The 144,179-nt window shown below is 37.9% G+C and overlaps 8 protein-coding genes, 1 long non-coding RNA gene and 1 other non-coding gene across 20 annotated transcripts in view; 4 read left to right on the forward strand and 6 right to left on the reverse strand.

Moving 5' to 3' along the window:
• LOC122017364 (pumilio homolog 5-like) overlaps positions 1–6,300 on the forward strand; it is a 13,054-nt gene extending 6,754 nt beyond the window's left edge. For 3 of the 5 annotated variants that reach the window (XM_042574957.1, XM_042574958.1, XM_042574960.1), the window contains 3 exons: positions 1,027–1,221; positions 5,556–5,724; positions 5,899–6,300. In XM_042574957.1, the coding sequence (XP_042430891.1) occupies positions 1,027–1,221; positions 5,556–5,724; positions 5,899–5,924 (390 nt within the window). In that variant the 3' untranslated portion in view covers positions 5,925–6,300. Of the gene's footprint in view, positions 1–831; positions 954–1,026; positions 1,222–5,555; positions 5,725–5,898 lie in introns of those variants that run through there. The other 2 variants (XR_006121328.1, XM_042574959.1) reach the window with 2 other exon arrangements.
• A 642-nt stretch (positions 6,301–6,942) lies between these two features.
• LOC122015730 (probable serine/threonine-protein kinase PBL17) lies at positions 6,943–10,950 on the reverse strand. The gene is made up of 6 exons (XM_042572748.1): positions 10,714–10,950; positions 9,984–10,303; positions 9,513–9,648; positions 8,722–8,858; positions 8,136–8,259; positions 6,943–7,707 (listed from the first exon to the last, which is right to left on the reverse strand). Exons 1-6 carry the CDS (start codon positions 10,742–10,744, stop codon positions 7,124–7,126), a joined length of 1,332 nt encoding a protein of 443 aa, XP_042428682.1. The 5' UTR covers positions 10,745–10,950; the 3' UTR covers positions 6,943–7,123.
• A 5,229-nt stretch (positions 10,951–16,179) lies between these two features.
• Positions 16,180–24,798, forward strand: LOC122014257 (WD repeat-containing protein 44-like). 3 transcript variants are annotated; one of them, XM_042570429.1, is made up of 8 exons: positions 16,181–16,298; positions 16,410–18,458; positions 18,836–18,926; positions 19,078–19,235; positions 19,361–19,412; positions 21,177–21,256; positions 21,460–21,553; positions 23,831–24,798. In XM_042570429.1, the coding sequence occupies exons 2-8, from the start codon at positions 16,890–16,892 to the stop codon at positions 24,526–24,528; spliced, it is 2,742 nt and encodes a 913-aa protein (XP_042426363.1). In that variant the 5' UTR covers positions 16,181–16,298; positions 16,410–16,889; the 3' UTR covers positions 24,529–24,798. The 3 variants fall into 3 exon arrangements, with proteins under 3 accessions (XP_042426362.1, XP_042426363.1, XP_042426365.1); XM_042570431.1 differs by having other exon boundaries at positions 16,185–16,258; XM_042570428.1 differs by having other exon boundaries at positions 16,180–18,458.
• A 60-nt stretch (positions 24,799–24,858) lies between these two features.
• Positions 24,859–27,262, reverse strand: LOC122014258. Its single transcript, XM_042570432.1, has 4 exons — positions 26,619–27,262; positions 25,876–26,521; positions 25,097–25,788; positions 24,859–24,993 (listed from the first exon to the last, which is right to left on the reverse strand). Exons 2-3 carry the CDS (start codon positions 26,460–26,462, stop codon positions 25,107–25,109), a joined length of 1,269 nt encoding a protein of 422 aa, XP_042426366.1. The 5' UTR covers positions 26,463–26,521; positions 26,619–27,262; the 3' UTR covers positions 24,859–24,993; positions 25,097–25,106.
• A 2,286-nt stretch (positions 27,263–29,548) lies between these two features.
• Positions 29,549–36,369, forward strand: LOC122015811 (syntaxin-22-like). Of its 3 annotated transcripts, none has more exons than XR_006120977.1 (8): positions 29,549–29,921; positions 30,913–31,006; positions 33,265–33,404; positions 34,197–34,271; positions 35,602–35,759; positions 35,831–35,931; positions 36,003–36,126; positions 36,217–36,369. XR_006120977.1 is itself a non-coding variant. In XM_042572866.1 (8 exons), exons 1-7 carry the CDS (start codon positions 29,752–29,754, stop codon positions 36,066–36,068), a joined length of 804 nt encoding a protein of 267 aa, XP_042428800.1. In that variant the 5' UTR covers positions 29,549–29,751; the 3' UTR covers positions 36,069–36,082; positions 36,217–36,369. The 3 variants fall into 3 exon arrangements, 2 of the variants coding, with proteins under 2 accessions (XP_042428800.1, XP_042428799.1); XM_042572866.1 differs by having other exon boundaries at positions 36,003–36,082; XM_042572865.1 differs by having other exon boundaries at positions 36,003–36,229.
• Positions 36,370–39,696: 3,327 nt separating this feature from the next.
• LOC122015041 lies at positions 39,697–57,248 on the forward strand. Of its 3 annotated transcripts, XM_042571681.1 has the most exons (4): positions 39,697–40,111; positions 45,283–45,699; positions 55,968–56,167; positions 56,495–57,248. In XM_042571681.1, exons 3-4 carry the CDS (start codon positions 56,058–56,060, stop codon positions 56,802–56,804), a joined length of 420 nt encoding a protein of 139 aa, XP_042427615.1. In that variant the 5' UTR covers positions 39,697–40,111; positions 45,283–45,699; positions 55,968–56,057; the 3' UTR covers positions 56,805–57,248. The 3 variants fall into 3 exon arrangements, with proteins under 3 accessions (XP_042427615.1, XP_042427613.1, XP_042427614.1); XM_042571679.1 differs by lacking the exon at positions 45,283–45,699; XM_042571680.1 differs by lacking the exons at positions 39,697–40,111; positions 45,283–45,699 and adding an exon at positions 48,852–49,216.
• Positions 57,249–69,102: 11,854 nt separating this feature from the next.
• LOC122017637 lies at positions 69,103–70,452 on the reverse strand. The gene is made up of 2 exons (XR_006121407.1): positions 70,052–70,452; positions 69,103–69,977 (listed from the first exon to the last, which is right to left on the reverse strand). It is a non-coding gene; the product is annotated as an uncharacterized LOC122017637 (long non-coding RNA).
• LOC122018343 lies at positions 69,904–70,009 on the reverse strand. The gene has a single exon (XR_006121754.1). It is a non-coding gene; the product is annotated as a small nucleolar RNA snoR113 (small nucleolar RNA).
• Positions 70,453–71,076: 624 nt separating the features above from the next.
• LOC122017636 (secretory carrier-associated membrane protein 4-like) lies at positions 71,077–84,821 on the reverse strand. Its single transcript, XM_042575303.1, has 12 exons — positions 84,570–84,821; positions 84,105–84,215; positions 83,964–84,026; positions 83,747–83,780; positions 83,531–83,653; positions 79,017–79,079; positions 78,817–78,910; positions 76,665–76,710; positions 76,510–76,577; positions 71,843–71,891; positions 71,581–71,646; positions 71,077–71,345 (listed from the first exon to the last, which is right to left on the reverse strand). Exons 1-12 carry the CDS (start codon positions 84,618–84,620, stop codon positions 71,313–71,315), a joined length of 801 nt encoding a protein of 266 aa, XP_042431237.1. The 5' UTR covers positions 84,621–84,821; the 3' UTR covers positions 71,077–71,312.
• Positions 84,822–128,782: 43,961 nt separating this feature from the next.
• LOC122016255 (transcription factor MYC2-like) lies at positions 128,783–130,740 on the reverse strand. The gene has a single exon (XM_042573490.1). It carries the CDS (start codon positions 130,648–130,650, stop codon positions 128,947–128,949), a length of 1,704 nt encoding a protein of 567 aa, XP_042429424.1. The 5' UTR covers positions 130,651–130,740; the 3' UTR covers positions 128,783–128,946.
• Between the last annotated feature and the right edge of the window lie 13,439 nt (positions 130,741–144,179).

Raw genomic sequence — 144,179 nt, forward strand, 5'->3', positions numbered from 1 at the left:
GCCTCCTTAAATGAGCCCCTTATATTACAATCTTAAAAGAACCTCTTGTTAATTTATCTCCTTTTGAAATCAAAAGACCCTTAGTTTAACTTTAATCCTCGCTGAAAAAGAATACACTAATAACCAAATTTCATCAAGAAACCCTCAACACGCTATCAAAACTTTTATTTCAATGAGTGATCACATCCTTGAGACACAAGAATCTTCAAGCAAACTAAAATTCTTAACACTAAAAGCGCCCCTATACAGATTACCTCCTTCAGAGACCAGTCAAAACGACCCTAATCATATAACTACTAGATTTTTTTATTGCATTTTGTGCCTTATATCCCAAGATTGATAATCTATTGTCATATCACCTAAAGAGCTCCCTAATAGATACCTCTTCAGAGAGTGGTCAACATGACCCTAATCATATAACTACTAGAATTTTATTTGCATTTTGTGGCTTATATCCTAAGATTAATAATCTATTAATCGTATCACTAAAGAGCCCCTTGACAATCTGTAAGTTTTCTTAGTAGACCTCAAGTTATAACAACTTATGCTTAAAAACGACTAAATAAAGATCCTAAATTTTCCATACTGCATGACAGATTCATTGGCTAATTTGCAATCCTTGATTTAATAGTCAAATAACTTATTCATCATATTTCACCTTTTCATATATCCACATAATCTTATATAAATGGCCATATGGTTGCTGTACTCTTTCTTTTATCCTTGTCTGTACTTGTTTCTGTGTAGAAGTCACATAGCAGATACATTTCTTAATGTTGGTTGCTACTCTCAAGTTATGCTGATCTCCAGTTGTTTCTTATCTACCATTAGGCTTTGTCTTTATAAGTCTCATGGATCAATGAAACAAATTCCAGTTGTCGGCTGATTTTCCCCATCCTTGGTTTTATTGATTTAGATAATGGGTTTTGGTTGCCAGCTGATTTGAAGGTTGTTTAATCATTTTATCGAATATTTTCTTGTTCACCTTACATGTAGCGTAAACTAAAGAGATCCTGTTGCTTTCAGCATGTATTAGAGAAAGGAAAGCCACATGAAAGAAGCCAAATCATCAGCAAGCTATCTGGGAAAATTCTGCAGATGTGCCAGCACAAATTTGCTTCAAATGTTGTTGAGAAGTGTATCAAATATGGTAATGCTGAAGAACGAGATCACTTGATCAAGGAAATAATTGGAGAAACTGAAGACAGTGATAATTTATTGGTAAGCTGAAAAGCTTGAGAAGTTATTAAGAATATAGATCAATGTTTTTATTATCCGAACTGGTCTCTCTTTTTCTTTTTTCGGGGTGATAATTTAGCGAACTTTTTCTCATGGTTTTGTAGAAGCTTCTATCTAGTTTTCTTCTATTTTGGTTGTTCAAGTGGCTTCTAATCTGGGAATCTGATTTTGAGAATGAATAGCATGCTATTTCTTTGTGACTGTTAAAGATCTAATTGTAAATGCTTATGGCTATAGTTGTTGATATAAAAGTATCATGGATGTAAATGTAAGATGACAGAGATGTATTACTGTAAGATACATAAAGGTTATTGGGATTCACTACTTAGGGGAGGTTAAAACCCTAATAATTTTCTCCTCGCCATAGTATTGGAGCTGTGCTTGTAGACTTCCTGCACCACACATGATTTCTTCTTGTTGTCTTCCTCACTGCAATATCATCAATCTCTGTAGACCCTAAGAATGTGCTGCCCAATGACTGGTCTTCTTGCAGCAAGGGTCTTCTGTTCGTTCAACAGGACACTGCTTGTCTCCGATCAGTCTCCAGATTCACAAGCAGCTTCAATTTTTTTTTTCTGATCGTCCTCTGCTGAATAATGACGGTCATACATTTCACTTAAACTCCTTTGAAGTAGTGAGTGACGAAGCCCACACCTTCCTCTACTTCCAGAAATGACCTCATATCCCTTCTTGAACCGAGTCCTTCCTCAATCTTACCATTATCATCACTCAACCCTCCATCCCCATCAACTCATGTTTCTACATCATTAGCACAATCACATGTACCACCTATCCCAGAACCACAAAAGAACGCGCTACCTTCCCATGACATAGTGAAAGTCTATGTGAGGAGAAAACATCTTGCGTCTTTACACGAAACTCAGCCGTATCATGTATCATGAGTCTACTCGAGACCAAGTTGAACCTGAAAAGCAGCAAGATCTAATAGAACCAGTTCCACATACAAATCCCACATTGGACCAGTCTATTTGCACACAGAAAAGGTACTAGATCTTGTACTCTTCATCTGATGCACAACTATGTCCTACTCACGTCTATCTTCAGGGTACCAAGCATTTGTGACATCACTTGACAAGATCAGTATTCTTAGTTCTGTGTTTAAAGCTCTAAAAGTTCCTAAATCATGCAAGGCAATCCTAGAGGAATACACAACCTTGTAAAAGAATGGGACTTGAACACTATTTGAGCTACCTCAAGGGAAAAGAACTATGGGATGTAAGTGGATTTTTGTCAATCAAGCAGAACCCAAATGGAAGCATAAATAGATATAAGGCTCGACTGGTGGCAAAAGGTTACACCCAGTCCTATGGGATTGACTATCAGGAGACTTTTGCACCAGTTGCAAAACTCAATACCATCCGGGTATTACTGTCTATTGCTACTAACTTAGATTAGCTCTTGATTGAGCTAGATGTGAAGAACATCTCTCTAAATGGAGATTTTGTGGAAGAAGTTTATATGGATGTCATTTTAAGAATTGAGACAAATAGTACAAAAGAAAAGTCTGTAAACTAAGGAGAGCCTTGTATTATAGATTTGCTAAAGTCCTTAAAGGAGATGACTACTCCTAGTCTCAAGCTGATCACACACTATTTGTGAAACATTTCCATGTGGGAAAATCTCAGTACTAACTATATATGTTGATGATATTGCCCTCACAAGAAACATGAATCAAAAATCAAAAGGCTTAAGTCACTCCTATCTAAGGAGTTTAAAATCAAGGATTTGGGACAACTCAAATACTTCTTGGGAATGGAGGTAGCTAGAAGTCACAAAGGAATATGTGTCTCAAAGAAAATATGTTCTTGACCTAAAAAAAGGGCAGCCCGGTGCACGAAGCTCCCGCCATGCTGGGTGAAGAATCCATTATACGCTGCCTTACCCTACTTTTTGCAAGAGGTTGTTTCCAGGATTCGAACATGTGACCTTTTTTGGTTGCATGGCAACAACTTCACCGTTGCGCTAAGGCTCCCCTTCAAAATATGTTCTTGACCTACTATAAGAAATTGGGTTGAGTGAATGTAAGCCAGTTGATACACCTATGGATCCTAATACCAAGTCAAGGTCTCAGACTGATGAAATGGAAGCTGATAAAGGACGATATCGACAATTGGTAGGCAAATTTATCTACTTAACTCACACTCGCCCAGATATAAGTTTTGTTGGCAAATATGTTAGCCAATTTATAGGAAATCCTTCAGTTGATCACATGGATGCTATGATTCGAATATTGAGATATCTAAAAAAAGACCCAGGAAAAGGACTCATGTTTAGAAAGACAGACGGGCGAACCTTGGAGGTTTACACTAATGCTGATTGGCAGGTTCACCTAGCGACCGAAGATCCACTTCCAGATATTGTATGTTCATTTGGGGAAATTTGGTCACTTGGCGTTGTAAAAAGCAAACAGTTGTTACTCGAAGTAGTGTCGAGGCTGAATTCCGAGCTCTGACATTAGGCATTTGTGAGGGAATCTGATTACAACGAATTCTAACATAACTCAAGCTAAAAACAAGAGATCTAATCCAAATTATGTGTGACAATCAGTCCGCTATTGTCATTGCCAAGAATCCAGTTTATCATGACTGTACCAAACATTTCATTAGTGAGAAGATTGAATATAAAGACATCATGCTTTGCCATGTGTCTTCAAAACACCAGCATTTTTACAAAGGCACTATTCAAACCCAACATCATCGAACTAAGCTTGATTATGGGTTTGGAGAGCATTTATCGCCTAGCTTGAGGGGGAGTGTTGAAATTCAAACTAGACAACTTGTTATTTTATCCCTATTTTGTAGGGATTTATTCCCTATTATTTATTTCTTAGATTGGATTGTAATTAATTCATACTTATCACAGCTCTAATTTTAAGGGATTTATCTTTGTATATAAGGAGGATCATCCTATCAATGAAAGCGACACAATTTCTGTCGAACTATAGTTATATTTATAAATATACAAGTATTGTGGATGTAAATCTAAGATGACATAAAGGTAATATATATAAACAGAAAAGGGTCTAAGGCAGATTAAAATCATGGTAAATTTCCCACTTTGCCAGTGACCAAAACATCTCAAAGTGGTTTAAATTTCTTAACGTTTATTTGTCTTATGATTTGAAATATGATTCTGGACGAGTTTCAACATAGGTTGAATCATGATTTGATTCTCATATGCTAGTTTGCCATGTGACAAGGTAGATTTAGATTGCTTTTGTTGTCACCTAGCCCACCAGCATTATGTTCCGCCAGCAGTATGCCTCATGATGCACGTGCATTTTGATTTCTTTGGAGATATATGGCCATTTTAGACATAATAGTCATTTAAAAAATAATCATAATTTGTTTGAGTCTTCTAACTGCTGCCAAGCATACAAGTGAATCCAACTTGTCTCAGTATATGCAATTCACCCATGGTAAACTACAACTTTGGCTTTTGAGGTGCTGTTGGCAGCACTTGGGAAGCTTTGCAGAAAAGAACTTGCTACAAGTTTTAGCCATTTCTTTGCAGTAAACTATGCAGCTGCCATGCCTGTGTGGTTACATCCGCATTCTTATTCCTTGATACTTCTAGTACCTTGTCTCATTTGAAACAGCATCTAGATGGTACGCTTATTACGTAGATGACATGATCACGTTAGGATATGTTCAGTGGTTATTCACATTCTTGGCAATTCAGGAAACCTTGTCTTTTGTTTGGCTCTGCATGCTAAAATCTGAACCATCACTTGATTGGCGCTTTCTATTTCTAATTGGTTTTAATATTTCATGACACAGACCCAACAGCCTTTTAGATCCAAAACTATTTACTATAATTATTTTTATTAGAAATGAATTATTTAGGTCGTTTTTGAAAATTGTTGATATAGATCTACAGCTGGAGTTCCTCAAAGAAATTTCTATTGGAGAACGTAATGTAGATTCAAGGGCACACATCTGTTATATTCACAACCAAATATTATTCAGGCCAACAGTTTTTACATTCAAAATTATTTACTATATATTCAAAATTACATTCTCTTAAAAAATTATTTAGATCGTGTTCAAAATTTGTTGACAAGGATCTGCAGTTCCAGTGTGGTTGCCACCCACTTCCATCTGCATTTTGGTTGAGTACCTTTTCTCTCAAAATATCCTGATTATTTCAGTGCAGTGAACTATGCTTTACATATTTCCTTTTGCAGCTTGGCAATAAAGCATATTTAGAGGATCTGTCTTTTCCATTGCCTTATTTCTTTGTTGATGCTACTGCATTTTGATATTTAGTCATTGCCTCTGTTCCTCTCTTTTCAGGTAATGATGAAGGATCAATTTGGAAATTATGTGATTCAAAAGATTCTTGATTCATGCACTGATAAACAACGCGAGATCTTGGTCAACCGCATAAAGGTTCATTTGCAGTCCTTAAAGAAATACACTTACGGAAAGCATATTGTTGCCCGGGTTGAACAACTATGTGCAGGTATGGATTGTCGCTCACTCATTATTCCTTAGAATTAAGGATAGATGCCATGTAGAGATGAACAAGTGACTTTTTTTTTTTGGAAACCTTAATAGCTTCTTATATGATGTTTCCTTGTTATATTAGTCTGGCATTGTTTGACTTCCTGTTTATGCTCTTCCACGGGCAATGCAGATGCTCCTGAATCACCTGAATCATGAAATATGAAGCTATGTCGCATTGTTGAGGGCCTCACTTGGATAAGCTCCACAACCTTCAACAATGCCGATGCATGTCCTGGAATTCTCCCTGATTATTTCATTGGGAGCCACAATGAACCACCTAAATTTGTGATTTGTGCAGGCCATGCTCCTCTTGATAATTTGATACCTTAGGTATCTATTGAATGTATCAAATGACCTCAATCTGGTGTGTTAAAAAATTGTTAATGGTTGAAAAGTTCATGAATGCCTGTCGGTTTTATGACAGTTGATCAGGCTAACCATGGTGGAATAAGCTTGTGATTGTAGTGGAGTTTGATGAATAACTTACGAAAATTAATATATTTGCTTGCAATCTAAGTGATACTTGGATAAATTTCATTGTTGATTTTTAGTTTCATGATATGCTACTTCGCTAAATGCGTAAACCATTCAATGCATATGAGGTAATTACTACATCTCAAAGGTGATTAAGTTCATCCTAGATATCTCTCATAATCTATCTTTAGAGTATATAAAGGGAGGTAAATTACGAAAGTTTTCCACCGGCCTATTAGGGTAAATCGGAGAGTGTATGTGGTGATTAGTCCCAGAAGTCTAGCATTTTTTGATTACGTTTTTCATTTTGAGGAAAAGTTTTTATAAATACATCATAATTAAAGATTAAATTACGGATGTCTAGATGATAATCTGGATGTTCTACTGAGAAATCATATTCATGGACGCAACTAAACATGAATAGTCTTATCCAGGTTTATTCCCTTATCATGTCATCAATGCAATCTTTTTCTTAAGAATTTGATATCTAGTAAGAAAAATTCAAGGAAAAAACGCACTAATTCAAATTATATATAGTAAAGTTTCATCATTTAACAAAAAAAAATGATGTTAAATCTACAGGCAAAAATAAATAATATATCTTGTTAGGAAACACGACTTTATATGTAATAAAGTTTTATCACTTGAAAAAACAAATATTTATCTTGTTACGAAACATATGTTAATCAGTTCGTGTAAATAATACACAACAACAATTAATCATAATTATCCACCATGTTTATACACAAACAAGAGAAATTTTTTTACATAAGTTGACTTATTTAACTCGATTGATTATTTGCATCAATCAGACTGGAGAGGTGCAAAGGATTAATTTTATACGTGTTTTATACAAGTACATATGCAACATCAGCGACCTTCTAAGAATGCTCCACAATTCTACTACTGGAATTTGGGTCTTCATCATCATGTTTGTCATGGGACTCGAGTGAAGGAGCGAGAACATTCAAGTCAACGGAGGGTTCACCCTTGCTTCTTCCATTTCCATGACTTTTTTGCCTCTTGCCCTGCTCTTTTGCTTCACTTGCTGCTTCCTTTTTGATTGAAGAGTCAGTACCAGTGTCATTGCCCACTTTTGAAACCTCAAAGAGAGTCACAGAATTGCCACCAGTCTGAAGCAGCGCATTACTGGCCTCAGGCAGGCCTTGAATGCTCTCGAGGGTCTCGACAACTTGATCCATGGTCGGCCTCCTCTTTGGGTTCGGGTTCAGACATCGGTGTGCCAACTCTGCGACCACGTTCAACACTTTGTTTGAGTATTGCCCTTCCAGTCTTGAATCTACTATCTTAAGCAGCTTTCTGATGTGCAGCAAGACTGGACGTGCCCAACTCACGAGATTCTGTTCTCGAGCTGGTCTGGTATTGTCCGTTGCCTTTCTTCCTATAAGCATCTCGAGGAGCACAACGCCAAAACCATAAACATCGCTTTTGGCAGTCAAATGGCCTGTGATGAATCGAATTATTGCATCAGTCTACAGTTCTGCATAATAATGAGCATTGCTTGGCTTCAGATGTTTGGTGCAAATTCTTTTACATCAAATGTTGGGACAGTACAAGATATCCAAAAGATGCAATTCTCTTGCCATTTTGATCTCCATCAAAATGAGCATAAAGCCTTTCATGCACCCATTTGGGTAAACAATCTATCATAAAGACCATTCACTTAAGTTGACCCCATTATTTACCTCCCTTCATATAACATGGGATGGGCTATGAGGGGTGCCTAGGTGAGCGTAATTACCTTTTTTGCTACAAAAGAAGCATGCTAAACCAAATGGGTTATCAACTGTCTCTTGATGCCATGATTTTATTATCTAAATTGTCACAAACAGAGAAAATAAAATAAAATAAAATAAAGCTTGGTTGCTTTACCAGTCATTATGTACTCAGGAGCTGCATATCCCCGTGTACCCACAACTCGAGTAGATACGTGAGTTTCATCTCCCATTGGTCCCTCCTTTGCAAGGCCAAAGTCTGAAAGCTTAGCATTATAATCCTGTAAAGTAATATTATGTTCAGAATTTGTACCATGCAGTGGCAAACTGCAACTTATCAGTGTTACAATTCATGCATCCCCTAGTTCACTGGAAATAAAGTTAAATAAAGGCTGATTAATTGGTGATAGTCACATATTTTATAACTTATTGAGCTATGATATTCCTCAAACAAAAACTTTATAACCTCCTCCAATGGCTATGGTTTGTGGAAGTAATAATGATGGACTTCAAACTACTTAACTACATGTTTCCATCTGCTGTTGGACTAAAATTTTAAAATGCTATTATAAATTATAATAAGTGGATGGGAGGAGACTCTCCTATTAACTGTCCTTTTATCTAAAAAAATATATAAATGCATTACAGATTACAGTTCACTTTACAATGCAATGACTAAACATCATCATGAGGTTCACAAACTAGAAAGAATCTAATGATCTAAGGTAAAAATTAGCACATACCGCATCTAGTAAAATGTTAGATGTTTTAAAGTCTCGATAAATTATGGATCTTTCTGCCCCATGAAGAAAGGCGAGCCCTTTTGCAGTTCCAAGTGCTATCTTCATCCTAGTGGGCCATGGCATTGTTAGACAGATCCCTGTTGAGTATGGATGAAATTGGTTATTAATCTTATTTCCATTTTCCTAATAACCAATGGTTGTTACCATAAAATACACTAAATATAGTTCATGCCAAAAGTAGCCGTTTACCTAAATGTTAGATATTATGTATGTTCCATCCTTCATATGCCCATGTGAATATACTATCTACAAAGTATTGCTTTTCTTAGAAGCATGATGAATAAGACTTGGCATATTTTACTCAATTCACAGCTGATTGTTTCACTGACAATGTTGCTATTAATCGCCTTTTTTAGATAATTTTGATGTTAACATCATCCAATGTTGTAACTTTTAGTCACATCAGTGACAACACTCAGATGAATGTATTTCAAAAAAAAATCTGTGAAACTTCCAAAATATTGAAAAGGCAATTTCTGAAAGAAATAACTTTGTATTTAAGTTGAAAGGATCTAATATTTTGTAGTATACCATGCTTTAAAGCAGCGACAGCATACAGCAGAAGTACGTGATTCATGAAATAAATTCAGAATGTATTGGTAACAAGAACTATATATATATAAGAACATTTCTTGCATGTAATCACAGTAAAAACTACAGTTAATGTTGTTACATCATACTTGGTAAATAAAAAGCACCTCTTTGGCTTAGGACTCAAACTGACCACTTACGTCGGAAAAGGTGCTTCTCAAGACTGCCGCAAGGCATATACTCATAAACCAGCAATCTGTAATCATCTTCATAGCAGTATCCAATAAGCTTAACAAGATTCGGATGACTTAATTGTCCAAGATAGTGAACTTCTGTCTGAAGAATCAAAAAGACATTTATTAGAAACGATATTCAATATATAACAAACAAACATCGTATCAAATTCAAATATCTTTCACTCACTCAAAAAAGAAAACATATAATTAAGATTCTAATGAAGGAAAAGAAGCTCAACAATTTTCAGGATGGCATCGCTTAGCAACTTCTTTCCTACTTAAAACTTAGGTCATGTTCCAAACACTTCCACCACAGAACCACCAAATATCACATTGTAATCTTTAATTTAACATGGTTAAAAGAAAGCAAAGAACAGTACTTACATCGATCATTATTAATAAAAGATATTCAACATATCATTAAACGAAAAATACCAGCCATTCCTTGTCACCCTGGACTCCATCTGGGTTCAACACCTTTACAGCAACTTGGGTGGACATGAAACCCGGCCTGACATTCTCATCAATAATACCTTTATACACAATTCCAAAACCTCCCTCTCCAAGAATTTGATCTGCCCGGAAATTCTTGGTGGCAACTCTTAGCTCTTCATGTGTGAAGACATTGACGTTCCCATATCCAGCTATCAGGCGCAAGTCTTCAACATCCTTGGCCGGTGGAAATAGGATAACACTATTAGACTGAGATGGGTGTTTGTGTTGATTCGCTTGGTGCGGTGGGTTAGCAGATTCGCCTATTTCAAGGGGAAAATTCATGTAAGACCAAACCAGAAACTCATAAACACATGTAGGCAACAAATTGATTATCAAATATATTTCGTGTAATCCAGAATCGCTACTTCGGAGTAGATCTCTACTTTTAGTTCAGTGTGTAATCGTTCAGCAATCAGCTTCGGAATGACTAATCAACCAGAGACACTCTTCCTATCAAATCATAGTTTCTCTAATTACAGCAAAACTGGGGATAAATCCCAACAGGACTGGCTAGTAAATTCTTAAAGATCCAATTTTAGGAACAAGGGGCCAAAAAAAAAAGATCCGAAAAGCCAGTTCGCGAACAGATCGATCGATATCACTACCTAAAAGATGATTCTACTAGTGCTGAAGAGGAAGTAGTTATCTGAAAGAAGAATAAATTACTTACCATGTCCATTTGCAGACAGGCAGCCACCCATAAGCTTCAGCTTGGATTTTCTTCGCCCCACCTAAGATTGCGGCGGAAGTCCTCAGAAATCCATTGAAACCAACAGCAGGAAGACTATCAGCAGGAATCGAGACGGATTCGCGCAGGAACGGTCACTCGCCACTCTCAGTCGATCAGTGATCACGAGCAGAGAGCGAAGAGACGCAAGGACATCAAAGAATGGAAATTTCTGGGATAAAATAAAGAGTTCTGAAAGCAAACCAACTCTCGATTTCACTCGCTCGTTGATTGGTGAGTGGGTCAGAGGGCTGACCAGCGATTTAAAAAGAATATATAAATTGTTGGGATTCAAGATTTGAGTAACTTCGTATAATTAAAAGGATATAGGATATTTTTACTAGTATGATATTTTTTAAGAAAGAGTTTAAGAATAAAGTGAGTTTAGGTCCAAAATAAATAATATAATATTATTATGAAAATATGTGCACATCTTTTGATATAATAAATGGTATTAAAGTCATGGTTCAGATCAGATGCAATGTGAGATGACCTTGAACGAAGTTAAGGATAGACTCGAGGTAAGTCAGATTGATCGGATTCTCGTAGGGAGGTCCGGAGTAGGTCAAGAGTGACCGGATACTTGCGGAGAGGCGAGTAGGTCAGGATGATCGAATGCTCGCGGGGAGGTCCGGAGTAGATCAAGGTAACCGGGTGCGGATGCTTACGGGGAGGCCCAGAACAGAAGTCCGGAGTAGGTCAAGGTGACCAGGTGCGGATGCTAGGGGGAGGCTCAGAGCGAGTCAGAATGACCAGATGTTCGCGAGGAGATCCGGAGCAGATCAAAATTACCGGATGTTCGCGAAGAGACTCGAAGCAAGTCAAGAGTGACTGAATGTTCATAGAAAGGCTTAGACCATGAGAATAATGGTGATCTAGAATATCTTCATTAGTATGAAACTTTTTGGGAAAAGTCCAAGAATAAAACTATGAGAACCTAGGTCTAAAATGGATAATATCATACCATTGTGCAGATATATAGATATTATTTAGGTAAAAAATAATTCTCAAAAACATATCTAGATGAGTTATGCCAAATAATTTAAAAACGTCTAAGTTTTAAATAATTAAATAAATATGAACTCGAAAAGAATTAGATGTACCCAATAAATAATGCATCTGGTCTCATAGCGTCCATTGGAGGGAGTCTACAGCCGGTAATTCATTTGTTGTTTTTAGGTCAACTATTTATTAAAAAATATATAGATTAATTCATTAAAAATAAAATTTAATGCGCCATCTGAAGAACATCTATATGACTTCATCTAGGAGAGTGATCTATTTTGATGTGCTTTTTGATTGATCGAACCCTTCAAGCCTGATGTATAGCTAAAGTTGATCTCCGCTCGACCCATTTTTGATGAGCCCGTTGATTCCCTAATATTGACCGTCATGACTTTAATCTTCACGTCGATTACTATCTCTATCCTTAATTCACACTTAGTAGATCTTTCTTATCACTGCATCATATATGAATATGTTATTAATGATACTAACATGTTCAAATCGATTTAATTTATATTTATATTTAGCATCAGAGTAAAGTTTTACCTTTGTCTTGTATATTCCATTCTAATTTAATTGTGTTCGGATGTACTGTTTACATACTTATATGTGAATTTTGTGAATTTCTATTGAGAATAAATGTTTCATTCTACATGCTCGAAAGATATATCAACTATGACTTCAAAGTGTTCAGCTTTGTTGTGATTTTTAAACGTGTTGTTGATCCAAGCGTCCCCGTAAATGAGCTGTTGATTCATGCTTGAACTGATCGGTTCAATTATGTGGGAAATTTTTAAATATATAATGCACTAAATAAAGTAACCTAGAAAGAAAGAAATAAATACATAGAGTTGGGTCTCTAATTCGAGTAAGCTTCCTATCGAATATTATGTGTTGCTATTGTTTATTTCGCCTGTATAATCTATTATTTATTTATTTTTTACATGCAATACATGCAATATTTAATGGGTAAATTTACATGGAATCCCCGTTGACTAAAATTTTTATTTCCACTCCATAGTCAAATATAATAAACACCAATTTATCTAATTGCCCCTGATATTTTCAGGTACGAAAACTTCACAAATGAGTATAATTTTTCTTAAATTCAGCACATTAAACTAGAATTCAGTATATTTTCTATCAAATTGAGCACGACACTTTTTTCACTTCAATTAGATAAAAAATATACTAGAGTTTCTTTAAATGATACTCAATTGGATAGAAAATATATTAGATTTTCTTTGAATTGCGCTGAATTTAGAAGAAATTATATTGAGTAGGAAAAAAGTCATGTTCATTTTGATAGAAAATATACTAAAATCTAATTTAAAGTGCCAAATTTAAAAGGAATTATATTTATTTTTAGATTTTTTATACCTAAAAAATATGAGAGGTCAATTTTGATAGAAATATATTGAATTCTAGTTTAAAGTGCTGAATTTTGATAGAAATATACTGGATTCTAGTTTAAAGTGCTGAATTTAAGAGAAATTATACTCATTTTTGAACTTTTTGTACCTAAAAAATCTGAAGGGTAATTAGGTAACGATATTTATATGAGAAAATTGAAACAAATGAAACTTTGTAGGTAGAGAGTGAAAATAAAGTTTTTTAGACATAGAAACGACATGTAAAATTAAAATTATGATCGGAAATTTTTCTCTAATTTACTCATATTTAATTAAACAATGTGAGCACAGAATTAAATATATTGCTTAAGGTTTTATGCAAAAATATGAACTTCAGGAAAAAAAATAATTGATATTTAGTGATCATATAGTTTTAATTAATTGAGGAGTAGCATCAGCATCTTAAATTGATTAAAATTATATATAATAAAGTTTATTGAAGATCACATATAGAAAATAAATATTAAATATAATTAATCATATGTAATAATAGATCATATCCCACCGAAAATTATATTATACTTTATATAATTAATTAGGATAAAATATCAAATTATATTTTTCTAATTTACTTACCGGAATTATAAAAAGGCAACATGATTTGACAGTTTTTATTGTAAGATTAAAATAAATTTAATTAAATTTGAACTTTACCCACAAGTAATTTTTATGTCACTAGATTCATATTTTACATGATTTTACATTGGTAGAACATGTTATATCGTTTATTAGCTTCAAATTTTTGTGACAAGTATATTTGTATAAATTAATGCAACAAATCAACATGTTAATTTCGCTGATATAAAATGTGATGCTCCTAAGCTCTAAGGAAACAATTATAAGATTTAGAAGGAGAGGATTCTTCTTCATTTGGACCAAATGAATGGACATAGATTATTAGGAAGGACGAACCCCTTGTTATAATTGAAATCGACTCTTGATATGCAATTGATCTTTCTGAAAAGTGGGAGTGATCTAATCATCTCTCTATCATGTTCATAAATACCAAAATATCTGTTGAAATAAGGGGTTTGGTCAATCAATTTGATAATGCTCGTGTTTTGCTTCAGGCCATTGATGATCAATCTATGACTTCAAATAAGGCAATGGCTAACACTCTAATAATGCAGTTCTCATCTCTAAATCTCACCAGAGTTAAGGGTGTGCATGAGCATATCATGCGCATGAGGGATATAACGATTCAACTCAAAGTATTAGAAGTTGAGATGCCAGAATCCTTTCTGTTTATATTCTCTATAGTTTGTCGTTGCAATATGACCCATTTAAAATATCCTATAACACGATAAATGGTCGATTAATGAATTGATGACCATGTGTTCGGGAAGGAAGAGAGTAGACTGTTTATGAAAGAGGATGAAAAAGTGAATTTAACTACTCCAGGAAAGATAAAGAAATATCAGGCCAAGGATAAAGGAAAAATTTATTCCCCAAAAGGACATTAAGAAGGAGATTGTGTGCTTCTTTTGTAAGAAAAAGGGACATGTTAAGAAGCAATGCTCCAGGTTTATGAAGTGGCTTGATAAGAAAGGTATATTCATCTCTAATTTGTTTGTTATGAATCATTTGCTTGTGACAAATGATAAAGATTTATTTTATGAGATGAAACAATTCCTCTAAAAAAAAACTTTGATATGAAGGATATGTGTGAGACATCTTATATCATTAGCATTAAGATTCATAAGGAAAGATGTAGAGGCATTTTGGGTTTGTCTCAAGAGACCTATATCAACAAAATTTAGAATGATGTCAAATGAAAGATTGTTCACAAGTGTAGCACCCATTACGAAAGGAGACAAATTCAATTTGAATCAATGTCCCAAAAATGAACTCTAACTGGAATAAATGAAAAACATTATGTATGCTTTAGTTATTGGAAGTCTAATGTATGCTCAGGTCTGCACTAAACCTAACATTGCATTTGTTGTTGGGGTGCTATGAAGATATCAGAGTAACGTAGGTGTTGAACACTAGAGAGTTGCGAAGAAGATAATGAGACACATTCAAGGGACAAAGGATTACATGCTTATGTATAGACGAACCAAAACCCTGGAGGTAATTGGTTACTCTGATGCAGACTTCGCAGGCTATGTTGACTCACGTAAATCAACATCTGATTATATTTTCATGCTTGTTGATGGAACTGTATCACGGAGGAGTGTAAAATAAACTCTAATTGCTACCTCCACTATGGAGGTCGAGTTCGTATCTTGTTTTGAAGCTACCGCATATGGTGTATGGTTGAAGAGTTTCATATCTAGGTTTATAATTGTTGATTCTATTTCTAGGCTATTGAGATTGTACTGTGAAAATTTAACTGTTGTATTTATGGCTAAGAACAACAAGAGTGGAAGTCGAAGTAAGTACATCGACATTAAATACTTAGCATAAGAGAACGTGTTCAAGAGAAGAAAGTGATTATTGAGCACGTTAGCACTGAATTGATGATAACTAATCCTTTAACTAAAGGCATGTCATTAAAGAATTTTAAGGATCGATCATGTAGTACGAATGAGACTTGGTTCCATAATGTAAGTTTTTATTATATGTACATTTTAATATTTTCAATGAAACTCTTATTCATTTTGATATTTTGTCATTTAGTTTTTGTACATATATTTGTATACTCATTTTGAGAAATATCATTATTGTTTTGGACCTCGAATAAACATAGGGTTTATTCCTTAATTCATAGGAAGTGTATAAGACACAATATACAAATACATGGAAGATAATACTCTTATTTTTGGGGGACTCATTGCCATGATTCTTATATTTTGTTTCTTGTTGTGGTAAGTGATTGATACATGACCAAGTGGGAGAATGTTGTCCATTTTTCATAAAGTTGAGTGTGGTTCATGATCTCCACTTTGTGATCCATGTTGTGGATGGCCCTTGATCTCCACTTTGTGATTCATGTTGTGGACTATGCTTTCTATAAATCATGGGATATGATGATTTCTTTTCCTCCAACTCAGATGATATGAGTTCACATTCATTTTCGGAAGTCCCTAAGCCTATTTTCTCTAAGAAAATATACACCATGTGATAAGGTTTAGAAGCACAAAAAATTCCGAAATGAAACACCGTTTAGTATGAATCGTGGAGATACGCTATTATATTTAATTTCGTTTCAACTTTTCGATATGAATACGTTATTAATGATCCTAAACATGTTAAAATCGATTTAATTTATATTTACAGGCGGCGGCAGAGTTCGGGTGGGTGAAGCCGGTGTTCGGATCGTGCCACTTCCCCTCCGCCGGAAGCGGCGCGTGGGCTACGTGGGGTTGATGGAGAGCGCAGGAGGAGACGAGGACTGGGTGATCTACGCTCATCTGCCAGACAACGTGGCGGCGGTGCTAGAAGCCGACTCCCCGCCGGTGCTTCAGGCATTCACGCTGGATATTAATTAATATTTGTAACTTATTATTATTATTATTATTACCGTGATGAATACGCGAGGAAAAGAAAGGAGGTTGAAAGTGAAGAAGAGGAGCAAAAGAAAGGGAAGACTATTTCAAAGAACAAAGCCGTCTCCGAAGTCCCCTCGCGCCCCTCCACCACTCCTCACGTCGTCCTCATCTTCTCTTTCCCTTCCACCATATTCCACGATGGCCCTCATCCTCCGCAAGCCTCTCTGCTGTTGTCCCTCCGCCTGGGACGACCTACTCCTCCATCACCATGACCACGGCCACCGAATCCACCAGGAAACAACCGCCGAGGACAGCAACAAATGGATCTCCAGCCCCTGCCGCTCCGCAACGTCATCACCAGCGCGAGGAGGCAGAGCAGGAGGAGGAGGAGGAGGGGGTAGATGGCGACGAAGTAGGAGAAGAAGATGATGATTCCTTCTTTGAGTCTTTCGATCGCGTCCCTTCCAACGTCTCCTTCCTCTACGATCTACCTACGGATTCTGACGATGATGAGGACGAAGACGATGCTCGCACCTCCTTTGCCTCCGCCATCGCTCCGCCCTGCCACCTCCGCGGCGTCACCTTCTCCCGCGAGGAGTTTCTCCAGGAATGCCAGAAGGAAGAGTGCGGCAGCAGCGGATACGACTACGGAATTTGGATGGACGAGCCCACCTCGATCGAAGAACGCCGGCGGAGGCTCCTCCAGGGAATGGGCTTCGCCAGCGGTAAGGATCTCCATTCCTCCCTGCGGATCCGCTGCCGAAAGGTCCCCGAAGCCAACGGCGCCTGCGATTCGGGTCCCATGGTGGTCTCTTCCGCGTCGCCGCCGCACCGGCAGGCCGTCGTCTCCAGATGCCGATCCGATGCGGAACTGACGGCGCCGCGGCGTCCCTCGAAACCCTCTACCATGCAGCGATCTGCCTCCTCCCCGCCCACTTTTTGCGACCGCCGAGTGCGAAATGGTTCCGGAGCCGCCGACGGCGCTGGAATAGGAGGTGGGGAGCAGGAAGAGAGCGGTGTCTTCCGGATCAAGAACCTTGACACGGGGAAGGAGTTGCTAGTCAGCGAGTCCAAAAAGGACGGAGATTGGGGGTTCAATGATCTCCAGACCGGGATGCAGCTCAGCATGGAGGAGTTCGAGCAATTCCTTGGCACCTCCCCGATCGTGAAGGAGCTAATGCGCCGTGTCAGCTTGGACGGCGGAGCACAGCCGCTGAGCAAAGAAAAGGCCATCGACTCTCCTGTTAGCGCCAAGAGATCGAAATTGGGCTACAGAAAGAAAGGTAGCTGGCTCAAGAATATCAAGCACGTCGCGAACTCTGTCACCGGGCGTAGTACCGAGAAGGAGGAGAAGGGTGATATTGGATATAAAATGACGAGGAAGTCAACGGGCGACGGCTCCTCGGAGCTGATGAAAGTGCATCAACACGGCAAATCCTACAAGGAACTCACCGGACTCTACATGAGCCAGGAGATTCGTGCCCATGAGGGATCCATATGGAGCATCAAATTCAGCTGTGATGGCAAATATTTGGCCAGCGCTGGGGAGGACCGCGTCGTCCGAGTGTGGCAAGTCAGAGAATCCGATATCCTCTCGACGCCCTTGCGGCGTCAAGAGGCTCGCTCCCTCCGTAAATCTACACTGCATGAATCCCCCGACCGTTCCCCCCTCCTTGGATCCCACCGGACAAGGAGGAACAAGATGTTCAAGTGCAAGAAGTCGCTTCCTAACTACATTGTATTGCCGGAGGTTATTTTCTCACTCTCAGAGGAGCCGATTTGCTCATTGGAAGGGCATTTGGACGATGTCTTGGATCTCTCGTGGTCTAAATCGCAGGTAAACTTCTATATCCATGGACGTTCATCAATAAATTTCAGCTCTAGTTATTGATGAGGTCAGCTGGCAAAATTAAGAAAATTTCTTTCCAGTTAGCACCATTATACTAACTAAACGTCGTTTCTCCTCTGACCTATGATTCAGGCGATACAGCCACAAAATGCTCATGTATATTATTTAACTAATCTTACAGAATGCAGATCCCCTGTTTTGGATCATTATAGTGTTCCATTTTTAAGTTGTAGAATGAAGGATTATTTTATTTCATGGTTTCAAAACCTTGAGCATGGGAAATATGATGTACTGATTGAAGACCATTATGAGTTGATGTCTCATTGTGACAAATTATTTGCAACAAATTTTTTTTTTTTTTGCAGCATTTGTTATCCTCCTCAATGGATAAGACGGTCAGATTATGGAACATGGAAAGTAAAGTTTGTCTGAAGTTGTTTGCTCACAACGATTATGGTGAGGAAACTTGTCTAGAACTACTCTATTTCACTCCAATCAATATAATTATAGTCATGATTGGAGTTCCTATTTGAGTTACTATAACAGCTTTTCTGAAGTTAATAATTTCAGTGGCGAAGGTTTTCCCTAACTCATGAACTATTGCTAGTGACATGCATCCAGTTCAACCCAATTGATGATAGGTACTTCATTAGTGGTTCCCTTGATTCAAAAGTTCGGATCTGGAGCATACCAGAGCATCATGTTGTTGACTGGAGTGATCTCCATGAGATGGTTACAGCTGCATGTTATACACCAGATGGTCAGGTGCAGCCAAATGATTTTTGCATACCTGTATAGTTGTTTTACTCTTTACATTTATAATATTACTACTATACCATATATGAAAAGCTTTCTTCATCTAGTAATTGGTTGTAATTGATCTTTGAAAGGCTGCTTTAGTTGGCTCTCATAAAGGTAGCTGCCGGCGCTACAAGACCTTTGGTATGAACAAGTTTTTTAATCTCACAATTGCATCGTTAGTTCACTTCTCGGAATTACAAATTAAAATCTCCATTTAAGTAAAATAGTTAAACAAGGAATTTCATGTGCTCTATTTCCTTCACTTATCTAATTGTTAAGTAGCAATAGACTTCGTGACAGGCCTATGGTTGATAACAGGCTAGTCCATACTCCATAGTCATCGTGTGTTATTTTTTTTTTTATCTAAATAAACTAAATTGCTCACAGCAAAAGCCTGCTTTAGGCTTGTTTCTACCTCTACTTAGAACCCAGGAACAAAACTTGGTACAGTTGCAGTTAGTCATTGTAACCTAAAGAAATTATTGAAAGGGAAATATTGTATTACATTATTTACTTTTGTAGTTAATGGAGCTTGCAGCAATAATCCATTTGACTTGCGATCAGCAAAACTATAGAAATTGTTGATGTTGCGCATAGGCAGTTCCTTTGATCTCTGATCAACACAGCCAACTGTGTCTGTATTTGACCTCAAATCATCACATGAATAAAGAGAAAGAAGAAAAATAAAAATGGAGAGATCTAAGAACTTATCTCTTGAGTGGACTTCTCCCTAAAGTTGTGATTACCATTAACATGCAATAGCTGAAGGAAGAAGAAATCACTCGAGGATCTGAAAGAAAAGATAGATAGAGATAGAAAGTATAACTCAACCTTTAATTTGATTAGACTTGGTGAAAGAGTTGTGATATAAGTTATTTAAGTTGCATTGCAATAAATAGATTTTGAATGATAGTAAGTTTGAATAAATTATGTAATTCCCACAATAAAGGCATGTTCAAACCAATGAAAAAATTGTAAATAAGTTAAATTTATTAAAGTAGAAATTTCTGAGCAGGTAAAATGCCAAATCAAACTTTGCTTAATATTATTTATAGTGATTTCACAATTTAGCTTTATATAGTGCTCAATAGAGTGACAAGATTGTGTAACCATCTAAAATAATTGGTTGGTATACATAACTTGATTTTGATGTTGTTACAGTTGAATCTTTAATGGGTGATCCAAGTAATTTGTCAATTTTCCTGGCCTATCAGCAATTTACATGTTGTAGAACACTGTCAAATCCTGATTGATACATTGCCAATGATTCTTACATTTAAAATTATGCATTTAGCATGTTTTGAAGGAATTTCTTTCAGACAAAGATCAAACACAACCATTAATGGTCCTCTTACTACGTCAGTAATTCAGATATGTTGTTTGGTAGGTCAATTACCTGAAATATGGGCTTATGATTCATGGAATACCCCTGAAACTTTAGATTAAGGTATTCAGGACCTTGAACATCCCATGATAACAGAAAATGAATGAAATTCCCTTACCAAGCAGAAGTTCTAAAGTAGTAACAGATTGGGCGGAATCTGGATATCACAAATCAGAAAATTTATCCATCCTTACAAATTGAAATTTCATCTTTTGGTGGCCTCTTGTTATCGAGTAGGAAAATATAGAGATTCTTAATCCTAATTCGGAGTTAGCTAAAACTCAATCTTATTTGTCAGCCCTGCCAACGTCATATTGATTTTAGTTGATTGAAACTCAATAACAAAAGGTCTGCTTTGTAATTTCTGATGGTTCTAAACAATAACATGGTGGCAACCATGTTATGGAGAGCATGATGTCGATACAATTTGGCCTTTCCTGTCTATTTTCTCTTGTTACTGTTTAGATGATATGAATACAAATGTTAAAGATGACATTTTTCCTCTTTCTCTGCCATCACAGATTGTAAGCTTTCTCAAGAAAGTCAGATAGGCATACGGAAAAAGAAGGCGACACACGCAAAAAAGATTACTGGATTCCAGGTACCTTCTTGATGTTATTTGATTCCTAGGTAGCACAACACTTCTTTCACACAAATTCACATCAGATTAATTTTTAGTAGAAATGAAAGTATATAGTAGCTTTTATTGTTGTATGGATCTATTGCTTATAATTAGGAATCAAAGTCATCTTTTATGTTACTTTGTGCATCTATATGTTATATGACTATGTTACATTCAAACAGTTTGCTCCAGGTGATCCATCTGAAGTGTTGATTACCTCAGCTGACTCACGGGTTCGAGTATTCAATGGCCTAAAAATGATTCACAAATTTAGAGGTAAAAAAATAGGCTGAATCTTTTGGGTGACATAATTTGTCTATATTTGTAATTTGCCCTACATCCTGATTATATCCAAGCTGTCAGTATAAGAACCGACATGATTTTCACTTATTATTCACAAGAACTATCCATAATTGCTGAAATCGATTGATACTGAAAGAGTGCCAAAGTTGAATTGTCATCAGCAATGGTCGATTTGATATTTTACCAAAATTGGACATCTCAGAATGATTGTCGATTAGTTCAGAAAAAATATAAAAAAAAATCACATAAATTGGTTATTTTATATTATAAAATTGATGAAATTCATTGAAATTTGGTCAAATTGTGATTGAAAATAGCTAAAATTTTGGTAGAATTTGGTCCAATTAAGATGACTCTAAACTTGACCATGTAACCTTCCCTTTAATCTGTGTGTGATTTTTGGAGAACTCACACAAGTAACAGAGAGTCTACATTGCTTAGATTACAAAACCTTGCCACAGCTTGAGATTCATCACATGATCAAAAACCATTATTTCAACCTTGCCATCACTCATTAGACTTGATTTTTTAATTATCTCTCGTTCACTGTTGATCAAAAAAGCTTATTATGGATTGCAAGAATATAATAATATCTCAACCAACAACAATCCTAACTATCCTTTAACTTCGAATGTAGTTAGAGACATGGAGTATACCTTATTAAATATTAATAATAACACCTTTATTAAAAATATATTAATATTCTCATGCTTAGAGTAATGTATATTCAAAATATGATTTTATTATTAGTGATAATCCATTTATGTTATTTATCAATTTTATATTAAGAAATATGACATTAATTTTATATTTCATTTTATGATGAATAGGTAATGACATACAATAGGCATTTTCATTAATTTTTCTTTTTCCCTCAATCTATTATGTGTCATTGTGTATACCATTTCATGGAAAACCACTTGAAAATTTGAGATTTCTCAGTTTTGTTTCATTCCATGCTTTCTCTCTATTCTCTCTTTATTGATATATTGATTTGGGGTCAAAGGCATCATTGTTTCAAATGATCTAAGCTCGATAGGATTATCAGCCACGTTCTTTATCAACTCACTAAGTTTAGGTTCACCTGCATTGCATATTATATTTTTGTTTCACTTTAATCATGTCTTATTCTATATTTATAGTTCATATAATAAGCTGGATATAGATATTAATAGCTTAAGAGAGTATTAGAGGTGTTAGGTTAATGAGGCTAGTGGGACAGTGGCCCTAGTCCCAACATTGTTAATTCTAAGCTTAGGGTTTGGCCATGAATCTTTCAAATACTATGTATGGCACAAAATATTTAGGGACCTAAGGCAAATCTTACTAAAATGGGAGTTAACATGCGTGGTACAACCACATTAATAAAACAATGGCACCTGTCATTCGATTATTGGAGGGTATTTTTACTCATCATTGGCACATTCACTTAATAGGGTTTGAATGCTCTATCCCATGTTGATGATAGTTTAAAATTAATCTTATTTTTCTATGTGGTAGTGAAGTAGCACAGGTTTAGAAGGCCTATTAATGACGCTAGAAGAAATAACATATTTGTCAAACTGAAGATAATCATGGATGCAACACTTATTGATATCTGCTTCATAAGAAACTATTTCATTCCTGATGAATCTTGATTTGTTTGGTTTGAAGAATAGACTAGCTTAGTTATTCCAATAGTTATTCTTCTGATCTTTCAGATTTGTTCTTCTTCTTTAATATAAAAATGAAACTTTTTAGCTGTAAAGATATTCGATCTGGTCTTATAGAGATTATTCTTTATCTGTTACTTACACGATTCCTACAAAACAAACAAAAAAGGGGAATCAAGCATCTATTCCATTTGATGACTATGAAATATATATATATATATTCCTTGCTTTCCATCTATTTTTTATTCCCTTAAGAACAACTGTTATTTAATGACCCAGCTCACATTAACCATTACTGTATGTGGAATTGTTGATTGTGTACTAATGTCGATTGTTTTGAATCTTTATGAGATACTAATTTCTCAGGGAAAAAAAGGAACTGACCATTGTCAAGTGATATATGTCATTATCAGCCTTTTTTTTTTTTGACAACTTTGGAAGGCAAAATTGATTGATCCTATCTTCCCATGCATGCTTTCTTCTCTTGTGACAATATAGGAAAAATATTAGATCTTTAGTGTTCAGTCAAAGATAAATATTTGTCAGTCATGATAACAGCAACTTAATTATTCTCTGTTGCTTGCAATTGTCATTTCAGGTTTCAGGAATACTAGTAGCCAAATATCTGCATCATATACCTCAGATGGGAAGTATATAATATGCGCAAGTGAGGATTCTCATGTTTATTTATGGAAGAGAGAGACAGGGCAAGTTGTAAGTTCTGGGGGTAGAAAAAAAGCTTGGACTACCACTCGGTCGCACGAGTACTTCTACTGCAAGGATGTATCTGTCGCAATTCCATGGCCAAATGCCGGAAGCAACTGTTTCCCCCCGTCTTTCCCCCCATTTTCACAGAGATTCAATCAGCAGGAATCCCTCAGATATACTGACTCCCAGCGATCTACGACCTCACTCGATGACATCTTCCACAATGACAGGAGTCATTATCCACCTCTTCCACCTCTTCCAAAGAAGAGTTTGATAGAGCAGGCACAATCGGAGGAGGTCAGGAAGTTGTCTTATTCAGGTGGAGACATTGGGAGTGACTCGTTTGCTTCAGGTTCTGATTCTATGAGGTGTGGTCCAGTGCCCTCGTCGATGTCAGAGCCCAGAAATTTGTCTTCTTTCTCCTCATGGGGATGGTACAACGGTGGTGGCGGTACCAGGACAAGCAGCAGCGATCCTTCAAATGCATGGGGCTTAATCGTCGTCACCGCTGGCCTGAGTGGAAACATCAGGATCTACCAGAACTTTGGCATGCCAGTTCGCCTCAGCAGACAAACCAATCTATTTTGAAGAAAGATTCTGAAGTTTTCTTCCTTTTTTATTTTCAGTATTCTTTGTTCACTTATGTTGACTCTTGAATTTGGTAATAGCAATGAACTTCGTGTCATTGGTGCTGTACCCAACTTCATTGTGTCATCATGGAAACACATCGATTTGTATTTGTACATTAGGATTTGATAGGGGGTCGACCCACTGTTTTTATTGTGGACAAACTTTCTTGTACAATTGTTAATGTGCTTTTTAGCTTTCTAATGAATTGAAGCGAAGTATTGCTGCAAATTCTTGTTTCTCCCTTCTTTTCCTTTTTAGTTTTCTGAAAGGGCATGATTCAAACACTCCTTTACAACGCCTGATATTCATTGCAAAACATCATAGCATTAAGACACAGACATGCAAATCAAAGCAATGTAACGATAAGGGGAAAACACACAACGACTCGATCGCCATCCCCATCAGAACCTCAGAGAAGCTGCCCTGCAAAGTTAACCAAACATCGATGTCGATGAAACGCATAATGTCACCATGCAAGGAAATGTACGCAACATGATTTACTCCGGGGTAAAATATTAGAACAGACCTTTGTATTACTAGGAATACAAGGCATGGCAAAGGCCCTTGTTCGCCTTCCTCCCGAATGGCCTGCACGCCCTGATGCTAAGATCGACAGCAGCTGCGAGTGCGATGAAGATAGCTGCATCCTGCACACAGGCAATGTGTCGCGCTGCCAGGTGAACCAATGGCTTGCTACACTTATCTTCCCCCTGCACCTTGCAGTTCATCACGAAACCACCGGTGATAGCTTCTAAAGATGCTGAACAAAGCCCCTGTGTGCTGCCCTCCAGCCTTCCCGCAGGAGAACTATTGACTGGCACACGCCGGTCCATGTCGATGAAGAACTCTCCTCCCTTATCACTGCTTATCGCTACATCCGAAACGAGGATGCCAGTCTCCTGGCCTTCTGAAAGAATGTGGAGCCGAAGGCAAATTGTGTCTCTTGGACCAGCCTCTCTCCATGCCTCGAGGCGCCCCCACAGGTGCCAACTCTCAGCGGAGCTGGCTGGACTGGGGTGGAGTATGAGCCAAGCACCCGGGTTGGAACGATCGACTCGGTCACAGCCTGATGACGGAACAAATGGAGTCGCCATGAAAGCAGCAGCTACAGCTGAGCCGGAGAGGTCATGGATCATTACCTTCCAGCCTTTTCTCTCCCTCTTTTCGGCGCCGCCATGGTCCTCATCGCTTGTGTTTGCCATGTCCAGTGGCGTAGATCTAGTGTAACAAGCAGACTAGCTTCTTGTTGTCGATGTTATTCTAAACCAAAAGGAACTCAAAAAGGAGAAAAAAAGTGAAGCTTACCTTCGATCTTTAACAAACTTGCAGCTAAATATAGGCTGCTTGACAGTACCCTGTTGCTGAACAATTTGCGGGCTCAAGGTAGTCTCGTCTTCGAATTTTAAAACATATCTGGGATCAGGATCCATCCTCACCTTCAAGTGAAGCTCTGGTCCATGTCTCAATCTCTCACCTTTGTTCTTCCCCACACCGACCCAACCATTATGAAGCAGGGCTGGTTTCTCCAAACCCCGTTCAAGTCCTATTTCTAGTCTGAGACGCCCAATTATCTGCCTTCTACTTGTGAGACCACAGTGTGAGCCCTGCTTACCCATGTACACAACAACCTGAAGGCACGCTTTTGGGGTCAGTGTTTTGACATCAGATTCCTCGAGATAGAATACAATAAGATTGCTGTTAGCATCAGGACTGTCTTGAGGGGATGAGACAAAGGGTACTCTTGTTCTTTGAATGGGATGATCCCCAAGGCGAATATCACACAGACAGTTAGAATATGCATGAACTGCACCTGGCCTATCCTTCAACGTCTCCGCTGGTAATCGTAGTCCCAGGGACCCAATCGACAATCTGTAGAAAATTTGTGGATCCATGGTGTCAAAATTATTGCCTGATGAAGTTCATCGCTCACACTTTATCCGGTGGTCACGAGCTGCAAAAAAATGCCAAAGTTTAGATTGATTAAGCTGCACAAAACTATCGGAAGGTAGAGTTTTTTGTTTTGTAATGCCAGTAATGGAGATGCATACCTTTCTTTCTTTAGGAGTGGACCACTTTGCATTTCGCTTCCTCCAACACCGTTCAGGAACTCGAAGCTCTCACCAAGTCAAGAATATGATCGTCAGAAAGCTTTATGATGAGCTTCAAAGCTGAAACAACAGCTCCGAAATCGAAGCTGAAAAGCAAGCATTTGGAGAGTCAAGGCTGCATTTGAAAAGGGGGGAAAATGTCGTCTCCTATCACCAGCCGAACTGAGCACTTCCAAGTCGCAACCTTAAAGCCCTCGTGCTTCCAAAAGAAGAGACAAGCAAGAACACACTCCACTGAAGCAGAAACACGAACAAAGAAGGCGCACCTTTTAAAAACGATCAAGCACCGGTGTGGTACAGTGCTTAAAAAAAGTGGCACTTTCCTCACCCTCAAAAAACTCCCTAAACTGTCCACTCTTCCAATGGGTGAATCGCCAGAACCGCCACAGCTGAGAACCAAAAAAAGGAGGAAGACGAGGAGACAGGGAGGGGCCAAAGAGACAGCGAGAACAGGAAGGTAGGAATGAGGAGGAAGGTTATAGTGACATTAATGGAAGATACAGACTAAACAAGACATAAGGCGGAGCGAAAGGGAGAAGATTTTTGGTAATTGGATACAGCTGTTCGTGAGTTCATCCAATCGCCATCAAACACAGAGCGAGAGCGCCGCTTTTGGGGCTTAATCTATTATTTTTTTTTTCTTATCTTTCTCCCAACGGCCGATGCCGAATCCTTGCGTGGGCGGGGGCGTGGATGGAGAGAGACCAGGAGTCGTTCTCGTATCGGGAGAGAACACGACAAAAAAGAGGAAAGTTTGTAAACTTCACTAGTACAATTTGACGCTTTGTTTTTGTCGTGGAGATGATCGCCAATCGAATGCGATCGAATCAAATTATAAAACAACAATTTAAGGCGCAAAAGAAAACAGTTCTCTCTTGTTGTTCTTTGTCCGGTTGCTTGCTGCTATTTTTCAATGACGAAATCTGAAAATTTAAACTAAATTCGCATCACAATAAACCCGCTAGAAGGCGTTCCGGCTCGCGGCAGAACAACGCATACAATCGAGGTGCACTTTTGGGGAGATAATGTAGGGACACTTTAATTGTGCTGAATAATAATTGCCGGTAGATCTCAGTGATACACTTCCTTTTTCCACTCGCTGACACTTTTCCCCTCCTGACCCCACTTAAAATTTATTCTTATACCTTTTTTTTTATCAGTTTTATTTTTTAGTTAGCGCTAAAAAAACAAAAAATAAATAAAAGATTTTTTTTATCAGTTTTATTTGTTTAATATTTTTTATTATATATTTGTATTTTTAATAGTAGATTATATATATATATATAGGAAATTAATAAAAATAATATAAAATTTAAAATTAAATCAAAATAAAAACAAAAATTATTAAATCTAAAATAAATATATATATATATATATATATATATATATATATATATATATATATATAAATTTGATGAAAAAAATCATAAATAAAATTGTTTAAAAAAATTTTCAAAAATGAGAGGTATAAAGGTCACTTGAAAAGACGAGTACTAGTAGGCAGAGGGAGAAGCAAATAGAGTCGGATCTTCTGTCCTCAATTTTTTCTGTTCTCGTGTCCAATTGGTCGTCTTCAGGCCACAGTCGATGACCTTCTACCGTCGTCCCAATTATAACTATATCCTAGGGAAATGTGAACCTAGGGGAGTCATCATCGGTGTGATCGACGTCAGAATTCGACCGAATCTAAACATGAACTCAGATCGACAGCGGAGGAAAATCTGCTCAGATTCGATTGGATTTCGACGCCGATCACGCCGATGACGACCCCCTGCATTCATCTTCCCCTAACATATAGTTTTGATTGAGACGACGACCGGAGGCCATTGACAATGAACTCGGACGATGAGTGAGATACAAGGATAGATGATATTGAAGGATAGAGAATTCAATCTCTTGTAATTTTTAATTTTTTTTAATAGTAAATTTTAGGAATAATAATTTGTCAAAATTTAAAAGTATAAAAATATAGATAAAAATAAAAATTATAAAAGATCAAAATAATTGATGAAAAAAAAATGATTAAAAAAATAAAATTAAAGAAAAAATAAATAAAATTTTAAAAAATAGAAGTTAAGAGGTTTAAATAAACTAACTTGTTATTTTAAAGAAGAGAAGTAAAAAGATTTTTTTTTTTTTAAAAAAAAAAATTGGAATCTTGGACTTCTCAACCACGAAATTATAGAGGCAGGATCTCTTGGATCACTTTTTATGGTCCAAGGGATGTGCAACTCCCATTTGTGGTCAGATTACGATCGTGATTCGACCGTAAATGGTTGTGATCCCTTCTTAAGTTCATCGCCCCCATCAGATTATAGTTTTTGTTCGGAGCGGGCGGTCGGACACCGCCCGAAGGACACCCTCGCTCGATGCCCTTCGGGCGGCCTCCGACCACCTGCTCCGAACAAAAACTATAATTTGGTGGGGACGATGAATCTTAAAAGGGATAGTAATCATTTGTGATCGGATCGTGATCATGATCCAACTATAAATGAGAGTAGTATTTTCTTGGATCATAAAAAAAAAATGATTCAACAGATTTGTGCTGAAAATCATACGCCCCAATTGTACTTACGCCCTAGGGACTAGTAACAAAAAAAGTTTTTAAGATTGAGAGGGGTGTGGTAAAGGGGTGGGGGAAAATTTACGTGACATAGGCCACAGGGTGAGAGCCACGTGTTCCGCCTCGGCGCGCGGGGCTCGAGAGAGCAGCCCACGTGACGTGCCGGTACTCTGATTGGGCCTTGGTCAGTACATGGGCCACGTGGACCGTTCCGGTCACCATAATCAACGTCGATTAGGGAAGGTGTAATCGGTTTAATCAAAATTAAACGGTTCGGTCTCAGTTCTGTTCCCAACACAAGGCATTGCTTTTTCAACTTGGTTGATCGATTCCAAATTTGGCTTTCTTCTCGCGAGTCGGAACCCTCGCCCCTTCCCCATCTCCTCCCCCACCCCGCTGATTCTCGTTCTTGCGGCTTCTTTTCTTGCGTACGCGAATTCCCTGCCGGCTGCCGTTTCGGCGATTCTCCTCGCATCCGCTTTCTCTGCGGTTGGCGCCGAGGAAGAGAGGATGAGCTTCCAGGATCTGGAAGCGGGGCGGGGTCTTACCAGCGGGCGGCAGGATCAGACGCAAGCAGTCGCTGCGGGGCTGTTCCAGATTACCACGACCGTTCGCAACTTCGAGCGCTTGGTCAACACGATCGGCACCGCCAAGGATACCCTCGAGCTCCGAAACAAGCTGTGAGGGGCACGACCCTATGTGATTTTTTTTTCTTTCCAATTTGGTGTTATATTATTTATGCCACCGTCTCAATGCAATACTGCTCGTTGGTATCGGTTGGTTTAATTTGAATTTGCCGCTGGCTTCTAGGTTCATTTGAATGTTGTTGTGGGTGAGAAATCTAAAACAGGTAAATTGGTATAATTTGGTTTCTTTATTTTTTTCATGTTAATCTGCATTTATAAGTGTTTCTTTTTCTTAGTCTCTCCTTGATACCAGCAATACATGGATTGATTCAGTTTTAAAATCATGTCGATTTTCTCATAAATGCCTCAAGAATTATGATCCGTTTTCGCTCATTCCAACTCAAGTGGTCAGCTTTTGCTCTGCAAAAATGTTCTTTTTGATGGCATTGTCCGATAGCAAGGTGTTGGAGGTCCTAGAATTCAATAATTTTTTTTGCTTGAGTTTACAGTGAATTTTGATGCATGAAAAAAAATTTCACCAGAATAGTTGGTAGATCCTACATGCTTTCTATTTGGATATGCTCGTTAATGTAGTTATTACTTGTTGCTATTAGTACCCTGTGTGCTTATTGAAGTTGTATGATAAAATTAGGTCCCTGTGATGTCCCTGCAAGATTTTCAAGCCATATCTTAAAAGAACTAAATAAGTTTTCCTTCACACCTTAAGTTCTGTAATTAAGAAAGTTCTGTAATTAAGAAAGAACCTACTGGCACCTTTTGCTATTGTCGCGACAAAGTAAAACATGAAGAACAAACAAACATTCTATCTTTTCTATTTTTGATGTCAGGAGTAGTATAAGCTAGAAAAAGATGTGGTAGCTTACTATTTAATCAGTTATACTTATAGGAGTAGCTAATATTATTCTTCTACACACCTTTACACCTTAGTTTGAGTTTTCGGATTCTGTGTTTACCCAGTAAAACTTGTTCTCTTATTGAACCTATTTTGTGCCTCATTGTTTAACTTTATTTACTTTGCTGACAGGCACAATACTAGGCTACAAATTGGGCAGTTAGTTAAAGATACTTCTGTCAAACTTAAACAAGCTAGTGAAACAGATCACCATGTTGAAGTCAGTGTAAGGCTCAATTCTTTCCTTCTTTTGAGCTTATTTGTTCTCCTTGCATCAGTATTGCACTAATCTGCTAAGATTGTAAATATGCTGATTTGAAGCTTACTTATAAGTTCCACTTGATTTCTAGGAAGAAACCTTTTCCAATCTATTTTTCATATGTTTTCTTTATCATAGAAAGTATCATTGTTTCATACAAATAGTAGGCAGAATGGTATATTGGAATCGGTTACTGTAAAAGGAGAAAAAGGATATAATTATTTTGTATGTAGTTACTATTATATAATAATATGAACTATGATTCTATCAAAATTCATTATTAACATCATATCATTTTTTTAAAAATCAACATTACTTTTTTATTGTTATATTAGTGTATTAAAGTATGATAGCATCATTATCTTTATCTTCAAATATATAAAATGCAAATTTATGATAGAATAATATATAATTTAATCACCATACAATAATACCTATTTGTAATTAATAGATAACTTCAAAATAATATAGATATCAATTATTTTTAAAATTCATGTTCATTGTTCATGCATTATGTGTTGAATATTAAATATAAAATAAAATATACATTCTAAAAGTTCTTTTTAATTTTTGGAATTACTTTAAGTTTTAAATTTAAAGAAGGCAAAATTTAATATGGATTTAGAGATGAATAATTGAACCTCTAGAAAAATATTATATTTAGGTGGGTCTCAGTTTTATAATTGAACATAGGTTGCCTTTTTTTATTGAGTTTCTCAATTTTGTCCTACTTATTGGGCCTAAACAGAGGCTTTTAGGTGTAGATATATTGATTGAAAATATCAATTATTAATAATATGGATAGTTACTGCATTTGTTCCTTGATAGCTTTCATTAGCATATACTTGTTCCTTGACCAATTACTTAATAGTTTACCACAAATTATTGAACTAAATATTTTTTAATAGTTAAATACGTAAGCATACTTAAATCCTAATTTACCCACCTTGTTCCTCACACGTGCAAGCATGTTATTTGCTAATACCTCTCGCTCCCAACCTCATCCACTTCTTTCAAGCTTGCCTTTTTCCAGAGCTACACTATATACCCAGAGGAGTGGATTACTCTTCCTTTTTCTATGGATTGATCCATTCCTCCTGGATGTGCAAACTAACACTGGAGTTTTTTGTTCTCCAACTGTGAGTCATATAGCTACTTCTAGGGGATCCATTACTTTGTTGCTCTAGGATCCACTTTGGGTAGGCCAAACTGGATCAGAATCAGCTGATTTTTCAAACCTTTGCTTCAATCCACTGTCTTCTTTCCCTCCTTTTAGAATATATCTCCAAATTTCTTTTCAGATTATATTTTTATTTGCATAATCTATTATGTATTTGATCTTGTTCTCCTTCTGCAGAGCAATGAATGCTACCCTATGTGGGATTTAAAAATTTCAGATTATATTTTTATTTGCATAATCTATTATGTATTTGATCTTGTTCTCCTTCTGCAGAGCAATGAATGCTACCCTATGTGGGATTTAAAAAGCTGAAAATACAGAATTTTTTAGAATCATTGGAATTAGTTGCTTGGGGCTTACTCTTCACATAACTTTGTTGTGATCTTTCTTGTGTGTCTCTGCCTTTCAGATCTTTCTGGAATCCTCTCTTGTTCCTTAATTCCCATACATGATATATGTTGATAGTATGAAAAAGCTTCCAAATTTTTCCTTCAAGATTGCAGTATATCCATTCTAACTAGATTCCTGGAGGTTATATGATGGGAGAAATCACGTGCCTTTACAGCATCATTCCATAACCCCCTTGTGTAATCACAATTAAGGAATATATGATCACCTGATTGAACATGGGAGTCACAATGTTAACAACAATAACAAGCCACACTATCACAATTGAGAGATTATTCATAGTTGACATTTACCATTTGATAGTATCCATTCTATCATGAATATCTGGCTGTGATGCCTTTAAACATAAGAGAAAATCCCATTAAACTTTAGCTTTCCAAGTTTTCACACTAATCTCTGCAGTCTGCACTTTTCAATGTAACCGCAATTGAGATAAAGAAGAGGTACCTAAATCTTTCGTTCCATTTTTCATCTGTCATCTACCATGAATGCAAACTTGTGATTTTATGGATTCATGCACAAGAAAACATTTGACTAATGATAATCCGCATCTCCCTTTCTTTTGTATCAGATGTGTTCTGATTCTATGGTGATCATAGGTTTTTTCATGTTCTTAAGTATTTACATGTTCTATCAGGCAAGCAAAAAAATTGCCGACGCAAAACTTGCAAAGGATTTCCAAAATATTTTGAAAGAGTTCCAGAAACTTCAGAACTTCGCAGCTGAGAGGGAAACTGCATTTGCCCCATTCGATCCACCAGCCACTGTTCCTTCAAGGTAGTTTTGATTTTGCTGTTGGCACTTCTGGTTTGAGCTGCTGTTGTTTTCTTAATGCAATGGCATCAACAAGATATTGACATATAAATTCCATTTTGATTTTGATAGAGGTAGCTTTCTGCATTCATCATTCTTGAGATCATTATTTACACTTTTCCCCCAAATAATTAATTAATTATAAAACTCATGTTTCTGTTGACATAATTGTTTTTTCCTCCAGTACCAGCTGATTTCTTCGTCTCTTTCTTTGCAGAACCTTTTTAATCCGAAAAGCACTTTAACCTAAATACTTTGCTATTGGACAAGAAGTTGGTTTTGGTAAATTATGTATAGTTAGCGTTGGATCCTGGTACATGAACTAGTATGTTTAATCAGGAATAATAATCAAGGTTCAAGAAGCATATACAGGTAGTAGTTGGTAGAACACTTTGGTTACGAAAGTGTTGTTCATCTGCAAAACAAGTATTTAAATTATAAATTAGCACTGATTACAAGTACAGGTTACCAAATATGATAGCTTAGGATCTTAAATCAATTTGGTTCAGTCTAAATAGGTTCATGGGAACCAAATAAGATGGTTTTAATGCAGCTATATATGACCAATGTAGTAATCTTCGGATTCTTCTAGGTGGCCACATATGCTGCCCGACCTCCAGGTTCTTCAAAACCATGCTAATGATCACACTTAGTAGTTAATTATAGCTTTTTACTTGTATTTATTTAGTCACTCCTGTGTCTTTTCAAGCAACTTATGTAGTTGCCTTGTATCAATGTCTGTTTACATTTGCACAGTTATGCTGCAACTGAAGCGGACTTTGGTTCCACCAAGACTTTTGATCAACGTGCTCTTCTTGCAGAGTCTAGAAGGTGAGTTTTGGCTCATGTATTTTTCTAATGTCTACATATTTCTTTGATGATTATTCACAACCACCTTATATCTTGTGGGAAAATTCAGTTGGCCACTACAAGTGCATGATGGTTGACGGACATCATTTTCTTTCATTTGGCAATTGAAGGTTATTTGGGTCTCTTCAAAGTCTGAGTTCCACAATCTTTGACCTGCTCATTTTGTCTCAATGTAATGATGATTTCCATGGGTGAGGTGAAGGATGCACAGGGTTGGATTTTAGGTTTGAAAGATGAGATCTCAATATCCTATGTAGATGATGCGTACCAACTGCCAACTTCCATAAATTGTGAACTACAAATAACAACAATCGATGCTCTAGCTTTCGTTCATCACATCTTTCTACTCCCTTGAGTTTATTTCTACTCATGCTGTTAACAAATTAACAACAATGCTTAGATTTGCATTGTTATTGACAATTTTCCTACACTTAGTTCTACTTTCATTGTTAAAATACATAGATTGGTGAGACATCTGTTACCGACAAAGTTTAGCATTGGTAACTTTTAACACTCTTTATTCAATGTTATAACTAAATTAATGTAAAATAACTTAAAGTGTCCGACTCAGAAGGAAAAAACCATGACATTTATGTATACTTGGTCTGGATATGAAGGTGATGAAGCATTGTATTAGCTTTGCAGAACAATGAGGATTAATATAGCTGTCTAGATGATGATATGGATATTAGAGTGGAAATATGTCTGAGGGAAAACAGTGTTAGATTGAGCTACTCAATCAAAGAGAATCCTCAGGAGAATATTGTGGTGAAGAAGATGAGGTGTGTATTGTGCTCGGATTACATAAAGAACAACTATGTCCTACTTGCTAGTTGCTAATTGGTATAGCTAGTCAGCTTAGACCAACAATCAAGTTGAGACTTTCTGGTGAGGAACATAGAAATACTGAGAGACACAGGAATTAGAGTGGCAACAAACATGACAAGGAGAAGAGAATTAAATGAGGGGTTGGTTATTTTGCATGAACATGAGCCTATCCTGTTTCAAATTTGGGAAACTATTATTGCCCATAGGCGCTGATCATAGTCAATTTGATCATTGTGGTTAATTGTCAGGGTTAATTCAGATTGTAGCATAGCATGATCCTTAGGTGTGTGAAGATGGGGATCCTAAGAATCCAGAGAACTGTTTAATTACTTGGATCACAGCACGTAGCAGATTGTTTTTTTCTCATTTCCTGTTTCTTTGTTAGGACACTAAGTTTTTAATTATTTGACAAGATACTAATACAATATTATCCTAATATATTTTTATTTATTTATTTTAATAGGCAACAGGTACTTTTATTGGATAATGAAATTGTTTTTAATGAGGCAATCATTGAGGAAAGAGAACAGGGTATTCAAGAGATTCAGCAGCAAATTGGTCAGGTGAATGAAATCTTCAAGGACCTTGCTGTGCTGGTTAATGATCAAGGAATTGTAATTGGTAAGAAAAAGTATCTTCTGAATACTTCGCTTTTTGTTTTACTCTTTGACTAACTAATATTTTGCTCACAGATGACATCAACTCCCACATCGAGAACTCTCACTCAGCAACTTTACAAGCAAAGTCACAGCTCAAAAAGGCAGCAAAATCCCAAAAGTCAAACTCTTCCTTGGTAAGATCAACTTCTACCTTCTACTTAATCTTTTGTTGTGTATTTGTGCTAAATCGTTGGTTTGTGTTCAGATGTGCCTGCTTTTGGTGATATTTGGAATCATCCTACTTATTGTCATCATTGTCATTGCAGCGTAATCAGAGGCCGTAATGTATTTAATCTTTTTCAGTCTTCCTGTTTAATGAGTAATGGCAGGTCTAAATTCATTTTACTATTAACTGCTAAGCTGCAGCGGTAGCAAGAGTTTATGGTGTTACTTATTTGAAGTGAATATGATGGTTTCAGGTTTGAGTTTGTAGCTGGTTGTCACAAGTGCATGTGGTGTTTAGATACGTGGGTGTTCTATCAAGTCAATCCTGTCACTCTAATCATTCGTGTCCTCGATAAAACAATGATTTTGTTCGTTTTAACTGTTAATGAGAATCAGGTCGTTGTAAATTTTGTTTAAGCGACATGCCATTCCAGACATCCACTATGCTCATGGAAGTTGATTCAAGCAAATCTGATTTCATTCTTGTTTTTCAAAAGGTCGACTCCTTCCACAATCTTCCTCTATCCTTTGTTGAAGTTAAAAGTTTCATTTTGACCCTCGTTTTTTAAGAAATGACTTGTTGCTAAGAAGATTCACAATGATTTGGGGATATTTATTTCTCTCAAGTGTCTGTGTCTTTTATTTTCATATCATTCTTTAAATATCTTACTATTTAAATATTTCAAATTTCATAATAAAATATCTTACCAATTAAATATTTATAGGTTTTATTCATCAAATATGTACTTTCAAATATCCTCAATTTTACAATATAAATGTTTTATAGGGTCAACGATTATTTTATTAATTTACATTTAATTTTAAGAAAAATATAATAGAAGACATATAAATTAAAAAAAATATTTTATAAATTTGAAATTGAAATATAGAGATACAAATCATATTAAATTAATAAAACACATAGATATAAATTACAATTAATAAAATAAACATTGAGCGGATAAAATAAATCATAGAAATTAATTACATGTTTAATTTTTTATTCAACTGTTCACGTATCGTTAGATGATTTTGAAGTTGTTCATTTGTCATGATTCGTGTGCCCATTACGAGGAGTTAATGTGCTTGGATGAGTTGATCCACTTTCTTATTGTTATTATACTCTTCCAAATGTGTCATTGATTGTTGCATAGCTTGATTCAATTTATTAATTAAGCCTACTTTTTCTTTGTCTTTCCTCTTTGCTGCCTTCTGTCCCATTGGACGAGATTAGATTTCTCTATCATCTATCTCAACAGTTGTGTTAGGATTATAAGAGCCAGTATGTGCATCTGATGATTCTGATGTTTTTGCTTTCTTTGTAACTCGTCACTCTGAGGATTGAGGAGTATACATTGGACTATCTTTGACGATTCTCCACACATATTTATATTGAAATGTAGCTTTAAAAGTACTCTTGTATTCTTCATGAGCTCGCACCATCAAATCTTCGTTACTCCATCCGCTTGATCAATCATTATACCATTATTGTAGATTCCATTGTATATATTTACAATCTTTTTCAGTGGAGCCCGATGTGATTTTGATTTCTCCGCAGTTCTCTTTTTAGCTCCCTTATCTCGATTGATATTATAGTATGTCACCACTCGTTTCCAAAGAGACTCACTCTTCTAAGCATTACCAACTACTAAATCTTCACTCATAATTGTATAGGTCGTTGCAAGGAGCTTATCATCTGTTACTGTTCATACTGTTCGCTTGCTATGGTCTTCATCTAATTCGTTGTCCATATCTAGTACTTGATTGAGAATAATATTGTCACACCCTATTTCAGATGAGAATGGAGGAAATTGTGAATCGGGGCTGCATAAGGTATTTTTGTACCTTTATTACTGTTGGTTGCATCAACACTAGCTCTTCTCGATTCACTCATAATTGTGACGAACTCGAGAACTTTCTTCACTAGAATTTTTGTCGATATTTGGAGAGAACAAATCCCTAAAATAATTATCAGAATTTTTATCCATTTCTCTCTAAATTTTTGATAGACAATGAGTATGGAAGTGATGAAAATAGATGAAAGAAACGATGTATATATAGGGGGAAACGAACGTTACTCAACGTTCGAAAAAAAAAAACGAGCGTTGATTAACGTTCGTTTTTAATTTCAACGTTCAACGTTCAACGTTTGATTTTTTTTTTCCACATTCGATTTCAACATTATCCAACGTTCGATTTCAACATTACCCAATATGTAAAATATTAATTAAATATTGATGGACTCCACATAAAGAAATATCATCGGGCACAAATCATCCCTCAAATATCCCTCATTGTGAGGAATATTCGAGGAGGAGGATATTTGGAGAGTTGTTCAAACAAAAAAACTTGTACTTGAGTTGGTAAGGGAGGCAGCTGGACAATGAGAAACAAGGTATTCGTGTGATCTGCTACAAATATTGTCTCGCTTTTTTAAAATTAAATATATTTTTTATGGATTATTTTAAATAAATTTATCCATTAATATTAAATATATTTAATAAAACTTAATAATAATAATAATTTTTATGGACTATTTTAATAATCTGAAAATATTAATAAAAGAAGACGAACCAGGGGTAGTCAAAGCAGGAATAGAAGGTCAAAATATCGGCCAAGCCCACTATAAATAAGGCATCGTTATATTCCATTGCATGATTTATTATTTTTCCGGTGATGAAAAATATTTAGGATGAGTGAGTTATTTTTGTCACATCATTATATTCCATTGCAATAAAGGCATCACATTTTTTTTTTTTAAAAAAAAGAATCTCTAATCGATAAAAATGATAATATTACGATAAAAATATATATTTGATATCCGACGGTTAGGACTGTAAATGAATCAAATTTTTATGAATAATTTGGTGTTCGGCTTTGTAAGAACTTGTTTATGTTCGTTCAATATATATAATATTAATTAAACAAACAAGCTTGAACAACTCGTTAAGCTAAACAAACAATCTTGAACACATATGTGTTCAGCTCGTTAACGTTCGTGAACAACGTTCATGAACCATATTTATTAATAAAACTCTTTTCAATATGCTAAATAAATAATAAAATAAAATAAATAAATAAATTTAAATTATCAATCTTAATAACCAATCAAACAATTAAAAATTTCAAACAATCAAACAAACTTGAATTGAGAGCTTGATAACATCTAAACGAACCAAGCTCAAACCAAACTCAAGCCAAACTCGAACCAAGCTCAAGCCAAGCTTAAATTGAGAGCTTGATAACATCTAAATGAACCAAGCTCAAGCCAAGTTTCAAACAAGCTCAAGCTCATAAAAAATAAACCAAGTCAAACTTGAACACTCATTTCAAAAGCTTGGTTCATTTTAAGCTTGGCTTGGCTTGGCTTGGCTCGGTTATCTTATCAAACAAGCTTGAACACCTCAAAACTCAGCTCGACTCGACTCGACTCGTTTATAACCCTACCAACGATCAAAATAAGTTTTATTTTAATATTATAATTGCTCATCTAATTTGTTCTTTAAAAGTTGAAGTACGAGTATTGTCACAACGTCGCAAGATTAGCACTCGAACATGACCGGATTTTCTGATTAATTCGGAAATTTGGGTGAGTTGACTTGATTCCACTAAATTTTGACTCGAATTGACCATGTTGATTTTTCTTTATATTTTTTAAAAAATTATTAATTAATACGTGGAACAGAATGAACAGGGTTATAAAACGCATCACAAGGTTTATTTCCAGTGGAAACGCAACTGTCTAGATAAGTGTGGCAAAAAGGCTATGCGGTCAACGTTTTTTCCTCTGAGGAATCACCATCAACCATCAACGCCCGTCTTGATTAGTGGAAGAGAGAGAGAGAGGGCGTCGGTTCCTTCGCTTTACTTTTGCCTCGTCGATCGTTCGTTGGCCAACAACCGCCGACTCCCGCTTGCAAACAAGCAGCAGCGAGAGGGGGGAGAAGAAAAGAATCTGCTTTTCCTTTCTATCGATCCATTCCGTCGCTCCCCGAGCGCAGCGCAGAGAAGATCCAGGGAGAAAGCGGGGGTTTTGGTGGGTGGAAGTTGCGAATGGACCGGAAAGTAGTGGCCGTCTGCGTCGGCGTGGCCTTCCTGGGTCTCCTCTCTGCGGCGCTTGCCTTCGCTGCCGAGGCAACTAGGACTCAGGTCGGCGAGCCAGATCGGCTCTCTTTCCCCACTTGTGTCTTCTTCTTTTTTCCTAGTGATTTTTGTTTTTTTGTTGTGTTTTATACTTTTGTTCTCGTTCTGCTCGATCGGTGTTTCTTCTTGCTTGGATCTAGTGCTATCTTTGCATATGGAGCGGAATCTGTTGTTTTGGTGTGTCATTCACTCTCTTTTTTTGTACTCTTTTCTCATGACTCATGGGCGTTCTTCACTCGATTGGTCCTATTTAGATTGAATTGTGAGTGGATTGGAACGGGACTGTTTTTCTATGGTCGGTAGCTGACAAAGAAGGGAAGATCGACAAGGCTGGTGTTCTTTCTCACGGTCTCCTCCTTCATTTTCGATTTGTTTGAGGGTATTTTATGATTATATCAAGGGAAAAATACCTTTAACCCCTTCTATTTTCTATTTAGTAGTATTGTCCCCCGGTATTTTAAAAATAACACTTAACCCCCTTACCAAAATAAAATGTGAAAAAATTTATAAAAAACAATTATGACCTTATGCTTTTGATAATATTAAGAGGGAAAAAATATATTGAATTGATGTGGAAAATAATTACATATGTCTTTGGGGTTAGCTCTTTAATTATTGATTAGTTGGATCTTTAACCTGTCGAGATGTGCGATTCTCGACAGGTTGAAGTTCAGATATGGGATTCTGGCAAGGATCGGGATGTGTAATTCCCGATTGGAGAAGACCGGATGTGCGATTCCGATAAGTCGGGGTGTTTGATTCTTGAAGTCCAGATGTATGATTTCGGAGGTAATTCTACACCTGGTAAGTAGAGGTAAGTCGCTGGAGGAGAGTGACTAAGTGAGTACGCGTCCCTGTTCAAAGGGACAGTAGGCGTCGGTCTAATTTAGGTTCATCTCGGAAACTTAAATTAAGACCCTGACTAGATCCTGGTCTGAAGGAGACAGGATCTAATTACTACTCATTATTACTGTGCTAACATTTGTCTTATTGGACTAACACTTTTTGCAGGGCAAATGGAGTAAAAAGGCCTTGAGTGAACACTACCCGAGGTGCCTTCAAACATTGGAAGACGCCTTCATACCCTTCACGGAAGGCGCCTTCGGTGTTGTAGAAGGTGTCTTCCACAGGATAAACTTTAGACTTCATCGCAGATAAGGAGCAAGAAGTTCGGGATCAAACTTCGCAGGTTGGAGGCGCCTTCAAAGCTATGGAAGGCGCTTTCCACACTCTTTATACGGGTATCTCGACCAAGCTTCAAGTATCAACTTCAATACAAGCTCTTATGCGCTCGGTTTGACTTTCCGACTGTTCCGGCTTCCTGCTGCTGCCCTGCTACGACTCTACTACGCTCGACTGTCGCCAAGAAGTCATCCAAACACCAAGCTCAAGCAGACCATCTACTAAAGTGTTTGGTAACAGAACATAATTTCTGTTCTTAATTTTTGCAAACAGAAAGTTTAGTCTGTTACACTTCTCTGATTCTTTTGTACTTGATCCTCTCTTTTGGCGATTTCAGAAGAGGCTTTTAGTGAATTATCCATCGATAGGTCTGTGAGACCTGGGTCTTGGAGTCAGAGTCGCCGAAGGCTCCGAACTAAGTAAAATTCTTGTATTTATGTCTTTTTCGTTTCTGCCTATTTCTTTTTCCGTTGTATACTCTTGTTTTTAAAAATGAAAAAGATAAACTTTTGAAAACCACGTGGTTCACCCTCCCCCCCTCACGTGCGTCTCGATCTAATAAGTGGTATCAGAGCAAGGTTCTACTCTCAATTGGTGCAACCACTAATCAAGTCGGGGGAATCGTTTTTTTAGATTTTTTTGGTTTTTCGTATCTTATTTGAATTGATAGAACTTACCCTTTCAAATAACTATTTCTCGTTAGGTTCTTACTCAAAATCGGTGCAACACCACTCAAGTCGTCGATATTTTCTTTCTCAAACACTACTAATCCAAGACCAAGTCTTGGTACCTCCTTCTAGCTTTCTTTTTCAACAATCAAATGACCCAACTTAAGGGATTCAACACCGCTCGTCCTCCCCTCTTCAACGGAAATGACTTTTCGTACTGGAAAAAGAGAATGAAGTTTACTTGAAGACGGACATCAAGCAATGGTTCATCATCCGACAAGGGTACGCCGAGCGCCTGTAGACGAAGCAACAAAAGTACTACTCGATTTAGAAAGATGGTGTTCAGAAGATAAAAAGAAAGTTCAAATCGACTCCAAAGCATTGTACATGATCCGGTGCGGACTCACAAAAGAAGAACTCAACCGAGTCGGCCTGCACGAGAACGTAAAAGAGCTATGAGACAAGCTCATTGAGCTACACGAAGGAACTCTCGATTTGAAAGAACGAAACGCGACCTACTTCTTAATTCATTATTTAACATTAAAATGCAGGACAGTGAGACTGCGAATTAGCTCCACGCTCGAATCAAAGACATCCTCAATGACCTTCACCTAATCGAACACCTCCACGCTCGAATCAAATGTTGGTTGCTACTCGGAATACCGTCCTAGTTCCCTTGTACAAAAATTTGTACAAGTATAGAACTATCCTAGCTACCCATGTGCTCTACTAAAGTTAAATTTGGATTGCAAACGATGCTTAACATTATTAATCCAAATTTTTCTTTAGAAGTTAAACTTGGATTGGGAACGAAACTTAACATTCTTACTCCAAGTTCAACCGATGTGATCTTTCTAAGTTAAATCATATTACAGAAGTTATCAAATATCTATTTCAAAGATCGGCTTCCAGGTTAAACATGGTGAGGCACTAGGTCTTCTTGGGTATGAGATCATTCATCACTTCTTAGACAAAGCCTCACAAAGAAATCAGATATTTAACTTCTTACAGTAAACTAGGTTTAACTATAGAGACCTCAATATAAATACATTATCGAAACATGAAATCGAAAAATAAAATTGATAACAAAACGATAACTTAAAACTGATAACCTCTTGTGTTTGGTTTTTCAAAATCTATACAAAAGATGAACTAGTTATGATGCGGAAACTAATAACTAGTTATACCTTTTATAACTTATAGACCTCTTGATCTTCTATTGTATTCTTCTCCTTCTCTTGGACGTCGTGTGGGCGACGATCTTCCAAGATGAAATCCACTCAAGCTTCTTCCAAGGCTTCCAAGATCCGACCACCAAATAACCTCCAAGGGATGCTAGACAAGAGAGCTTCCTTCTCTTCTTCTTCTCCTTCAAGCAACCGACCACCAAGAGATCTCCCACAATTGATACCGCCGACCTCCAAGAGAGAAAACAAAAGGAGAGAAGAGAAAGAACAAGGGCTGACTACCAAGGAAGAATAGAGAGGAATAGAAGATGTGTTATGAGGTGAGACACTCCCTCCTTCTCTTTTATATTCCTTGGTCTTGTCAAAAAAGGAAAGTTTTATAACAAAAAATAAAATTTCCTTTTCTCCCATGACATGGCCGCCCACAAGCTTGTGCTCCAAGCAAGGAAAGATTTTAAACAAAATTAAAATCTCTCTTTTAAAATCTCTTTTGTGATAGTTATAAAAGGAATATTTTATAAATTAAAATATCTCTCTTTTAAATCTTTTTATGGATATCTATAAAAGAAAAGATTTAAAATAAAACATGGTTACAAAAAAGAAAATTTTATAACAAAAATTAAAATATTTCTTTCACATTATAGATAACTACATATAAGGAAAGATTTTAAATCTTTCTTTTATTCCTTTGTAGAAAGCTATAAAAGGAAAGATTTTAAAATTTAAAAACTCTTTTTTAAAATCATTATAAAAGGAAAGTTTTTAACAAAATAAAAACTCCTTTTATTTCCTTTTGTGACCAATCTAAAAAAGGAAAGTTTTATATTAAAATCATCCTTTTAAATCCATTTTATGGATCTCTATAAAAGGAAAGATTTTACAAAAAATAAAACTTCCTTTTCTTCTTGTGTGTGGCCGGCCCCTTGCTTGGGCACCAAGCAAGGTTTGGCCGGCCCTAGCTTGGGCCTTAAGAAGCTAGGCTTTTTGGGTGGATATAAGGCTTTATATAAGAGACTACAATAAGGACCTAGAGGAGGAATTGATTTTGGTCTCCCGATGAACTTGAGCTTCCCGTGTTCGCCCCGAACACCCAACTCAAGTTCATCAATAATATCTCATTCCACTAAATAGTTATTATTGCACTACCGCACCAATTCCATATTACAATATGAGCTCCTTCTTATCATGAGTGTTAGTCTCCCTGTGTTTAAGATATTGAATGCCCACTTATTAAATGAGTTATTGACAACTCACTTAATTAATATCTAGCTCCAAGAGTAGTACCACTCAACCTTATCGTCATGTCGGACTAAGTCCACCTGCAGGGTTTACATGACAATACTTATGAGCTCCTCAAGGGGATATTATCAACGTAGATTACTAGGACACAGTTTCATTCTATAATCAACAACACACCATATAAATAATATCATTTCCCAACTTATCGGGTCTATTGATTTAACGAACTAAATCACACCCTTTGATAAATTAAAGAAAAAAATATTAAATATACGTGCTTGTTATTATATCATGATTAAGAGTACATACTTCCATAATAACAGAGGTTTTGTTCTTTTATATAATCAGTATAAAAAGAAACTACCTCAAATGGTCCTGCTCAATACACTCATAGTGTACTAATGTAATATTATAGTCAAGATAAACTATTACCAAATTACACTACAACCACTCTAATGGTTTGTCTCATTTCATCTTGGTTGTGAGCAATTATTTATAATTTATAAGGATCTGATAACATGATCTTCTGTGTGTCTTCTCACACCATGTTATCTACAATATAAATTAAATAGACAACTACACTTAGCATAAATGTAGACATTTGACTAATGTGATTCTTATTTCTAAATGTTTACAAAAAGCTAGGCTTTTAGTGTACATTCCAACATCAAAGACATCCTTAATGACCTTCACCTAATCGAACACCAGATCAAAAATCGGGACGTAATAAGATACGCTCTTAACTCATTCCCCCAAAACGCACTGTGAGTATCGATCATAGATACCTATAAGGTTTCAAGGAACCTCTCTAAATTAAAATTAAACGAATTATTTTGTGAATTAGAGTTGCATGAACAAACTAACGACCCAAAGGTTGAGAAAGGAATTACTTTTCTTGCAGGTACGTTAAAAAGTTGAAGCTGAAACTGAATCTGAATCTGAATCAGACAAAGAAGAGCAACTAGTGAACCTGGTAAGTAAGGTGTTCACTAGACATAAGAAAAGCTTCACCAAACGCGATATGAAGAAGATGTTCAAGTCTGCATTTAATAACTCAAAGGCAAATGTCATATGCTATGGCTGCAACAAGAAGGAGCACTTTAAACACGAATCCCCGAACGAAAACCAAGTCAAGAAGACAAAGTAAAAGAAAGTACTAAAAGCGACTTGGGACGAGTCTTCGGACGGATCGAGAGCAAACGAACCAAAGCAAGCAAGCTACCTTGGATTGATGGCAATGGGAGGCAATTCGGACGAAGAATACGAGTCTGAATAGGAGTCGAGCCACAAATCTTCATCCGGGTCAGACCGACCTGAGGTAAATTCCTTTATCAGCGTAAATTCATTTAAAGTAATTGCTTGTCTGAATAAAAGATTAATTAAAACCGAGGAACAAGCTAAACAACTCCTAAAGGAAAATAACATCATTAAGGAACAACTGAACATGAACTCGGTGGCTAGCCAAGTTCAACACAAAGATTCGACTCAAATTGTAAAACTTAAGGAAGAAAACTCTGTCCTAAAAAGTCAAGTCAATGAGCTTAAAGGGCAGTTGGAAAAGTTTACCTCGGGAACCAAGTACCTAAATATGATGCTTGGTTCCCAAAGAGCGGTGTATAACAAATCTGGACTCAAATACAAACCCAACATAAAATACAAATCATTTTTAACGATAACTCAAAATTCAAAATTAACTAAGGCTTGAGTTCCGAAAGCGTGCCTAAACACGCAAATAGGACTCAATCAATACTATGTACCAAAAGATAAAATTCACTATATAAATCCAAATAAATCAAATAAACCACCCTTAAAAATTAAAACTCTAAAAATAAATTCAAACCTAAAATCAATTAAACCTAAACTAAACAAGAACAAAATCAGTGTAAACTCAAACTATAACCAAGTTTACTATAATTATAAAACAAATCGATAAAAACCTAAAATCTAAACCCAAAGTCTAATAATTCAGGGGAGGTTTCAAATTTGTTGACACCTCCAAAAAAAAAAAAAAAAAAAATAATTTACCTGGCTGGGTAATTAGGACTGATTAAATAGGGACAAAAGTTTAACTTGATAAACAGTTCCGGTGAAATTTTGGATGATAGTAGGTTAGGGAAGCTCTGCCTATGCATGCCTAGGAAGATATGACTTCGACCTAGTGCATTTGGCTTAGTAGAACTAACTAAAGCTACCTCTTACTAATCCTAATTGGTTAGACCAGAGTTTTTTATTAAGTTCAGTGGATAAAACTATTTGAAAAATTTTGAAGGCGTGATTACTCTAATGATGTCTAGGTGACTCACCACAGCTTAGAAGTTTATCCAAAGAATGTCTATTTATTGAACTCAAAGTTAAACTTGAATCTACACGAGTTAAAGCCAACTCTAAAATTCAACTTATCTTATCTCATAAAATTATAGAATTTCCTGATTGAAAATATAGATTAGGTGAGATGACTAAGGATTCAAATTAAATTCAAAAGCAACTCAAATTAAATTCAAAATTAAACTCAAATTAAATTAAATTCAAACTAAATTAAAACTAAATTCAAATTAAGTTAAAATTAAAACTAAATCCAAATTAATTAAACTTTATACTCATAACAAATAAAAAAATAAAAAAATAATTATTATCGCCACCAAATGCGTCTCTAATACAATCAGAGGCGCTCTCGGAAGGGCGGGAAAAATCCCGCCCTAACCGACTGAAGGTGCCTAAAATTGGTTGAAGGCGCCCTCCATAGACCATGGAAGGCACCTTCTATTAGGCTGAAGGTGCCTTCAACCCGTTCTTTATAGCGAACAGAGCCTTGCTCTGTTCGCAAATTCGTTCACAACAAAGGCGCCTTCTACCTCTCTTTTCACCACGTTCTTCCCCTTTTCTCTCCAGAACTCCAACAATGCCTCCTCGGTATACTAACTCAATCTGTTTAGTTATTTTGGCTATTTATAATTTTTTTTATATATATTTGCTTGTATAAAATACTTTAGGAAACGTCGAAATGTTATTCCTAGTTCGTGTAGTGCCCCATCTACCGATGTTAGATTTCCCACTGAGCGACTTAGGCTAGATTTTCTACCTCACTTAAATCTAGGTTTTTGAGTAGGTCCTTTTTCACCTGATACTGTGCCCCTATTATAGAAATCATTGATTATTACCAGTTAGTCATTCAGTAAACCTAGACTTGTGTGCACAGTTTTATAACAATCTAGTTAAAGTTGATGACTTGACATACTCCACTAGAGTTGGTAGGAAGGACTTTAGTTTCTCCCCCACTCTATTGTATGATAGCTTAGGACTTGGGAGGTTTGCCTGTTCTTTTTTTTGTTATCCTAAATGGTTTACAAATTCTAGGGAATTTTTTTTACTTATATTTTCTAAAAAAATCTCATTTCCTTAGAATTTCAAAATTGATTTTAGCCTTAGTCTTGATCAAATCCATAGAAAGCATGTTCCTATAGATCTAGGAATCGAGCATCTCACAACCACAATAGGTCTATTTTGATTGTGTATGCAAGAACTTAGAATGACGTGAGATGCATAGGCAAATTGCCTAAACTTAAAATGCTTATATCAGTGCATCAATACAAATCTGGGCGAGAAATATCAAAATTACAGTGATAGGTTAAGTAATTCATCTTAGTCAAATATTAACTGGATACATTTACTTAACTTGACTACCCAAGTGAACATTGTTATATTCTGATAGTCAGTTAGTAACAAACGGTGACAATTTCTAGGAAAAATATTTTTCTTAAATAATATCAAGTTTAGGGGGGGATATTTGGAGAATAATTTCAAAAATGTAGTTTGACGCCTCCTAAGATTCTATTTTTGGAAATAGTTTTGGAAATCTCTACTTAAAATGTTTTTTTAAAATAACTTAGAATATTCTTGTTTAAAGTTTTTGAAAATATTTCTCTTTAATTAAAGTTTTTGAAAATATTTCTCTGGTTTAAAAATTTTGAAAATATTCTAAGTGGCTTAAAGCATTTTGAAAATATTTCTAAGTTAAAAACTTTGGTTTAAAATATTTCTAAGTTCTTGTTCAACATACTTTGCAAATTTTTCTAAATTCTTGGTTAAAATGTTTTCTGAAAATCTTTCTTCGGAATTGTTATAACTTTTGTCCGCTTTTAAAACCTGTTATAAATTTTTAAAAATTTTCAAAGTTAAGTGGAAATTGTTTTAAACTCTAACCTTCTCCCTACAATAAACCCATAAGTTTTTATGCTTATTTTGAAACGTTTATACTCACTTGTGTGTTGCAATTCCTTGGTATACTTGTATATTTTTTATGAATGTCAAAGGGAGAGGGTAAGGGTTAAGTAAGAAAAACTAAAAATTTAAAAACCTTAATCATAAAATGCTCAAGAGAATAAAACATAACTTGCTTAATTTTTATTGTTATTCCTTTTGCATTATTTTTCTAACTTTAATCCAAGTTGTCATTGCATCAAAAAGGGGGAGATTGTTGGTACAGTCAGTACCAATGGTCAAACCTGAGTTTTGATGAATGACAAATAGGTTAAAGTTAGACGTGTTGCGATCTAACCTTGTTACCGAGTGTGCAGGGTTGACTATCTCCAGTAGGATGTTCGATTCCAGATTGGTTGAAGACGGATGTGTGATTCCGGCAAGTCGAGATGTTTGATTCCCGATTGAAGTCCAGATATGGGATTTTGGCAAGGGTCAGGATGTGCGATTCCCAATTAGAGAAGACCAGATGTACGATTCTGATAGGTCGGGATGTTCAATTCCCAATTGAAGACCAGATTGCGATTCCGATAGGTCGGGATGTTTGATTCCCGAAGTCCAGATGTGTGATTCCGAAGGTAACTCTAGACTTGGTAAGTAGAGGTAAGTCATGGGAGGAGAGTGACTAAGTGAGGATGCATCCCCGTTTGAAGAGACAGTAAGCGTCGGTCCAATTTAGGTCCATTTCAAAAACCTAAATTGAGACTTCGACTAGATCCTGATCTCGAGGAGACAGGGTCTAATTACTACTCCTTATTATTACTGTGCTAACATTTATCTTGCAGGTTATCGGATAACACTTTTTGCAGGGCAAAAGGAGCAAAAATGTCTCTGGTGGACAGTACCCGAGCCGACTTCAAGTATTGGAAGGCGCCTTCGTACCCGAGCAAAAATGCCTCTAGTGGACAGTACCCGAGGCGTCTCGATCCAACATGTTTAACTACCCCTAGCGATATTAAAACTTCTCTCGAATTGAAACTTGGACTATAGATAGACCTAACCACAGTTTGAAACCGACGGTTCAGAGCCGACGATTCGAAACTGACCGTTCAGAACCGACGGTTCGACGGTTTGGAACTGCCAGTTTGACTGTTCCTAACAAGTCAAACCATAACCTTAACCGTCCAAGACGGTTACGTGGTTCGGAATTGCCGGGTCACAGTTCGGTTGATAGTTCTCCATGGTTTAAAATTATTATATTAAAAATTTTAAAATTTATTAAAAAAAGGGTTTACATTTATTTAAGTTGTCTACGTATCTCCTTAGGGTATAGAGGAATCAAAACCCATGTAGTCATTTTATATTTTTACCCTTTCACATTAGGAAGTGGTGTTGTTACTCACTTCCATTTCCTGTTCTCGTTATATTCGTTCCTTCAGTATCAAAATTTTCGACTTTGTTATCTGAAGGTTGCATTACTTGAATTCTTTTTCTTGGCACTAGTCTAATCGTCAAGTCATGCTTAAGCTTCCAATGAGTTGGGAGACAGTCAATCACTATCATCTAATATGTCGTCGGCACTGAACATTTGCTCCACAGCAACAATTGACATTGGACAAGCTAAAATTTCTTTTGCGATCACCGAGAAGACGGGAAAGCTTTGAGCCTTATATGATCACCACTTTAGAATATCGAAATTTTCGTTATCTGCTTTACTAAAATCAAAAGAAGTCCTAAAATAATTTTCAAGTTTTAGTGTGGAATTTAAGGATCCTTGTGGATGTTTTGTCCGTTCTTTTAATAAAAGTTGTGCCTTTGTAAGTTTTAAATTACTACTATAGTTTGTTATGTTCCAGAAATATTAGATTGTATTCTATATTTTACATAATATTGATTATAAATATCATATAAATAAATTCTAACATTATATATAATATTAACTTAATCAGGAGAAAAAAAAATCTTTAATTGGAATTAAAGCGTCATAATACAAAGTTAACATTTCTTATAAAACTTCTAATTTAAATCTAGGATGTAAAGCAAATGTAATTAAATAAATTTCAGGAATAACATAAAAATATTTTTCTCATTTAGTTTTTATAGTTAATATGCAAGAAGATAAATATTCAAATATTCATTATTAATATGTTTATTTTAAACTAATACTATACTAGAAAAATTCTCTAAAATTAAATGAGCAGTGAGATAATAAACACCGGAAAGTTGTTAAGTTTTATCATTAAATACTTTTAAAGTTCACAAATATTACTATAAATATTCTATTATTGTTAAAATAAATATATATTAATATAAGTATTTTGTGTAAAAAAATAAACATAATAATTCTTTATATTGAAATGCATCTTGTAATAATTGATATGTTGAATTCCAACGTATTGGTACATCACGTGAGAATTATTTAAGTCTCATTCCATTAGTTTTATAAAACCTATCCCATTGTTTCATTATAGATGGATGCGATCATAAATAAGAAATTATAGTTCTGGTTTAATATGATTTTCTAAAATTTTTAATTCATCTTGAACACATAAATTTAAAACATGACATACATAACGAATATAAAAACATAAACCACCAATAACATATTGACAAATAAATTTTAGTTCTTCTATACAAGTGGTATTAGAACTAGCATTATCTAATGATATTGAAAATATTTTATGGGTTAATCCATATTCTTCTAAAATTAAACATATTAATTGTGCGATGTTATGAACAATATGTGATTTATCAAAAATTCTATAAACTAATCATCTTTTTTAGAGGTTCCAAGAGTTATCGATCCAATAATAAGTCACACTCATATATAAATGTGTTTGCCAATAATCACTCCAAATATTGGAACATAAAGAAACTTTATTATTTACTTTACTAAATTTATCGATTAAATTTTTTTCCTTGTTTCACTAATTTTTTATTTGTGTGAGTAAGTGTAGTCCTAGGAATACGTTTAGCACATGAATTAAAAGATTCTTTACAAAAATCTTCCAATGTGCATGTAGATTCAAAACTAAAACAAAGATGTTCTACGGAAATAAATTTAGCTAATGATTCTCTTAATTTATTATCAGAATATAAAAATAAATTGGAATCAATACTACTGTTAGTTAAAGAAAATCTAGATAATTGTGTTTGAGAATGGTCGAGTCTTTATTTCGTCAGATCCTTTGTTTCTACATGTCGTTTTAACGACCCATTACCGCCACTGGCTTGGAATTTGTATGAAACATTGCAATGTTTACATTTTGCGCGCAATTCTCCAGACGGAAGAGTGACCTTCTCAAAATGTTTAGTGAAATTAGAAGATTTTAGAGGAATTTCTCGAACCTTAGAAGTAATTGCATCGATACTTCCTTGTGTTTCGGGTGTCGGAATCGAAAGGTACTCAGTCTCATTATCGGTGGATTAAATGTTGGGGTTCTCGTGTGGATTCACTATTTTCTTTCCTCTTCGAGATCCAAATGATAAACCTCCACAGTCTCCTTCCATTGTAGTTGAAAGTTGAAAACGAAAGTGCATAGAAATGGAGATTTGGAGTCGAAAACGTATAGAGAATGCGAAATTGAGAATAAGAATATAGAAGATATGTTTGAAAATGATGAAATTAACTCTCTATTTATAGAGTTTGGATAGTAACGGATTCTAAATCATAGTTATTGATAAAAACGGTTAAATGATCTTAACCGTTTAAAAAAAAAATCCAAAAAAATCATTCTCACCCACCCACCCCCCTCCTCTCAATGGGTAGGAATCGCTGGATAACCGGTAGCCAAGGAACCATCGAATGACTAAAAAAAAAAAAATTGGAACCAATGGTCCATCAGTTTTGGGAGCCTGGAACTGTAACTGGCTCAGCATCTTGCCGGGCCGGTTACAGTTTGGCCCGACGATTGGGCCGGTTACGGTTCAGCCCGGCAAGCTGGGTCACCGGCTCATTGATTCGATTACAGGCCCGGGCCAGACCCGGCCCGAGGTTAGGCCTAACTATAGAACCTTTATTGAACAAAATCGTCCATGTGGACTTTACAGCTCAAACTTCAAAAGCTAAGACTGAGTGTTAAGTCCTGATTGAAAGTGAAGAGTCTTGACATGAAACATCTAGTTTTCCTGAAAGCTGTTAAGGTAATCAACCCAAGTGCCTTCAAGTTTTTTTGGAACTAATGTAGTAAAGAGAAGTTTGATTTTGATGCTTTTGAAAGATAAAGGATGATTGAAACTTATTTCTGAAAATAGTTACTCAAACAACTCAGATACTGTCCAGGCAGAGAGAACCTTCCATCAAATTTTATATTTTATGACTGAGGCTCAGATGACAATGTTTCATAGTGCATTAAGCATCCAGGTTTCATGGAAGATGTTAAGAGCTTGTTAGTCGGGAACTACTGTATTTCGAGAGTGATAAGTGATGAATACTTTTGAAAGATGGAGGATGAATGAGCCAATACTGATTTTATAAACCACTCTGATGTCTGAACACTTGCGGGATCAGGAGATTAACCAAGCAATATGATAGCAAACTTACCATCATTCAATATTGGCCACTTCGTGAGGTCGCATGCTTATATGACTTTGTGGTTGAAGGATAAGGTGAATGTGATTAGTCAATTTATCTTTTGAATGTTGAATGCTTTGAAGGATGTGGGAAACTTAATCATGTTTTGGCCTGCATGCCACTCTGTAGGACGTGGGAAATCATTTTTTGGCCTGCATGCTAACTTCTCTTTTTTTTATCTATTGTAAAAACTGATGAGTTATTTTCAGGTCCAAAATATTAAAGTGATATTGATATATAGCAGTGGTTTATTATGTTCTTTTTTGTTGGCGCAAATTTAATTATGTTTTTGCTCTAAGACCTTCGACGGGTGAGCCATCGGAGAGCTATTGTGGAGGTTGACGGAGTCGTCATGACCAAGAAGAAGGAGAGGGTGGGCTGTGTTTGATATTGTCCAAGTCATGGGGTCTTCGAAGAAAAGGTGAGCTATCCTCATCACCAGAAGAGCCAGGAGGAAAGTGGGGCGACCGGAGATGCCTGTGCATGTATAGAAGGGAGTCACCGAGCACTACCAGAAGGGCTAAATCTCTGGAGAGTCTGTGAGGAGTAGAAGAGCGATGGAGAGGTTAGAATGGAGCCGGAGGTGCCCCGCCTCATCCACTCCGATACTCAAGTTAGTCTCTGACGGGGGAGGAGATAATGAATAGTGTAGTAGAGTAATGTGTGTGTACCTTCGTCCGCGAGAGCGGACGCCTTTTATAACACAAATGGGTGAGATGTCGCATCTACGGCTATTAGAGGGGATGATGTGCTTCTGACAGGATGTCATATCTCGGTACAGAGGGTGTTCCATCTCCGTATCAGAGGGTCACATCACCAATATCTAGTACTGTGGGAGATCTCGTGGGATCGCCCTACGTCAACCATTGTTGTGTCCAAAAGAAATTCACATTTCACATATTTCCACAATGACATGATATTGTCCACTTGGGCCTAACCTCTCATGGCTATATTTTTTGGTGCTACCCAAAAGGCCTCATGCCAATGGAGATATTTTATATCCTTTTAATCCATGATCTTTTCCATATGTTTCCAATGTGGGACTTTGATAGTATCCCCAACAATCCTCCCCTCAAATGAAAGATCACCATTACTCTCATGGTCCGAACGTCCCCGTGAGCTTCTGGTCACTCTTGACCTGTTTTGAACCTCCCGGCGAGCATCTGATCACTCTTAACTTGCTTAAGGCCTCCCCGCGAGCATCCGGTCACTCTGACCTGCTCCGTGCCTCCTGCAACTTCATTCAAGGTCATTCCACATGACATCTGGTCTAAACCATAACTTTGATTCCTTTTGTTGTGTCCAAAAGGAATACACATATTTTCATAATGACATGATATTGTCCACTTGAGCCTAAACCCTCGTGGCTTTATTTTTCGGCTCACCCAAAAGGTCTTGGTCAGTGGAGATATCTTACATCATTTTAAATTCATGATCTTTTCCATTTTCAATTGGGACTTTGATTGTATCACCAACCATCATACTGTTCCACATGTCATGCAAGTCCACGTGTTATTGAGCATATTTAAGCTTGGAAGAGGCATCGAGTCGAAGTGGAGGTGAGTCAGAGTGTCCAAACGGCGAAGCCGCTCGAAGATGAGCTACGCGTTCAATTAGCGAGGTAGAGTGAAGAGCTAGGTTGGCGGCGCTGACGGGAGAGTTGGGTCGAAGGGGTGGGAGCATAGCACAGGGCGCGCAACAATAGCGAGATCTGTCGTCAGAGGTGATGAGATAGGAGAGGAGGTCGGCTGCGGCTCATGTAGTAGAGGCAGCGGCGGGGGCTTAGAGATGAGCTACTCGTTCAATCGGCAAGGCAATGCAGACCGCTAGGTCGGCGGGGCCGACTAGAGGGCTAGGTCGGCGGGGTTGACTAAAGGGCTGGGTCGGCGAGGCTGACTGGAGAGTTTGGTCGACGGGGGTGGAGCACAGCATGGGACGTATGGTAGCAGTGAGATTTGTCATCGAAGCCGATGAGATAGGAGAGGAGGTCGGCTACGGCTTGGGCAGCAGAGGCAGCGTCGAGGGCTTAGAGGTCGAAGGAGGCAACGGGGGCTTGGAGGTCGGCTGTGGTTCAGGCAACCCAGAGATGGTGGCAGGGGCTCGGAGGTTGGAGGTGGCAACAGGGACTCAGAGACCAAAAGTGCCGATGGGGGTTCAGAGGCTGGCTACAGCTGAGCAGAAACAAATTAAATAGCAGATGTTGAAACATTAATATTGGTCAAATACAACATCACTAAACAGTAAAAGAAGCTCATAAGTTGTGACCAGATTCTTCATCTTCTTTATGTATATTTTGGTTGGCCTTGATTTATGGCTCAGTAGATTGAACTTTGGGTGACAACCTATTCCTTCAGTTTGGTAACTTGTTCGATGATTTTGATTTTCTTATCTGTCAATCTTCGGTAAGGATGTGGCGCTTTTGAGCTACCTCATACTTTTAGGTTGAGATCCGGATACCTGCCAGACTTTTGGTCACATCATGATGCACAAGGCCAACATATTTAAATTTAGGAGGACTTGCAGATAGTGTCATGTTATCTAACTCTAATCAAACTACAATGGATGTATTTCTTCATTATTTTTCATTAATTGTTTTTGCACTTTTTAAAAGTGCTTCTTGAAGATGACTCTCTATTCACTAGATTGTTCATGAAAGACATTCTTCGATGATATTGTTATTACATTTATGTGAGGTTCTAAAATATCCTGAAGATGACTCTTTTTTGTAAGTTAATTTGTCTGCATGATAACAATATCAACAGTGTTTCTTTTTTAATCGAAGTGTATGCTTATTCAGCTCATCCACAATTTTACAGGCTTCTGATGTTCAAACAGAAGATGGACTATGCATATACCCTAAGAGCCCTGCACTAGTACTAGGTTTAGTATCATCCTTGGCTCTTGTTATGGCTCAGGTAACAATAAACATTGTTGCTGGATGTATCTGTTGCAAGAAGCACTCTGGCCCACCAAACACCAATTGGACAATAGGGTTGATATCCTTCATTGCTTCTTGGTGAGCATCTATTTTGAAAGATTTAGATTTTTTCCCCCTCCTTGTCGAGTCCTATTGTCTGTGTACCATGGTCTTCTGGTTTGTTGCTTGTGGCATTTGCTGCCTAGCTAATTATCCTACCTGATTAGTTGCTCGTCACTATTTTTCCTTGTTTATCTCCTATGTTTTTTTTCCTCTAGTCAACTTGTCTTGATCATTTTACTATCAGTTAAGTGATTGAGATTGCATGTTTGTTCTCTTCTGTTTTTTTCCCCGTTTTTCCTTTAATAAGTGATCTGTTCTCTGTAGACCTGAATTCCCCTCTTTAAACATGTCCGAGTAATGCAGGGTCTCTTTTATATTAGCCTTCCTTTTGCTGCTGACTGGCGCTGCCTTAAACGATCAGAGGAGCCAAGAAATGATGTATTTTGGCTACTGCTATGTCGTCAAGCCTGGAGTATTCGCCGGAGGGGCAGTGTTATCCCTTGCAAGTATCGCTCTCGGGATAGTCTACTACGTTGCCCTATCTTCACAAAATGCTCAAATTTGCGACACTCAACAAAACCAAGGTATCGCAATGGGGAATCCTCAGTTCCCAGCCCATGTCACTCCTGTTTTTGTTCATGAAGATACCTACAACCGGCGGCAATTTCCCTGATAAGCACAGAATCCACTGTATCAGCCATAGATTGCTGTTTGTCTGTTCAGCAGCTACAATGATGCAGGGTTGCGATACATGCAGATTTAACATTCAGTGGGGTTTCGCCCAAAATGAAGAAAGGTGCTCATGTAATTTGTTGCATTAGCAATGATGCTTGATATTCTTGTTTGGGTGCTGGAGTTCTTCTGTTTCTTTCAACAAAATTGTATTTTTAATTCAATTGAACTGAGCCAAATAAGTTGTACATGTTTGGCTGGGGGCATACCTTGACACTGATTTGGTCGATCGTAAATTTGCCCACAAGCCTGATCCGTAGTTGGGTTAATGGATTGGTTATCCATTGGCCTGATTAGCTGGGAGGACTAGTTAAATTTCGAAGGCCTAATTTACTGTATTAATTGCCTACATGAATTAGAATTATTTACTCTTGACATTTTTTTATTTTTAATATCATGTTAAATAATTTTATAAGTAATTTAATATCTTATTTTTCTAGATATTTATATACCTCTATTAGAATATCATTTGATCCAACAATTTTTTCATTCTGCATCTCATTTAAAGCTTACTCTACTTCTGAAGTTTGATTTTTATGATAAAAATTTAAATATATATATTCATTTGATTTATTTAAATTATTTAAATTAAGTTGATCATCTAAATTTTCATTAAAAAATTAATAAAATGTCTCTTTTACCATTCTTTTATTTTTTCATCGTTTATTAATAATGTATTGCAATCATCTTTAATATATTTTAGTCGGATAAGAATTTTTATTTTTTTATCTTATTTTAACTATTCTATAAATATCTTTTATTCTTTTTAATCTAATTTTTTATATAACTATTTAAAAGTTTTATTTTTTTACTTCATTTACTATTTTTTTAGTCTCTTTCTTGGTTACTGTATATTTTCTTAAGTTTTTTTCGTCCTTACAAATATATAATTCTTATAAGTCGTTTGTTTTTCTTCACTTTCTCTTATACTTTCTCATTCGACCACTGAGATTCCTTACTTAGTGATGCATGTCTCTTTGATTAATCAAGTGCACTTTTAGTTATTATTTTTAACTTCGATATCATCTTATCTCATGTCATATTAGAGTCAATCGTATGTTTCACCTAATGCTTGTATTTTGTTTCTCATTTTTTAACTAACACAATTTAATTCTAGGAGTCGTATATATTTTCTTTATATTGATACTATATTTGAAGCGTATATTAATACTACTAACCTATGTTGGGTAGTTAATTTTTCTTTAGGGATGACTTTACAATCTTTATAAATCTTTCTATCCCTCATTCTAACCATAAGAAAGTCAATTTGTGATTTATTATTCTCATTTTTGAAAGTGGCTGAGTGTTTTCTTTTCTAAAAAAAAAAGTATTAGCTCATATAGTCATATAAAATTATATGCTCGCAAAATCCAATATAGTTTTTCCTTCATTTCTTGTTCCAAACTCATAATCACATGCACCCTCTCATATTTTTAATTTTTCACTCTGACATGTCCATTTGACAAAATATTTTGTAATATTTCATTTAGGTCATCCCAAAATTTTAATTTGGTATCTTCATCTAATTTTACTTACAGTGCATATATGTTGATTATGTTTATAGTTTCCTTTGTTACTATTATTTTAAGGGATATAATTTTATCTCTTTTTCTAACTATTTCTACAACTCCATTCTTTAACGAATCATCTACAATAATATTTACTTCATTTTTTGTTTAATTATTTCTTGTGTATCATAATTTAAAATATGAGTTCTCTATCATCTTTACCTTCTCACCTATTGTAAAATACCAAAAATATGTAAAAGGATTAAAATTAGATATAATTAAATTATTTAGGAAAAATAATAACATAATAAATGATAAATAATAGAGAAGTAGATTTATAGAATTTTCTAGGATTTTTTTTAAAAATTTAATATGATTATTTGGATGTTTTATGGAAATAAAAGGAGAGCATATAAAAATTTTATTTAGAATACCTATTAAAAGGAGGGGTTGTTTGGAACTAAAACCCTAAGGCTACGTTTCGAATGAGGTAATCTGCTTTGTAATATAATCAAGATTAATTATAATATTAATTACTTTGTTTAGTACTGTTTTAAAGTTGTAATGTAATGTAATTTATATTACAAAAGATAATAAAATTTTATAATCAGGATTACAAGGCCAACACCATATAATCTGATTACATTACAAGATCAATTTTAACTAAAATTTAAATGTCAAATATACCCCTAGTCTATTTTCGGCATCAATCGTCACCGACGTCACTTTCGCAGTCGTTGCCACCTGCCTCTTCTCCCCCGCCGCCGCTCGTCGGCAACCGCCGTAGCTCGCTGGCAACCATCACCTCTCTCTGGCCACTGCTGCCGGCCATTGACGATGCTTCCGCCGTCGTCGCCAGCGCCACAAGCCATCTCCACAGGGCAGCGTCAACCACCGCCATCGGCCATCGGCCATCGTAGTCGACCGCTGCCTCCAGCAAAGGTGTAGTGGCCGCTGTCGCCGGTCGTCACCTCCGGTAGAGGTCGCGGGATATTTTTATCATTTTATAATAATACGAATTATATTCCTTATAAAAAATATATAATAAACACTAAACAAAAGAATGTAATTATCCTTATAATCAAATATTACATACATTGCATTACCAAACATAATTACATTACGTTACAAAGTTTATTACATTACAAGTTTGATTACATTACCCCCAATCAAACGTAGGTGGAAAATCAAAAACTATTAAGTTTTGCTTTTTACCATTGTTGACATCCTCTCTCCCCACGCGTGCGACAGCCGCAGCTGCCCATGTCGCAGCATCTTCCCGCCGCGCGCAATATCGCCTGCGCGCCTGATAGCATTTAGATGAAGAAGAGATACAAGAGAACACTCGATAGCAGCAACTTAGATGGGGAAGAGACAAAAATTGAAAATCAATTTTTTTTTCTTATTGCTAATAAATCTAAAACACAATTACAAGCATAGGCTATACATGCCTTTATATAGCAGTAGGAGAAACTAATCTGATCCTAAAATCATGCCATGGATCCTTAAATTATGCATCTAGATTTTGACTTGATTCAAAGCCTATCCATTAAATATGAACATATTCTATCTTAATTTTGACTTGATTTAAATAATACAACATAGTCTCCCTTAAACCAAGTTACAAATGTTAGTGATCCCAATTGCCTTCTTCAACTTGAGAAAAGTCTCTATCTTCATTGATTTTGTAAAGATGTCTACAACTTGACATTCACTAGGGCAATACTCAATGTTGATTTGTTTTTCTTTAACCCATTCTCTGATTTTATGATACTTGATATCTATATGCTTGCTGTGACCATGAAAGACTGGATTCTTAGATAATGCAATTGTTGACTTGTTATCACAGAAAATTATCGTAGGGTCATCTTATTTGTGTTGAAGAAAATCTAAAAATTTTCTTAGCCAAATTGCTTGCGTAGCACAATTTGTTGTTGTTATATATTCTGCTTCTGTTGTTGAAAGTGCTACCACTTGCTGTTTTTTAGAAGACCAAGAAAATATAGTTGAACCTAGATGAAAAGCATATTTTGATGAACTCTTTCTAGTCTCAACATCTCCGACCCAATCACTATCTGTAAATCCAACAAGTTTCACAGTTTTATTAATAAAATATAAGATTCTCTCATTAATTGTACCTTTGACATATCTGAGAATTCGTTTTGCTGCAGCCCAATGTGACTCTTTTGGTTTCTCCATAAACCTGCTAAGTACCCCAACTCCAAACGAAATGTCTGGCCTCGTAGCAACCAAATATCTTTAACTCCCAATCAAGCTTTTATAAGCTGTAATATTCATACTCTTACTAGTTTCATCTTTGGACAACTTTATCTTTTCAGTCACGGGAGTAGGAACAGGTTTTGAGCACTCAATTCTAAACCTTTTCAAAATATCAGAAGCATATTTCTTTTGTGAGACAAAGATCCCATCATCCATCTGAATAACTTCAAGTCTTAGGAAATAACTCATTAAGACTATATCTATCATTTCAAATTTTCTAACTAAAGCCTCCCTGAATTCTGTGATTAACTTTAAGTTATTTCCGATGAAGATGATCAGGTCATCAACATAAAGACAAACTATAAGTGTATCACCAGATTTAGTATGTTTAACATACAAAGCATGTTCATAAGGACATCTCAAAAAATCATTTTCAAGAAAGTAAGAATTAATACAACTATACCATGCTCTTGGTGCTTGTTTTATACCATATAAAGCTTTCTTTAACCTATAAACTTTATTCTCTTCCCCTTTCTTCACATATCCTGAAGGTTGTTCAACGTATATTTCTTCTTCCAAGAAGTCATTCAGAAAAGCAGATTTCACATCCATTTGATACAGTTTCCAATTATTTTGAGTAGTAAGTGAAATAAGCATGCGAACTGTATCAAGTCTACTTACAGGAGCAAAAACCTCAAAGCAATCAATACTTGCATTTTGTTTGTAACTTTTTGCAATTAACCTTGCTTTAAAACGGTCAATTTCACCATTTGACTTATACTTTGTCTTGTACACCCATTTTACTTCAACTGGTTCTTTTCTTGGGGGTAATTCAGTCAATTTCCAAGTACCATTAGTTTCAATGGCCTAAATTTCCTCATCCATTGCCTTTAACCAATGAGTTTTTTTTTACAACATCCTCAAAAGATATAGGATCACAATCTGCAAAAAGAGCAAACTGAATAATTTTCTCATCAGACAGGTCATTATATCATTACTTAATATGTAATCTTACAAGTGAGCTGGTAATCGGCTTGCGTTGTGATCTCCTAGTTGGTGCTTCAGATTGTACAGAAACTTGAATATTATCTTGAGTAGGATGCTCATCCAAAAAGTCATTGGGAATATTAGGAATAATAATTTACTTTTCTTTTTCAATAGACCAATTCCAACTACCATGTTCATCAAAAATCATATCACGATTTATAATAACTTTCTTAGTTTTAGGATTTTATAGCTTATAAGCCTTTGATATATTCCTATAGCCAATAAAGATATATTTCTCACCTTTATCATCAAGTTTCTTCCTCAACTTATCTGGTACATGTGCATATGCCAAACAACCAAAGATCTTGAAATGTTTGACAGTTGTCTTTCTTCCACTCCAAGCTTTCTCAGGTGTCTTATCTTGAACACTTCTTATTGGACACCTATTCAAGACATAAATAGCACAAGATACAACTTTTGCCTAAAAATACTTAGGCAGATTTTTTGATTTCAACATACATCTTACCATGTTCATAACAGTTCCATTTTTTTCTCAGCCACCCTATTTTATTGTGGAGTGTATTTAGCTATCATTTGACATTGAATACCATGCTTCTTTAAAAAATCATCACAAACAATATATTCTGTACCTTTATCAGTTCTTAAGATTTTGATTTCTTGTCTACTTTGTTTTTCAACAAATAACTTAAATTGCTTGAAAATATCACATGCTTCTAACTTTTGATGTAGAAGATAAACCCAAGTTTTTTGACTCAAATCATCAATAAAAGTAATAAAATACTTATTACCTCCAAGTGATGGAATTTTAACTGTGCACAAATCTGAATGAACAAATTCTAACTATTTTGTGGCTCTCCATGACTTTCCTACAGGAAAAGGTTCTCTATGCTTCTTGCCAATTAAGCAAGTCTCACAAACATGATTAGGCTTCATAATATCAGGTAACTCAAAAACAAACTTCTTTCTCGCTAAATAATTTAACCCAAAAAAATAAAAGTGCCCAAAACGCATATGCCACAACCAATTACATCCAAAATCTCATAATTAAAGCAAGAAAGAAATTTATGTTGAATTTTCAAAGGAAATAATCGATTTTGAGACATCTTTACTTTTGCTATCAATTTCCCTTTCCCATCTATTATGGTGCAATATCCATGAGTAATGCATATTTTATAACTCTTTTCTGATAATTGTCTCATACTTAATAAGTTTTGGTGAAGTTCAGGAACATAAAAGACATCATATATAAAATTTTGAGAACCATCTTTTAACTGAATATAAATTTTACCTTTTCCCAAAATTGGTACTTTTGTCTTATTTTCAAAAGTAACCTTTGACTGAATTGATTCATCTAATTTCGAGAATAACTCTTTTCTTCCATACATTTGGTTACTACATCCAGTATCCAAAAACCATACGTCTCATCTGCAGATAAACTGTTACTGGCCAATAGTAAAGTTTCAAATTCATTAGTGTTCTCACCATAATTTCCAGCAATATTTGCTTGGTTGCCACGATTGTTAAATTTCTTGTATCTACAATTTGCAATTTTGTGTCCATATTTTCCATAATTATAACAGTGAGCTAAAAACTTATCTTGCGTGACATTATCTCCACCTCTTCCTTGATTTGAGTAATTACCTCATCCTCTTCCTTTATATCCTCTTCCTCTTCCACGACCTATATTGAATCCTCCTTCTCTTTGACTAGAGTCAGTCGTGTTAAGAGTAACCTGACTCTTTAAAGCTTCTTCAGTTGTTGGTGTTTCTGTCTTTACTTCGAACCTGTCAATATGACTTTCTATCATACCTTTTAATTCTTCAATTATCAGTTGTTCAATATCATGTGATTCTTGAATTGAGGCCACCACATGATCATACTTCAATGGTATGGTTCAAACAATCTTCTCAACTACGACATCATCTCCAATTTTATCTCCATATAATCTCATTTTATTGACAAGATCAGTAAGACGTGAAAAATATTGCTCGACTATTTCTATAGAGGTCATCTCACATCGATTGTATAACCTTCATAGCGATTGCAACTTTGATTTCTGTGCTCAATCAACTCCTTGTATGACAATTTTAAGATGCCCCATGCCTCCTTTGCCGTTTTGGCATTTGCTATCATGCCAAAAATTGAATAATCTACTCCTTGATGAATTTGTCCCAGCGCAAGTTGATCTCGACGTTGAGAGTTTGCATTGTCTCCTTCTGAAAGACCTGGATCAATAGAGCTCCAAAGATTTTGAGCTTTCAAATGTGTAGACATTATTATCTGTCAATAATTATAATCGAGCTTCCTATCTAATTTGAGACCAGACCAAACAACATTAAAATTGTTTGCCATATTTTACTATTAAAAAAATGAGCTAAAAGGTAACTTAGCTCTGATACCACTTTGATAGTATTAAGAAGAAGAAGAGACAAATTAACACTCGATAGTAGCAACTTCGATGAGGAAGAGACAAAAATTGAGAATCAATTTTTTTTCTTATTGCTAATAAATCTAAAACACAATTACAAACATAGGCTATACATGCCTTTATATAGCAGTAGGAGAAACTAATCTGATCATAAAATCATGTCATGATTCCTTAAATTATGCATCTAGATTTTTACTTGATTCAAAGTCTATCCATTAAATACAAAGTCTATCCATTAAATACAGACATATTCAGTGAGCCCGACAACCTAGTCGCAGCTTCCTCTCGCCCATGCCCGCACGCCCTTGTGACGCCCTATTGGTCCTTCCTCGCACACGTCACGCACCTCACTGCAGCGTCACTACCATGTTCCCCTGCCATAGCCACCGTTGGACACAACTTCGCGTCTCATCACATCCAGCGACCACCTTGATCGGAAACCCGGTGAGGTAGGCAATAGCAGCGATCTACTGCCTACCGGCGTTGTGCTCCGCTACCGTTGCAACTCACCATTGACCGTCGCTCTATCTGAACAGTTGCATGCTGCTTGCTCTAGCCGTCGCCTCCCGTTTTGCCTCTCCCCTCCGTTGGTCATCGCCGTCATCAGCGCACGTTGCCAAACAGTACATATTGTTTGATTTCAATTTTCTATTAATTAACTAAGTGTTTAGGAATTGGGAGGGTTAATTAACAATTGGTAGTAGCCTAGTAGGTAATCAGAAGAGGTTTTATGCTTAATAATTTGGTTGTTTAATTAATCAAATTAATTGATGAATCAATGCAGATTAAATGATTTAACTGATAAATTAGATTAGTTGAACTAATTTAATTAATGGATTAATTAGATAATTAATCAAGTTTTGATTGATTAATCAAAGGATAGTGAATTAATCAAAGTAATTAATAGATTTATTAATTATGTATGGATTAATTAATTTTTAGTTGAGCAGTTAATTAATTGATTAACCATAAATTATCTTATGGGAAGATTTAAATGATTTTAATTATGATTTAGATGAAGCAATGCAACAATTAATGAAGTTTAATTGATTAAGAATTCATGATTAATTTAGATTAAATTAATTGATAGATTAACTGATTTATTAGTCAATTTAATAATTGATTAGATATTAGGTTGACCAACTGATTAATTGGTGATAGATCTTTAGATTTTCTTTGTATATTTTAATTATAGATTTGAGCTCGAAGCAAACCCCTCTGGCTTGAAGATCGTTAGAATGATCTACATTTGAGGTCGATAGTTCTTGCATGTCTTCTTTAGATCTTTGATCTTAATGTATGATTATATTTGTTTATATATTGATTAGGTAGCATTTATCTGCTCATCTTGACTCTATTCATATTTTCTCTTGACCTTAGAGATGATTTATTTTATATCTATACAATTTCATGATTTTTCATGCTTGATTTTTATATATGTATGATATTATCATATCATAGTGTAGGATGTTGAGTATTCTGCTAAACCCTTGGTTGATGATTTGAGCTTACGCTTATTGTTAGTCAGATCATACTGTAGTGTAGGATGTCAAGTATCCTACTAGACCCTTATTAGTTATTTAGGCTTATGCCTATACGCTAATGAAGTTAGATCGACATATGGCTGTAGAGTATTATATCCGATGTGATTATTCACTTTCTATTTATCATTACGTTGGTATATCTTGACGACTATTGTCTCCTATTTGTGATTAAGAGAGTTGTCCGCGATCATGATACATACGATTGTCAATGGGACCATCCGTGGTAGAACATTATTTCCATAGTCCATAGTTAGATAGTTACACGTTCTATTTGCCCACTAGATCATATAGTGGTAGCGTGAGTTCACCCGCAAATAGTGACATTTATACGCTCTGATTGTCCACTAGACTAGATAATGGTAGTGTGATTCCGCCCACAATCAATAGCTAAGTAGCTAAATAGTTACCTTATCTTGTCTGCCCACTATACCAGATAGTGGTAGTATGAGTTTGTCTACAGAAGTGACTTTAACTGCCTACTAGACCAGATAATGATAGCATGAGTATGCGCATAGTTAAGACTTGATATATATTTGTTGTGTTTGCTTTGTGCAAGTGATTTATTAGTTATACCTGGTGGAGCAAGTTAGTGATGGGTTACGTTGTTGGTTAGGATTTGTTTAGTAGATGACTTTATGTTGATACTCTTAATATTGTAGTAATTATTATTATTACTTGAGACCGCTTCCTTTTGATCTCCTTATATATAGGATCATGCACTATTTTCTTATACCCACCGAGTTGTACTCACTATCCCTTATTTTTTCCTCTATTTCCTCATTAGTAGGTAAAGGATGTGTCGTGTCGCTCAGAAGTTCTGACTATCAGTCCCACTAGAGTTTGGATTTCTGTTCGAGTTGTTTTTATTTTTCTATTCCGTTGTCGTTGTTTATTATTTTCTTTCCTTTGTCGAATTGATTTGGTGTTGTAATAATAGTATAATTGTTATCTTATGTAGATTAATATGTTCATATATTCATGCATACATATACGCATTGATATTTAAAAAGTTAGCACGTCTTTATTTTGCATCGATGTTTAATTTGCTTGATTTGAGTTCGATATCGTATTGTCCATATTGTCACTAGGGGGTACCGTTCGGTTTGGCGGACAAGTATATCCTCGAGGCGTGACACCTACATATTTTGTCTCTCGTACACACAAAATACTAATTCTTCTCCTAATCATAGCATCTACCTCCATTGATTTACTAGTAAGGGTTTCTATGTTCCATGTTCCAAATATTAAACTATTAGTTTTCCTATAATATTTGTTCTTATTCAATCTATGTTGTGAGAACTCTTGCCTATTAATGTTGGTGTAATCGACTTCTAGGGTTTCAATATTTGACAAGGTACCCAAGTATGATCAGGTTGACTAAGGGTTAATCTAAGCAGGACTGATATTTGGAAGAGAGAAGTCTAGTCATGACTAGATGACTAGCAAAGATAAGTCCTAACCGAAGGTTAGGCAGGTGAGAAGTTTACTAAGTAACTAGTCCTAACTAGAGGTTAGGTAAGGGGAAGTCCTAGTGAGTGAAGTCAGACCCTAATGAGTGAAGTTAGGTGGTTAAAATCTTGGTGAGTGAAGTCAGATCCTAGTGAGTGAAGCTAGGTGGTGGAACTTTTGGTGAGTGAAGTCAAACCCTAGTGATTGAAGCTAGGTGGTGAAAGTCCTAATGAGTGAAGTCACGCAATGGAAGTCCTAGTAAGTAAAGTTAGGTGGTGGAAGTTTTGGTGGGTGAAGTCAAGCAATGGAAGCCCTTGTGAGTAAAGCTAAGTAGTGGGAATCCTGATGAGTGAAGTTAGACAATGAAACCTTGGGGATAACTCTAGGTACTAAGAAGTCTTAGAGGGTTAAACTCCAAACATGTGTAACTGACTGGTTTTCGGTTGACCGCGCTTGGGAAGGTGCCCTAGAGTCTTCTAGAGGCACCTCATATGAGCTCTTGGAGGCACCTCGGAGTGCTTGGTGGCATCCTTGCACTAATAAAAACCACATGTGTCGGAGTTGATCGAAGCTGAAATTTGCGAGATAAACTTTGAGGTTGGAAGCGCCTTGGATGAGGTTGGAGGCGCCTTCAACTCTCTTTAAAAGGGTTGTTCAACCAACACCTTAGACAAAACTCATATACAAGCTTTAATAATCCTTCTGCTGCTCTGACTACGCGAAATCTACTGTACTACTATCACACTCAACTTTGGCAATCTTGTGTTGGTAAAAATTTAGTTTAAGTTATTTACTTTGTTGCTAGGGCAGTGTAGGTTGTTACACTATCATTTTCTTCGTTCTTATATTCGATTTCCATTTCTACCGATTTTGGAAAAGGTTTTTAATAGTTTACCCATCGATACGATTTGAGGGATCGTGAATCTTGGAGTAGGAGTTGACGAAGGCTTCGAACCAAGTAACTGATCACGTACTTTTATTTTCTTACTTCGTTTCTATCTTCTTTTTTTTTAAATTCTATTGCGTAATTGCTTTTATAAAATCAAAAAAGAAAGTTTTAAATACATGTGATTCAACCCCCCCCCCCCCCCCCTCCTCTCACATGCACTAATCCTACATTTAATGTTATACCGAAGTTCTTATGGAAATATAACAGTCCTGGCTGATATGTTACAGTCAGACCCTGTAACGCGAACTTTTACATATTTAACACTACATCTGAGTTGTGGAGATATAACAGTTATTGCCAAGACATTATAGTCAAAACCTACAACACATTCTTACTAGGAAAGAACATAGTATTAGTACAATAGTTTAATAGATATATTATTTAACATTTGTTATAGTTTAATGTCAACTGATAACCTAATATAACTCGTCTCCTTAATCTAGGTTTAGGATCAACCATGATTAATTCGTCATCGGTAATGATTCTAAAATCATAAAAGAGCATAGCAACTTAAGTAATAGCAACTTAAGTGGAAGTCTTTTTTATATTTTTTTTTTATAAATTTATAATTTTTAAATATTTTTTAAAATATTAATAATTTTAAATAATAACAAATCATAAATTGTGACGGTCTTGAACCATTAAGATTAAAGATCAATTTACTAGAATCATTGAACCGACAGTTTTAAATTATTTGTTCCCAAGTGTGGTCGGATTTAATAGATGAGCTCAAAGTTGAACCGGCATATAAGAACCAGTGGTGGGTCATTCCTGGAACTCAGATTGGTTCCAAACTGCCAAAATCATACGGACAAATTTTCTCTTGACCAAGTCTTTTATTTAATCACAAATATAATAGTTAATAAAAATAAAAAATATTTAAGGATAGTCATGACATACAATCTGACCAATAGAGTCAATGAGTAATAGATAATGAGTACAAGGAATAAGACTTGTAGAGGGAAACTTTAGATTAAGCTACTTCAGATATCAAATTAAGAGTAAGAGGTTTGGATTAAATAATTAGGAAGGCTATTTTAATTTTCAATATTCAATATGTTCATACTTGAACACTGTTTTTTTTTTTTTTGCCACATACTAGAACAGTTTTTAGGATAACAGATTCAAGTACGGATCTAGAAATCAGATTAGTTGATTGGAAGCCGAAATTTTTTTAATAACTACAATCTACATCAAAAACCAAAATTTAAAATAATAATAATACTAATAACTCTGTCTCCTCTTAGCCACTTCCAACTTCGGCCTCCATGAAGCATCGGCCGCTAGCTCCTTTTTGCTAGCGACGAGAAGTTCGGCCCATGTGGACGAAGCAAAGGATGAAAACGATTTCTTTTATCACTTCCAGTTGCATGATTGCTGCAAAAGGTAAAATCTCTGCTGCAACAATCCTGATATTAGAAACTGGCCAAAATAATTTTGCAGCTTTAAAGAATGAGCATGGAAACTAATCTATGGTATACATGAATGGAATGAATTCACAATGATTTGTACTCTCTTATTATAAGTGTTAAACAATGGCTTACGTGAAGACCACTTCAAAGATCACAGATAGTTAGACAATGGCTAATTTTTAGTTTGAAAATAGAAATTAAACTTGCCAATTGAAAGTTTACTCACCAGCAGCTATATCTTATCCTGTTGGATGTAGCAGGAAATTAAGCTCATGCCAATGATTTTTTGGTCTTTGCTGCATTAGAACATATTCCTAGCTAGCAATTAAATCAGCTATATATATTTTTTTTGGAAATTATTGCATACCTTATACGAAGAGAATGTCTTCTGTGCTAGTTCAATAAGAAAGCATTCGACTTAGTTTTGATGAAGGAGAAAACTTTTCAAATAAAGAGCAGAATGATCTTGAATACCAAGGGAACTCTATTCATGTTAAGGATTGCTATTCAAAACCAAAAGAGCTGACTCAGCTAGAACACCTTCATCGCAAGTTGCATCATTCTACTACCCACTGAAGGATGGATCTCCAGGGCAGCTGTGAGTCCGGCCTTTTTGTCATCATCGTCAGCAAATTAATACCCAAACTCAGAAAAACAAAAATCAAAATACCTTCTTTTTTCTTTGTCAGGTGGTGAGTGAGGAGCAAGAGAAGTATACATATTCTTCCTAATCTCCTCTTTCCGTCCCGAATCGGGGATAGAAATAACCCACCGAGGAATTCCTACCTTCCATCATCGCCTCCCTGAAGCAGATCTGACACGATATAGCTCGAGCTTCGACGATTATTATCATTCATCACCAAGCGATCCCCCACCGACACAGGGGCACCAATCCAAAAACAATAGACAGCAGCGCGGCGAGTTGAATGCCTCAGTTTGCAGCGCGGCGAGTTGAATGCCTCAGCTTGCACCACGAATCGATGAAGCCCAACCCTCGGATAAGAGTGGCATACATAGGAGGCGGCAAGAAACCCTAACTCCAACTTGAAAAAACCAGACCGGAAATTTAACCTGGTTGTTTGTTCGGTTCGATTCGGTTTTCAATTAGAATTTTTTTTTCTCTCATAATGTATTTACTTGGTTGTTTACCATCCGTTATAGTATTATATATATTTTACTATAAAATTTATAAAATAGAACTAAAATATCTCGTCACCAATTAACAGCGTGTGTAATCGATCCAGTCGAGCAGAGCTCACACTTGCAAAAATCACGTCAACTTGCATTTGCCTGTTCAGGATTTTAGCATGGAACTTCTCAAACGAGCCAATTTATTTTGATCTTTTCGATACGAGTACAAAATTTAGGAAAAAGATTTAGGAGGTGTTTAGTTGATAAATTTGAGAATGAAATAATGATAAAAGATTATGTTTAGATTGTGAATTTGAGAATGATATTTTAAGAATAATTATTAGATTTATGAGAATCAACCAAATTCATATAACTTGATGGATTTCATTTCCATTCTTATTCCTATTTCACCCTACTATCAAACTCATACCCATCATTTAACCAAACACCTCCTTAGTTTGATATTTTGGATCTTTTAGTTTTATATTTACAAATTGTTGTAGCAATTGGAATATAAGAGAACTAAAAGAAGTGCCTCCACACATCTCACGCACCCCTACTCTGTTAAGGTTTTACCACGTTTGTCATTCCACAGATTAACACGATAATATGAAGCACGATGACATCTGTTTGACTGCTGTAGCAATTGGAAAAAAATAAGGAAAACTAAATGAATTGCATCCACATTAAAACTCACGCACACATCTCTGCCTGATACAACTTGATCCAAAATCTCAAACTAAATCCCAAGTTCGTATCATAACCTTCTGCAACATAAAGCAGTTCTTCTCCCTGTAGCTTCACTTGTGTCCTCTGAAGTACATATAAATTTTCTGCAAGGAAATGCATACCGATAAATCATCACACCAGACCTTGGAATTGTAATGGAGAGCATACACAACAAGAAAAGTTGGAGAACTAAAATATCTACAAGCTACATGAGATGTTCAATCTCACAAGTGACTAGAGTAAGTGAATAGCAGATGTTTGCATGAGTTACGCGCTTTAAAGGGAAAAAAAATCAAGATTATTTTTTGGTAGAAAGCAAGGTTATTTTCTAGTACAAACCTGAAGTACCCACAAACTTATTAGTGTCTCCAAGCAAAACAGCCCAAAGCCCACCAAGTAAAAGATCTGTAATCAGCGCAACATGTGTAAGCTTTTACAACCACTGAAGAATTTTGAGAATATACATTACCAAAGACATGTCAGTATAAAACAAAAAGATAAAATACATTAACAAAAAAATATTATGCAAGCAAATAGAATCAGTATCCATGTATAAAATGACTCAAATGTCTAATGTCAGAAGTATAAATCATGAACTCACCCCAACTAACGCATGATCTGAGAAGGTATCAATTGCCGCCAGGATTCCCCTGCTTAGACAGAAAGAAAATGGCATCAACGATACTGCATGATCCTAACAGACATTATAAGCTGGTCCAAATCATTGACATATCAATCAATCTTTAAGGGTGTTTTTCCTAGGAAAAAAACAAAAAAAAAGTAACAAAAAGATTTCCCCAACTTTCACTGCACTTTTCCCTTGACAAAAAGCTAGGGGGAAGGAAAAGATAAAAACTTCTTCCTAGTTATATTTCTATATTGCTCCCATCCGATTTAGGATGAAAACTCACTTTCGCATAAAATGAAAGATTAAAAATACTTTTTTTTTCTTTTCAATTTTTTTTAAATATTTTTTATCTTTGATAAATAGAATTTTACAATTTTTCAGAGCCTAAGGGAAATTCATAAGCACTCTATAATTAGATGCTCCAATATTTCTCCCTTAGGCTGTCTCCTAGGGAACAAAATAGCGAGGAAAGGAAGCGGATAGACAAAAGGGGGGATTTATATTTTATTGGAGGGAAGAAAGAGTTTCATTTGGAGGGAAGAAATAGTTTCATTTGGACGGAAGGAAAGGAGGAAATGTAAATTCCAAAAATCCATTTGTAAAGAACATAAAAAATCAAAAATCAAAACATATATATTTTTTTCATTTGTACGTTGAAGCTGATGAAAACCATATTTAAGTGTTCAACACAATCAAATAAAGATTTTTCATGTAATTAATGAGTGTTTGATCCAATAGGTCCTGGGGTCAATTCTTAACGGATGCAAAATACCTCATTGGATGTTTGACCTCCACAATGCAAAGGCCACTATACTAGGGCAAAATGTCCCCCATGATTTACCTATTTCAATCTTATCATGGGACCGGTGATACTAGACCGCATAGGGTGAGTGATATCACCTTTTGCACCAATAAGGGGATATCAAGGTCGAGATGTCCATCTCAAAACTAGACCAGTCATACGACCCATCTCAAAAAACAAGGTATGGACTTTATGGTGAATAGCCCCCACGGGTTAGGGATATATAAAGGAAGAGAATTAATTCAATTAGGGTATATTGAATTAACTTCTCCTCGCCTTCATAATTCTCCCCCATTGAAAAGAACCTTAGGTTGTCGGCTCAATCCTGTAGAAGACTTCCGTTGTGCTTGCAGGATCTCAGATGACAAGTGATATGATGACATTAGCGATGGATTCAGGTTAGCCCATTGATAGTCATTGTATCAATTTCAGTTTTAGCCTTGAAAGATTGATGATAGTTAGATCCCATTGATGCATCCTTTAGCTTATTTTGATGTATCACAATGCTTTCAATATGTTCTGTTAAATAATATGCTCTATCAAATGAAAGAGATTCATACCAATTTGCACTGATCTTGTTTTGATTTCTCTCAAATTATTTCTTGATTCATATTGATATTATTACCTGAAAGGGAGCCTTGGCGCAACAGTAAAGTTATTATCATGTGACCAAAGGTCACGAGTTCGAATCCTGGAAACAACCTCTTGCAAAAAGCAGGATAAGGCTGCGCACAATAGATCTTTCCCCAGGACCCCGCATGGCGGGAGCTTCGTGCACCGGGCTGCCCTTTTATATTGATATTATTACCTAGTTATTCTCACCACAATCATCTTAGATCACAGTTGCTTCTATATTAACAATATTGATAAGCAAGTCACCTTCCCTTGTGTTTTTGGTTAGAGGAGAGCTATGTTGCATGGATACGGGTACGAGTATCGTATCGGACACAACACGGATTCGGTTCGTGTCCGGTGATCCGGAAAATTTTAAAAATAAAAGACACGATACGTATAGGATACGATGATTATTAAAAATATAAAAATATTTTGTGCATGTGCGTGTGCGCGTGTGTGCGTCGTATCGGACACAACACGGATACGGTTCATGTCCGGCGATCCTGAAAATTTTAAAAATAAAAGACACGATACGTATAGGATACGACGATTATTAAAAATATAAAAATATTTTGTGCGTGTGTGTGCGTGTGCGCGTGGGTATCGTATCGGACACAACACAAATACGATTCATGTCCGACGATCCTGAAAAAATAAAAGACACGATACGTATAGGATACGACAATTATTAAAAATATATATAAAAAAATGTCGATCCGCTACATTAACGGCCCCCCTAGTGCCGACCCCACGGATATGGAGGGAGGTACATGCAGGTACACAAGCGTCAGGCGCATGGTGTTGTAAAATATTGTGTGCGCGCGCGGATATGGTTCGTGTCCGGCGATCTTGAAAATTTTAAAAATAAAAGACACGATACGTATAGGATATGACGATTATTAAAAATATAAAAATATTGTGTGTGCGGATATGGTTCGTGTCCGGTGATCCTGAAAATTTTAAAAATAAAAGACACGATACGTATAAGATACGACGATTATTAAAAATATAAAAATATTTTTTTTTGTGTGTGTGTGTGAAATTAAAAATCCTAGAATAGAAAACCATACTACATCAATCATAATATCTATTACGAATAAAAAGTAAACATAACAAAATATAAAACATCAAATTCATCTTAAACAAGTAAAAAAAAATCAAAGAAAGGACTAATTTAGAATTTTTTAGGCCCAATTCATTTTAATTTATTTATAATTAGTCCTTAGAAATTTATTGTTTTCCCATTTGAAGGGAAGCCTTGGCGCAACTGTAAAGTTGTTGTCATGTGACCAAAAGGTCACGGGTTCGAATCCTGGAAACAGCCTCTTGTAAAAAGCAAGGTAAGGCTACGTACAATGGATCCTTCCTTGGAACCCCGTATGGTGGGAGCTTCGTGCACCGGACTGCCCTTTTTTTTAATTTAACCCTTGCAATTTTTTATTTTTTGCAATTGAGCCCAAACGTATCTAGAAATATATCCCATCCGTGTCCTAGCTGTATTTAACTAGTCAAACTTTAAAAAAGTAACACGATTTTTACTGTATCCAATACGCATATTTGTGTGTCATGTCTGTGTCCGACACTTCCAAAAAAAAACGTTGGAGTGTCTGTGCTACACAGAAGGAGAGGCCCTAGGATGATCATGGTCTCCCCTTTCCTTTTAACATCACTCTCCAAGTAGATTACTAGCTCCGCTATTTCCTATAGACAGTCTCATCGGTTTCGTTGGTGCTTTGTTGCCACAACACCTCCATTGCCAACTAATTGTTTCCACATCGATCTGTGCTCCTCATTATCCACTCCTACCTATGTTGTTTCCTTCTAAAGTTTTCCAATCATCCCATTAGACGCACAGATCACCCACAAACCATATTGATTGTTTGATCCAGGATTATGCAGTAATCCAAATTCCATGATTATATCTCAAATATCCCATCTTCTTGTATCTTATGCATATCACCCATGGACCAAGTGGGTCATCCAATTAAAGTCAAGTGATAGTATAGACTTCATGGGCGTGTCTAAGATATCAGGTCATCATAAAGTTTGGGTAGATCATCTTAGCCAAATGTGTCATCCAATCAAACTTGATAATCCGACAAAATTTATCTGTGCTCAATGCAAATTGAAGAAAATTCCAACATATCCAATTTGAGGGGTGTTAAAGGAAAAGGATTTGCCCTTGTTTAGAATCTGATTTTTCTTCAATTGTTTTCCAATTCATATTGATATTGGTACCTTGTATTTGGTGATACTCTTCCTTCTTTGTCAATTATCATGCATGGTTTTACATCCTTATTTTGTGGATGATCAATGTATATAAATGTATATGATTCAAGTGAATAAGGTTGCAAGAACTTTTCCCAGAAGTTACACGTTCCTTGTTGAGTTTGTTCAACCAATTTAATTAGTTGGTTCAGGATAGGGTTTTTACAAATATGAATACATGATCTACCACCACTAGCTGCAGTAGTTGCACTCTCCTAATCTCTTCTCTAGCAAGTCACATCAAGGCAGCCTCTCCTCTCCCACCAAACTTTCCTTCTCAACCAAGCTCTTCTTCACTAGCATTTTTGCTCCTTCCAATCTCTTTGGCAAAAAGTTAACAACAATCCACATCTCACCCGACTGTACTGTGTGGACATCAATTGTTGGTATCTGCCCCATTTCTTCTTGTTGCAAGTAATTTGTAAGCAATGGAATAAGTTTGTGAAGTATATTTCATATTGATTGTCATTTTCTTCAATCATTGATCTCATTTTTTTTAGTTGGTTTTAAATTTTAAGGTTTTGCATGGTTTTCGAGGTTTGATTGGATTTGACCCTTTGTAATTCCAGTTTTAACACTCAATCAAAGGGTATGTCCAAGTTCCCAATTTAGGTCGCACTTACCTGCTTTGTCCAGTTTTGAAAACAGTGATGGGCTGGAGAGATAAAGCTAAAAATTAATTGTTGCTGAAAAAGAAAAAAATAATATTGATGTTGAAGCACAAATGGCTAAATTTTTTTATCTTCCCTAAGGAATCAGTCAACTCTACGCCATGTTACTATCGGGCATCTAGCGACCCCAATTCATAAATACTACTACCTAGAAGGAAATTGCCATCCAAATTCCCAAGGATTTTTTTTTTTTAAATGAACATCCTTGAGAGAGGTAAAATATTATGAAAGAAATCCAATTCCAGTGTCCTTTATCATGAATTGAAGTAGAAATTCTGACTTACGTTAATGACTTTCCATGGAATACAATTGGAGGGGCGATGGCTGCAAAAATACAAAAGCCAATGTGGATCTGCACAAGCGGTTATGAGTTATGACAATATATAAACAAGACATGAAAGGTAACGAGAAACACCAAGAGATTTGCCAATGCAGTTACCAGATAGACGAAGAAAAACCAGCTAAACCTAAGTGCACTGTCAGTCCTGCTTGACCAAAGAAACAGCTTAGTAACAAGAAAAATACCTGCCAACTTAAGTAGCTCGAAAGTATTGCAAATAGAACACAGAATTCTGGATATCAAAATTGCAATGTTACAAATTAAATTTTGAGGCATTAATATTAGAACTTGTTTTTTCTCACTACCATGATTTGACAGTTCTTGCACCCTTTTACCTGTGGAGATTTAAAGCAAGCATCAAGAAAACTGTAATTTCAAGTAAAAGGTACCACAAATTATGAGGAAGCAAAACTAAGGTTGATGACTGTGTAACTCAGAATGACAATAGAAAGGGGTTAACAACTCAATTGTTTTCGCCAATAAAGACAATGTCATTGACCCAGCATCATCCGAACCAAACAAGGGGATACCAGAACCCTATTTCAACAAGGACAAAGGGTAAGCCTTGGCAAAGTATGCGTCACCAATCACCATGTTGGAACTTGCAGCTAGCAATGCATCTGGGTAGCTATTTTCAGACAGAGACATGTCAAACATTCAGAAAAAAAAAACTCAATTCTGTAAATTCTAAATGAACAAACTAGCTTTATGAAATTCATTCCAACAGTTTATGAACATACACCAATCACCATGTTACCAAATTTGATTTATGAATAAATAGCCTCAAATACGAACAGTATAGAGGCCACAATATCCTAGGCTAGATATGGTACAAGGCAACCATTCAAATAAATTAAATTTTGAAAGTATAATTTATTAGTAATACATTATATTCCTTTTTTAGCAATTTAAATTGATTGGTAAATATGAGTCATTTAGTTCAAGTGAAAAATACAGATAGCCAGTTTAACCTAATGAATTCTCGGGATCAATTTATATTATATAAAAAAAAATTAGAAAGCAAATTTAATGAAAAAGTTGAACTAACCACGCCCAAATAGACATAACATCCATATTGGATCAATTTTTTGCTCGAGCTGAACTAGACCAAGATCTATGCAAGCTCACCCTAATTGTGCCCTCTAGATTTACAATTGGCTGTTGCTTAATAAATTCGAAGTACAGTCTAAATGGATCAGTATCTAAGTGAATTTAGAATAACCAGAAGGGCAAAGTAATTGAACTGGATTGAGAAAAAAAAAGGTTATGTTTCCAACTAGAAATTTGAATTCTGTTTGAAATATGTTTATTGGTTAGCTACATGTTAAAGTTAATTGGTTAGTAAATTGTCATATAATCATCTTTCATCCTGTCATTGGATCTCCCCAATTTTCTCTTATATAACTATTAAAGACAAGAAAAAAGATAATAAAATTAATACACAAGAAACATAACAAAATATATATATATATATATATATATATATATATAAATATATCAGCATGATATACAAAATATTTGGAGAACTTTATAAAACCAGGACTTACTGGGTGAACTTTCTTTTTTTTTTGAGAAAATGGGAGTGAAAAAATTGAGCCCTTGACCCTTTTCATTTGGGAAACAAAGTGAAGGCCCACAATAGCAAAATACATTAGCGGGGACAATTATATACGTGGTTTTACATAGGCCCTGTTATAAGGTTAGCATTTCTTTTTAATCAATATTGATTTACCCTTCCATAAGGAACTAATTGCAAACAATCTATGTCCCCGGGGCTATGGCGTCACGGTAGGACATTCAGGTTGTCACCTAGACACCCGTGATTCAATCCCCAGCTATGACATATTTGTAGGAATTTTTTCCTCCAAATGGGACGCGCAACCAAAGGATGTTAGGCTTCTAGGCTGTCTACCGAGCGCGCTTCCCGATTTATCTTGATGGCCGGTGGAAAAATTCCGTAGGCCGGGCCGATCATCCCCAGGCTAGTCAATAAGGCTAACTGGATTTATCATTTTTTTTTAATTTAATTGCAAACAATCCAACTACACAGTAGATAATTAAGAGAACAAAATGAAGAATATAGTTATCCATACAACAAAAATATGACTTAGAACTCTGTGGCCGCTAGATATTATCATCTGATGCTAATAAAATTTGATTAAATAAACTTGAATACAACTACAATATAACCAACATGTTGAAGCAATGTCTGTGTACAGATTGGCATATTACAGAGATTATAGGAGCCTACCTCATTGCACGATACAATGGCCTGTACCAAAGCACATAGGAAAGAGGGAATCCAAGCAAAGCATAGATAACCGCAAGTAAAAATATTTTAACACCTGTAAATGAAAACATTGCATATAGTAAGGATGAAGCGCAAACAAGGTAGAATAAATAAGTTAACTGCACAGTGAAAGAAGGAATATAGTTCATAAGAATCTTCACCTCCCCCTCTAATCCAGCAAACAATCACAGCAATCACGTTCCATGATAGACAGAGAAGAATTCCTAGATCACATGCAGCAAATGTACTTTCAACTTGTGTAGCATAATAATTGGATCATTAAGCAAGAAGCCATAAATATTTCAAAACCTGAGCATCAATTTGAATTACTGAAAAATTTTCCAATCTAAGGATACTCATCCTTAATAACAAAATAATTTCACAGAAACAAAATTATCAAGAAAAAAAATAGAAGGTTGTAAAGCAGAACAAAAGTATGAATTCAATTATGTGATAAAACAACAACTACTAGGTGGGTCGGCTATAGAGATCCTTCTAAGTCATGGGGCTCTATCCCCTACAATATCATCATCTATACTTAAATAAATTTTATCTTGTTTTATTGTTGCTAATCAAGTCTTTCTTCGTCTTCCTCTTACTCATTTGATGTATATATTTGTCATAGTTTGCGCATATATTGGCTATCTAGGTATATGTCTCTACTCTTTTAAATGTATCTATCAGAGTTTTCCCTCAATAGATGCAACTCTAACTTTCTCTATAATGCTCTCATTTCTTGTTCTGTCCATCCTCGTATGTTCACACATCCACCTTAACATCCTCATCTCTGCAACTCTCATCTTCTACACGTGTTCTAGTAGGTCTAACTGTCATTTTATAGAACTTTCATTTAAATTTTAGAGGTACTTTACGATCACATAAAACACCCGACACTCTTCTCCATTTCAATCATCCTATTTGTATTCTATGTAGGATATCTCTTTCAATCTCTCCATTGTTTTGTAAAAATGATCCTAAATACTTAAAGCTCTTAGTTCTAGACAATTCGTCATCTCCTATCTTAACAATTATCTCATTACATTTAATATTGCTCAACATAAATTCCATAAACCTAAAACTTTTCACTTCTAGTGTTTCCGCCAAAATTCTAGTTTAGCATATACTTTCACGTGTCTCATCTATTAAAACAATATCATCTATAAACAACATGCATTACTATGTCTTGAATATCTCCAAGTGAGTTCGTCCATGATTAGTGTAAAAAAATAGGAACTTAAAGGTGATCCTTGATATAGCTCTATCTTTATTGAAAATGCTTCAGTTAATCTACCTGAATTCTTTACTCATCGTTATATCCTTATATCTTTATATAATTTCTTTTGGAACTCTATTATAAGTTCTTTCTAAGTCATTGAATATCATACATAGATCTTATTTTTGCTCCCGATAATTTTTAATTAGTTTCTTGAGAAGATGTATAGCTTCTATCGTCGACCTTCCAGCATGAACCCAAATTGATCTTCGGCCACAGCGGTGTCTGCCTTAATCATTTTTCTATTACTCTTTCCCAAAGTTTATGATATTACTCATTATTTTAATACCCTTATAGTTTGTACAATTTTATACGTCTACCTTGTTCTTATATAAAGCAATTAGGATACTTACCCTCTATTCATCAAACATTTTTTTCGTTTTCAATATCATGTTAAATAAGTTTGTTAGTCATTCAATACCTTGTTTCCCTATGCACTTTCGTACCTCTATAGGAATATCATCTGCTCCAACAACTTTTCCAAATTTAAATTCTACGATAAAAATCTATACTCATTTGACCCATTTAAATTATCTAAGTTAAGTTGGTCACTTGAACCTTCATTAAAAAGTTAATGAAAATACCTCTCTTACCGCTCTTTTATTTTTCCATCATTTACTAGTATCATATTGCGTTCATCTTTAATATATCTCATTTAGATAATATAAATTGTCTTCCTCTCTCATTTTAGCTATTCTATAAATATCTTTTTACCTTTTTTATTGAATTTTCAATATAACCGTTCAAAAATTTTATTCTTTACTTCATTCACCGCTTTCTTAGCCTCTTTCTTATCTATTGTATATTTTTTAAAGTTTTCTTCGTTCTTACAAATATATAATTCCTTATAGAATATTTATTTTTCCTTCACTTCTCTTATACTTTCTCATTCCACCACCAAGATTCCTTTAGTGCATGCCCCTTTGACTCACCGAATATACTGTTGGCTACTATTTTCAACCTTTATAGCATCTTATCCAATGTCGTATTAAAGTCACAATATATTTCACCTAATGCTTGTATTCGTACTTTCTCCTTAAATATGTTTTCTTTCTCAATCTTTAACTTTCACCACTTAATTCTAGGGGCATGTTTAGTTGAAAGTTATTGTTGATAACCTTGGTTATCTATCTAAGGTTATGTTATTTAATCATGTTTAATTAAAGTAATAAGTGATTCCCAAGTCCCCGCCACGTCAGCAAATGGAGGATATAATCCGAAACGTTATTACATTGGAAGTGTAAGGTTTTACGTGATTCTTCCCGGGTTAACAAAAAAAATTTCCAAATTCTTTTTTTCAATTTTTTTTCAAAAAAATGAATATTCCAAAGGTTGAACCAAACAATCTTAGATTATATTTTATTCGCTAAAACCTTGGTTAGCATGATAATTTGAACTAAACATACTCTAGGAGTCATCTATATTTTTCTTCTATTAATACTATGATTTAGGCATATATCTAACACTACTAACATATGTTGGGTAGTTACGCTCTATAAGGATGACTTTGCAATCTTTACAAATCTTTCTATCCTTCTTCCTAACCGTAAGAAAGTCAACTTACGATTTATTATTCCCACTTCTAAACGTGATCGAGTGTTTTTCTCTTTTCTTAAAAGATATATTAGCTAGTATAAGGTTGTATGTTATCGCAAAATCCAATATAGTTTTCTCTTCTTCATTTTTTGTTCCAAACCCATAACCCTATGCACCCTCTCATATTCCTCATTTTTCACTTGACATGCTCATTTAAATCATCTCCTATTAAAATCATTTCATTTGGCTAAATGTTTTATAATACTTCATCTAGATTATCTCAAAACCTTGATTTGATATCTTCATCTAATCCTACTTGAGGTGCATATATGCTAATTACATTCATAGTTTCTTTCATTACTACTATCTTGGAAGCTATAATTATACCCCCCCTTTCTAATTACTCCTACAACTTCATCCTTTAATGAACTATCTACAACAATACTCGCTCCATTTCTTGCTTTACTTTCCTTTCCTAAGTATCATAACTTAAAACCTGAATTCTCTATCATTTTGTCTACTCGCCTACCTATTTTGTCTCTTGTACACACAAAATACTAATTCTTCTCCTAATTATTGTATTTATGACCTCCATTGCTTTACAATGAGGGTTCCTATGTTCTATGTTTCAAATCTTAGACCATTAGTTTTCCTATAATATTTATTTTTATCCAACATGTGGTGTGAAAACTCTTGCCTATTTAACACCTACTACAACACGAACTCTTGCATATTTAATACTACACCCGAATTATGGAGATGTAGCGATTCTTACCAAGATGTTACAGTCGAACTCTTCAACGCATTCCTTCTGGGGAACAATCTAGCATTAACACAATAGTTTAATAGATCAATTTATGGAATATTTGCCTTATTTAACATTGGCTGACAACCTAATACAACCCTCCTTTATCCAAACTTGGGATCAAATTGATACATGATAAATATACCCACTTGAGGATTAACATCCATGTCAAACCCAAACTGACAACAAAATCTTTAAACCACTACCCCAAAATGTTTAAACCATGTTAATAAAAGCCAACTTATCTAGAAGTTTATAAATCTCCTTTTTCAGACCACACCTCACTATGCGGGATTAAATTGAAGTGTTACATAAATTCACCATCAAAATGCTTCATAAGAACTCCAAATGTTCTTATTCCCACTTATGAATATCAAAATTCAACTAGGAAAAAGGGTCAAGACTTTGAGTTTGTTGAATACACAACAAAGAGAAATTTGACACATATATACTCACGCGGTAGAAGGGGACTACATAGGGAACAAACTCTAAGAATTTTTACCATGACAATTTTGTTAAGAAACAGAATATGAATAATTGACTATCAAAATGTGCTTCATAAGAAGTCCAGGTGTTCTTTTTTTACCAGAGAATCAGCAGCACTGGTAAGCTAGCCAATTAAATGTCATCACTAACAAGATATAATCAAATGCTTCACCAATATAAATAGTAGCTCATAGTTCATTAACTCCTAATTATATAAAGGACCTCCACTATTCTTAGTCTTCCATGGGCAATTACAAATCCACGTTGTGATCAAAGAACAAGCCGATTAAGGAGTCAATAGAACAATATATTAAAGAAAACATCTTTTGAGTATACTACTTATGCATACTTCATATTTTCAAAAATCTGATTTCCAATAATTTTATATCCTTGAAAAACTAACATATGGAATTCAAAAGAGAAGGCTTTATTTACAGTTGGAAAATAAGAATAAGATATAAAAATAAATAAGTGTTCAACAATCATCAAGCAAGTGCCAGTAGAACTTGAAGACTAAACAGAAGAATATAGCTTATGCAGACAATGAAAGAATTTAAGACATCACGAGTATATACCTAACCAACTAGCAAATGCCAGGTATTGCAACCTCTGAGCATGGACAGGGATTTCCTTAGATATATCATGATGAATGATAGGGAAAATTGGTGGCCAATTTTTTTCTTCAATAGTAACACCAGCTGAATTCAGAGGCATTAACCACAATTAGTAACAATGCACTATTAGTTAACATAAAATTTATTTGTACCCTGTAAGATGGATTATCCACATACCTCTTGTCATTGAGTCCTCCCTTCTTTTAATATCCTATAGTAGCATATATTTAGTTTTAAAAAATGATTGAGAAATGAAAATGAAAGAGATATTTCATCATTTGAAAAATTGAGACACTATATTGAATAAGAAGTGATCGCAACAAGACAAAAAAGATCCAAACAGTAAAACGACGCAACATAGAGAGAAAAAAAGGTATTGTTCGTGGAGAACAACCATTTCCCTCTGTTTTAGGTTCTCTTCCCATGCGGCAAGTTCCCTCTCTCTTTTCTTAGAATCCTGCATCAGCCAACATAAATATGTTATCTTGTCAGATGATAACTAACACAGACTGCAAGATTATAACATGATTCTCACATTCACATTGTCCAATGGTATGTCAACCCTCGCATCATTCTTGTTCCCAAATCCAAATGCTTTCGATGCCAGTGTGGAAATGCGAGAATTAGATCCAGGAGCAGTGGAGTTCTGCAGAGAAAGAGGAAAAAAAACATTAGCGCAAAATAACATCTTGCCACGCAAACTCGCATCTACTAACAAGGCAAAACACAAAAATGTTTTACACAATCCACCAAGCATCAAACAGAAACAATCATAAAAAGAATCTTCTAGTCCTGACTAGTATTTCAACCTAGATCTAGATTATTAGCTAGGGCTTTCTTAAGAATACGCCAACACGAACACGCTACGACCAATACGGTAGACAGATCTTCCGGAACCAATTAAAATGTACTAAAATTGACTAATAACACGCAAAAACGAGAAAAAAATTGGAGAAAAAAAGAAAGAGTGCGATAGGGTGAAGGACAGTGAGTTCATTACCGCGAACGGATTCACGTCCTCTTCGCTGAACGGATTGGGATCTCGAGACATGGTTTAACGAGATCCACGAGAAGAACCTCCTATTGGATACTACGAGAGGATTGATTCCGAGCCGGCAAGGCTGCCTCTCACTCTCCTTGCTGCTTTGGTGCTTCTGCCTTGGCGGTGAAGGTAGCCGACGGAGTGCGGAGCACCGGAACGCCGCGTGGGTTTGCTTTGCCGCTGAGGCAGCACTGCACTACCACGCTTTTGTTTTATTTAGCATTTTTTGATGGCGGTTGTCTCTTAGGACAACAAACTTACCAAAATGCCACTGCAACCGCATGCAGGTGGACCGTGGACGCCTGTCTCGGGCTCGGTCGGAGATGGCGATGGCATATCCACCGAGGGGGGCATATTAGTAATCTCGTCCAAACGATTCGCTGTCGTCCATATTTATTGTGAGTTAGGCATCTTGATTTTAATAATTTAAGTGCAGTATATCAAAAAATTCAATGGATCGGTGACTCAAAAAAGAAAATAAAAATAAAAATTCTTTTCTACACAAGAAAAGATAGATGAGTCCAAAATTATTTACTTTGTAAAAAAACTTATTTTAATTATATTACTTTATATGATTTTTCTTGTTATATATTAATATTATATTATAATATACTTCCCCATTGAACTTTATTATAAATTTTTTGGGTCTTTTTTTTAGAGATATCACTAAGGCTGAGCCACCCATGGTTGGGTCTCACTCGGGCCAGACTTGGTAAGGCTCAGTTTGGGCTACAGTCATCATGACTCAAACCCTAATCATGCCCTGCCAAACCTAGGATTTGCAGACCATGTTGGGTGCAAATTTCTGGAAAAGCATATCATTATTGGCAACTCTAAGTCCCTTGCCAAAAACTAATTGCATGCAGGGATCTTGCCTCCTCAAGTCGTTTTCTTAACTTACATGCCAATGCTGGACTTCAAAAAAAGAGAATATTAGCTCATCTACCTTCTTCGCATATATATATTGATCCGGAGATAGTGGGGGCAAGGGAGAGATTAAGGAGAGGGATAAGGGTATTTCTATTTTTTGGGCGCATTTTAGGGGTTTGAGTGCTTTAAAGCACGGTTGACAGTGCAAAGGAGAGGGGGCTGGACCCGCCGCCAGCCAAGGAGAAGCCTGGGTTTGCCCCTCTCATGCCCTCTGTCGGCGACCGACGAAGTCGCCGGAGTTATCCTCCTCCTCTCCTTTATCACCTCTTCACTCCTGCTCCGTCATCAGGAGGGAGGGGATGGGTTCGTGCAGGGAGCCGTCGCTAGGATAGGGGTTGCTTCCTCTTACATGCTCTGCCGGCGCCGACGCCGGTGGCCGGCCGCTCTCCTCCTCCTCTCCTCCACCCCTTTCCTCCGGTCTCACGCCATCGACGCCGCCTAGGAGAGGGCGTTTTCACCGCTGCCAGGGAGAAACCGAGCACCGCCGCCGCGTACAGCGTTCAGCGCCGCCTCCTCCTCCGGTGTCGCCTCCTCCAGCAGCAGCCGGCGTCTCCAGTCGCCGCGGCCGCCTCCGGCGACTGTCACAGCCGTCGCCGGCGTATCCAGCAACCGCCGACACCTCCGCCACTGCCGCCTGCACTTCCCGTGGCTGGTGCCGGCGATCACGGCGAATACCACCTCCAGACCACCGCCATAGCCGCCTTTGGCAGCCCGCGTCTTTGGCGGCTAGCACCTCCGGCGTCCCACGCCGTCATCTCTGGTATCCACCGTCGCAGCCACTGACACCTTCGGGCAGCCGTCATCACCCTCCAAGCAGCCGTCATCTGACGGGCTCAGGTTTGCTTATTCAAGCCTTCGCGCCAAGATTATGTTCAGCTTGTGAGCCGATGTGGATCCGGCCATCGTGCCGTTGTATTTCATTCTTCGTACCATTATGATGCTTGTGAGTCATTCGTATTATCCGACCTGCGTGCCGTGTACCGGCCTGTGAGCCGCTGTATTGTTCCGGGCCGCTACGACTCGGTCAGTATCCCAATCAGTTCATCCATCTATCCGAGGGCGCCCCCCTGGGCCAGGGTAAGTTCTCGTACTCGGTATCTGTTCATTTTATTGCTATACTATTATGCGGTTACTTATATGTCTGTGGGATTCGCCTCGAGCACCGAGGTACCAGAGACCGGGGAAACCCGGTCGCTGGATACAGGTACAGTTGACTAGAGGAGGACTTCTGACGATCTGGTCAACGCAGCGGACAGATCACCACCGGGTCAAGAGGATGCGGTCAACCCTCCAGACACGTCATACCGGTAGGTTCGTCTTCTCAGCTTCCCGACAGGAACAAATTGGCGCCGTCTGTGGGAACGCGCCTGATCTGGAACGTGAAGATGGACGATGCCGGAGAGTTCTGCCATTCTCATGACCCCGGTCAGTTTTCCCGTTATTTATTCTGTCAGTTATATGATTTGCATTAGTTCCTCGGGAGAAGACCCCCGAGCCAATCGGCCGGGCGGATTATATACGAGCCACACGCTCGATGGCGAAGACCCCCGAGCCGATCGGCCGGGCGGATTATATACTAGCCACACGCTCGATGGCGAAGACCCCCGAGCCGATCGGCCGGGCGGATTATATACGAGCCACATGCTCGATGGCGAAGACCCCCGAGCCGATCGGCCGGGCGGATTATATACGAGCCACACGCTCGATGGTGAAGACCCCGGACCGATTGGCCGGAGGTATATTATACGAGCCACACGCTCGATGGCGAAGACCCACGAGCCGATCGGCGGGGCGGATTATATACGAGCCACACGCTCGATGGCGAAGACCCCCGAGCCGATCGGCCGGGCGGATTATATACGAGCCACACGCTCGATGGCGAAGACCTCCGAGCCGATCGGCCGGCGGATTATATACGAGCCACACGCTCGATGAGGCCGGAGAGTTCTGCCATTCTCATGACCCCGGTCAGTTTTCCCGTTATTTATTCTGTCAGTTATATGATTTGCATTAGTTCCTCGGGAGAAGACCCCCGAGCCGATCGGCCGGGCGGATTATATACGAGCCACACGCTCGATGGCGAAGACCCCCGAGCCGATCGGCCGGGCGGATTATATACGAGCCACACGCTCGATGGCGAAGACCCCCGAGCCGATCGGCCGGGCGGATTATATACGAGCCACACGCTCGATGGCGAAGACCCCCGAGCCGATTGGCTGGGAGGATTATATACGAGCCACACGCTCGATGGTGAAGACCCCCGAGCCGATTGGCCGGGAGGATTATATACGAGCCCGTGGCTGCCACGGGCTCGATGGCGAAGACCCCCGATCCGATCGGTCGGGTTTGAATTAGCCCTGAAGACCGTCTAGCCCAGACGTTAAACCATAGAGTCGAACCGACGACTATAAAAACCTCGGCTTGAAGACCGTCTAGCCCAGACGTTAAACCATAGAGTCGAACCGGCAACTATAAAAACCCCGGCTTGAAGACCGTCTAGCCCAGACGTTAAACCGTAGAGTCGAACCGACGACTATAAAAACCCCGGCTTGAAGACCGACTAGCCCAGACGTTAAACCGTAGAGTCGAACCGGCGACTATAAAAACCCTGGCTTGAAGACCGTCTAGCCCAGACATTAAACCGTAGAGTCGAACCGGCGACTATAAAAACCCCGGCTTGAAGACCGTCTAGCCCAGACGTTAAACCGTAGAGTCGAACCGGCGACTATAAAACCCCGGCTTGAAGACCGCTGCATGGACTAGTTATCAGATATTCTATCTCCCCCGTTCGGGGTCGAGCGGTCACCACTGGTCTCGGACCAGCTTCGGATATTCTATCTCCCCCGTTCGGGGTCGAGCGATTATCACTGGCCTCGAGCCAGCTTATCAGCATATAGTATTTCTTATCTCCCCCGATCGGGGTCGAGCTATCTCCGATGGTCGCGAACAAAGAGTATCTCTACTGGTTCCAAACCAGAATATAGGTTATGCGCCCGTTCGGCTCGTGACTTTCGCCTCCACGAGCCTTCGATTCACGGGTTACACTTCCGATAGACTCACGAGTGATGCAGTCACTCGGCATCGTGCCATTTAGTTCACTCGATTCCTGGGTGGCACCTTACGATCGCCCGTGGACTATTCTTGAGGCTGCGCAGTCAGCACTTTCATATCCATCCGATCGGCATCATTTCGATCGCTCGCACGACAGCGTCCGTCTAGCATCTATCCATCCGATCGACATCATTTCGATCGCTCGCACGACAGCGTCCGTCTAGCATCTATCCATCCGATCGGCATCATTTCAATCGCTCGCACGACAGCGTCCGCCTAGCATCTATCCATCCGATCGGCATCATTTCGATCGCTCGCACGACAGTGTCCGTCTAGCATCTATCCATCCGATCGGCATCATTTCGATCGCTCGCACGACAGCGTCCGCCTGGCATCTATCCATCCGATCGATAGCACTTCGATCGTCCAGTCGGTATCTTCGCGGCTGCGCACTCGGCATTGGTCCGATTACAGACTTGGTCCGCTCGGTACCGTTACCATCTCCTACGACACCACTATTATAGCGACCGCTCGAGCGACATTATATTATTGGTTCAGCGATTTGGCTTTGACATCGAGAGCGGTTCAATTCTTTGCAATAGACTGTCCAGTCAGTCGGACTCACGCCTCCTTCGACTAGACTTGAAGGGGAGGCTTGTGATCCGGAGATAGTGGGGGCAAGGGAGGGATTAAGGAGAGGGATAAGGGTATTTCTGTCTTTTGGGCGCATTTAGGGGTTTGAGTGCTTTTAAGCACGGTTGACAGTGCAAAGGAGAGGGGGCTGGACCCGCCGCCAGCCAAGGAGAAGCCTGGGTTTGCCCCTCTCACGCCCTCTGTCGGCGACCGACGAAGTCGCCGGAGTTATCCTCCTCCTCTCCTTTATCACCTCTTCACTCCTGCTCCGTCATCAGGAGGGAGGGGATGGGTTCGTGCAGGGAGTCGTCGCCAGGATAGGGGCTGCTTCCTGTTACATGCTCTGCCGGCGCCGACGCCGGTGGCCGGCCGCTCTCCTCCTCCTCTCCTCCACCCCTTTCCTCCGATCTCACGCCATCGACGCCGCCTAGGAGAGGGCGTTTTCACCGCTGCCAGGGAGAAACCGAGCACCGCCGCCGCGTACGGCGTCCAGCGCCGCCTCCTCCTCCGGTGTCGCCTCCTCCAGCAGCAGCCGGCGTCTCCAGTCGCCGCGGCCGCCTCCGGCGACTGCCACAGCCGTCGCCGGCGTATCCAGCAACCGCCGACACCTCCGCCACTGCTGCCTGCACTTCCCGTGGCTGGTGCCGGCGATCACGGCGAATACCACCTCCAGACCACCGCCATAGCCGCCTTTGGCAGCCCGCGTCTTTGGCGGCTAGCACCTCCGGCGTCCCACGCCGTCATCTCTGGTATCCACCGCCGCAGCCACCGACACCTCCGGGCAGCCGTCATCACCCTCCAAGCAGCCGTCATCTGACGGGCTCAGGTTTGCTTATTCAGGCCTTCGCGCCAAGATTATGTTCGGCTTGTGAGCCGATGTGGATCCGGCCATCGTGCCATTGTATTTCATTCTTCGTACCATTATGATGCTTGTGAGTCATTCGTATTATCCGACCTGCGTGCCGTGTACCGGCCTATGAGCCGCTGTATTGTTCCGGGCCGCTACGACTCGGTCAGTATCTCAATCAGTTCATCCATCCATCCGAGGGCGCCCCCTGGGCCAGGGTAAGTTCTCGTACTCGGTATCTGTTCATTTTATTGCTATACTATTATGCGGTTACTTATATGTCTGTGGGATTCGCCTCGAGCACCGAGGTACCAGAGCAGTTGACCGGAGGAGGACTTCTGACGATCTGGTCAACGCAGCGGACAGATCACCACCGGGTCAAGAGGATGCGGTCAACCCTCCAGACACGTCATACCGACAGGTTCATCTTCTCAGCTTCCCGACAGGAACATATCTATATATATATATATATATATATATATATATATATATATATATATATATATATATATATATATATATGTTAAGTTGTGATTCAAACATGCACAAATATAAAATTTATGTGGTGCAATGAACGAAACACAAGAGTAATTCATTCATCGAAATACCACTAGTTCATAGTCCAACAAATGTTGTTTTATTTATGAGGAAATGTGAAGCTAAAATAATCAAAGTTACGAACGTATAATGAAGACATTTCATCAACCAATTGCGGCAAATCTAACTTGGGATTCTCGTCCAAAAAATTAATCACTCTATTTGCCAATGACATACGATCTGAGGGAGGATCGCTTTGTCTTCTTCGACATATCATGCATCTTATCAATAATAAACCACTTGCTTCGTGTTATTTTAATTTTTTTCTCTGTGAAAATTTGAGTGTTCTTTATGAAAATATAAATGAGAAGTGTTAAGTCTCAAGTTTTTGCATTGTGAATGAGAGGAGGATTATTCCTCTTTGCTACATTATTCCATTAATTCAAGTTATTTATTCATAATATATATTTGGTTTAACTTATTGCATATATACAAAGAATTCATGTGCGCACGGACCATTTTGTGCTATGCAAATGGTGCAATATATTTAACCAAAACGATGTATATTTGAGTAGATATATGAGAGTACAAAAGATGATATCGCTCATCTAAATAGTATAGCTAGTGCAGTTACAACAAGTCAAAGTCTAAGTGTGGAGGTTTAGCGATGTAAGTCCAAATGTATAATTTTGTAACGTAAATTCAAGTGTGACTTAGCAAAATTAAAATCCCGGAGCAAGGATCTCTTGGTAATGCAAGACTCGACAATAAAGGATAAGATCAAAGGAAGTTCTTGAAGGCAAGGAGTGAAAGATGGGGAAGCATTCGAGGGACGCAAGACTGATGGAGGAGTCTAGAAGGCAAGATCGAGGTTGTGCGGGCGAGGATGAGTGCATGAGAGATTGTACTCAGGGTAAAACCCTAGGTTTAGGGTTTACTAGTTGACTTGTGATTTTACCAGTCGATTGGTGAGAGCGAATAAAATATTTCTGTTCTCTCAACTAAAGTGGACCAGTAGACTAATCCTACCAGTCGTCTAGTCCTAGCGACAATCGACTGGTATAGAGCAGTCAAAGTGTAACAGACAATTTTCCATAGAGGTCAGTCAACTTGTGACTTTACCAATTAACTAGTAGCGGAAAAATAGCTTGGATGTTTTCCCTCAAACTCTATATAATAGAACTTGGGATGACTAGCTTGGGTGATGACAATAGATTTGGCTAAAGTCTATTAGAGTCTCCAAAGCTCTCAGTGTGTTCCTTGTGTGTGATCAAGAGATTATGGCGATGTTTCTCTACCAAGAAAGAGGATCAAGCTAGCCACAGTTCCGGGGATTGATCCATCAACGGATTGAGAGATCGTCCACCTTACAAACAACCATGCAGTAGGAGCCCTAATATCCGAACCATGTAAATCAACGTGTTACGTTTGCTTTCTTATTTTATTTTAGTTTTGTATTTGTATTTTCGCTATGAGCTAACGAGTGTAGGAAGCAAATGAACGATTTAAAGTAGACCGTCTATTCACCCCCTCTAGCCGAGTATTAAAGTCTCAACACATATCTCAAGGTGAGATTCATAAAGTAAAGAGGATGACATATGATGCTTGGGGACATAGTGACTTCTTATGTTGAAACTATATCCTCAATGGCTTGAATAATGTATTATACAACGTGTATATTCTAATGACAATTGTAAAATAATTATGAGAGTCTCCTTAAAAGTACAAAACAGAAGATTTTGGACTGGAAAAATTCATCGTCGACAAATTCTTAGACTTCAAAATGATTGATTCCAAAACTGTGACGACTTAAGTTCAAGAGTTGCAGTTAATACTACATAATCTGTATGCCAAGGGAATGACAATTAATGAGTCTTTTCAAGTTGCCACGATAATCGAAAAACTCTTACCTTTGTGTAGGGAATTCAAAAATTGTCTAAAGCACAAGTAAAAAGAGATGGGACTTGAGGATCTGATTATAAGACTATAAATTGAAGAAGATAATTAGAAGCAATCAGAATAAAAAAAATGTCAATATTTGCAAAGGCAAATCTAATTGAACAAAACACTGTCAAAAAGAGAAAGTATCCTGATAAACGGTAGAGCCAAGGGAGGGCCAAGAAGTTCCAAGGAACATGCCACAACTGTGACAAATTGAATCATAAGATCAAAGACTGTCGATGTCTAAAGAAAGTCACTCAAGTGCATATGATCGAAGATAAGTCAGTGACAATAGACATGTTGGAATTAAATCTAACTAACATTATATTTCAAGCCAACTCAGTGAACAATCTAAGGCAATGGTGGGTTGATACAATTGCTACATGACATATTTGTTCTAAAAATGCCCAGTTTTCAACTTATACCCTTATTGATGGGAGAAAACTAATCATAGGCAACTTTGCAACTTCTAAAATTGTTGGTCTTGGCAAGATGATATTGAAGATAACGTTAGGCAAAGAAGTGATACTAATTGATATGTTTCATGTTTTCAACATTTAGAAGAATTTAGTGTTGGGGTCAACTTTTGTCAAAGCTGGTTCTAGGTTAATGTTTGAGTCAAATAAATATGTATTAAAAAATGGTTCATAGGCAGAGAGTTCGTGGAGAATGAATATAATGGTTATACACAGTGACTTCAATGGCAATCAAATTATAAATTCTACTTATTTAATTAAGTGTTAGATTTAGATATGTAAATTATAACACTTTGCGACTATTTGTGAATTTAAATTTATGACAAATATTTAATATTGATTGAACACATAAATGTGAAATATGTATTGAAGTTAAAATGACAAACTATTTTTTCATTTAGTGAAAAAAAGCACGACCCCTTTAAAGTAATTCACATATCTGATTTAAAATTCATGGAAACTAGAGGAGACAAAAATACTTTGTTACTTTCATTGATGACTGCACTAGATATTGCTATGTGTATCTAGGACTGTAAATGAACTGAATATTCTTGAACAAGCTCAGTGTTTAACATGGTAAGATCCTGTTTATATTTGTTCAATAAACATAACATCAATTAAATAAATAAGTGTGAACAACTCGTTAAACAAAGCAAACAAACTTAAATACATATGTGTTCAACTCGTTAATGTTCGTGAATAACGTTTGATGCGGCAAGATGGTCAACGGGTGGACAGTATCGATCGGTCAGGCGAATCATACTCTGACCGGGGATTAAAGCACCAACCCACCGTCTTCAACACAAGGAGTAATCAAATCGACGCTCAAGGGACGGTGCGCAGAAGCCGAGCCGAGTAGCTCCTCCACTCGGTCGAGTAGCAGACTCAACATCACCGAGCATGCAGACAGTGGACTTCCGGTCGAACGGCCATCCCGCTCGACCAGCAATAGATCACGGGGACAGTGAACTTCCGGCTGAGCGACTTTCCCACTCAGCCCGATAGTAGACAGCATGTGGACAGCAGAATCCCGGCCGAGCGGCTTTCCCGCTCGGCCCGACAGCAGATAGCGCGTGGACAGAAGAATTCCGGCCGAGCAGCTTTCCCGCTCTGCCAAGTAACAGATACAGCAGGCTATCTTCTGATATCCTTTTGGGAGATAGTGCCGCCGACAAGCGGCGTGGTCAGACAGAGGATCGTACGACGGAAGCTTCTACTGTCACTTCAGATATATGCTCGACCCGTTAAGGTATTTTGTCAGGGACACTTTAGTGACACGTCTTTTCAGGGAAAGCTTTGAGATGCTTGCTTACCTTGGAAAGCATACACATGCGCTACAGGAGCTCTATATAAAGGGAGTCCAAGCATCGACGGAGGTATGCGTTACACGTGATATTTACTGTTGCGCTATAGTTCTCGTTTCTTCTTCTTCTTCTTGCTTCGCCGGAGACTGACTTGAGCGTCGGAGGGTCATCGCCGGGGACCCCTTCCCTGACTCGACACTGACGCTGCTTGTGTTGCAGACGAGAGCGAGGTCCACAAGAGGTTAGCGAGAGTGCCACATCCCCAGCATCCATCTCATTGATTTTTGGACATGATCATATTTGGCGCCGTCTGTGGGAACATCACCTGAATCCAAGCCGAGAAGATGGAGGACGCTGGACGACTCACCACCATGACGCTCACTCCAGAGGAGCTGGAGATAGCTCGTTCAAGCCCGAGATGTGAAAATGATCGAGCAACAACAACACACGCTAGCCGATTAGCTACACCGGAGCCTGCAACATCGACGACCGATAGGCGAGCGGGGCAAGAAGACCGAGCGGAGCAACTCTCCGTATGGGGGAAGAACCGAAGGTTGATCGACACCCAGGGGAAGCGCCACCCGTGTCAATCCCCTTCCATCGAGCTCTGTTCCAAACCCCCCTCGAAGATAGCTCAAGTGCATCAGGAGCGAGGATCGTCTTCAGACGATGCTCTCGTTCGGGATGCACGGAAAGGCAAAGCGTCCCGAAGCAACACGTCTCCCGAACGGATCAATAGGCAGTTCTCTGAGGAGATCTTACAAGACCCTCTAATCCGACACTACACCCCGTTGGCGATTGGGGCATACAACGGGTCGACCGACCCCGATGATCATTTAGATCGGTTCGACAATGAAGCTACGCTACACCAGTACACAGACGGAGTGAAGTGCATGTTGGTTGCTACTCGGAAAACCTAATGGTTCCACTGTACAAAAATTTTTGTACAAAGGTCTGAACCTTTTCCTAGCTACCATGTGTTCTTTTAAATTAAACTTGGATCGCCTGCGGAACTTAACACGTTTGATCCAAAGTTTAATCTATTTGTTCTTTTAGGTTTAGACTCGGATCTCCTGCGGAACTTAACACATTCGATCCAAATCACCTAGGTTATTAATTTCATTAAATATTAATTTCCAAAATTGGCTTCCAGTACTGACGTGGCGAGACACATGGCCTTCTTGGATATGAGAACAACCACCACCGACTAGACAAAGCCTTTTAAGGAAAGTTAATATTTAATTTCCTTAAATAACTTTAGGTCAACCGAAAAGAACAATCAAATCACAAGAAAAAGAAAAAAAACAAAAGAACACAACATCGAAAACAAATTCGAAATACTAGAATCGCATGCCTCTCATATTTGGTATTATTTCCAAAAATAACTAGTATGATGCGGAAAGGAAAAATACTAGTTATACCTTTTAGAAAGACCTCTTGATCTTCTACCGTATTCCTCTTCTAACCTTAGACATTGTGTGGGCAATGATCTTCCGAGATGAGAACCACCTAGCACCTTCTTCTTCTTCCTTCAAGTTTCGGCCAAGCAAAAACTTCCAAAGGATGAAGAACTTTTTCCACCAACCAAGCTCCAAGGGATGCAAGCTTTCTCTCCTTCTTCTCCAAGCTAGAATCCGGCCACCAATTAAAACTCCAAGAGCATGAAGAGGTTCGGCCACAAGATGGAGAAGAAAGAAAGAGAAGGGGCCGGCCACACCCAAGGAGAAAAAGAGAGGAGAAAATAATTGAGTCGTTCGCCTTGAAGACACCTCTACCCCCTCTTTTATAATCCTTGGTCTTGGCACATAAGGAAATTTAAATAAAAACTTCCTTAATTCTTTTGCCATGAAAAGGAAAAATTTTAATTAATTAAAATCAAAATTCTTTTCTTAATTTCAATGGCCGGTCACATTAATATCTCCAAGCAAATAAAATTTTAAACACAAATTAAAACTTCCTTATTTGCTTCCGGAAATTTATAAAAATTTCTCCAATAATTTTTATCCCTTCATGATTGGTTAATAAGAAGGAAATTTTATAAATTAAAAACTTTCTTTTAAACATGTGGATAATTTCTAAAAAGGAAAGTTATCTCTAAAAATTAAAATCTCCTTTCAATCTACAAATAAGGAAAGATATTAAATCTTTTCTTAATCTTTTGTAGAAACTAATAAAAGAGAATTTTTAATTTTAAACTTTCTTTTAAATCATGAACATGATTAAAAGGAAAGTTTTTACCAAAATTAAAATCAATCTTTTAATCTACAAATAAGGAAAGAGATTTAGCTCTTCTCTTAATCTTTGGTAGAATCTTATAAAAGGAAAGATTTAAAATTTTAAACTCTCTTTTAAATCATGTTATCCACATAAGAAAAAATTTTAAAATTAAAATTCCTTTTTATTTTAATAGGGTCGGCCACCTAAGCTTGAGTTTAAGCTAGGGCCGGCCACATGAATTCACCCATGAACCTAGCCATGGCCGGCCCTAGCTTGATCTCCAAGCTAGCTTGGCCGACCCCTATAGGATGGGTAAGAAGGTGGGTATAGGTGGGTATAGTACTCTATAATTAAGAGGCTACGATAGGGACCGAGAGGAGGAATTGGTTTTGGTCTCCCGATAAAATTAAGCATCCTGTGTTCGCCCTGAACATACAACTTAATTTTATCAATAATAATTCATTCCACTAGAGAAATATTATTGAACTACCGCACCAATCCCAAATTACATTTTTGGGCTCCTTCTTATTATGAGTGTGTTAGTCTCCCTGTGTTTAAGATGTCGAATGTCCACTAATTAAGTGAATTACTGACAACTCATTTAATTAATATCTTAGTCCAAGAGTAGTACCACTCAACCTTATCATCATGTCGGACTAAGTCCACCTGCAGGGTTTAACATGACAATCCTTATGAGCTCCTCTTGGAGACATTCTCAACCTAGATTACTAGGACACAGTTTCCTTCTATAATCAACAACACACACTATAAGTGATATCATTTCCCAACTTATCGGGCTTATTGATTTATCGAACTAAATCTCACCCATTGATAAATTAAAGAAATAAATATCAAATATATGTGCTTGTTATTATATTAGGATTAAGAGCACGCACTTCCATAATAACTGAGGTCTTTGTTCCTTTATAAAGTCAGTATAAAAGAAACGACCTCTAATGGTCCTACTCAATACACTCTAAGTGTACTAGTGTAATTATATAGTTAAGATAAACTACTACCTAATTACACTACGACCTTCCAATGGTTTGTTCCTTTCCATCTTGGTCGTGAGCTACTGTTTATAATTTATAAGGAACCGATAACATGATCTTCTGTGTGTGACACCACACACCATGTTATCTACAATATAAATTAATTGAACAACTACATTTATCATAAATATAGACATTTGACCAATGTGATTCTTATTTCTAGATAAATGTTTATACCAAAAGCTAGACTTTTAGTATATATCCTAACAGTGGAGAGTCTTCCTCACGACTCTCTCTGGATTGGCGCAGCGCTGGTTCAGAAGGCTGTCGAACGGCTCGATACGAAGCTTCAAGGATTTTCGAGTCGTGTTCTAGCACCACTTCGCCAGCAGCCGACGCCACCAAAAGACAAGTGTCCGCCTCTTCGCCCTGAAGCAAGGGCCCAAGGAAGCGCTCCGAACATACATTCAGCGCTTCAATCAAGTGTCCATAGACATCCCCTTGGTCTCATCCGAGACCATGATGAATGTCTTCACCCAGGAGCTCGTTGAGGGAGATTTCTTCCGGTCACTCCTCAGGAAGCCGCCCAGGGACTTCAACCACACACTCAAAAAGGCCAATGAGTATATCAATGTGGAAGAAGCTCAGGCGACCAAAAGAAAGGAGGCGCCGACCGAGAATACGACATCAACCGAGAGCCGACCGGCAAGCAGCCATCTGCCGCCCAAGGGGCCGAGGGCTGAAGGAGCACGACCGCACCAGGAGACCAGGGCACATGCGGTACCGCATGTGGCGTCCGGTCAGCCTAAGGCGTCGAAGGGCAAGGTATGGATGTCTATGTTTTGTTAATTCCACCAGTCGGCAACGCACAACACGTGGGACTGTCAGGGACTGACACCGATCGTCAGTCGACTGGCTCCAAGAGGATACCGCCGCCGATCGCCTTCACCCGATCAACGACCATGGCACAGATCCGCTGAGCGTTAGGACGAGTGAAGACACTGATCCGTCCCGGGCCCCAGTCAAGCGAGATAGACCATCCGCTCGGGAAGAAGAAAATAGGAATAATGCTTCCCGTGGAGAGATAGGCATGATAGCCGGTGGACCACCCGGCAGCGACTCCAACCGAGCCAGGAAGTCATACACTCAGCGGTTGAAGATCCATGTCGTGGGTTGCAGCAAAGAGAAAGCCGAAGGGCCTCAGATCAGCTTCGGCCCCAGCGATCTGGAAGGTGTAGAGATCCCTCATGATGATGCTTTGATCATCCAAACGGTAATCGCTAACTACACCATTCACCGGACCTTCGTCGACACAGGGAGTTCGATGAACATCATTTTCAAGAAGGCATTCGATCAATTACAGATCGATCGAAACGAGCTACTGCCCATAGTGACCCTGCTTTATGGATTCACAAGCAACAAAGTTTTGCTGATCGACCAAGCAAGGTTGGCCATCTCGCTGGGAGAAGAGCCATTGAAGAGGACCCGGACCACCAACTTCATAGTGGTAGACGGTCCATCGGCCTATAACCTCATTTTGGGCCGACCAACGCTCAAGGAGTTCCGGGCGGTAGTGTCAACTTACTGTCAGAAAATAATGTTCCCAATGGATGACCAGGTGGGCGAGATTAAGGGTGTTGGAGTGTATACTAAAAGCTTAGCTTTTGTAAATATTTATTTTTGAAATAAAAGAATCACATTGGTCAATATCTGTATTTATTTGTTAAATGTAATTGTTCAATTAATTTATATAGTAGATAACATGGAGTGTGGTGTCACACTCAAAGATCATGTTATCGGTTCTTTATAAATTATAAACAGTTGCTCATGACTAAGATGGAAAGGAACAAACCATCGGAATAGTCATAGTGTAATTAAGTATTAGTCTATCTTGATTAATAAATTACACTGGTACACTAATAAATTACACTGGTACACTTTAAGTGTATTGAGTAGGACCATTTAGGTAAGTTCTTTTTGTACTGACTTAGTAAAAGAACTAGACCTTAGTTATTATGGAAGTGTGTGCTCTTAATCCTAATATAATAACAAGCACATATATTTAATGTTTATTTCTTTAACTTATCAAAGGGTGATGTTTAGCTCGATAAATCAATATGTCCGATAAGTTGGGAAATGATATTACTTACAGTGTGTATTGTTGATTATAGAAGGAATCTGTGTCCTAGTTATCTAGGTTGAGAATGTCCTCAAGAGGAGCTCATAAGGATTGACATGTTAAACCTTGCAGGTGGACTTAGTCCGACATGACAATGAAGTTGAGTGGTACTACTACTCTTGGAACTAGATATTAATTAAGTGAGTTGTCAGTAACTTACTTAATTAACGGACATTCGTAATCTTAAACACAGGGAGACTAACACACTCATAATAAGAAGGAGCCCATAATGTAATTTGGGATTGGTGCGGTAGTGCGGTAATAACTCTCTAGTGGAATGAGTTATTATCAATGAACTTGAGTTGTGTGTTCGGGGCGAGCACGGGATACTCAAGCTCATCGGAAGGCCAAAACTAATTTCTCCTCTAGGTCCCTGTCGTAGCCTCATTATAGCCTCAAGTCCATTCAAATGTAAGGCTCTTCATGGTGTCCAAGAAGTGGGTCGGTCCAATGCTTGGTGACCAAGCAAGGGTCGGCCACATCCTCTTTATAGGGGCCGGCCCTATTGCTTGGTGACCAAGCATGTAGGGGCCGACCAAGAATAATTCAAATAGGAGGGTTGTTTTGAATTTTTAAAATCTTCTCTTTGGAGAAAACTATAAGTTTTAAAAGAGAGATTTTAATTTTAAAAACTTTCCTTATTTGAATTTGGCCACATGTTTTAATAGAGAGTTTTAAAACTTTCCTTTTTTAACCATCCTCATGGTTTAAGAAAAAAAAGGAAGATAAGTTTTAAAATTAAAATTTTCTATCATCATGTTAAAAAAGAAAATTTTATAAGAGAAGTTTTAAATTTTAAAACATGGTTTTAAATTTTAGAATTTTCCTTTTTTAACTCCTACTTTAGGAAAGAGAACTTGTAAAATTTTATAAGAGTTTTTTCTTGTAAAATTTTATAAAAAAATATATTTCCTTATTCCTCTTGATGAGGTGGCCGACCACCTTGCTTGGTGCCCAAGCAAGTGGCCGGCCATATTATAAAATAATAAAATCATCAAATTTATTTTTGGTGATTGATTCAATCAAGAGGAAAGAAAAGGAAAAATTAAAAGGGAAAAGGAAAAACTCTTGGATGATTTTATTTTTTGTAAAAAGTTTTTCCTTATTTACCTTGGGCAAGTAATATAAAAGAAGGGGTGAGGGGGCTTCATGAGATACAACTCTTATTCTTTTGCTTGGTGATCTCTTGGTGGCCGGCCCCTCTCCCTTCTCTTTTCCCTTTTGCTCTCTTCTCCTTGGTGGTGGTGGTGGCCGGATTTTAGAAGAAGAGGAAGAAGCTTTTGGGTGGTGTTCATCTTGGAGGATCGTCGCCCACACGACGTCCAAGGTGAGGTGAGGAATACGGCAGAAAATCTCGAGGTCATTAGCTTATAAAGAGAAGGTATAACTAGTAGTTTTCTTCCGCATCATACTAGTTATTTTCTTTGTAAGAATTCTAAATACAAGAGGCAATTAGATCTAGTTTATCGAATTTATTTTTTGATTTTGTGTTTTCTTTTTTTCGAATTTGTGATTCGATTGTTCTTTTTGGTTAACCTATAGTTATTTAAAGAAATTAAATATTAACTTTCCTTAAAAGGCTTTGACTAGGCGGTGGTGGTTGCTCCCATATCCAAGAAGGTCATGTACCTCGCCATGCAGTCCTGGAAGCTAATTTTGAAAATTAATATTTAATGGAATTAATAACATAGGTGGATTTGAATCAATAGTGTTAAATTCCTCTTGTGATTCAAATCTAAACCATTAAGAATAGATAAGTTAAATTTGGAATCAATGATGTTAAGTTCCGTCTGTGATTCCTAATTTAACTTCTAAAGAACACAATAGGTTATTTAAGGAAAGGTTCAACACTTGTACAAAATTTTGTACAGTGGAACCGGTACGTTTTCCTAGGACTAACCAACAAAGGGCGACTAACTGGCCTCTCGACGTTGCTATGTAGTGATGGTTAAGACCGAGGCAAAAGCCACGGAAGAGCCCACGGCTAGAGGTAAATATTGTCACCGAAAAACCTCCCATTTTGGTATATGAAAAAAAGGAGGAGGTCCAGATCCACCCAAGCTGGTCAGAAGCCACGACCTTTGTTGCCGCCAACCTGGAGGAAGAGAAGAAGGCAGAACTTATTGCTTACCTCAAACAAAATCACGATGTGTTCGCCTGATCGACGCATGAGCTATCCAGCATCTCCCCGAGCATGGCTCAACATGAGCTTCACGTTCGACCAGATGCTCGGCCGGTCAAACAAAGAAAGAGAGATTTCAGCACGGAGCAGAACGTGAGCATCCAGGTGGAGATAGAGAAGCTATTGGAGGCCGGTCATATCAGGAAAGTTCAATTCTCGAGTTGGCTAGCTAATGTTGTGCTAGTTTTCAAGCTGAGCAACAAATGGTGGGTCTGCATCGACTTCCGTGATCTTAATAAGGCATGCCCAAATGACTTCTATCCGCTGCCCAGGATAGATCAGATGGTGAACTCGACGGCTAGATGCGAGCTCATCTACATGCTCGACGCATATCAAAGCTACCACCAAGTGCTGCTCACCCGGGAAGACTAAGAGAAGGTCAGCTTCATTACGACCAATGAGACATATTGATACAATGTCATGTCGTTCGGACTCAAGAACGCCGGAGCCACCTACCAGAGGCTGATGAACAAGGTATTCCGACGGCAGATCGATCGTAATATGGAGGTATATGTCGATGGCATACTGATTAAATCTCTCCGAGCTACTGACCTACGAGCAGATATCAACGAGACTTGCCGGACGTTGAGGACGTATGGAATAAAGCTGAACCCAAGCAAGTGTCTGTTCGACGTAAAGAGTGGTTGCTTCCTGGGCTACATAGTCACCGAGCAAGGCATTGAAGTCAATCCGAGCAAGGTCTAAGCTTTGCAAGACATGCCTCCGCCTCAGAACTTAAAGGAAGCTCAGAGGCTGACCGGTAGGATCACTGCATTATCCAGGTTCATATCCTAGTCGTCCGATCAGAGCCTGCCATTCTTCAAGATACTGCGCTGAGTTACAAAATTCCAATGGGATACCGAGTGTGATCGAGTGCTGGAGGAGCTAAAGGAGTATCTGAACTCAATGTCCGTGTTAGCCAAGCCAGTTATGGGGGAGCTGCTCTGGATCTACTTGTCATCCAATGAGCATGCGGTTAGGTCAGCTCTAGTTAGGTAGAATGGCCAAGAGCAGCCTGTGTATTTTTTGAGCCATGTATTAAAAGATGTTGAGTCCCACTACACTGGTCTCGAAAAATTAGCTTATGCGTTAGTACTCGTCGCGCGGAGACTCCGCCCGTGCTTCCTGGCGCACTCAATAATTGTGATGACTAATAGCGCTTTGGGAAGAGTCCTCTTCAATCTAGAGGCATTCGAATGGCTGATTAAGTGGACGATAGAACTTTGTAAGTTCGACATTCAATATCAACCCCCGAGCAGCGATTAAAGTTCAAGCCTTAGCAGATTTCGTCATAGAAGTACAGAGCGACGAGCTGGCAACAACATGGAAGATATATGTCGACCGTCCACTCGGTAAGACAGCGGGATTGGCATATTGCTTATCTCACCACGGGAGGACCGGATGCAGCTGTCTGTTCAGCTGGACTATCGAGTCACTAACAACGAAGCAAAGTATGAGGCGTTAATAGCTGGCCTACAAGCAGCTCGACACATGGGTGTGATTAAAGTCCTCATCCACTCGGACTCCCAGCTCACCGTCCAGTAGCTATCTGGGATATTCGGGATAAGCAACGCACGACTGAGGCTTTATGCAGAGGCTTTCGAGAAGCTGAAGACCAACTTCTAGGAGATCGTTATACAAAAGATCCCCCGATCAGATAATCAGGCGACGGATGAGTTAGCGAAACTAGCTGGTTCGTTGACACCGATCGTTATAGGTTAGCAGATCGAGCAAGTATCAGTTATGGTGCACATCGATCGGATGGAGGGAATAACCTTCCCGAATGACTGGAGGACGACCCTGACGGAGTTCTTGCGGTCGGGAGCTGCACCTATCGATCCAGAAGAAGCTCGTTTGCTGAAGAAGAGGGTCAAGCGGTTCACCTTGATCGGTGATCAACTCTACAAGAGAGCCTTCTCCATGCCCCTCCTCAAGTATGTAAGATCGGAAGACGTCAAGTACATCCTGAAGGAAGTGTACCAAGGCTCTTACGGAGGTCACCCGGGAGCCGGAGTGCTAGCCCGTAAGACACTCCTGGCCGGGTATTTCTGGTCGACCCTCTAGGATGATGCCGCTCGGACGGTGGCCACCTGCCTGTCCTGCCAGAAGTATCACAACATGTCGCACCGACCAACCAAGGAAATGAAAGCGTCTATGGTATCATGCCTATTCGACCAATGGGGCATGGACATCATCGGGCCTTTTCCCATGATGATTGGTCAGCGTAAGTTTCTACTCATTGCGGTGGACTACTTCTCGAAGTGGGTAGAGGTTGAGTTGCATGCAAGAATCACCAAGAAGATAGTCACCAAATTTATTTGGCAAAATATTATTTGTCAGTTTGGAATCCCATGTCGACTCGTGTCCGACAACGGAAGACAGTTCGCTTGTCGGGAGCTAGGAGAATGGTGTGAAGGTTATGGCATCCAACAAGCCTTCACTTCGGTGGCCTACCCTCAGGGCAACGAACAAGCCGAAGTCGCCAATTAGGAGATTCTCAGAGTCTTACACGCTCGGTTCGATCACATGGGGGGCAGCTGAGTCGACGAGCTCCCAGTGTGCTATGGGCTCTCCGCACGACTCCGAAGGAAGCGACCGGCATAACCCCATTCTAGTTGCTATACGGCATTGAAGTTGTTGCCCCCGTGGAGGTCAAAGTGGAATCTGATCCGGTGTAGCTCTACGATGAAGGGAACATCGAACGGAGGTTGATGGAGTTGGACTTGGTGGACGGAACGCGAGCAAGAGCAGTAGTTCAGCTAGCGGCGTACTGGCAGCGAATGAAACAGAACTACAATCGGCGAGTGATCCCGAGGTCCTTCCAGATCAGCGATCTCGTTTGGAAGAAAGTAAAGTCGGTCGACGACATCGCCAAGCTCGAGACACTATGGGCAGGACCGTTTAAGTTCATGCAGAAGCTCCGTTCAGGCGCCTACTATTTGGAGGATGAAAAGGGGGGCAACTCGAGAGGCCATGGAGTGCAAATCATCTTCAACCCTACAGGGCTGGATGAGAGGTGTGCAAGTGAATACTATGTACTATATTTCTTGTATGTATCTCGAGCGCAGGGAAAAATTTGAATAAAAAAACAGAAGCCTCTTGAAGTACATCTTTCTCAACGGTCGAGCGACGACCTTAAACTCGAGTATACATCAAATCGTCGAGCGGCGATGTTAAACCCTCGTCTCCACCGACGGTCAAGCGGCGACCTTAAACCCTTGTCTCCATCGGCGGTTGAGCGACGACCTTAAACACGTGTCTACGGGTGATGCCCACATCAAATTGTCGAGTGATGATGTTAAACGCATGTCTCCATCAACGGTCGAGCGGTGACCTTAAATGCGAGTCTTCGTCAAATCGTCGAGCGGTGACGTTAAACTCTTGTCTCCATCAATCGTTGAACATCGACGTTAAATGCAAGTCTACATCAAATCGTTGAGCGGTAACATTAAATGTGGGTCTACATCCAATCGTCGAGCGGCGACGTTAAACGTATATCTCCATCGACGGTCTAGCGGCGACCTTAAACCCGAGTCTTCATCAAATCATCGATCGACGATGTTAAACGTGTGTCTTTGGCAACAGTCGAGCGGCAACTATAAACTCGAGTCAGAGACACCCGGGTCGATCGGCTGGGTTTGAGTTGTAATTAAGTCACGAGCTTAGCGTTAGAAACTCTCCTATCTCCCCTGTTCAGGGTCGAGCGGTCTTCATTGGTCTCTGGCCAGCTTAGCAGATTCCTTGTCTCCCTCGTTCGGGATCGAGCAGCCTTCGATGGCTTGGGGAGCGAGCAAGCGTCGATGAATAGCCGACCATGAACCTGGGCTACTCAAAAGGTCGAAGCCTGTAGAATATCGCGATCGTTTGGCTCTATTCTTCAAAATACTCCCAAGCCGAGCGAGAGATAGCATAATCACGGATGCTGGATACTAGAGGGTTGATCGGCTGATAGGATAATTATGAACAAGGCCAAAAGCTCTAGCAACTGATCAAAAGGACTCGAAAAAATATATAGTGAAGTAAATCTCATCCGAACGGACAAGCATTCATTTAAACTTAAATTTTTTTTTACAGGACCGCTCAACCTCACTCAGGAACACTTGGCCTCACTTGAGATAATCCAGGGCATCGCCGGGCAGCGCGGCTGTAAGTTGGTCTCGACCGATGACGTTATTGGATAGAGTAGTTGGTAAATGGCCTCCTTCTTGGAGTTGGCTGATCATCCCGTCAATCGCCATATCGAACAGCCTGTGTGCCCGGTCGGTGACCTTGTCACAGAATGCAACCGAGCGGATGTAGGCTTTCTTCCTAACCTCAAACCTACTCGACTCGGCCTCCTGATAAGTCTTCAGGGCCGCTCGAGAGACCTCCAGCTCATCCTTGACGGTGGCAATTTAGTCATGATGGGTCGTTTCTTCAGTCGAGCGACTATGTCGCTCGACGACCAGGAAGTCTTTAGCTTCCTTTAGCTTCTGGGTGAGGGCCCGGGCCGCTTTATTCTTCTCGTCAAGATCGGCGATGGGTCGGTTCTTCCTCACATTCACCAACTCGATCTTATTATCGAAAGTGGTGACCTGCTTATTCAGCCACTCCAACATGGTGGCATACCTAGCGCTCTTGGCCAGTTCGGCCTCGAGCAGCTTATCACTCTTCTCTAGGGTGGCTTAGAGTCTGGCCACCTCGGCATTTCTCTTTTCCTAAGCGGCGGAGGATTGACCGCTCAATACCTTCAGCTGCTTCATCTCCTCTTCTAAAAAGGTGAGCATCTGGCACATAGCCAGGCTCTCCACTCAGTAATACGGACAATAGGCAAACATAAGTGTCGATCGGGAATGAATTATGCAAATATAACGTGAAACTTACCCCAGTGGACATCTGGGTATGGCTATCCGCGAGCGCCCTGGGGGGCATCATCACCGCGCAGGCTAGAGTGTCCTCCCAGATCTTCGTGAGCGGCCCTTGGATGTGAATTTGGTACTCGGGGCTCGAGACTCAGCGCTCGACTTGTGATACTCTTCGGTCGGCAGATGGAGGATCACCGTGATATGTCATTGCCCGCTCGGGGCTGATTGCACCGACGTCGCTCAGCCGGATGGGCGAGACGTGGAAGCCGGCCGAATGCCTAACTTCTTAACCTTCGAGGGCTTCGAAGGTGGTGGCATGAATGCCACTGGAGGCATGGCGAGGGTTCCCTGCGGCAGCTCAGCTAATGATGGAGTCCGGTCGAACGATATAGCGATCGCAGTCTCTGGAATAGGGGTCGATGTCTCGACCCACTCGGTAGTCCTCACCCTCGACAAAGCAGAACACGACGAGGGCTCCGCGGGCACCTTTTTTGGTGAATCATCGACTCTTCTGAGGAAGTCGAGTTGGACGCTCCCTCGACTGGGACAGATTTCAGCCGCTCAAGAGGCTGTTGCAAAACCTCAGCCGCCCCAACACTGGGAGTCCGGCTGGTCATCCCTTCGCCCACCACAGCGGGTGCCCCCTCGCTCTCGCCGAGTGGATCTTCATGGGAGCTGACCGGCTATAGGTCGCAGCTCGCCAGTGTTGAGATGTATACTATAAGTCTAGCTTTTGTATGAACATCTGTTTTGAAATATTTTGAAATGAGAATCACTTTGGTCAAATGTTTGTATTTTATATTTATATATATATCAATGCAATTGTCCATTTAATTTATATTATAGATAACATGACGTGTGGTGTCACACAGAAGACCATGTTATCAATTTCTTATAAATTATAAATAGTAGCTCACAACCAAGATGGATTGAGACAAACCATTGGAATATTTGTAGTGTAATTTGGTATTACTCTGTCTTGACTATAAAATTATACTAGTACACTATGCGTGTATTGAGCAGGATCATTTGAGGTTGTTCGATTTGTACTGACTATATAAAAGAACAGAACCTCTGTTATTATGGATGTGCGTCCTCTTAATCCATATATAATAATAAGCACATATACTTAGTATTTATTTCATTAACTTATCAATAGGTGAGATTTATTCATTAAATCAATAGGCCTGATGAGTTGGAAGATAGTATTATTTATATGGTGTGTTGTTGATTATAGAAGGAATCTGTGTCCTAATTATTTAGGATGATTATGTCCCCTTGAAGAGCTCATAAGGATTATCATGTAAACCCTGCAGGTGGATTTAGTCCGACATGATAATAAAGTTGAGTGGTACTACTCTTGGAATTAGATGTTAATTAATTGGGTTGTCAGTAACTCAATTAATTAACGGGCATACGATATCTTAAACACAGGGAGATTAACACACTCATGATAAGAAGGAGCTCATATTGTAATATGAGATTGGTGCGGTAGTTCAATAATAACCCTTTAGTGGTATAGGTTATTATTGATGGACTTGGGTTGGGTATTCGGGCCGAACACAGGAAGACCAAGCCCATCAGGAGGCCTAAATCAATTCCTCCTCTAGGTCCCTGTTGTAGCCTTTATATAAAGCCTCACATCCACCCATCCATAATTTGGTTTAGTTTAACTTAACTTAGTTTGGTTTAACTTAACTTGGTTTGGTTTAACTTAACTTGGTTTAGTCTAACTTAACTTGCTTTGGTTTAACTTAACTTGGTTTAGTTTAACTTAACTTGGTTTGGTTTAACATAATTTGTTTAGATTTTTTCTAAACAAAATTTTGTTAATTTTTCTTTCCTTGTAACTGACGGCTAGTCTATAAAAAGGAGTAGGATGTGGCCCCTAAAACCTAACTTTCTATTATTCCATAACTTCCTTCTCTCCTTGTGGTTGTCGCCCCCTCTCCTCCTCCTAGGGCCGGTGGCACAACCCCCTCTCCTCCACCTTGTGGTCGGCTCCCTTTCCCTCTCCTAGCTTAGGGTCGACGCCCCTTTCCCTCTCCTCCTCCTTGCTTAGGGTCGGCACCCTTATCCCCTCCTCCTCCTTGGTGGCCGGTGCCACTTCTTCATCTTGGTGGTCGGCGGCTTGAAGAAAGGGAAGAAGAGGAAGAAAAGCAAGAAGAGGAAGAAGAGAAAGAAGAGAAAGAAGACGAAGAAGAAGAGAAGGAAGAAGATTAGAAGGTACCCCATCCTAGCGATTCCTTTTGTAGCCGACGGTTTGGAAGAGAAGAAAATAAGGGTGGTGTTGTCTTGGTAGATCGTCGTCCACACGATGTCCAAGAAGAGGAGAGGAATACGACAAAAGATCAAGAGGTCTTTAGCTACAAAGAAAAGGTACGACTAGTTCTTTAATTCCGCTGCGTATCTGTTGGTTGCTACTCGGAAAACCTAGAGGTTCCACTGTACAAAAATTTTATACAAAGGTCTGAACCTTTTCCTAGCTACCATGTGTTCTTTTAAATTAAATTTTGGATCGCCTGCGGAACTTAACACGTTTGATCCAAAACTTAATCTATTTGTTCTTTTAGGTTTTGACTTGGATCTCCTGCGGAACTTAACACGTTCGACCCAAGTCACCTTAAGTTATTAATTCCATTAAATATTAATTTCTATAATTGGTTCCCAGTACTGACGTGGCGAGGCACATGGCCTTCTTGGATATGGGAGCAACCACCACCGACTAGACAAAACCTTTTATGGAAAGCTAATATTTAATTTCCTAAAATAACTTTAGGTTAACCGAAAGGAACAATCAAATCACAAGGAAAAAGAAAAACAAAAGAACACAACATCGAAAAATATATTCAAAATTCTAGAATCGTAAGCCTCTTGTATTTGGTATTATTTCCATAAATAACTAGTATGATGCGGAAAGGAAAAATTACTAGTTATACCTTCTAGAAAGACCTCTTGATCTTCTACCGTATTCCTCTTCTAACCTCGGACGTTGTGTGGGCAACGATCTTCCGAGATGAGAAACCACCAACCACCTTCTTCTCTTCCTAGCTAGGTTCGGCCACAACAAGGAAGCTTTACCAAGGATGAAGAACAAAACACCAACCAAGCTCCAAGAGATGCAAGCTTTCTCTCCTTCTTCTTCTTCTTCTTCAAGTAGTATCCGACCACTGCAAGAGCTCCAAGGGAGATGAAGGATTCGGCCACCACAAGAGGAAGAGAGGGAGAGGATGATGGTCGGCCACAACACCAAGGAAAAGAAGAAGAGAAATAATAGAGGTTGTTCCCATGAAGGCACCCTCACCCCTTCTTTTATATTCCTTGGCTTTGGCAAATTAGGAAATTTATTTATAATAAAATTTCCTTAACTTTCCTTGACAACAATTAATTAATAAAAATTAAATAAATTTTCCTAATTAATTGTATGTGGCCGGCCACCTCATGTAGAGCAAATAGGATAAATTTAATCAACAATTAAAACTTCCTTATTTGTCTTTGGAAATTTTAAAAAATAAAATTTCCTTTTAAAATCCCTTCATGGTTGATAAAAAGAAATTTCTATAATTTTAATTTTCAACATGTGAATAATTTTTCAAAGAGAAATAAAATATCTTTCCAATTTACAAATAAGGAAAGAGATCTAATCTCTTTCTTTTAATCTTTTGTAGATCTTTTAAAGAGATATATTTTAATTTTAATTCTCTGTAATAAATTATATCTTCCGCATAATAAAAATTAAAATTAAAATTATTTTTTAATTTAATGTGGCCGGCCCCCTCTAGCTTGGGTTCAAGCTAGGGCCGGCCACCCTAAACCATGCTTAGGCCGGCCCTAACTTGGTTCCCAAGCTAGCTTGGCCGCCCCCCTTTAGGTGGGTATAGAAGGTGGGTATAGTACTCTATAAATAAGATGCTACGATAGGGACCGAGAGGAGGAATTGATTTTGGTCTCCCGATAAAATTAAGCATCCCGTGTTCGCCCCGAACACACAACTTAATTTTATCAATAATAATTCATTCCACTAGAGAACTATTATTGAACTACCGCACCAATCCCAAATTACATTTTTGGGCTCCTTCTTATTATGAGTGTGTTAGTCTCCCTGTGTTTAAGATGTCGAATGTCCACTAATTAAGTGAGTTACTGACAACTCATTTAATTAATATCTTAATCCAAGAATAGTACCACTCAACTTTATCGTCATGTCGGACTTAAATCCACTTGCAGGGTTTAACATGATAATCTTTATGAGCTCATCTTGGGGACATTATCAACCTAGATTACTAGGACACAGTTTCCTTCTATAATCAACAACACACACTATAAGTGATATCATTTCCCAACTTATCGAGCTTATTGATTCATCGAACTAAATCTCACCCATTGATAAATTAAAGAAATAAATATCAAATATATGTGCTTGTTATTATATTAGGATTAAGAGCACACACTTCCATAATAACTGAGGTATTTGTTCCTTTATAAAGTCAGTATAAAAGAAACGACCTCAAATGGTCCTACTCAATACACTCTAAGTGTACTAGTGTAATTATATAGTCAAGATAAACTAATTCCTAATTACACTATGACCTTCCAATGGTTTGTTCCTTTCCATTTTGGTCATGAGCTACTGTTTATAATTTATAAGGTATTTATAACATCATCTTCTGTATGTGACACCACATACTATGTTATCTACAATATAAATTAATTGAACAACTACAACAAATGTAGATGATTTGACCAAATGTGATTCTTTATTCAGAATAAATGTTTACAAAAACTTAGGCTTTCAGTATACACTCTAACAGTATCTAGTTTCATTTTTCTTTGTATCGATTTTGCATATCGATTTTGAATACCAACACAAGAGGTCAGCGATCTTGTGCTTCGATCAAGGTGCACTTTGATCAATCAAGAACTTGCTTGATTGATCAAACACATGTCTGATCGAGCATGTGGGTTTCATGGAAAGGTTCTATGCCCGTACAAATTTTTGTATAAGGGATTTAGACAGAACGAAACTCCCAGCGCCAACAATTGGTATCAGAGTGAGGTTTTCTACCTCTGAGTGTTTGGTTTTCGGTTAAATTATGCACTGTTCATATATAATTTAGACAGGATAATAGTAGGATATGCAAAATAGATTAACTCTGTAGTTGCAGGCATCCTAGTTCCAACTATTATGGCCTATTGTGTTTGTATGTGATTTGAACCCTCGGGCATGTCAAGGGTATTTTGTGTGTGCATGATTGTAATTATTAAATACAGCTGGAGCTGTATTAGTTTATTTTATATTTTGTTTGATCTAGATTACATATACATTTCTTCGTGGAATATATGATCGATAAATGTAATTTTTTTTATTTTTTATTGTTGCGGCTTGCTATGCGTGGTGCTACCTTGAGGACCGGAGGCACGGTGAAGAAGGAAGCAAGATAGACGCGATGACATAAACCCTAGGGTCGGTGGCTAGGTTTTCTCCTCCTCACCTGGTTAGGGTTAGCGACAGTTAGGGTTGGTGGCATACGGAGGACATCGATGGATGAGGTCATAACAATTGGGAATTTATTTTTATATTTATTGCCTTTATATGTTGTGTTTGTGTGCTTGTGTGCATGTGTGATGTGTGTGCATGTTAAAATTCCTCGATTTTAAATAACTAAGTGGGAGAGGAATTATTTAAATAAATTCCATGGTCTCCATTATTGGTTTGTAAATGATATATACAAACTTGCGCGTTGGCTTTAAGTGTCTTCCTCCATATCGGATGAGTTTATTTGCGGATCACTAGATCAAACTTCCTCTATGGATAATTATAGGAAATTATTTAGGTTTGTGTGATCTTCTCCATCTGAAGGGGCACAATTCTAATTAATGGACTAAGTATCAAGTAATGGTATACACTTAGGCGCATTTAATAGTATCCTCCCCATCGAAGTCACTGCTATTATTTGTGTGACCGAAGAAAAACCAACTATTAATTTTATTTGCCATAAAGTTATGTTGACAAGATAATAAAATTAATGGGTAAAACCTCCTCTTATAAATGTTTGAATTAGTATACGTCCATACTATCGTGCCATACAAAATTCTCGGTGTTTTGAGGTGTTGGTGAATTTAAATTATATTGTTCGAGGAATCAATATTATTTTAAATTCTAAAATTTTGACCAAATATTTTATTTTGTGTTTCTCAGGATTTCAAAATGACTTTCAATCCTCTTGTTATTATTTTAAAAGAAAACAAACTTACTGATCCCAATTATATTGAATGGAAACGAAGCTTGGACATTGTCTTAACTGCTGAAGGATACAAGTGTAAAAGCCATTAGATGTAAATGGGTCTACAAAAGAAAAAGAGGAACAGACGGGAAGGTGGAAACCTTTAAAGCGAGCCTTGTTGCGAAGGGGTATACTCAGAAAGAGGGAATTAATTATGAGGAAACCCTTTCGCCGGTAATCATGCTTAAGTCTATCTGGATTCTTTTATCTATTGCTGCTCATATGGATTATGAGGTTTGGCAAATGGATGTCAAGACAGCTTTCCTTAACGGAAGTCTTGAAGAAAACATGTATATAAAGCAACCAGAGGGATTCATTGCGAAGGGAAAAGAGCATCTTGTATGTAAGTTCAATCGGTCCATTTATTGACTGAAGCAAGATTCGAGATCTTGGAACATCCAGTTTGATGAAGTGATCCAATCTTATGGATTCATTCAGTATCCGGATGAGTTTTGTGTATATAAGAAAAGTGATGGAAATGTGGTGGTATTTCTTATACTATACGTAGATGACATTTTTCTCATTGGCAACAATGTTAAAGTGTTATCAGACGTAAGGGTATGAATGTCCAACCAGTTTGATATGAAGGATTTGGGAGAATGTGGACATATTCTTAGGATCAAAGTAATAAGGGATCACAAGAAAAGGATGTTGTACTTATCCCAAGCTTCATACATCGATATTATCCTAGCTCGTTTTAGCATGTAAAACTCCAAAAAAAGTTTTCTACCTTTTCGGCATGGAGTACCTTTATCTAAAGAAATATGTCCTAATACATCAAAGGAGATAGAGGAGATGAAGGCAGTTCCTTATGCTTCGATTGTAGGAAGCCTAATGTATGCGATGCTATGTACGAGACCGGATATCTGTTTTGCTATGGGCATGATTAGCAGATATCCAAGTAACCCAGGACCGGGACATTGGACTGCCGTAAAGCATATATTAAAGTACCTGAAAAGGACTAGAGATTATATGCTGATTTACCAGGCAAATGATTTGCTCCCTGTGGATTACACGGATTCAGACTTCCAATCAGATAGGGACAATAGTAAATTAACCTCAGGGTATATGTTTACTTGGGGAGGTGGAGCCATAGTATGGAGGAGTGTTAGGCAGAAATGCGTTTCAGACTCCACCATGGAAGCTGAGTATGTGACAGCCTCTGAGACAGCCAAAGAAGTTGTATAACTCAGAAACTTCTTGATGGACTTAGATGTAATTCCTGGTTTGCCCAAAGTTATCACAGTTTATTGTGACAATAGTGGTGCAGTAGTAAACTCGAAGGAACCACGAGCCCGTAAGACAAGTAAACACATTGAGCGCATGTACCACATGATACGAGACATCATAAAACAAGGAGAGGTTGTTGTCACCAAGATTACATCAGCAAATAACCTGGCAGATCCCTTCACTAAGGCCCTTTCGGCGAGAGTTTTTGATAGGCATGTTGAGGGGATGAGAATAAGATGTATGACAGCATTTATGGTAGCATAGTCTTTTAGTATAAGTGGGAGCTTGTTGGAATGTATACTATAAGCCTAGCTTTTGTATGAACATCTGTTTTGAAATATTTTAAAATGAGAATCACTTTGGTCAAATGTTTACATTTTATATTTATATATATATCGATTTAGTTATCCATTTAATTTATATTGTAGATAACATGGTGTGTGGTGTCACACAGAAAATCATGTTATCAGTTCCTTATAAATTATAAATAGTAACTCGCAACCAAGATGGATTGGGACAAACCATTAGAACGGTTGTAGTGTAATTTGGTATTAGTCTGTCTTGACTATAAAATTACACTAGTACACTATATGTGTATTGAGCAGGATCGTTTGAGGTTGTTTGATTTATACTGACTATATAAAAGAACAGAACCTCTGTTATTATGGATGTGTGTCCTCTTATTCCCTATATAATAACAAGCACGTATACTTAGTATTTATTTATTTAAATTATCAATGGGTGAGATTTATTCGTTAAATCAATAGACCCGATGAGTTGGGAGATAGTATTATTTATATGGTGTGTTGTTGATTATAGTATTATTTATTTAGTCGTTGGTTGACGTGGCAGCTCCCGGGCACCTGGACCCGGTTAGGGGCGCCTGGACGTGGTTGACTCAATCCACTCCGCAACGGATTCTTTCCAATGGTTATCGGCTTCCCAGGTGCTTAGACACGATCCGGGCGCCTAGAGTCTGCTAATGTAGAATCCAGTACCGATCTTCTTTGCAACGGCTCGCTGATGTGGCAGTTACCCACTACAAGAACATAGATATTTAGCGACGAAACTTTTTGTTGCTAATAGATGTATTTTCGTCGCTAACAAATATTTGCGATGATAAAATGTCGTAGCTAGGATCACCATTATAAACTTGTCGTAAACACATATTAGCGATGAATTATATAATTTTGTCGCTAATATTTTCACGACGTGAAACTTTTGTTGCTAAACAAAATCATTTCGTCGCAAAAACAGTTGCAATGATTTAAATAATATTGTTGCTAAAATTAATGTTAGCCATGATTATAATTTATCTCATCGCTAAAACCTTTGCTACTATTTGATTATTTCGTCGCCAAACACATAATATTTTGTCACAAATAGTTGGCCATTTTGCGACGAAATAAGCTATATTGGTCGCATCTTTGCTACAATTGGTATAAATTCGTCGCAAACAGTTACGATCCAATCTGTGTATCAGAGAGTTTAGCGACAAAATATTTTAATCTTGTCACTAACATTATAGTTTAGCGACGAATTACATAAAGTTCGTCACTAAACCCCATTTTAGCAATGAAATACTCATAGTTCGTCACAAAAAGTTACAATAAGTTGCGATATATCAGAGTGGTTAGCGGCGAAATTGTGTTATTTCGTCACTAATAGTTACAGGTAGCGATGAAAGTTAGAGATTTTGTCGCTAACCACTATTTTTTTTAAAAAAAAAAAATGGCTTTTGTTCATATCCTATATACAAATTTACAAACACTACAACAAAAACTGCAAACGACAACACCCCTACAACAACGGTTTTAAGAGAAAGTGTTGCGTATTTGCTCAAAGACAACGGTTTTTGCCAAAACCGTTGTCTTTGAACTCCCCATTAAATATAAAAGACAACGGTTTTGGCAAAACTGTTGTCATTGAGCAAAATTTTTTTTAAACGACAACACTTTTTACAACGGTTTTATAAACCGTTGTCTTTATCCGCGTTTTTAGCGTCTACGACAACAGTTTTGAAAAAAACCGTTGTAATTGAATTTGGTCATTTTCCCCCCTCGCTGTTTTCCTTTCCCTCGCTGTTTTCATTTCGGCGCCGTGTTTTTCCTTTGCGCTCCCAAACCTAGGGCAATTTTCTTTCCCTCTCCTCATACAATCTCTTCACGCCATCCCGTCGACCACTGGATCTTCCTCCACAATGGTGTGCTCTCCTCTCTCTCTCTCATTCTCACCCTCACTCTTGATTTGTCTACCTTTGCCTCCTAAAGGTTCGAGATGAGCCATGTCCTTGGTGCGCTCCTTGCATCTTCCCCTCTTCTGGCACAAGCCTAGACCCGCTGCCTGCGTGCCAATGCAGGTAGCGCAAACTTCGTCATTGACAGGAGCGACGATACGGTCTTCATCACCTTCTCCGGGATGCAAGCCGTCGCTTCATCGTCTGGCCTTGGCAGAGGGTTCTTCGAACCTGTTTCCCTATATAGCGACGCACACGACATCTTCGCACCGCTGGGAAGAGGCGAGGAGGATGACGGTGGGAAGCCGCAGCCCATGCTCCTCCAGGCCATGCTCTTCATCTCTGGGGTCGTCGCCGTTCTGGAGGTGGTGTGCGTCCTCCCGGCGATCGCTCTCGCCGCTCGTGACATCGCTGCCGCTAAGAAGCCGTTCGTCGTCCAGGGCCGCGTCTTCTGCGACACTTGCCAAGCCGGGTTCGAGACGCCGGTGTCGACCTACATCCAAGGTGAGCATTTACTTTCCCCCTCAATGCGCTCTAGAGTGTTCCACCTTTTCTTCTTAATGGATTTTAGGGCATCAGATCATGTCTTAGTCCGGATCTGCATGTGTATGGTTAGTTGATTTGACGATTATAGGGATTGCCTTTAAATGTTGGTTCTTGTTCGGCAGATCAGGGGATGTAGTTGCGAGAAATTCTGAAATCACTTCATTTTCGTTCGGTTTGATTGCTTGCTCCATAGATCTAGTGAAAAAGAAACATAGTTACAAACATTTGCATTTTTTTTTCTCTGACAAATTGACTGATGTCGACTATGATTATAAATTGTTTGCTTAGCACGGTCAGAATGGCGGAAATGGTGCCGTCCGGTGATTTAGGGTTTTGAAAATTAAGGATAAACCTACTTAGTTTATTATATGAGGTAAAATATTGTATTTACACTAGATGAAGACATCACAGGGTGCATGCCAGGGAAACTATCGCCTGGTATTGAAATTGGAAAGGGATCTAGCTCAAGTTAGAAAGAACTAAATGTCCTCTTGTCAACATCTAAGCTACTAAGCGTCAAAATATGAAGGAGATTACACGCTACTTTTTTTTTTTCATGTCTCTGGTTTTGAAGATAATGCAACTGTAGTCATTCTATAGCTCGTTCGGATTTGTAATTTATCTTCCACAGCAGGGTAGTGTTTGCTATCATAGATCTCAGCTCTATTCAAGTGAGGATCAGGTTTCTGAGCTACTATGAGGGCCTCTTTTTCTATGGGCTACCGATCCAGCCACGATAAATATTAGGTAGTGATGGAAGAAGCTGGACCATTACAGGAGGGAAGCTGAGGAGAGCAAAGAATTAGGCACCGGATTGTATCCTAGTTGCCAAGTGAAATCTTACTTGCATTTCGGTTTTGCATCTACTTGGGTAAGAGTTGGCTAGAGTAGGTTGCTGTGAATGCAAATTGCATGATAGGGGGCAACATTTTTTGCTTGTATTAAATTGATAATGGCATCATAGATCATTAGATGCTTGTATGGTTGTTGATTGTGCCACAACATGATTTGAGTTAAATAGAATAAATTTTATTGAAAGAGACTCTTATTTCGATTCTTGAAAGATCTGACTTTGATTGTTTTTTTCCATTCTTGTTATCTGGTTGAAGATATCTTCCTAGGTTATTTAGCACTGTATATGTTTGCTTTATTGCTTGTATCAAGATATGTAGTGCACATATGCATTTGATTCTTTTTATTGTTAGCTTGTTGGGATGCCACTTGTGAGATTAAAATTTGAGGTTATAATACTGCACTCCCCTTGCAATTTATTCTTAAGAAACAAGATACAAGTTGGACTTACTTTCCATGAGATTGGTTTTTTTTGTTGTTTGCAGATTATTTTCACAAATGTCGGGAACCCTCATGCTCTTGGATAGAAGCCATTAACATTTCCCCGTCAGGTTTCCATTTTCTCTTTAATCTTTCTTAAAAACTACTTGTATCAAAGTGTTGATCATTCTTCTCTATTGCTTGACTTAAGGAACGTAGTGAGAAAAAATCATCTTCACAAGTCAAAAATTCCTTGTACATGGACAATTTCTCCTTCTCTGTGCTCCCTGAGATAAAGAGACATTTTCCATTAGATTTCTCTATTTAATGGTGTAATTTTTTACCTATACTATTCTCCAGGTGGTAGCATTATGCCAAGCTCCATTTCTATTGGATGACCCTAATGTCGGGCTTTTATTCCCAGCAGATGCCATTGCAAGAGCTAAACATTATCTTTCATTGAATTCGGGTGGTTTAGGTATTCACATATTCCTACAATTTTCAACTCACAGTCTGCTTAAACCTTTTCCTTGTTGATGCAGTCTGTTTCTCAAGCTAAACTGCTTTGCAACTTGTTTCCTCTTGTTAACGGTGATCTGGAAAAGAAATGTATTCTGTACTTGTTTGTGCATTTGTAACCCAAGCAATTTTTATGTTGGCCTTTTCATAACATTTGTGTCATATTCCAATTTTTAGATGTATCTTTATATGTAACAAACCCAAAACATCATCTGCAGGCCTTGTTATTTTTTTTCATATTGATGAGTAAATATTGTTTTAGTCATTCTGATAAGAATCTCAACTTTCTTTCGAGCAATCAGGTGCATATAGTGATTCTCGAGGACTTCCTGGAATTAGGAAAGAATTTGCAGAGTTCATTGAAAAATCTATGCATGAGTTGGACTTTTTTATTTCTTCTTCTAACTCTTGACATTTTGTATGGCCGATAAGTCATTTGCAAGGGATGTTCAATCGAACAATCAGATTATTAGAAGCAGGTATCAAGCCAGTGTAAGTCCATTTGCATGTCTAAATATTATTTTGTTTATCATTCAGCCACCATATTTTATTATCATCTTTTTTATGCCAGATACGTATTTGACGGTCAACCTCCAGAGCTGAAGAAACAAGAACTTGCCAAAAGGCTAGTCTTTACAGTTTTGTCATTGTCCCCCTCCTTTTTTTTTTGTTGCAAGATAATGATAATCTTTAAGCTTATTTTACTCTTTAGATATTTAAAGAGCAAAGATGCAACTAACGATCTGAACACAATAATTGAGGTCATTGCTTGTGCATAACAAGTACCTTTATTGGGACTATTTAGTGTGCTAGAATTTCTTTTGCTGTCTTGGTTACATTTGTTGTTTGCAGACTGGTGATTTAGAGGGAATTGAAAAGTACAGCAAAAGGACTGTCAAGGTAATCTTTGATATTGCTATTTTATTGGAAATTACCATGAGGATCTTATTGATTATGATGCAATCAACATAAAGTTAGCATGCTGATTATCTGTTTTCTTCATATGCAACATAGAGTTTCTTTAAATATATTTTGAACTTTCAAATTACTTTCTTGAAGAATTTGATTCTAGTAGATGACTGTAGAGTTTTTTCACAGGTAACCAAGCAACATAATGAAGATTGTAAACGTCTCTTAAGACTAATGGGTGTGCCTACTATTGAGGTAAACTAGTCATAAGTTTGAGTCAATGTAAAACTTGATGAAGTTGCAAAAAATCCTCTTTAAACCAGTCATTAGTTGAAAACATAAGAGGAGGAAAATTTGTAATTGTCTATTTTTTCCCCTAACTGGATAAAAGTAGTTTTTTAGTTGCTCTTATTCTTTGGTAGTCATATATATTTATAGTAATTTTGACTATAACCACCTCAAACATGCAACTTCGAGTATAAAATGGCTTGTTTCCTTGTATTGCTTATTTTCCAAGAATTCATGTTGTCATGTAGACTATAATATGGAATTATGAAATTTTATAAGTTTTGTTGAATTTTTCTTTTGCAGGTCGGGCAATTCGTGAGGCTTGAGTTTTTTTGATGCAAGAAGTGAGCTTTGTTAGGATGTAGCTTGCCTTGCTAATTTGTAAATTAAAAGCGTGCCATATGGAGAACAACAAATGGAAAACATGTGATTTTATGGAGAACAGTAATGGAAAACATGTGCATTTTGATGAGTAACAACTCATTTTGTATATTTTTGTATATGTGTGGCTACAAGATGAATTATATATGGATGTTTATTTTGGATTTAATGTAGTAAATATTTAGTTTTGTATTGGTGGTTTGCTTATAGTAAAATAAGATTGGTTGTTTGGTATTAATGAACATTAAAAACAACAGTTAAAAATGTTGTAAAAACTATGTAAACCACAACGATTTTTTTTTTTGAAAAAGGTGATAAAAGACAACGGTTTTATCCGTTGTAAAATATATTAAAACTGTTATAAAAAAAAGTAAAACGAGTAAATATTATCTACCACAACAGTTTATATCTGTTGTAAAAAGAGTCTACTACAATGGTTTATTTCTGTTGTTGAAATTAGCTACCACAACGATTTTAAACCATTGTCGTATCCTTCGTAGCTAAATTTTGAGCATATATACAACAACGGGTAAAAACCGTTGTCAAATGTCTACAAAGACAACGGATTCAAAACCGTTGTCGTAGGGCAATACATTCTACAACACCCTCAGTTACAACGGTTTTTTGACCCTACGACAACGGATAATATCCGTTGTCGTTTGCAGTTTTTGTTGTAGTGAAACATACCAATCATCACAGCTATAACAACAAATTCACAAATACACTAACAAATAGCTCATACTTCACCACAAATAAAATCTCAACATTCATAAACCAAGTTCAAAACATGTTCACAACCAACAATCCAAACAAGTTCACAACCAAAAATCCAAACTAGTTCAAAACAAGTCCAGAACAACATCATGTTCATATCCAAAAGTCCACAACATCAAAGTCTATCACCGAGGAGGAGGAGGAGGAGGAGGAGGAATTTAATGCTCCAAGTGCTAATCAGTTAAGAATTTGTTCAAACATATCTTGTCTTGATTTCATTGATGCTAACTCATCTTGGGTGTTTGCTAACTGAACTCTGGTGTTCTCTAACTCATCTTGGGTGAATTCAAGTCTTTCACGCAATGCAATGTTAGTTGATCTGGATGAGGAGGTGGCATTTGAAGAAGTGAACCTAACTGGCTTCGACCCACTTCCAAGTCCTCTGATGTATCCAGACCGAGTACCGTAGAGCTGATATAAAATTTTAAAGATAATAAAACATATGATATGATATGATAATATATTGAGCATGTGGATAAGGGTTTAACTCAATAGTAAATAACCTCCAAATAAGATGACTATGAAATATAGATATACTGAAAAATAAGATGATACTGAAATGTAGATATAAGAAAAGCATGAATTTGAAAGAGCTTCAAAAGCTCTCCTGCAAATCAAAGTAAGTGGCTCGAGCGAATAAACTGAGGACATGAATACAGCAATCTAATCACTATTTTAATTGAAGATTCAATTCAATTTGAACATTTAAGGTATAAAGTTACTATAAAATTACTAGATTCTCCAAATTCAAATAATAATAACAAGTCAACACATAATTCTCATAACCGATCTAAATACAACTTAAAAAGGATATAAACTGATTGTATCTATTTATGCACTATGTGAAACAAACCACTCTTCCCTAGCAGATAAGATAATTATGGAAGTATGTAAGTTTCTTTAAAAGAAACTACATATTACAATAAAAAAAATTGAAAACTATATCTACAGTTATTAAATAATATTCCCGTGGACCTAATAACAATTATATCTGCAATTTGGACTACATCGATGTCCTCTTCTGGATTTTGTGATAGAACACACTCATCACGTAGTCTCACCATATCATCCTAGAAAAAATAAACATATTAAAAAATATTATAAAAAATAATTATGTATAGTTAAGAACAAATTCACTAAATAAGTTCATAACATACAAATGTAATTTTTGTCGTGCCCCCAATCCACCCTTTCTTCGAGCTATAATGAGTTTCATTAAAGACAGTAATCTGATCTTTTCTTTGTGACTAATTAGTCTGAAAAAAAATAATGTATTAATATTTTAATCAACAAATAGTATACGATAACTATAAAATTAACACTACACCATTGTAACTATATTGGATGAATGATTTAGAACCTCCGCTGGTTATATGGGAGTTTTCCTTAATTTTTGGCATTTATTGCAGATCATTCTACAACACAAAATTTTGTATAAGTAAAACAATAGTTACAGAACAAATAATTAACTTTTTATATAAATAAGACATTTGTTATAGAATGAGTTACTTGAAATGTCTAAGATTTAAACAAAGCACACATGTAGTCTCAATCATCTTGAGTCTCACAAAACTGAATCGGAATATGTTGTCGGCGCTCAATAGGAGGAAGGTACGATATTCTTATAATGATTATGCATTTTAGTTATATTGTCTCTATATTATGCACTCATCAATCGGTCGATCTCCTTCATGACCGACGATGAATCCTCCTGAAAACTTATATCAAAAGCAGCCTGAAAAAATAAATTTATTTTGTACATGGTTAGTAATAAAAGAGTGGTTATAAATATGTTGAATTACTTATACTTATTGATAGTCGGTCATATATCATCCTTTTATTCTTAGCGGCAATGTGCTTCCAACTCTTAGCTTGTAAGGGAGTAAACTTCTTTACTAAGAGGCTTAACTCGGTCATAAATGAAGCTATGTTAAGGCCAATGGGATGTCAATCGCTCTGATGGAAAGTAACAGGCAATCTACCTCGATCATTGATATGGCGTTGTAAGGTATGTCATGTGTCTCCCTACATAGCGGTCAGTCTGTAAATGTAATAGTCTTAACAATTAACAGATGAAATATCTATATAAAACTTTTATAAATTAAATATAAAATAACTAACCACTAGAAGAACTATCATCTGCAAGTGTCTTCAAAACTGCTAAATGCTTAATCCTCTTGGGCGGCATGACTATCACATATTCATCATATATAGATCAATAAATATGCATCAACATATATAGGTATCTACAAGTAATGAATTAAAAATGAAGAAAAACATATTTACCATGTTCATAAAAATTAATCACCACTATCATCTGAAAGAAATAATTGATCATTCGCGTCACTATCAATTTCAGTATCTTCATCCTCATCGTTAAGAAAACTTTAAGCATCCCTCGCTAGCTCCACTTGTGCATTTCACATATTTATATGTTGATGCTCAACATCTAATCTACAAAGTTAGGATATCTCTAATTCTTCACCAACTACTAAAGTTTCTTCATTAGAAGAATTATCTTGGTTAGTCTCAATATTGAAATTATTTCCAGATTCAATTTCTTCAGATACTTCATCAACTTCAGTTACTTCATATATTTCTTGGTGTTGAACATTTTGCACTACCTTCTAATGGCCTCCGCACTTTATATCATTTCAATAATAAACTTAGTTTGCTTGGTTGGCCAAAATGAATGGGTCATCAGCGTACCATTTTTTAGAAGTGTCAATAGATAAAAGACCAAACTCTTTAACTATTGATTTTTTCGGATTACATTGGAATCATTCGCACCAGAATAATTGTACTTTATATCTTAAAGAGTAAAATAGTTGAACAACATCCTTCAACACTCCAAAAAAAATTTAAATTGTCACCGTCATCAGATGATGGTACGCTAACCCCGCTATTCTGAGTAGTTCTGTGAGAATCATGGGACCTTGTATGGTATCGAATACCATTTCTAATGCAGGCATCATATAGTTGAACTTCAACATCAGGTCCCATAGCTAAATAATATAACTCGTTTGTGATTTCTGAATTTGTTAAATTCTTTAACTTTATCATTATATCCCTATTTTATCCCTAAACCACTGTGGAAAATCTCGCTCATGATATTGGAGAAGTTGATTTGAATGAACTTTATGTGATAGAAGTTGTAGATGTTCGCAACATAAACAAATAATTATGTTATAATTGTATAATGAAATATAAACAATAAAATTACATAATGTAAAAACTTACTTCCTATATTAGTCATTTTTTTACAATTGTTGAGAATATACGAATGTGTTTCCTTATAGAAAGCCAAAGGCAATTTAAGATTATGTGGGTTGACAAACACTCTTGTTTGTTGTGAGAAACCACTTAAATTTCATGTTACTGGTTGAACATCTTGGTTTCGTTCTAGCCTACTAAATCTTGTCTTAATTTGACTCATGTATAAGGAACTGAAAGTCAATGCCTCATTTACAATATACCTCTCTGCAATAGATCCTTCAGGCCTTGCTTTATTACGAATATATTTTTTAGTCTGTCTAAATATCGTTCAAAGGGATACATTCATTGTGAATAAACAGATCCAGCTAACATAGCTTCACGGGATAAATGAACTGCTAAATGACCATAATGTCAAAAAATGCTAGAGGAAATATTCATTCCATCTTACACAATATGAAGACTATTTCCTCCTCCATTTTACATAAGTCCACTATGTGTAAAGATCTTATAGTTATATTTTTGAAAAAATTAAATAACTCAATTAGTGTGTCGCATGTGTCTTTTGGAAAGAGTTTTCGTACAGCCGCTGGAAGTATTCTTTGCAACAAGACATGACAATTATGTGATTTTAGTCCATGTAACTTTCCATCATTTACATTCACATTTCTAGATATATTAGTATCATATCCATTAGGAAACTTCACGGATTTTAAAAATTGATAAAATTCACGTCTTTCTTCTAATGTCAATGCATAACTTGCATATAATTTACTAAATTTATCTCCAACTTTCTTTAAATGAAATTCACTTCTAATTCTCTTATCCTACAAGTCTAACCTTGCTTTAAATGTACCCTTTGTCTTTTCATCTATATTAAATAATGTGTCAACCAAAGCAACACATATATTTTTTCAACGTGCATCACATCTAAATTGTATCTCAACTTTAAATCTGGTCAATAATTTAACTCAAAAAATATAGACTTCTTTACCCAATTTGTATCATCCAAAGATTACTGTCACTTTTTACTTAATATAGGATCCTTACTGAATATCACTTGAGGTAATGCATCTAACTGTGCTAAAATCTCATAACAATTAAGTCTTTACGGTGGTCCTTGTTCAACCTTTCCATTGAAATTATTACTTCTATGACATGGGTGTTGCACATCCAAGAATCGACGGTGGCATGTGTAGCATATTTTACTCTGTAATATTTGAGATTTAGTCTCATCAATACATATTGGACATAGTTTATAACCCTTTGTGTTCCATCCAGATACTATTCCATATGCTAGAAAGTCATGAATGGTCCATATCACAGCAGTATGTAATTGAAATACTTGTGCAGTCGATGCATTATATGCTTCTACCCCATCATCTCATAGCTCCTTTAATTCATCGATCAAAGATTGTAAGTACACATCTATCTCTTTCCTAGGTAATTTAGACCAAGAAATTAAAAGAGACATTATCAAGTATGATGGCTTCATCATTTTCCATGATGGTAAATTATAATTCACAAGTATAACAGGTCATATACTATATGCATTTGACATGTTTCTAAATGGATTTAAACCATCAGTAGTCAACCCTAAGCGAATATTTCATAGATCACTAGCACATATTTCATGTGAACTGTCAAATTCTTTCCATGATTCACTATCTACTGGTATCTTAATACAACATTTGTTTTAACCCTATTTTCTTTATATAATCTCATATCTTTTGTTGTATGTTTGACAATAAACAACCGCTTAAGTCTGGGCTTCAAAAGAAAATATCAAAGAATTTTTTTAGCATTCTTTTTCTTATTCATCCCATCATACTTGTATCTGAGCTCCTTGCACACTGGGCATATATCTTTATTCTCGTGCTCACTCCAAATAATATACAATCATTCTTACATGTATGTATCTTCTCATATGTCAATCCTAACTCTTTTAACATTTTTTTTTGCTTCATAATGAGAGTTCGGAATCGAATTCGATTTGGGAAATGCCTCTTGCAATAACTGAAGTAACATATCAAAAGATTTATTGCTCCACCCATTTAACACCTTCACATGCATTAACTTGACTAAAAAATTGAATGCAGAAAAATTAGTGCAAGTATGATACAACTTTTTTTGTACTTCTTCAAACACTGAGGTATAACTTCCTCTAATATCATCTGCATTAATATTATCTAATTGGGGTCCACTAGTATTGATATTTTCTACATTTCTTAAATCAGTAAACATATCTTCAAAATCATCTTCTTTAAAACCACAATCATGTTTCTCTTCATTGATAATATTTATATTAATAGATGGCGTAGCAGCTTCTCCATGAAAGTTTCAAATTTTATATAATTTATCAAATCTCCACCTATAAAGATGTTCTCAAACATAATCCAACTCATATTTAAATAAATTGTCACACCTTCAACATGGACAACAAATTTTGGATAAATTCAAACTTATCATCTAATTCTCTGTCATCTTTAAAAACTAATTTAACTCATTTATATATTCAGGCTCAATCCAATTCTCAATTATTATCTAACTTTTATCCATATTTATAACCTGATTAAACATATAAAAAATTTCATAATATTTAATAAAATAATCCTAAAATTAATTAATAACATCAAAATAACCCTAAAATTATCATCTAAGCATTAAAATAATCCTAAAATTATCATCTAAGCGTTGAGATCAACAAAGGAAAAAAATAAATTAGACTCAAAGATTTAAAGTCCGAAGGCAAAAAGAGTAAAAAGGTATCACCGCCTAAGCCAAATTGACAAAAGTGAACATGGAGACATCTAATAAAATTGGAAGGATACAGAGAAAATAAGAGGTACTAGTTAATAGGTCAAGAGAGAGACAAAAGGCTCCTTGGGTCTATTGGGATACTAAATGGATAAACAAGATAAAAAGGAGCTTAAGTGATAGAAAAAACACTTGTGAAACTCCACTAAATACATACGAGAGGGCAATATCTAAGGTTTGTAAGGCCCACCCAAAAGGTGGCTCTCTTCTACATTTATAGACTATCCTTCTATGCATAAGCAAGCCACATAAAATTTGGGTGATTAAAATAAAATATGATTTTGTATCACAATAGGTAGTTAGTATAAATCTAGACCCAGGAGACCACATAAACAAAAACTTACAATAAACTTAAGTTATATATCTAGAGTATTAAAAAACAGAAGGAAGAATCCGCCAACCCACAATTGATGTCAAGCATAATGAAGAAGTTCACTTTCACACAAGACTCAATTGAATTTATTAAACATCACTCTTGTCATTTGCAATGTCTTTCTTGTGTTTAAACTTATATAATAGTATCAGCCAAAGGGGAAAAGGAGTACCATATGACGATGACTCGAGAATTGTCAGAGCAAAAGCCAATGAGGACACTAACACTAAGGAGAATCGTCAGAGCAAAAGCCGATGAGGACACTAGCACGGAGGAGAGAATTGTCGGAGCAAGAAACGACGGAGTAGAATCGCTACAGCAGATAGAGTTTCACGCGTAGGAGAAGGGTGGAATTAGGTTTTTCTACGTATTTTTGCAACAAAACTTAAGAGTTTAGCGGCGATTTTAGTTTGTCGCTAGTATATTTGCAACAAATTATTGATAATTCATCATAAATTATTTTTTTGTGGTGATTTAATAATTCGTCGCTAACACCATATTTTAGCTACGAAATATTAATTTGTCGTTAATTTTCATTGTTATTTTAATGATTTTTTTGTAGTGACCTTCTAGGTGCCTGGTCAATTTTCAATATATAAATGTCATCGGAGACAAACTTTTGCTGCTCTCATAATTTTAATAAGTTGACTATATAATTTATCTTATAAATGTAAAAATAATAATAAAAAATAATAAAAAATCTAACCATCTTTTTACTGTAACGTCTCGTTCGACTCCAGTCCCTCATCTAAATTGCTGTTAAATTCGGTACGACGACCAGGACAGAACGGGGCACAACGACATCACGCTCAATAGGACGACGCTGCAGCTTTTACCAAAACGCTCAGGTATGCTTTCAGATGCTTCTGGCCTTTCCACCCACCCTCCATCCAACTAATTACTTACCCACGGTACCATTCAATCGCAACATCTAAATTTAAATTTTATTATAAATAAATCTTTTAAAATTTAATTTCTGAATATATAAAAATTATATTTTGAATTTATCCATTAGGCAAACCAGACAAGAGCACTCGAATTATCAATCAATCAACATCCCCTTTGCTCTGCCGTTCGATTTTTCTATTTTTTTTTTATCAAACTTCCAATTGGCCGAGGTTTTTCGTGTATGCTCGTTGATATCTCTCTCAATAAAAGTATTCATTCTATAAAGTTCACTTTAATGTTGTCAAGAATTAGATGTCATCAAGATATATTGCCGCTAATCTGATCAAATAATTAAACAATAACGATCGATACACTTTGTGAAGCTAACGATCGATACACTTTGTGATGCTAACGCTCGATTGCTAATTACAGAAATCAAGTCATCGCGAAATACTGCGACTAGCAAGATATCCTAAGTAAATAATCTTGGGATTTCTCCGGCGACGGCGATGCTGGCGAACAGCTCCGCCGTGAGTTGCTCTTGTGTGTAGATCCGGCTTGTCATCTTGACGGTGACCTGTTGGATCATCAGCTCCTTCACCACCGACACGTTGGCGCAGTTCACCTCCAGTTCAAGCTCGCGCAGCGCCGCCATCAGTCTCGCCGCCGGGTGGCGCCGCCGGTCGCTCTGCATCCGGATCATTGCTTCCCAACCCAAAATTTTCACCTCCAGCTCCAACTCGGACAACTCATCCGTGCGCTGTACCCCGTCGCTTCTGGATGAGGGGGCGGCGACGAGCGTTTCCTTCTGTATCTTGAAGGAAGCCAGATCGGCCTGCAACCTCCGTTTGTCGGCGTCGAGCTCCTGCACCTTTGAGCGGAGCTCGTTGATGTAGGTAACGGCGTCGGCGAGTAGTGACGCCTTGTCCATCTTGGACACGTTGGGCACCACGGAGCGCAGCGCGTAGAACCTCCGGTTCAGCTTCTCCCGCCGCTGCCGCTCTGCCTCCACGTGGTCCAGCGGCTCTTCGCGGCCGTTCGCCGGCTTCCTCCCCCGCTTTTTCGGCCTCTGCTTCTCCGGCTCCAGCACTGCAGTTCTGCTGGTCACATCCCGAGCCGAGGCCTCCAAATCGGAGTGCTCCGAGCTGTCTCCGTCGAAGAATCCTTCCAACTTCATCACCGGAACAAAGGGCGCTGTGAGGAATACGTCGTCGCTTCTTGACGCAGACTTCTTGATCTCGTTGGAGATGTGTTTGCCGATGCAGAAGGAGTTATCACCGGAGGTTGGGGAAATCGAGAAGTCAACCGACGAAGGAGGCTTCATGGCGGATGGCTCGGAGATGTAGAGATCGCAAGGATCCTGGAGCACACCAAGCTCCACAGATGGCTGCCACGTTGTAGTCTTAGGGCAGCCATGGAAGAGGGCTCTGATCTTGTTCAAGAACTCAACGCTCTGGTAGATCTCCTGCGTGGAGCCGAGTTCGACGACGGCGCCGCAGGCCAGGGGAACGCATGTCATGGTGCGGATCCCGAACATACGCGCCTGCCTTGCCCGCTCGCAGAGCGCCGCCGACTCCATGCCCCCTGCCGCAGTCAGCCACACCGGAGATCCGGTGAGGAGGGTCTGTCCGGGCATCCCACAGCCTGGAGCGAACGTCTGCGTCATCGACATAAGGAAAAACCATTCCGTGTCGCCGACCTCTTCGTCTGTGGTGTCATCGCCGCCGGCGCCGCCGGAGATGAGAGCGTTGAGCTCTCGCAGCACCCGCTTGCGGTGTTCTTGGTTCTCTGTGGACTCGACGCCCCTTTCACCTCCGTACTTGTTCTTGTCCTCCTCGAATCCTCGGTAATACCCGTCTCCCCAACTGAGGAGAACGCCTCCGGCGACGGCAGCGGCAGGGGAGGGCTTCCAGAAGATGGCGTACGTCCAATTCCCGCTGGCGCCGTCGATGAGAGAGTGGAGGCGCTTCTGAAGCGTATCCGGGGTGAGCTGAGGGGACCTCACCGTAGAAGTAGTGACAGTGGAGTGAGAGGAGGGGGAGGAAGAGGAGGAGGGGATGGCAGGCGGATCCGCAGAAAGCGTGTGCAGCAAGTTGTAATGCGTGACGGCGGTGGGGGAGGAGATGGAGAGGAAGGCGTCCATCACGGCGGCGTTGTCCTGGTTCCAAAGGTTCATGGTCTGCCGTACGTCGGCGAAGCTTGAGATGCGATGACGTGGCGATGGTGGTTGCTGGGACTTGGGCGATGAAGGAGGAGGGGTTGCGGGGGCTTAATAATGTAGTTCCAGAGGAGGTGGCGTGTGGGGCCCAAGAACTGGCCCTTGTCTTCTTTCAAGGGTAAAACAGTAACATCCGCCTTGTCCTTTTCCTTGAATACTCACGCGGTGCTAATTATAAAGGAACAGGAAGAATTTAAATATAAACTATTTTTAAATTTTAAAAATTAAAAGAAAAGAAAATGGGATTTTTTTTAATGTTTCTGTAAGCATAAATATTGATCTTCACAAGCTTTTCGATCTTCCTTCGCAATGACATGCCCCCGAGATTACAGTGCACGGGAGGATATCATATTGTCACTCAGATAGTTATCATTCGAACCCTAACTATAATATTTTTATAGTAAATTTTTTCTAAATGAAATGTGCAGTCATAGGATATTAAGCTTTTGGTCGATCCATTGTGAACCTGATTTACTCAGATGACCGATGTGAAATTTTCGTAGGATCAGTCAATTATCTCAGATTCAGTGTTATCTAATTCATCATTATTTTTTTTCCATTCAAAATGACATGAGCTTATGACATTTGGAATCGGATAATTATGATATAAATATTTTTATCTCTTATTCCGATTTGAAATCAGAGGATGGGTCAATTCCAACAAAACTTCCTTCATTGTCTTGGGCCACATTAGTTTATAGTGGATTCACATCTAGGTTAGTGTTAGGATTGAAAAAATTTAGATATCTTTATAATAGTATGATATTATCCACTTTAAATATAATCTCTTATGATTTTATTTTTAGACTTTACCCAAAAAATGTCATACCAATTCTGATATATTTGCCTTATAAACTCGTGATTTTTTTCATGTGTTTTCAATATGGAACTTTATTTAAAACCTTACAACTCCAACAATCTCTCCCATAAACAAAGGATCACATGTCCCCCTCAAATAGAAAGTCTATCCGTTTGACGTTTAATCCTCGACCCACCAAGTCTTTCTGCCCCTAGATTCAACCGATTTACTAGGATTTCCTTACCTAGACGCAACCAGGGCTTCTATGCCTGATTGTCCACCGTAACTTTCTGCCTCTGATCCACTTAATCCGGACACGAGAGCCCTCACATCCTTTATTTGAGGTCAATATTCTATTCACATGGCTCGATTTGACCATAACTCTTGTGCATAGTTGGTGGTTAAACCTTCTGGCAGTCCGGATATTGATACTAATTGTTATTGTTGGTATAGTTAACACTCATAATCAAATTCAGATTTTGATGTATGATAAATGGTTAAAGTTAGATGTTGTATTTTCTAACCTATTTATTAAATGTGCAGAACTGAAATACTTGGTTGGACGTGACATCGAATTAAAGTCTAGTTAGGTTGAAAACTGTCATAGGAAGACCAAATAAGTTAATATCTGACAAGAAGTCTAGTTGGGTTTGTGGGACCTGACAACTGGCTGAAATTCAGATGGGGCATCTGATAAGAAGACCTGATGGGTCAAAAGTCAAGTAAGTCAACAAATAGTAAGTAAGGAAAAGCACGGGAGGAGAGTGACCCAGTGAGAATGTGTTCTCTGTTGAGAGAACAGTAGGCATTGGTCCAACGTAAGGTTTCAGCAAAATCCGAAGTCAAGACCGGGCATCCCCGAGACTGTCAAAAATTTATTTTGTTTATTATGGTTGTTGTGCTAACTCTGTGATATAGGAAAGTGAAAGCTAGAAAAAAGGGGTTCCAGGCACCTGAAAAGAGGTCCAACCGCTCGGAGGTCCGAGTGCCCCGAGTGGGTCCAAGCGCTTGAATTGGCCCGAACCCAGCTACTCGTGCAAATGAATTGACTCACTCCGATTGACCGGCACATGTCAGCGTCCAGGCGTTCGGGACTGGTCTAGGTGCTCAAGATTGGTCTAGGCGCACGGAAGTGGATAAAGGCTACCGGATAGAGCTTCACTGATGTGCAACTACGTCAACGATCTAGGCGCTTAGAGGTGATCTAGGCATCCAGAGGTGGATAATTCAGTGAGTCTCAATCTAGGCGCTCGGGGGTGTTTCAAGCACTCGAAAATGTCTATAAATGGAGCTTCGAATAGCAACCTCATATATCAATTTCTACAACTCTTCTACACTTATTCTGAATTTTTTGGCTGCTCTAACCTCACACTGCTGATGTACTACTACTCAACTGATCACTGCCGACAGATCAACCGTAACACCTGAGCTAACAAATTCCTCATCCTTGTGTTGATAATGCTTATTTTAAGTTATTTACATTACTACAAGGAAGTGTAGGTTGTTACATTTCCTTATTCTTCTCTTTGTACTCGATTACTCTACTGAGAGTTTACCGATAGAGAATATTAGGAGATTGTCCATTGATAAGTTCAAGGGGCCTGAGTATTGAAATATGAATCGTCGAATGTTCTAAACCAAGTAAATTGAATGTGTCCTTAATTTCAGTTTTTTGTTTTATTCTTTACTTAACTATTTGCCACTATACACATTGTTTTTAAAAGTTTGATAAAGAGACAATTTTTAAAATACATGTGATTCACACACACCCTATCACGTACCTACGATTCTATAGTTAAAATCGAAGGAATTTAGATATCTCTACAATAATATAATATTGTCCACTTTGGGCCTAAGCCCTTGTGATTTTATTTTTAGGTTTTACTCAAAAGGTCTCATACCAATTAAAATATTTTTCCTGTATAAGTCCATGATCTTTCACATGTGTTCAATGTGAGACTTTTTTTTTGCAACCTTGTAATTAACCCAAACAGTTGACTTGTAGCAAATCGGGTGTGTCCTACCGAATGAAGAGGAGATGAACAAAACTTGACGAACGAACTCCTTTTTTTACCTCATTGGACACCCTGCATCCTTGTTAAAACAGAGCAATCAAAACTTAAAAGGGGGTCAAGGTGCATCTCAGTGTGACTAGAGTTCTCAAATGGACCAATTCATGGTGGGGGTGAGCCAACCCATGGTGGGTCTACTATTTTGAGGGGTGGGATGAACCGACCCGTCATCTTAACGGATTGAAAAATCTCCAATCTAACCCAACTCAAGACGGATTGCTAGTTAGGAGGGTCATATATATCAACCTAAGTCTATCACGAGCCCCGGCAGGTCGATCCGCCTGGATCCACCTTTAAATGGGTTGATAAAATTTCAACTCAATTCATTTAAATTATTTGGTAGGATGGGCCAACCTGATAAATCTAACCCAAATTGACAGCTCTAAGTGTGACCCCTTTAACACTCAAGTCAAATTTAAAGAACAAAGTGGAGAACAAGGACAAAGAACGATAGTAGTTTAAAAATCAATTGTGCATACCAACCTCCCCATATATTGATACCAACGGTATCTTGAAACAGAGTTAATTAGGATTTGCATTCATCGAGACCAAGTTTATTTTATGAGGATTTTATATTAACCGAATCAAGGAATCTCTTACATGAACACTCCATAACTATGTCAAAAGTTTGGAACATGAACTTTCACTTACCTCCGCATTTGATCATATGTAAAAATGTGATACTATTGACTATAGATGATTGAGATAAGCATTTATTCAGTCTTATTATTGCTTCTTACTCGAGGACAATCAAAATGAAGGCATCATAGACGACCTCGTGTACTCATTCTAAACAAACACAAGTAACTAGGACAAATATAAAGATTTCCAAAATAAGTTTCAACTTGATTTAGATAATCAATGAATTTAATCGTGATTTTGAATAGGTAGAAAATAAGACATGAAAATTACATTTTAAATGTGCGAGAAGCTAAGGGCATTGGTTGTTCGTTGGTCAATGCTCCTTGGTTGTCCTTCTTACGTGTCTAGGTGCACCTTGCCTAAATGAATTAGGTAAGATAGGTTTAATTTTTATTTTATAAAAATAATACTTTTAAAATAGTGATAAAATATATGGTTAATTTCAATTTTCATTAGAACCTTCAATCCATTTGGTTTTCTCTAAATATTCCTTTCAAGTTGATAATAGTTAAGATTGCTACATGAATATGACTACTAAGCTGGTCTCAAGTAGAATAAAATTTTAATTAGATATTTTTTTTCTCTGTCAATTGTTTGTGTGTGTATCTTTTTTTATATCAATTCTTTGCAACAGTCGAGAAAAAGTTTGATAATTAGAATTAAAATTAAAATTTTAAATGGGACGAGTCTTATATATGGAGGTTAGTTTTGAGTGAATATAAATTATGCTTTAAATTTACTTGATAAATTAAGTAAAGACTATTTATCTCTAAAACTAATTAGGTAAAAGTTAAACATCTTGATTATTAAAAACAAAAAAAAAGTTTGACAACTCATTCATTCAAAGTATCTTTTGATGCACGGTATACCTAACTTTTTAGGGTGGTTAAGATTTCTTTTTAATTAAAAATTGCTTGTGTAGTTGAAGTACACAAAAACTTTGAACATGTCTCCAATTTAGGGGAGAAAATGAATTGAATTGGGTTTAATAATACAAAAATATTAATATTCGAATTCAAACTTAAAAAATATAAGTGACATATAAATTCAATTCCAAATATAAATAATTTCCACTTAAGCTCGATTTAAAATAAAACTCGAGCTCAAATTTAATTTAAATTGTTTAAATTTTAATTCGAGTAAAATCAAACCAAGCTCAAAAGGATGATTTAAATTTAAGTTCAATGTGAATTATTTAAATCTTAATTTAAACATATTTTTAAATTTAATTTATATTAAAAAAATAGAGTTATGTTGTTCAAATTTAATTCGATTTTGATAATTTTAATTACAAATCAAATAATTTTCAAATCAATTTAAAAAATTCACGAACAAACTTGATTTATTTGCACACCGGATGTCACCCTTTCACTTATTTTCATCGAAATAAAATAAATTGCAAATCCAAGCATTGGAAATTTGCAAGGAAAGTCAATTATTATTTTTACCTACTTTTTTAATAATCTAAAAATTTATTAAAGTAAACATTCACTTTGTTTATAGGTGAAATTATTTTCAATAATTTCTCTTAAAAAATATCGTACGAATTTAAGACCGTGTTTGATTTTTAGATTTTAGATTTTGATTTTTTAAGAAAATGAAAAACATTGTTTAGTTGGCAAATTATATATTTAATTTTTTTTTAAAAAAAAATAACATTTTATTAAAAAACACGAAGAATATCTAAAGTCAATATATATATTTTTTAGAAAATAAAAACAGAAATCAAATCCTTTCTAAATCTTCAAAATAATGTGTTTCTCATTTACCTCGCGGACGTATTTCATATTTCATATTATATTATTTTTAAAATTTATTATTTCTTGTAACTTATCAAATGGAAAAGATTCCATGTGTCACTCGATGTGACCAACACTCTCTCCTGTGCGACAATACGTGACATGAATTTTCATTTTCAAATAATCATAAACTTATACAGCATAAAATAATAATTATGATAATGCAATAAGATTTATTTTTTAGTTTATGAAAATAAGAACACAATTCGTGTTGTCCCCGACCAACGTCATGGACACCTTATTTTTTAGATTTTTTAAAATCTAAAATAAGGTGTAAGCAAATCCAATCGAATTGAATACTATAAAAATATTAATATTTTAATATATGATCCTATCCATTAATCCAATCCTGAGTCGATCCAAAAATGTCAAAGGTTGGAAGTTTTAGTCAGATTCAAATTTAGGATTTTTGGATTGATTTAGATTTGGATTGAGCTCATATTGAGTTTAAGTTGACTTGAATTTAGGATTTAGAATTTTTTAGGGATTAAATTAAATTTTATTTTAAAAATTAAAATATTTTCATGTAAACATGTTATTATAACAATGATGAAATGTTAAGATAAAAATAAAAAATTATATAGAAATAATAATTAAAAAAAATTCAGATTGGTCTAGTTATCCGGATTAAGATAGTTAGAATTTTCAAATTAAATTTAAATTGGGATATTCATTTTATTTGGATTAAAGATTTTCTTATAATATCCTTATTTAGATCCGATCGGAATTCACCTGACGTCAGAATTGATACCTTTATTTTCCAGCCGACCATCTGTGAACCGATTCGATTAGTTTGCATCCCGATCTAAATCACTCATTTTCATTCCAGAGTGTCGATTAAAAAATAATTAAATTTATTTCCTTTGTATTATTCTGGTGCACATGATCTTGAGAAATACTTCGATGTGACTTTTGGCTCTTCGATGGCAATCTCAACAGTGATATTATGAGAAAAAACAACAACGGCAAACAAAAAAAAAAAAAAAAATCTTTTGAGATAGAAGATGCATGTATTATAAATTAAGGTAGATTAAATTTTATTTTGTCATGTATAATTAAGAGTTTTTTAAAATAAAAATCATTTGAAATTTGTAAATCATCATCATTTTATCCTTTAGAATTTTTAATTAGTTGTTAAAATTTTAATTTTATCCATTTTGAATTGTATGTTATGTTCATTGTTTGAATTAATTAAACCTCCTTATCGCTAATTGAATCTTCTCTTATTATTGAACCTAGCCTATCTCTTTGTCACTTTCATCTCGTTGTCATCATTAACCGTTATATATTGGCCCGACAATCATGATAACTCTAGATTATCTGATAAAATTGAAATTTAATACCAAAGTATTTTTAATAATCAATTATAATTATAAATCAAAATGGATCGATCATATAAATATCAAGATGAAAACATCTCTATAATTTATGTTTGATGTGGAGTTCCGTCTTTAAAAAAACATTTTTTTTTTGTTAGATTATATATATATATATACATGTCCGAATGCTGAATCAACGAACGCTGGGCACGGGGTGCTTTCCGACGGTTGACGTGGATCTTTCGACTGGTAGCACGAAGCTCCGGCGAACCTGCACAGAAGTCAGGCCGGGAAAGGGTTCCCGACGGCGATCCTCCGACGCTCAAGTCAGGCGAAGCTCAAGAGAGAAAAAGTGGCTCCAAAACTAATAGAATGCGTACCTCCGGCGAAGGATGAGGGCCTTTATATAGGGCAGCGAAGAAGCGAGTGTACACATATCGAGGTGTACACGTGTCCATGGCCCATACCCTAGTAAGGGCTTGTCAGTGAGCTTTACCTAACTCATACTGCTACAGTCCAAGCATGTCCTCGATGGGACAGCGGAACCCCCTGTCATAAGATTTGGAGTATGGCCTACACGTGAAATATACGTGCTGTCAGAAAAAGATGTCCCTTGTCCTTTTCCCCTTTACTCCAGCTCTGGCGTCCGGCCGGACAGCTCCCTCAACATCTGGTCGGCCATATGCGGTGGTTTACTTGGGGAGATTCTCCATCACGTGCTTTGTGGAGACTATTAGCAGTATGTTACCTTATGGCTTTGGCCGAGCGTGCAGTCCGCTCGGCCCTGCGACCTTCTTCACTGAGCGCCGGAACCCTGATTTCGACAGGGCGCCTTTAACCATCAGCCGAACACCGGGCGGTCGGCCAGCCGATCGGACCCATCCCTCTCCGGACGTTCGATTCCACCGGTCGGCCGGCCGGCCGGTCGGACCCGGCCCTCTCCAGATGGACAACTGCCACTTTGACTTCCACGTGGCGTTGACTCCACAGGACGGGGTCCCCTGTTCTTACTACCGGATCACTTGCCTCCCCTTCAAGTCTAGTCGAAGGAGGCGAATAGTCCGACTGACTGGACTACGAATCTAGCCGAACGGCTCCTCCGTGCTAGTACCCTCCGCTCGGCCAACCATAGAGATAGCCTTAAGCGAATCAACACTGGCATTCACCGGATCTCCTCGTGTTCTGCGTCAATCTTCGACATTAAGGTTGAGCATGCTTTCATTAAATGCTCCGAATGATTGAATGCCACGTGGAGCACTGCCATCAGCATACGACGGCGGTGGCATGGTGTTTTGATGTGATCGAAGCGATTCGAAATGGACGGCTCGATGCATGCTTTGATTCCCGTGACCTGGATCCAACGGTGGAGGCCGCCCGGCCTTCACCCTACAAATTCTTCGTTTCCTTCTCTCCCTCACTTGCCTCCGCGATTTCAACCACTGCCCCCTGCGTTTTGGAGCTCCGGCAATCCTGTTTCTGCTCTCCGACGCTCTTCGGCGCCTTTTCCTTGGTCCCTTTCCCTGCAGTAAGGTTTTATATCTTTCCTTCCTCCTTTCCGGTGTTTCCTCCGCATTTCTTTCTCAGTCTCGATCCTTGAAACCTCCTTTCGTTTGCTGTTGTTTTTCTCCGGCCTTTTTGCCTTTTGATTCCTTCCGATCGGCCCATGGCTAGCTCTTCTAATCCCGAAGACCAGTCGCTCGGTCCATGGTACACCACCATGCAGTCCCGATTCGACCGGCGTGATTTTGATATTCTGACAGACAATTTCGAAATCCCCGAAGATTTTGAACTTCTTTTAGCCGGTCCTTCCGCTCGGCCGAACAGAAGAGAACAACCGACCAGGCTCATCATTTGGCCGAGCTCGAGCGACAAGTCAAGTCGCTTGACCAAAAATTTACCCTGGCCACTGTTAGGATCTTGGATGGCTAGAGGGGGGTGAATAGCCTCTTCAAAAGCTAAAACTCAAAGATAAAACTCACACGAGTGGTTAGCGCAGCGGAAAACAAGTTAAGGACAGAATAAGAGAATAAGAGAAGAAACAAAGCAAACCACAGTGACTCAAGTGTTTACGAGGTTCGGGGATAACTTGCCCCTACTCCTCGGTGTCCGTAAGGTGGACAAGCCGATCTTCGGTAGATCAACCCCGGTGAACACCCGGCTATGAACTTTCTCCTTCTCGGTGGAGTGACCTCTCAACAAAATCTCAACAGGTATGTAGAATATAGCACAAGACTTACTGAGCTTGGTGACTTAGGAGAATGAAAATTAAGCTTACAGTCACGCGAAGGTCAGTGAAACAGAGAGCAAGTCGAGACAGCCGCTTCTCAGCCCCGAGCGTCAAAGCTTTTGCACTGATCGACAGAGAGTGTTTTTTCTTCACCAAGAAAACTTCTGCTTAACCCTCTCTTCAACCAGCCTTTTATGTCTCTGCCATCTCTGCCTTTCGCCCGCAACGGATCCCTGCCAACCTGCAGCAAATCTCTGCATCCAGCCATAGCATCGCCAATCACGCTTCTTTCTCATCTGATCATCTGAGCTCACACCAATGGAATTCTGGTCTTCACTGGTGTCTCTGAGCTCCACCCAATCACCATGAGTTGAGCTGATCGATGCCAGATCACCGCCAGATCGCAGCCACGATTTTGCTGCTTTAACAGGTTTACAGCAAAAGTCTCTCTGGTATCCTCTACTAATGAAGCTCAATTTGAAATCAACCAATTGCAAATTACCAGTAACCTGCACCTCAAAATCTTGCAGCAGATGGTTAGAAATATTTAGGCAAAAGCAACTTTGAATCAGAAAGAATCAGAGAAAGTGCATGCAAAACAGACTATAGTATGGATCGGTCTGCAGGCCGATCCATACGTTCAAATCTCTTTTTCGATCGTTTCTGATCGGTCTGCGGACCGATCAGGAACTAACCTGATCGGTCCTCAGACCGATCAGGTGTCGCGCGCACAAGCCTGATCGGTCTCCGGACCGATCAGGCATCAATCTGACCGGTCCCGAGACCGGTCAGTATCGATACAGTAGCATTCGCAGCATGCTACTGAGTTCTCACTGATCGGTCGGCGGACCGATCAGTAACAACACAGTATGCTACTGAGTGTTTACTGATCGGTCCGTAGACCGATCAGGACACACTTAGTGTCACTGGATCGGTCTGCCGACCGATCACCCGTGCCACTTGTGCCACTGGATCGGTCATCAGACCGATCCAAGGCTGTGATTTAAGGGGCAAGCATCCAAGCTTGCTACCCTTAATCCTGACAGTCCAGAGACCGAGCTACCGAGCTCTTCTCCGACTATACATGCCAAGTTTCCATACTTGGACTTCCCAACACCAGATGTCCGATCACCCTTGATCCATCTGGATTTTCCCTTGCCTGGCTTCACTCACCAGGACTTTCCAATTGCCTGGCTTCACTCACCAGGACTTCCCATTGCCCGGCTTCACTCCCCAGGACTTTCCCATTGCCTGGCTTCACTCACCAGGACTTTCCAATTGCCTGGCTTCACTCACCAGGACTTTTCCAATTGCCTGACTTCACTCACCAGGACTTTCCAATTGCCTGGCTTCACTCACCAGGACTTTTCCAATTGCCTGGCTTCACTCACCAGGACTTCTCCCGTGCCAAGCTCCTTGCTCGGACTTTTCCCAATCAGATTAATCAGGTCAACCAAGTCAACCCTGATTTGTCTGAGTTAATTCAATATCTGATTGAAACTTAAATCAGTGTCAACATCAAAACAACATCCAGGTCAGACTGTATCAACAATCTCCCCCTTTTTGTTGTTTGACAACACGATTTAAGTTTAGATCGAAATGCTTTCATATCCATAATTTTAGGGAAATCGGGATCCTCCCTAAGACGGATATATCTCAAATATCTTCTCCCCTTTTTCATATTGAGTTTACAATTCGTCTCTAAACTTCAAATACTCTCTCCCCCTTTGTCAAACACCGAAAAGGTATATACAAAAAAAAAAAAATATGAGGACTGACAAACACCTCCCCCTTAAACCCATATCATAATCCACAAAAAGAAGTAAGATATGATAGAACTCAAGCAATGTCATATACATAGCATGAAAAAGATATCATAGGAGTACAAAACGCATGAAAATAAACATAATGTCTAAAATAGCAACCATCCAGGACAGGCAATCAACATCGTATCTAGAATAAAGTAGCACAATCAACAATCAATCACATAATCAAAATCAACTCGCATCCTCATCATGAGGAGCAGTGTCATCAGCAACAGGATAAGAGAATCCCTGAGGGGGCACGCCGCTGCCTGAAGATGGATCGTCTGTAGAAGGCTGAGGTGGTGGGTGGCTGGCCATCCATCCCATAAACGCCTGATGAGTAGCCAGCTGATGTCTCTGTAGGGTCTCAAAGCGTCGGTCAATGTGGAGACGTAGACCAACGAACTCAGCAGCCACCATCTCCTCGTGGCGATCAAATCGGTCCTCCAACTCCGCGATCTGCCAGCACAGATCAGGGTCCGCCTCGCCAATGTCAGCAGGAGGAGCAGCTGCAACCTGTCGTGGTAACTCACCTAAAGCTCTCCCATCCTTCCACTGAACCTCCCCATTTCGCCCTATGATTCCAGACTTGGAAAATGCTCGTTTCCCAAGTCGGCAATCCTGCCTGATCATTTTGATTATTCTACCCTTAGAGACATCAACCTGAAGGGTCTCAAGCCAATCAGTAATTATATGCCCATAAGGCATATAAATAGTGAAGCCGCTAGGCTGAGAATATGATATGATCGAGGAGTAGATGCTTGACATGATATCAAAATCGAGACGCCGACGCAAACCATAAAGCATAAGACAATGATATGGTCGGATCTCAGATAGTGGTTTAGATGTGATAGGTAGAAGGCAGTTCGTGACAATTTTAAAAAGAATGTAGTCTTGAGGAGATAATCTCAAGGCTGCAAAAGTAGGGAAGTCAACATCTAGCTCATCTAGCCCTAGTCTAGGCTGTCTGAAGAAGTACTCATAGATTTCGTCAGATGAGATATCAAACGGTGGAGGTAACTCTTCTGGTAGGTCAGGAAATATCGAAAAGACATCACCGGAACACCTCCGACAATCGAGATACTCAAAGAAAGATGAGATACTGAAATCAAGAGTCCGCCTAGCAACTCTTGTTTTAAAACCTTGATCATTAGTCTCATGAAGGTTATTATAGAACTCAGAGACCAAGTCATAGTTGATATCCCGTTCCAAGTAGACTAGAGTATCGAGTTTGTAGTATGCTAAGATTTCGGACACTTGTGGGCAAAATTCGTCCATGAATTTTCTATCCACGGATCTACAAGGGAGTAATTTGAATGTCCTTTGTTGAAAAGCTTCCTCAGTCCGGCGGTTTGGGAATCTACTGGAACTAGCCGGTTGGGGTCGGGTAGAAGCAGCAGTAGTTTTGGATTTGGATGTCTTTGGTTCCTTAGAGGTTCCCTCACCATCAGTGGGTTTCTTCCTAAGGGGACACAATGGGGTGAAATAGGGAGCACCGGAGCCACCGACAATTAAGAACCGAGACAACAAAACAACAAATTCAGTGAGAAACATAATGCTGCCAAATTCTAGAAAGGTAAGAAGTTACCTTGGTGCCATTTGAACCTTAGTATAGGGCGAGTGCTGGAGCTTCGGCGTGCAAAGAGAAGAGAAGGAGTGAACTGGTGGGAAGAGTCGGCTAGGGTTCGTGTGAATGAGGGAAAGAAGAATCGGGGGTTTTAAGGGTTAAGATGGGTGTACAGTGAAGAAAAGATCGGACGGTTGTCCGATCAGAAGGTTTCGGAAGCCCACAGATCGGTCACCAGACCGATCAGGGAACCTCCTGATCGGTCAGTAGACCGATCAGGGAGTGCGAAGCTGATCGATCCTCGGACCGATCAGGGAACTACCTGATCGGTCCGTAGACCGATCAGAGATCGATCAGTAAGCCCAAGTTACAGACTTAACCAATGGAACCACTGATCGGTCTATGGACCGATCAGAAGAACCCTATGCGTATCAGATTATCCTGATCGGTCCCTGGACCGATCAGTGAGCCGCACAAACATACCCTGATCGGTCCCTGGACCGATCAGATTACAGACAGTAAGGTTGGGAAGTTTTTGGATCGGTCTGTCGACCGATCCATCTTCTCCTGATCGGGCTGTAGCCCGATCAGTGTCTGATACTGAAATTTTCAGTGATTTCAGTAACCGAAATCCTTAGATATGTTTGATAGGTCGTAGAAGTTTCTCCAGTAAAACTGTCAAACTCAATATCTAGAACCCTGAGAATCTACAATCATAACTATGTCCTAACGATGGGCTCTTATGGTGTGAATTTGTTTATAATTTGAGACTTTCATATTCGACTACAAACACTGAGATTTCAGACAAGTTTCAAGTTTGTCAAAATAGACAACTTGTCCTAATTTGCAATCAAGGCATGAAAGCTGAAATTCTTGATTCTTGTTATGTTTAGTTTCAAGTTTGTCAAAATATATCCAATTTGTTATTATTTCCTTTAATAACCTAGCGTTTTATCAATCAAGGTCATGACATGAACCAAGCAACAATACCAATCAACACATCAACCATCAACCATGATTAGAGAATTTCTAGGCAAATGTCCAACCAAGATTCCTTGGTTGGAATATATGAGTAAGATCTAGGAACCAAATACACATGAATTGTGTAATGGTGTTCCCCAAACTCAATTAATGTCTCTTCAACCTAATTATTCAAGGGATGCATGATACATTTTGAATAATTTGGTTGATCCTAGCATCTCACCCCATTTCTAGCAAACAAAAACATTTTGTTAAACCTTATAGTGTATGTGAGAT

This window comes from Zingiber officinale, chromosome 8B (assembly GCF_018446385.1).
Source record: "Zingiber officinale cultivar Zhangliang chromosome 8B, Zo_v1.1, whole genome shotgun sequence".
In the NCBI taxonomy this organism is placed as follows: domain Eukaryota; kingdom Viridiplantae; phylum Streptophyta; class Magnoliopsida; order Zingiberales; family Zingiberaceae; genus Zingiber; species Zingiber officinale.

Bases quoted from the DNA above. Each gene is read 5' to 3' on its own strand.
- LOC122015730 (XM_042572748.1), bottom strand. From the start codon at position 10,744: ATGGGTGGCTGCCTGTCTGCAAATGGACATG. The intron at 9,649-9,983 runs GTATTTTTCGTT...TTGATTCTTCAG, and splicing joins AGGGTGACAAGGAATGGCTG to ACAGAAGTTCACTATCTTGG. The intron at 7,708-8,135 runs GTAAAGCAACCA...GATTCATCACAG, and splicing joins TCCTGAGTACATAATGACTG to GCCATTTGACTGCCAAAAGC.
- LOC122014257 (XM_042570428.1), top strand. From the start codon at position 16,890: ATGACCACGGCCACCGAATCCACCAGGAAACAACCGCCGAGGACAGCA. The intron at 19,236-19,360 runs GTGCAGCCAAAT...GATCTTTGAAAG, and splicing joins GTTATACACCAGATGGTCAG to GCTGCTTTAGTTGGCTCTCA. The intron at 21,554-23,830 runs GTAAAAAAATAG...TTGTCATTTCAG, and splicing joins AATGATTCACAAATTTAGAG to GTTTCAGGAATACTAGTAGC.
- LOC122014258 (XM_042570432.1), bottom strand. From the start codon at position 26,462: ATGGATCCACAAATTTTCTACAGATTGTCGATTGGGTCCCTGGGACTA. The intron at 25,789-25,875 runs GTAAGCTTCACT...TTGTTACACTAG, and splicing joins AAGTTTGTTAAAGATCGAAG to ATCTACGCCACTGGACATGG.
- LOC122015811 (XM_042572866.1), top strand. From the start codon at position 29,752: ATGAGCTTCCAGGATCTGGAAGCGGGGCGGGGTCTTACCAGCGGGCGG. The intron at 33,405-34,196 runs GTAGTTTTGATT...ACATTTGCACAG, and splicing joins CCAGCCACTGTTCCTTCAAG to TTATGCTGCAACTGAAGCGG. The intron at 35,760-35,830 runs GTAAGAAAAAGT...TTTTGCTCACAG, and splicing joins TGATCAAGGAATTGTAATTG to ATGACATCAACTCCCACATC.
- LOC122015041 (XM_042571679.1), top strand. From the start codon at position 40,016: ATGGACCGGAAAGTAGTGGCCGTCTGCGTCGGCGTGGCCTTCCTGGGT. The intron at 40,112-55,967 runs GTCGGCGAGCCA...ACAATTTTACAG, and splicing joins CCGAGGCAACTAGGACTCAG to GCTTCTGATGTTCAAACAGA. The intron at 56,168-56,494 runs GTGAGCATCTAT...CGAGTAATGCAG, and splicing joins ATATCCTTCATTGCTTCTTG to GGTCTCTTTTATATTAGCCT.
- LOC122017636 (XM_042575303.1), bottom strand. From the start codon at position 84,620: ATGTCTCGAGATCCCAATCCGTTCAGCGAAGAGGACGTGAATCCGTTC. The intron at 84,216-84,569 runs GTAATGAACTCA...CTTTCTCTGCAG, and splicing joins AGGACGTGAATCCGTTCGCG to AACTCCACTGCTCCTGGATC. The intron at 71,892-76,509 runs GTAAGTCAGAAT...CTGTCTAAGCAG, and splicing joins TTCCATGGAAAGTCATTAAC to GGGAATCCTGGCGGCAATTG.
- LOC122016255 (XM_042573490.1), bottom strand. From the start codon at position 130,650: ATGAACCTTTGGAACCAGGACAACGCCGCCGTGATGGACGCCTTCCTC.